Below are 144,179 nucleotides of genomic sequence, written 5' to 3'. Positions count from 1 at the left end.
ATATAAGCCCCATAGGCGGGAATACACAGCATAAATGATTGTAGAACAGACCTGCAGGCAGAATGTCAGGTGTAGGTGAGGGTAGTCGCTTTCGAGCGCAGAGGTGGGGTGTTGAGGAGTCCAGGTACATGGCCTGGCTCCTAGTCCACAACCATGAGGCCCAACTCATGCAGGGCCAGGTCCTCTGGGGAGCGTACAGGGCAGAGGCGTGGGACCAGTTGGCTCATGAACTCACCAGTGCCACAGGAATTCCAAGGACAGGTGAGCAGGTCCGTCACCACCATGCGGACCTGAAGAGACGCAAGCAGGACCAACTGAACCTTTGGATCCAGGAGGCCTGGCAATCACCCAACGCCCCACCACTGAGTAAGTAACAATTAATTATGTATGTAGAATGTTAAACTACCTGAAATATGGAGATGTGTATTCCAATATTACTTCATTTATATTACAGCTGCAGGTGTCCGTTCTGCGAACCGCAGAGCCTATGCCGATAGGCTGGTGCGGTTGCGCCACCAGGCAGGTCAGTAATCCACTACTAGTAACTGTAAAGATTTATAAATGTATGACAGTCAGCAAAAGAGTGCAGTGTAGCCAGGAAGGAATTAAATCTGCAAGTAACAGTGTGAAAGTGTATGCAAGTATTGCCTGATTACAACAGTTCCCAGCCTGTAAGTGTAAACTAAACATGACACTGTCCAACATATATTTTTGAGTAAAACTGCCCTGCCTGTAAGAAAATAGTACACAACCTGCAGCAGCATGTAAAGTATAGCTGCAGAAGAGGATGAAATCACATGTGTGAAATATATCCCTGTGGAAATACTGAAACATGACAGAAGTGAGACTGCTGGAAAGAACTGTAATAACTGTTGTTAAAACATGTCAATAAAGCCTAGAAGTACCAGTCTGAATAGTAACATGAAAGCAAGTGAGAGAGTGTGAGAAAGTGTCAGGAATACAGCAATACAGTAGTTATAACCCCTGAATAAACCATACTGCAGTTAGGACAGAATTAAATGCATGTGAGACTCAGAACCAAACAGCAAAATCTGTTCAAAGTGTTGCTGCATGTGGAATGTGTACACCAACATCTGGATATGTTTCTCCCAGTCTGAAATACGCAGATAAGATGATTGTCAGATATACCAAACATCCACACTTGTCCACAAGTATATCAAGCACAGGTAACAGGATGATGTATCTGAACAAAGCTCGATATGAATGTGTATGAACAGCAATAAAATGTAGATTGATGTTGCAGTAACAGTTCCATCTGCAAGGTTAAGTAGTTAACATATAGGACACTGTAGTTAGAACAGTAGTGTGTATATAACTGTAGCTATTAGAAATGTACAGCATATGTATTTGTATTCGAAGGTGTTAATATTACTTTATTTACCCCACCCTCTAACCACCTATAACCCATTCCACGTGAAAATGGTATGTGCAATCACAATTACCACCCCTGGACGTCTGTCCTGTTGGGTCATATATATTTGCATGTCTGTTGATGCATCTGCCCTGTTCATACATCCACACCTGATGGCCTGTTGCCATCAATCAACCCTGCATGTTGTTGGACTGTGTATTACTGTTCAAATTATGCATGTGTTATGCACGCTGTTCAATGGTGTGAATATCTGGGTGTTTGGTTAATGGGAATACTAATGCATGCTGTTACAACTAATTGTGAATGGTATTAAATGTCACTAACCCAAACTGTCATGACATAATGCAAAACATAGAACGACAGGGAAGGCGGGTTCCAGCGGACCCACCTCTCCCACCTCAGCTGGCGAGTGCACCTGGCACTAGTGCCGAGTCCAGACCCTCCTCCGGTGGCCCTGTGCCACCTGCGGGTGGAAGCACTGCAGGGGATGGGGCTCGCCCCCCCCTCTGCAAGTGTGGCCGGAGGAGATCCACCACTCACCCTCCGTAGCGTCCGGACTGTGGTGCGTAGGGAGATTCGGGACTCTGTCCTTGAGCCCCTACGCCAGCTCGAGGCACGGGTGGCGCAACTAACGGGCATGCCCGTTGCCCTGCCTACACAGCCCCCAGCACAGCCCTGTCCTGGGCAGTGAAGGAACAGTGGCAACTGCCTATGGGTGGGGATATCAGTTCCACTGTTGCCATCTGTGGGCTCATGGGCTCTGGATATCCAAACCTCCGTCCCCGTCAATTGTGTAACCCCCCCACACGTGTCATACACCACCCCTGTATGCGTCTTGTTTGTCTTGTCTGTTAACCTACCCAACCTACCTCCCCAGCTGTACCGACTACCTTCACCTGACATACCACTCTCACCTGAAAAAAAAAAGGGCACTCTGTACCCACAAAAAAATTACGCCCCATACATAGCTGCCCATTCCGCACACATGTCTACTGGACATGGAACCTATCAATTCCAATTGGCTGTACAACAAGTATTATTGTTGTCCTGACACCTCTCTCAGGGGTGGAAGGTTTCAAATGTCACACCAAATTACATACATATGCACAGCTGTTGCTGCTGAAGAAATGGGCAGCTATGGGCCTTACCTACATCCCTCCTGCACATCCCAAGCTTGTTTCCCTACTGTCTTACCCTCTTTGTGACCCCTTTTTCACCACTTTCCTGTCTCCCCATTTTCTTTTCTTTCAAGGAAAATAGCGCGGGTGTGCACAAGAGTAAGCACGTTTAAGTGGTTGTAAGCAGGTGTGCGCTTGTGTACGCGGAGCTAACCGCCAGTGCGCATGTGTGAGCTCCACGCAAACCAGCGCTAACCCGGTTACAACTGCTTAAAAGTGCCTTAGGCACTTTGATTGACAGGTCTTGTACTCAGTTCAAATGAAAAATAAAATCCCACTGTGAGTCCCGAACCCAGGACCTTGGCAACTATAGTCTGCATGACTTACCACTAAGCCATGACTCTTATATAGAAACATTGTGCTAAAGTAAATATATCATTTAACAGTAGGAATGAATGTAAAGGGAATAGAGATGTGTAGTACACAAAGCATGACATTTAGAATCACAAACAAAACTGGTGGATTTCCATAATAGTAGTGTGTGAACAGAAACAGCCATGCTAGTTGGAAGCTAGTAGGTAATAATGTCACCATAGCACCTTGCAAGACACACACATACTCACAGCAGGATAAGCACTGCCCATACCCCACAACCTCTTACAGGAACACATCCGGACCAAGTAATAAAATATGTGGAGCAAAGGCCCAAAACCAGGGACACATTACAAATAAAGTTACAACAAACGCAGACAGTTCTGAAAGTAACAGGGTCCACACCTTGTGGGATGTTTGGAAGGGTATGCAGTCTGGAACTTGAATGTTTGTCACCATATTCTGACTTGAGCCCAGACTGACTTGCCAGATAAAGGTGTGCATGAGATATTGACCAAATTATGAGGCAGAAATGTGGACAGCCTGCAAATATCTGTACACATGACGGGTCCAACACCACCATATTTGAATAGTTAAGAACCTAGACATAGCAACAGTGAATGTCTTACAGGGATGCCCCACAGACCCCATGTGAAATGTACAAACAGTAGGCAGAAAGGTGTAACACATGCAATGGTAACTATGGAGTCCGGAAAGTATTCACCACTCGCACAGCAGAAAAAGTGTAGTAATACATATGCTCATGCTAACCCACAGTCACAACTGCAGCATACCAGACATTTTAATGGGTGTACCCCACTGATATGTACCATTCCATGAGGCACATAACTGATAAACCTGAAGGTCTCTGGGGCCTGCTTAGCAGCATACTCAAATACCCTAATAGATGTCAAGGCCCACACCATGGCCAGACCACACTGCATGCTGTAACACCCTAGCAGATATAGCAAGCATTCCAAGGTGTGAATGTACATGGAAAATAGGAAAGCTACAGCAGCACACTACAGTCAAGACACCTAGCAGGCATACAAGTAGTGACTGTAAAGGGCAACTATTGAAGATTTAGCAACAGAGTGCAAGCAAATGTGAAAGGAAAGCACACACACACACACACACACACACACACACACACACACACACACACACACACACACACACACACACACACACACACACACACACACATTAACAATAGTAGTAGTTGTAGTTGTCAGTGTACATACACATTTAGTACAGGAAACTGGAGAAAGGAATGGAGGAATGTTAATCTACAACACACCTGGAAATATGAGAGAGATACCAACCTTTACACTCATAGAACATTGTCCACAGCATAACAGCATGGTCCCTGCCCTTAACATCTGAAAGGGCTACGCCTATCTCACACACCTTTTTATAGCACTGTTCTGAAATCACAGTGAGAACTGCAATCAGTACACAACTGGCTGCATGCAATTAGCAAATGCTGGCTAACAATTGGTGCAGAGGCCATCACATGGGCATATGCAGATACCTACAAAAGTATGCTGTACTCCATGTCCACACATGCAATACTTTCATTGCACCCTGAGAAGGACGTGAGAGACAGAGAGAGAGAGAGAGAGACAGAGAAAACTGCAATTAAGCAGACAGAAACGAATTGTTCAGCAACAGCTACCTGAAAGCTGACAACTGGGAAGTGGAGCAACAGGACAGAGAACCAGACAGCAGCAGAAGCAGCTGTGACAAACACAGGTAATGTAAAGTAATACTATAAAGGTCTACATACTGTGAACCCTCCATATGTGTCATTGGTCTGTATCCATATGTATATGAAGATGTGTAAAGGGCAGGAGACATACAGCAACTATCAGTGAAGGCTGTACATACATTTGTATGTGAGAGCATGTATGTGCACATATCAATGTTGTTTGATTGTAGGTTGTAGTGCCATGTACAAATTAGGTTACACAGCTATGTATGTTTAGCAGTATGTTAGTGTGTGTATACAGTATGGTAGACAAATATGTTGATATACCTGTCTAACATATGGATATGTATGTATGTCAACATATGTATGTGTATATATATATATGTATATATATATATATATATATATATATATATATATATATATATATATGATATGCATATATGTATACATACATAGAGAGAGAGATGTAGGAATACATAGACAGATGTCAATAGAATATTGTACCAACATATCTATGTAATGCACACATGCAGATATAGATATATGTAGATACATATACATAGACAGACTGATCTGACTACCTACAGGTATGATTGTATATGATGACCTGCAACACAGCCTGTCCCACCCCCTCTGTCACTCACACCCCTATGTGCCCCCTCCACATCTATGGCAATATATGTACATCAATATATATGTGTATATGTATACGGACATATATATATATATATATATATATATAGATATATCTATATACATATAGATATATCTATATACATATATATATATATATATATATATATATAGAGAGAGAGAGAGATGTATATAAAGTCTGAGTGAGGCACATGTGTACAGATGTATTGCAACAGGTGCCTGGTGACAAAGGCATGGAGTGAACACCAGTGTCAAATCCGGAGTATCATACCACATTCCAGATCACCCACACCAGTAACCACCAGATATGTGATTGGCCGCCCACCACTGCATGTGTCAGGGGTGAGCAGGGTCAGAAATGTGTAGAATAGTGGCCCCAATGATAGTCACAGTGGCACACTATCCCTGGAATACCTGCACATGGTATGTGTCCGCAGACATGGTGAGTCAGGTATGGACATGTAGGTCGGTGTACCCCCCACACTACATAATGGATGCCATGGTATGGACCTCACATTACAGCAACAGATATGGAGAAGGACACAGTGACATGTACAACACTGTGACAATGCACTCAAACATTACCAATGCACAGTGACTGACAACACCACAGAGTACACATATGCTACCCACATAGTGGTTACCACTCCCAGATTTACATATGGAGGTCACACCCATGACAGATGTCCAACAACCATAGTAACACCTCCCACCATCCACAACCTACATGTCTGCTGTGTGTCGTCCATGCCACTGCAATAGTGTGCACATGTGGAGGTAAGAGTTCCTACTCACAGATAAGACAGACCCTGCAATAAACCACACAGTATTAAGAAGCAAGACTCCCCATGAGTACATGTCACACATACCCCTGCTGAATGTTAGTCAGATAGGTAATATGCCATATGAGTCACCCTGTGTAACTGTGTGACAGCAGCAGTTACCATCACACCACATGTGTCACAATGGTCAGGGTAGCAGAACAGTATGCTGCTGTAGACACAGGGGCAATAGCATATTGTATAGTATTGTATTGTAATGTAATGTATTGTGTTGTATTGTATTGGTATGGTGAGGTGCCTCCTTCATGGAGTGGAACCACTGCTGCTGTGCACCAGTGTACAGGTACATATCCTGTAGTCAGGCTAGTGTTACATAGCACTCCTATATGTGTGTTTAGCTCCTGTCAGAGGTTATGTAGCATGCAACTGGGGATACCATCAGGTCCCATCCATGTTGTGTATTCTGCTGTCCTGTGGGTGTCTCTCACCTGGACATCTGTGATGATGGGGAGGTTACAGTCAGCTGGGATAACTATGCCTTATTACAGGGGAGAGGGTGGGGTGACACCTGCACTGAACCTGTCCGCCACAATGTTGTCGATATCTGTGGTGTCAGTGAAATATGTGTTGTGTACTACCTATGGGCATAGAGGATGGCTCCTGACCAGGTTGCTAACATAACTGAGGAAGGCCTCCTGGTCATCTGTAGTGTCACTCTTGAATTCCCTCTCAACGTTGCCCATGTAGTCAGTATGATGGGAAATAGATCCTTACCAGTGCTGCTCAGACATGCCCTCCCTTCAGTGAATGATGCTCTGTCTTGCAGTAGCTTCCATCTTCTGTAATACAATCTGTCTATGGCTGGGTCCACCAGACAGGATGCTGTCCCTTTGTGGAGAGTGTCTTGGTCAGATATGGGATTGCATGATCCATGCATTCTTGGAGATGTCTGTAGAAAGCAATTGTGTAGGGGTCACCATTGTGGGTTGTATCTGCCACTGGCCCAGTGGGCTGTAAGGATACCATATCACTGTTACAAAGTGTAAAGTTTGTATCTGTAATGCTATGCACTATAGTCATCTGTGCTGGTGGTGGAGGTGGGATATGTATATCCAGGGCAATCAGTGTGTGGTCAGCCCACAGTAGTTGCCGATGTAGGCCATACAGTACCTAGATACAAACCCCAGAGTGAGGAGGTGCTTCTGACCTGAATCGGTGTTCTGACTGCTGGTGTTTGGTAGTATGTCGTATGGCGTCTGCCAGGTACTGTTGCACAGTTGCTGGCCGAGCACTGATACCTGGCCATCTACATGTGTATCCACCAATAGACAGACATATGCTACATATGTGAGATATGTTGTATCATAACAGTCGAGTAGCATGTGTAGTATGTGTGCCAAAGTCTGCTGACATATATTGCTGATACCAGGTTATTTTCTTTCTCAGGTACATGGCCCACCCGCGGAACCCCACCTACTCCACAGCTGAGGATGAGGAGATACACCAGAGCCTGGTGCAGGACTATGCAATACTCTTTTCCCGCACCAGCCAGAATCAGCAGGAGAGGGCTGCACTGTGGCAAGACCTTGTCCATCGGGTAAATGATATAGGCATGCATAATAGGACATATGAGCAGGTACGACATCACTGCAGTGATTTAATCAGACATGTCCGTCAGCATGCGTCAGATATCCACAGGCAACAGGTCGCCACAGGTGGTGGGGTCGCTACACATCCCCCACTCATCAGACTGGAGGGACTACTCCTGAGTGTAGTGGCTCCAGTCCACCAGCAACAACAACAGCAGCAGACATGCATCATGATGGAGGCTGGAGCCACACAGCAGCAAGACGGTGAACGAGCAGGTAATATGTCATATGTATAGTTGACTGTTGTGTACACTGGTAGTTAATGCATGTGTGAGGTGTGTCCTTGGTTTGTAGTTGTCACCATAGTATTTAATGTGCAAGTGTGATATCCTCAATATTAGCTGCCGACTTGTGAAAGGCGACTGTTGTACTCCTGACCTGTATCATACTCAGTAACAATGGCACAGTTGTGCCCACTGACATTAGTTTCTTCATGTCTGCAGGACCCTCTGGTATAACTGCAATGCAGCCTATCCATGCTGGTGAGTGTGTATTAACAATTCCTGTAATAGTGTTGATAGTAATAGTACTATTTGGCTCACTTAGTAGTGCTCTATGTATGCATGTAGGTGTGTCTGTGTCTGTGTGTTGATATCACGCATACTGAGTACTGTACAATTGTGTGAAACTGTGTGCATGTGTGCACCTGTGCAAGTGTGCACGTGTGCATGTGTGCACCTGTGCATGTGTGCATGTGTGCATGTGTGCACCTGTGCATGTGTGTATGTGTGCATGTGTGCACCTGTGCACGTGTGCATGTGTGCACCTGTGCATGTGTGCATATGTGCATGTGTGCATGTGTGCACCTGTGCACGTGTGCATGTGTGCACCTGTGCATGTGTGCATGTGTGCACCTGTGCACATGTGCATGTGTGCACCTGTGCATGTGTGCATGTGTGCATGTGTGCATCGCTGGTAATGTGTAGACATTGTAAACTGTGTTTCCTGTTTCCTTCCCACAGGTTCTGTTGCTGCTCTGGTGTCATGTAGCAGGGAACCTGAGTCAGGTGCCGTGGGTACTGATAATGATGACATTGGTGTAATGGCACAGGAAGGTATGCCAGGGTCCGCCATTGGTCAGCCAATTGACAGTACACAGCTGTCGACCCCATCAATGCGCACAGTTATCCTGCCAATACACCCCTTGTCACCACTGTCCCTAGGTGATGGACAGCATACAGTGGGCATTGACCAGGGTAATGTGGTATCTGTGGCACATGCTTCCCCACACAGCAGCCATGGGCATGGCCCAGAGATGGTACCACACAGACAGATGTCCAGGGGTTCGTGGGAGCATCCATGGGCGTACTGCCCCTGTCAGACGTGCCCACAGAGGTCTTACAACCTCAGCTATGTTTCGGACTGTCATGCAGGCACAGTCACGTATGGAATGGTACACCAGACAGGGTCTGAGGGAGCTGGCAGCATGTCGCACAGCCATGACTGACAGTATGCGTGACATTGCGGCTGCCATCCGTGATTTCACCGATGTCGTAGACAGATGTTGTGGGGACATATTAGACCGGTTCCACAACTACATGTCCATGAGCCAGGGTGATGGTGGGCTGTTGAGGCGTCGACGTGGCTGTATGCCAGCAACAGCAGCAGCTGGCAGTCGGCGCGGATGACAACAGGGCCGCGGCTGCCCCTGTAGTGCCAGCAGCAGCCCCAGCAATGCTGGGTCTGTGCTGTCATCAGACCGCCCCAGGAGACCACGTGCACGTGGCTCTGGCCAGGCCCGACAGGGATCTGTGTCCAGTCAACGAACACCTGCTTCTGATGACAGTACCCAGTCTGGGTTGGTACCAGATACAGTCCGTAGCACCCCTGCAAGGCACAGGTACCGTGTCCGTGGCCAGAGACACTGATCTGTATGACCTGGCAGGTACAGTCTGTGGCTGTCCACAAACACCAGTATATGGCAGCCATGAGGTGGAACTGTGTGCATCCATACACACATGCAAATTGACAACACCTAGGGCTACCGCATACATGCACACACTGCATCAACATTGCCCCACCTTCTACTGCTGTCCCTCACCAACACACATACACATACATGTCAATTGGTGGTATGGGTGGCTGACTCAGGCATACCAAGTTCACACCCTGTGCATATGATGAAACTGTGCCACCTCCTGCAATCTGTAACAACTGTGCAGGTACAGGTTAACATGTTGCTGATGCACAGGTTGACCACATAGATGTGTAGTAATAGTATCATGTTGTTAACAGTACTGTGTGCTGAATTAATTGTGGGTATATCACAGCATGCCTGATGCAGTAGTTGTGTGATTGTCATGTCCTGTTGTCTACACCCATGGTAAGTACCATAGTGTATCATCTGCACATGTTGGCATACTGGTGGTAATGATGTCAACAGAAGGCTACATACATAGGTAGCACAGGGGATAGGGTAATGAATGTAGTAATACACAATGATGGACATGTAAATTGCAAGTAGCATGTTGCCCACACTAGACTCTGCAATGCAAATGTTTGAGGATGTTGATATGTGTGCAGAACTACACAACTGGAACAGGACACACAGGTGCACCCTAGCACTGCATGCACACATCTCATACCATGCTAGACAGCCCCAACACACATAACTGACTGTCACAGGAGGGAGAGTCCCCATATATGTCAGGGATACTGTGGTGGCAGGCCAGGGAGCATACATCCTACTAAGTATGGAACCACTGAGAGAAGGCTCAGTGTCTGTTATTTGACATGTGTATTACTGCAGGTATGGGCACATGGGTTTCTATCCAGTTATTGTACATCCTGACAGTACATGCATGTTCCGTACACTTGTGTGTACTGCGACTGGACCCTAGCCATCTGACCTGTGTATTTCCATGTACATGTGCATAGTGCCTGCATATTTGCAGTGTTACCTTATGGAACTGGTACAGCTTGTTTGTTGTACAATGGACTACATGGAGCCCTGTTTACTGTATCTTTGTTTGCATGCATGTTTGCTTGCAATTACCCTGGAATACCAATCATACCTGCAATGCATAGTTATAGAGCTTCTGTGGACTCCTAGTGCCATCTGCATAGCCTACTATATGTATGTCCATGTCCCACTTGACAGGTTGCCACTGTTTGACCTGTTCACATGTACATTGCCTGTGACACAGTGCATATGACCTGCCTGGCATGTGTCCACGTGAGCAGTCATATATGCTACTGCTAACTAATCACAGGCACTACACCTTCACACATTCATCTTCTGTTGAACTACCTGCTTTGCTAGGGACAGCCTGCACCTGTCACCCCTGGCCTATCAGATATTGGCAAAGGCTCTTGCTACCCCATAGTGCCTATGTTAGGCAGGGCTCAAATGACAAACCCACCTTCATAGGTATCACAAGGGATAAGACACTAAGAGCAATGCTACCCAACGCCAGATGTCTAAACCTCCAGATGCATGCACCCAAAACACTCCTTGGCATGGAAAACATCGATATCTGTGCAGTAACAGATGCCTGGTTCAGGGCTACTGAGAGCACACCAGCACTACCGGGTGTAACCCGGTTGATTTCTTTGATACAGTCACCAAGGCCATTGCCGAGGGGAAGGTGGTTCACACAGCCTACCTGGACCTTGCAAACGCCTTCGTAACAATACCCCACTTGGGCATTCTAGGGAAGCTCACCAGCTTAAATATAAGCCCCTATGTCACTAGATGGATTGCACAGTGGCTCAAGAACAGAACCCACATGGTTAGCATTGCTGGAGCCATGCCAGACCCCATAACGGTTACAGGTTGTGTCCCAGAAGGCTCAGTCCTGGGACCCTCTTGTTTGGTACATATTTATTGGAGGTACAGGCCAACACGGATGAACTGTGGCTGTCCAAATATGCAGATGACTGCAAACTGGACACCATAATCGACTCCCCAGCTGACACAAGCATCTTCCAAAGGGGCATCATAGCAACAGACAACTTGTGCCAGAGCCATGGCCGTCTGCTGAACAGTGTGTAGAAGGGGAATGTGCATCCTATAGTCTGTTCACCTAGTTGCCAAAAGGGACATTGTCCTCACACACACTAACCCCCCTCAGCCAAAAACACACACTTGCCAATTGCAGGATTCAAACCCCTACCTGACTGTTATGACACGTGAGACAGACGCATTAGCAGAGCACGCTATTTGCATTACTGGGGGTTTTCTCTTCCCCTGCTATACTTATAGAGTGCTGACATCATCAGTGTTTAGAAAAGGGAATGGGCATCCTGTAGTCTGTTCACCTAGTTGCCAAAAGGGACATTTCCTTCACACACTAACCCTCCACACAAACTTGCCATTCACAGAATTCAAACCCCTACCTAACTATGTTATGACACTTGAGACGGACACATTAGCAGAGCGCACTATTCGCATTACTGGGAGGTTTCTTTTCTCCTGCTATACTTATAGGGTGCTGACATCATCGGTGTTTAGAAAGGGAATGTGCATCCTGTAGTGTCTTATCCTATTTGCCAAAAGGGACATTTCCCTCACACACACTAACCCCTCTCAGACAAACACACACACTTGCCATTCACAGGATTCAAACCCCTACCTAATTATGTTATGACACTTGAGACGGACACATTAGCAGAGTGCGCTATTCTCATTACTGGGAGGTTTCTTTTCTCCTGCTGTACTTATAGGGTGCTGACATCATCGGTGTTTAGAAAGGGAATGTGCATTCTGTAGTGTCTTTTCCTATTTGCCAAAAGGGACATTTCCCTCACACAGGCTTACACACACACACACACACTGAGCACTTGCAGGATTTGAAACCCCTACCTAACTATGTTATGACACTTGAGACGGACGCATTAGCAGAGCGCGCTATTCGGATTACTGGGAAGTTTCTTTTCTCCTGCTGTACTTATAGGGTGCTGACATCATCTGTGTTTAGAAAGGGGAATGTGCATCCTGTGGGGAGGCAGACACCAAACACACTATGGCTAAGCTGTCATTCCCTAGGGCAAATAGCCTAGTGTTGACCTCTACACCATTATGTTTAATTGTCAAATGCACATTATTTGTTGCTGATAGACTGTTTGCATATCTTAATTGCCATAGCATTCCCTGTTGGTATGAACAACTTCTGCATCTGTGGAAAATGTTTGCATATGGGAGGGATCCACTATATCACGTATGTCTCTGTAGTCATTTAACTGTGTGCACTGGGCAGACTGCTGTAATGTGGTTGGTTCCTGGCATAACACATAACAATACCAGATATGTGTGTCCAACTGCTAAACCAAGATTTGGACTAAGTGTGTGAGCATGCCCAGTTCAGCCTTCCCATGGCATGTTGTCAAAGTGTGTGAGCATGCCCAGTGTGAGCATTCCATATGTTGGACTCTGCAGCTCACCACATTTGTGGATGTGTGTGAACTTCACAAACTATCACCCGTTTATGGTTGTGTGTTGTGTGTCATGTTGTGTAGTTACTGTACAACTGCTTTGTGTGTGAACACAACAGGATTATACTGTGCCTGCAGTGTTTGCATGGGATACTTTGCATACAGTTGTCAACATCCTTTCACACTGACCTAACACTGTAGTACTGTATAGTGTACTGGTAGTTCTTTGACTGTGGTGGACAGTATCCTGGGCTTTACTGCTATCACTGCTTTACATTTCGATAGTGGGCACAACAGCCTGGTTGGGGCCAGTTGTGTACATCTGACCATGTTGCATTCTGTTCAGATATGAACTACTTACACCAGGCTTGTCCAACATTGTTAGTGTATTCCACAACATAGGTGTACAATTGCAAACACTAGCGATGTGCCCTAGTCCATGTCTAATGCAAGTTGGAGAGTGTGTTTGTCCTTCAACACACATTGTAAGAGGAGTTTGCCATGACATATGTCATGGTTAGTATACTGTGCCTCTGTCTACCTGTGACATGACAGTGATACCCAGGATAAACCTACCATCTCCCGTCCACCCATCAGGATTCCTATTGGGGAAGATTGATAAGTGACTCTATGGGTAGCCTGTGCTGAGGGTTCACTCATGGGTGGGAGTGGCTTCTGTGTTATGGATCACACAGTACAGCTTGTCCTATGTAAGTCAGTGCTGGGGTTCAGGTCTCTCATGTGCATAGCTCACTGCCATTCAGATTGTACTAGGTGCAGCATGTTTATTGATGCCAGCAACACAGGCAACACATGGCATCTGTGTAGGCTGTTTGATACACCTGATGAGGTACTGTTGGGGACTTTACAGTTGATGGAGGTGTCTGCTGAGGTACATCCCACAGGGGCTATTGTAGTCGATTGTACCACTGATGCAGGATGACTGCAGAGCCACAATGACCTCCCCTTATGTAGATCTGACAGCCTTCATGATTAGGTGGGTATATGGTATGTTTCTGTAAACATTACAGCACATGTTTGTCCATTGCAGGATATCTATCACCCTGTGTCCCCAGGTCTCTCATTACATGTTAACTACATAATGGGTTAACATCTATGTGGTAATTGGTGGGCACTTACTGTATATCCACGGGGGTTGACTATACACGTTTCTGCACTTAGCTTGCTGACATAGCTATGGCACCAGTTGTCTGTTTCTATGTGGCCCTTTTGTGGTATGCATGTGTCAGCTGGCGGATCATATGTGGTGAGCAGTTCGTAGTCCTCTGCAAACATGTTAGGACACAGTCCTTCCATGTTTGCCTCTACCTATGGGACATATATACCAGACGAGGGAGATACCAGGACAAAGCCTTGTGGGATGCCAGTTATATCTGGTTTGTAGTCTGACATGGCTGAAGCATGTCTGACCATGTCTGTTCTGTCCTTGGTCTGGTTTGCAACCCCTCTACTGACATGTGGGTTTATATTTACGCTGGTGAGCCTATCTATACTGAACATGTAGGGTATTGTATAGAAGCCTTTGCAAGGTCCAGATACACTGTGTGGAGCACATTGCCCTCATCAATGACCTTAATGACTGTTTCAATTGAGTCAAACATGGTTAGGGGCAGGCTCTGCATTTCAGAAGGCCACACTGGGTTGGGTCTGGTGTCAGTAGGTCCCCAACATCCTTATGTCTGTGGTACATGCTGATCCCTTCCATAGCTGTGCAATCTGGGCTTCTCAGGATTCTGGGGTAGTACTGTTCAGTATCCATTCAGGCAACACCTTTGTTGAGAAGGACCACTGTTGTTGTACACTGCTCTTTGGGTACATATTCTGTGGTAAGGCTGACATTGAGCAGTAGTGTGGTTTGGCATTCCATTCATCTTAGACTCCATGTTGCACTAAGCCCAGGACACCATCTCATACCATTGCTGCTGTGTGTTTTGCTTTGGAGATGTTGTCTGTTACCTCAGCATCTGCAATGTCAGGGGGCCAGCAGTCTGCTGGGATAGATATTCTGCATTCGTGGGGGGGGGTTTGCACTGCACCTGTCAGGATGTATGTTGGCAATATGTGTGTGTGTTTGTGGTATTTGTGTGATTCAGGGCATATCTGTGAATTCCCAACATGGCTCCTGCCATCAGTTGTGTAAGCCTTGGGATTCTCCTTAGTGTCCTGTACAATTTGTATCTACATAGGTTCATAGGTTCATACTAGGCTATCCACCCTGGGCATTTGTTAGCCTAGCCAGAGTGTGTGTGGCTTTTGAGACCCCTTGCTATGTGGATATTATGGCCATTTATGATTTGCTTTGCTGTGCCTCTGTCTGGACATGACACAGTGAAGACCCCCACTGTAACTCTACAATCATCCATCCACTTGGCAAGATTCCTGTTGAACAGTGTCAGTGAGGGGCTCTGCCTAACATGGAGTGGGATTCTTGTCCAGGGTGTGGGGAGCCTCTGGATTATGTATCTGTCCCACTGGCACATCCTATTTCATTATTTGTTGAGGTTGACATCTCTCACTCTCGCAGCTCCAATGGATATGTGTTGTCTGGGGTGGAGCATGTCCATTACTCCTGTGTTGGGCATGGCCTCCTCGACAGGCATGCAATGCCTCTGTGTGGGCGGTCTGTGACTGGAGTCAGCTGGGGTGTCTACAGCCAGGCAGCATATGACATATATGTGAGACACTTTATCCTCTTGGTGAGGTACCTTTGAGGTCTTTCTAACTGCTGCAGGTGTCAGGTAAGGTAGATCCCATATGAGGCATTGTACTAGATTATGGGTGTGATTGGGGAAAAGTATAGGGGCACAGTGACCTCTGTTGCCGTAGATGTGACTCCTTTCCTGATACGGTGTCACATGTAGACAGTCTTCCTAGCCACATTGGCAATGTGGGTGTCACATAACAGGTTACTGTCCACTTGTGTCCCTAGGTCCCTGGTTACTCCTTCCATACATAATGGTTTACCACCTATGTGGTAATTTGTGGTACCTTGTTTGGTATTTGGTGGGACATTCATACTGTCCAGTGTCTTCAGGACGGTTGGGGGGGGGGTTATTGTGTGTGAGAGTGCAGTCTGTAGCATGCTACAGACTGCACAGCAGTCTTGCCTACAGTTAGTTGCACATGGGTGACCTCCACTGCCTTGTGCATTGTCAGTTACCTGGACGTATGGGTGTCTGTGCTGCCTATGGATACTCACCCTCCTTTTATGTTGTGTTCCAGGTTTTGGTTCCATGACACATGGTACGTGGTATAACCTGGTAGTGCTGGTGTGCTGTCAGGAGCCTTGCAGCAGGTTTCTGTCACTGCACAGACATCGATGTTCTCTATTCTGGGGATGGCCTCGGGAGCATGCATATTGGGGTGTACACATCTGGCATTGGTCAGCATTTCCCTTATGTTTCTTCCCACTTATGTTTTCTCGGGTGGTGGGTCGGTCTTTTCAGCCTTGCCTACAAAAGGCTGTATGGAGGTGGCAAAGGCCTTATCCAATATTCAGACGCCCAGGGGTAACAGGTGCAGGCCATCCCAAGGGCAGCTGCATGGCTTGTCAAGCATGACATCCCAAGCAGACAGACATTGGATCCCCTTGGAATGACTCCAGTAAGTGTGCTACTTGCTCTGACTGATCATTCCATGTTTGTACTGTGGCATTATTCTTGGTAAGGGTAGGTTGCTGCGAACGGTGAGTGTCATACCCGCCTGGACTACATAATCGGATAGCTCATCTGTGTCTCTTTACATGTTGTCTAGGGCAGTACATCTCAGGTCATTCACACCAGCATGGACTATGACTGCATCATATTTCTATTTGCTTTGGAGTGGCCTACATATTTCTGTTATGTGGCATATTGTGGCAGCCTACAGGCAGCTTACTGTACCCTTTCCCTTGTTCAGTCTGGTGTGCGGGACAGCAGTGTGTCTGACTATGGAGTCACCTATTACAACTGTATCAGGCATGTTGTTTCTCCTTCTGGCCTGTGACTGTTTGGCACAGCAGCTTTGTGTGCTATGTGTTGCATGTGCTATGTTTGGAGGCTGTTTCATTGGGTGTCTGCTTTAGAGGCCTCTGTTGGTGTGCTGTGTTTGTGATTTCTGCCTCCGGGAATGTATTTCTGTGTTTATGTGTTTGGTTTGCAATTGTGATAGGTCTATGTGGGTATGTGTTTGTGGTGTGTGTGGTTACCTTCTCCTACTGACTTGTTTTGGGTGTACTGAGTTGGGGGAGCTCTGCCTTCGGTTTGGATGGATGGTTGCATCTCTCACATATATTTGTATTTCTTGGGTGGAGTTGGGGGTTGTCTGTGTACTTGGGGCAGGTGTAACATTGCCTCAGGATTCACAGATTCCACTTGTTGTGGCTGGCCTTAGTGGATTGCATGTGTGGACAGATTTTATTGCCATACTACTGATCAGTAATTACTTCATTGTTCATGTTTGCTCTATCATGTAGTAGCTTCCTCATTCTCTTGCATGTTTTGGTTATGGCTGGTGTCCACCATGCCAGATTTAGGCACTGTGTCTTGTTTTAATTTGGGACTGCATAATCCAAGCATTCCTGGCAGTGTTCATGGAATGGCTGTATTACAGGTTCTGGGGTGTGGCCCATATTTTGCACCTGCACGGGACCTTTAATGGATTCCACATCAGTTTGGAGGTGTGCAAATATTGCTTAGCACATGTTTTCCACTGTGGTTTTCTGGCCAGGGACTGTGGTCAGGATTTGTATATCCAGTGTGATTACTATATGGTCTGGTTTTACCAGTGAGCAATACACTTCTCATCTTGACATCCCGTACCCATGTTGCTGATTATCACATCCAGTATGCTTACCCTCTTGTGGGGTGGTACGTTGTTCCTGGGCCTTTTGGTTTGTGGATTCGATGAACTTTTGTCCTACACTGTTGCAGCTGGTATAATGCTCCCAGTCTATATGTCTGGGTATTTGCAGTCGCCCAATATAATGTGGTTTGGAGGACTTGATATATTCATGTATTCCAGCATAGGCCGGGTGCAGTTCCTGGTGTTGGGCCAGTAGTCTGTAGCAGGCTATAAACTGGGGGGCAGTTGTAGCCATTGTTACTTGAGCATGGCTAGTCCATGCTGCTTTTTGTGGTGGTACCAACATGGGGGTGTGGTTATCCTTGACAATTCTTGCTAGTCACCCTCCTTTTGTAGCTTGTTCCAAGTTTTGAGGATGTACAGCACAGTATGAGGTGTAATCTGGTAGTGTTAGGGTGCTGTTGTGAGCCTTGCCTCAGACTTCTGTTACAGCACAGTTATCAACATTCTCCATACTGGGTGAGCTTAGACTGCATGCATCTTGCTGTTTCAACTTATCCCTTATCTTATTCTTATCCCTTCTGGTACCTCTGGAGATAGGTTTGTGTTTTGAGCCTTACCTATTCAGGGCACACTGTGCGTGACAACAGCCTTTGCCAGTATCCATACGGCCTGCACTGATAGGTGCATGCCAGTCCTAGCAGGTGGTGCATCATGTCATGCTCAGCATGTCATCCCAGACTGGCACACATTGGGTCCCCTATGCCTAACTGCAATACTTCAGTCAATTGTTGCACTTCATCATCTCATTGTCATGTTGTGGCATGCTGCTTGTTGAGGGTAGGATGTTAGTCGGGGTCCTCAGGTGTGCATATGGTACTTGGTGTTACATTACTTAACACATAGCATTCATGCCTCAGGTGGTGCTGCAGGGCTGCCTCTGTCGGATGCACATATTACACTTCCCTGTACATGTTTGTGAGCAGGTTGTGTCACGTTAGGCATCCCTGTTACTATATGAGTGAGTCAGAGAGGGCATCATTCCCAAGGTTCCTACTGAGCCAATGTATGTGCTATGCGTTGCCTCTTTGCCAAGGCCAGGGCATACTGGGCACGCCTCCTTCTGCCTACTGGGGCAGGCTCAGGTTGTTCCTCCTCCGAGTCACACTGTGCCTGTGGTGGCCTTGGCGATGGTGGGGGGCTGTTTGGCCCAGCCCTATGCTGGTCCTGCTGCAGCTGTTTTCGCAAGATCATATTATGTAGCATAGCACATACCATGACAATTTGGGTACATGTAGTTGGTGTGTACTGCAAGGCTCCACCAGATGTGTCCAGACACCGGAACCGTGACTTGAGCAGCCCAAACACACGCTCTATTACATTACGTGTTTGTGCGTGTGCCTCATTATGGCATTCCTGTTCAGGTGTGTGTGCATTTCTGATGGGTGTCATCAGCCACGGCTCCAGTGCATACCCAGCATCCCCCACTAGGTGTCCGTGCGGGATGTTCCCATTGGCAAATGTCTGGTACAGCTGCGTCAAATGCCAGATGTGGGAATCGTGGTAGCTCCCAGGACAGCCAGCACACACATTCATTATTATGCCCTGGGCATCACACACGACCTGGCAGTTGATGGAGGGGAAGCCCTTGCGGTTGATGTATGCCCTACCCTGCTCACCGTCTGGTGCTTTGATGCGTATGTGCGTGCAGTCTATTGCACCCACTACCTCAGGGTATTCCGCTATTTGCTGGAAGAGACGCATGTTGCTGGCCAATACCTCAGGGGCATTGGTGAAGCATACATGATCACCGACATGTGCTGACATGGCATCCAGGAACTGGTGCAGTACCCTGGAAGCTGATGCCTGTGATATCCCCATCATATCGCCAGTTGGTCTCTGGAAGGTACCTGTTGCTAGTATTCTTAGGCCAACACATACCTTGGTTTCCACTGGGATGGGTTCCCCTCTGTTGGTTCTGTGTGTGAGGCGTGGCCTGCACAGCTCCACTATTTGCTGCAGGAGGTCTCTGTCCACTCTATAGCGCTCTACTATCTCCAGCTCATGTAACCCGTGGTAGGTGACCCTGGGCCTGTACACTCTTCTCCGTCTCCTCACTGCGGGTTTTCTGGCACCATCTGCATTGTCACCACCCTCAGCAAGTCGCCTATGTCTCATTATGACAGCTATGGCAGCCCCTAACATTTCTGCTCTGAGTTCAGCTTTTTCAGTTTTCACTTCTGATAACTTAACTCCTGTCTTGCAGTGTCTCTTGAGAGAAACATTCTGTACTGCTGTTTGCAAAGTTTTAAGTGCTGAGCTGGCCTAGTATTCTGCCTGTGTAATTGCCTGCATCTAATTGTTTTCACCTGCTAGCTCCAGCAGTATTCCCTGCTAACTTCCTAGTACATCTGTTGCTTCCTTTTTCCTGTCTGTTTCCTCAGGGTGGAGCCGTGTGCAAACCAGCAGAATCACGCTCACAGTGGCTTACACGCGCGCACACATACTTACACAGTTTTGGATCTGCTTATTCAGATTAAAACGCGTGCACGCCCGCGCAAATGGTGTTAAACATCTCCCAACATGCTCCCACATGCTCAGTCTGCCTTACACGCCAAGACACTGCCTTACACGCCGCGCACACTGCCTTACTCTCGCTTCGTGGCGCAAGATACACGTCCAGCAAGAAACTTTGGTGTAGGCAACAGTGTACACCTTCCATTTCTTGACTTTCTCATGTTTACTTAGTGGCACACCTCTTTCCTTGATATCTGTCTGACATCTGTCATGTAACTCTAACCTCCAATGAACTCCATCTCTTTCTACCATTCCCCCCTGTGATGTCACCTATCTCCTACTCTGTTCCTCCCCCGTATGTAACTCTTACACTACTCAGAATGTGCTCATTTGCTATGTGACAGTGGAATTCAGTATCCTTACACTCATTTGCATCAGATTGCCTACTAATGCTTAGTTACATCTCTTAGACTCAGCTTCCCCCCTTAGCAACCACTACACGGTGGCCATGTTGGTTTTCCTCTGCTGGTCCCTCCATTGACATTCCATGTATTGCATAAAACCTACAATTGTAGGTTTAAAACCTTCGTTTTTATGTTCTATGCAGCGCAGCCCGTTTGTGTGGGGCTGCGCTGGGTTTACACATCGGCAATTGCCGAAAAAAAAAAATTATAATTTTCAGATATTTGCATGGGGTTACCTTGCCAATGGCCACATATTTGGCCATTGGCATGCTGCCTACAACATATGCACCCTTTATTTGGAGCTGACATGGCTCCATTGCCGTGTTTGCAGAAACGTACTCAGTTGTCAACTGAGTACATTTCTGCAGCTAAAACGGCTCTTACACAGGCTGTTCTTGGCTTCCTGGATCGCTAATCAGCCTCATTTGCATGCTATTCGGCTGCAAGTGAGGTGATTAGCTTATCCACGCCCACTCCGTGTAAGAGCCGTTTTAGCTTGACTCTTACACGGACTTTGGGCTGTTCCTGGATTGCGAAGGCTGCATGGAGTCTTACACTACTCTTAGACTCCGTGCAAGCCTTCGTGAATCCGGCCCATTGTGTCTCTGGCTGCATTCAGACCTGTTTGATAGAATCTTTATGGCCTAAACCAAGTCATTTAATTTCAGGCTATTTTTCTTAAGGTTAGCTGGACTGAGCTTAACCCCTTCCCTTCCAGTGTCCCCTGTTTAAAAAAAAAAAAAAAAAAAATATATATATATATATATATATATATATATATATAGATAGATAGATAGATATATATATATACAGCAGTTGCAACGCTACAACCTGACATACATGTATATTTATTTTCTGTCCAGCAGGACCCACTGTTGATACATTTTTAACACAAGCATCTGTACAAATCAGTTTGATATTCAAATGACATAATTCTTTACAAACCTCCAGCTAGCTATCCTGGCATATGTTACACATGCACTGCTCTACACCCTCTGGCAGAGCTGGCACTATCTCAAATCATTACACTTATCCCTATATTCCAGTCTACCATATCTACAATTATTCCTTCCTGGATGGCAAGCACCTCTATGTTCATCACTCAAAGTTTTATGAAATAAAATTAAAAAAAAAAACACTATAGCAAAACACAACAGGGTCTTTAATTACGCAACGTTTTGAGTTCTTTCATTCCAACTGAAAAGGAACTTCACCAGAAACAATGTGATCTCTACTTTCTTCCTTTTATACACTTAAAAATGGTGCCAAAAAACACAGACAAAATTTAAAGGTATATACACACATTAAAATACCAATATTACTCCCAAACTTCCTGCATCCAATATACATGCATACTAAACACCAATACCATTAAATATAGATGTAAATATTGTATAAAAAACCTTAATAGCAGATGCATTAAGAATTAATAAACAGTAAACACATGAAGTAACTTAAATGATCAACTGAGCTGTTTAAAACATTTTAGAAAGGTTTGCTGGTTTAAGGCCTATGACAGGCAGTCTGACTTGATTTTCAAAATAGGCTTGACAGATATTTAGTCACTGAGGCAGTGGCATTTAATAAAACTGCCAGTGAAGCTCAGTCTTCTCAACAAAGGTTTCCCAATCACCACCCCTTTCCGGGCATTACACCTTCTCTAAAATGGTAAAGCCAAATTTCCTTGCACACCAAATAATGCTTATAAAGGGCATTACAAGAGTTGGCTTTACCAATTGCATACACATGCAGATATGTTCTTATCCACAAAGGTCCAGTAGTCTTTCCTACATAGAATGATGGACAAGATATGCAGAAGGTTACATATAAAACACTCTTAGTTTTGCAGTCAAATTTGCCCTTAACTATAATCAGTCTAGGAAAACCTTCCACAGAAAAACTGCTGCCTTCAAAAGTAAATCTACATTGTTTGCAGGTTCTACTCCACTTCATGCCCCAATCTTTTGTAGAAACATTGTCATAACTCCTGCCTGTTTCTAGGATGGTTTTATAATTTTTGTTATTTTTAAAAAACAAATCTAGGTTGTTGCCCCAACTGGTTGGTTAACCCTAGGCATCCAAAAACAGTACTCTGGTGTGCATTGATGGAACTTTTCAAAGAAAGGATGTCTTTGCTGTATTGCAGGACCAACACCTGTGAAGGGTTATCGGGACTTTTATCATTGTTTTTACCCACAGTGGATCCAAGTTGTCATATAAGAGAACCATATCTAAAATGTCTGTGTTCCATCACAAAACTGCTAATATTGTCCAACATGCTCTGTGGGTAGCCCCTGCTTTTGAACAGGTAGCATCAACTTGGAAGTTGGTGTCATCAGAAACTAATCTGCTAAGCCTAATCAGTTGCTTGGAAGTTGATGTCATCAGAAACTAATCTGCTAAGTCTAACCAGTTGACCTCTCACCAAATTATTTTTCTGCCATGCAGGATGTTGATTATCAAAATGCAAATATGCATTCAAAAAAAGTGTTCTTCCTGAATATGTTGGACTCATATATTTGTTCTTTGAAATTTTTGTGCAATGTGATGTTAAGAAAATCAATAGAATGTGTACTCCATTGGTGGGTAAATTCTAGGAAGTTGGAGGAGAGGTTTAAAAATTCCATAAAATACTTCCAATTCCTCTGAACTGCCCATCCATAAATTAAATATGTCATCCAGGTACCTGAGATAAACTCCAATCATAGAAGGAAAGGGTGAAAAAAACATGGAGGTTTCCCAGAACCATAAAACTGCATTGACAAATATGGGAGCTGAAGATGCCCCCATGACCATGTCTCTGTGTTGTTTGTAATATTTACCTTCATAGTATACAAAGTAGTTAGTCAGCACAAACTCCATACACTGGAGGATCAACCTAACTTCAGTATCACTCAGATCTGTGCCCCTGACCATAGCTTGATGAAACCAGTCCAAACCCTCCTCATGGAGGATGACAGAAAATAAATCTTTGATGTCTGTTGTAACAAAGAGGACCTCAGGCAAAAACATGACTTTAGACATAATCTCAAGAAAATGCCAGAAGTCCTTTAGTATATGTTGCATATCCACTGTAAATGATTTAACCTTAAATTATACAAATTTGGCCAAAGGTTCTATTTTGGACCCAGCAGATGCTACAGTTTGTCTTGGGAGGGGGTCAGACATCAATTTATGAATCTTAGGAATTCCAAATATTGCTGGGATCCTAGGCTTGTTCACTACTAAAATTCCCTAGTGTTCATAGGTAAATCAAACGTCATGAAAATCTCCTCCAAAATCAAATCAATGGTGTGGTAAGCAACGTTGATTTTGTTCTGTCAAACCTCAATAAAAATTCCATTATGTAAATAATCCAACATTTTGGAGGAATAACAACGTTTGTCCATTATGATCACTCCTCCACTTTTATCAGGTTTCATGATGCGCAAATGTTTATCATTGGCCAATTTGTATAACAGTTCCCTCTCTTCAGGAGTCAGGTTGTAAAATTTGGGTTTTCTATTCTTATAACACCATTCCCTCACCCTTTTCTTGAATAACCGTTTGAATAAGTGAATGCTAGGTAAGAGGAGTGGGTTAAAAATGTTAGTTCTTTTTAGACCAAAACTAGAAGAGCTTTGGTCATTAGGTGGCAGAATACATTGCAAGTTCATCTTCCTGGTAAACAGTGTGAGATCAGGGAATAAATCAACCATATTGGGCTGGCTAGAAGGCACATATTTAAATTATTTTTGAAATAAAGTACCAGAGGTGTGAGTGATGTTAAGTGGGGAAATTCTGTATATCATACAGCCCCCAAAGTTCAAAACAAAATCAGTACCTTTTTTTCCTTTACCAGAGATTTTGGGAGGATTACTTCCAAAACTCTGTTCTGGTGGTTGGTTCTCCGAAAAACCTGTTGGTGATGTCGTTCTTGGGGGCTAGAGGATTGATTGGCTTGTTTTTCCCTTCTCTCCTCTAACCTCTTAGATCTATGGGGGATGTTACCATCCCCATGTTCTCCGCTGACTTCACCCAGATCATTATCGGATGTTGAACCACTGTTGTCCTTTGGTTCTCCTCCTCCATGTGGGGTAGGGTACACTTTGTTGTTATAGTCATTTATGTCTCTGAGAATCTTTCTCTGTTTCATTTTAAAGGAAGCTGTCTCCTGTTCCGACACCTTATTAGAACGGACTGAAATTCCTCACATTGATGCTCTTACAAAAGATCTTTCTGTATCTCGGAATCAAGATTATGAATTTCCTCCTGTAGCTGGTTAAGCTGCCTCAGATTATCCCAAACAATAATTTTCATATATTCAGTACCTATATGATCAAAACATTCCACTAGTTCAAAATGCAATAGGGACCCATGGATGACCCTATTGGGGTATTTCCAAATGTTTAAGCCTTTGGGTACTCACTTGTTACTAATACAATAGTTGACAAAAGAATTGTCCAACTGTATTAACTTTAACTTAGTCAATAATGATTCAGATTTATTAATTATTGCTTCAAACGCAAGTTCACAATCATTAAACTGTCTGTTCATCTCAGACCTCTGGACTACTCATACACTAAACAAATGTTTCAGGGTAAACCAATCCTGAATGTTGAAGCTTAACTTAGAATTGGAGGCCGCATTCGTATCAATAGAATTGGTGTTCAAACATTTGGTACGTACTTCAGCATAAGATGAAACTTTTTCCATACTTGGACTGGATCTGCCATTGTCAGCAATCCTTGTTGATTACTAATGCAGCTAGAAGCTGCATCCAGAGAGTCCACACGGTCCCTACGCTGATCCATACATTCTATCAAAACAGTAAGATCCACATGTGTGTTTTTATGACTGAAGTAAGTGGAGCTGGCTTCCAAACCAGAAAACAACTCTGTTTGTGACAGTCTGTAGCAAACTGAAACAACCAAATACAACAGAGTCTTTAATTACACAAAGTTTTGAGTGCTTTCATTCCAATTAAAAAGGAACATCATCAGAAGCAATGTGATCTCTACTTCCTTCCTTTTATACACGTAAAAAAGGTGGCAAAAACACCAGCAAAATTTAAAGGTATACACACAGTAAAATACCAATACTATTCCCAAGCTTCCTGCATCAAATATGTATGGATGCTAAACACCAATACCACTAAATATAAAAGTAAATATTGTATAAAAAAACTTAATAGCAGATGCATTAAGAATTAGTAAACCGTAAACATATGAAGTAACATATATGATCAATTGAATTGTCTAAAAACATTTTAGAAAGGTTTGGTTGTAAAAGTCCTATGACAGGCAGTTTGACTTGATTTTCTAAATAGGCTTTATAGATATTAAATCATTAATACCTGGTGGGCAGTGGAATTTAATAAAAGTTGCCAGTGAAGCTCCCTCTTCTCAACAAAGGTTTCCCAATCATCACCCCTTTCCAGGCATTCTACCTTCTCTAAAATAGTAAAGCCAAATTTCTTAAAATCCTTGCACACCAAAGAATGCTTATAAACGGCATTACAAGAGTTGGCATTACCAGTTGTATACACATGAAGATAAATTCTTGTCTGCTAAGGTCCAGTAGTCTTTCCTACATAGAATGCTGGACAAGATAAACAGAAGGCTATATATACAACACCCTTAGTATTGCAATCAGATCTGGCTTAACAATAATTAATCTGGCAAGCCTTCCACAGTAAAACTGTTGCCTTCAAAAATAAATCTACATTGTTTTCAGGTTCCTCACTACTTCATGCCCCAACCTTTGGTTGAAACATTCTTTATTAGTTTTAAAAACAAATGAAGATTGTTGCACCAACCCGGTTGGTTAATCCGAGACATCCAAAAACAGTACTCCAGTGTGCATTGATGGAACTTTTCAAAGAATGGATGTCCTTGCTGTATTGCAGGACCAGCACCTGTGAAGGGTTATCTGGACGTTTATCTTTGTTTTTACCCACAGTGGATCCAGGTTGCCATATAATGGAACCATATCAAGAACTATTGTGCTCCATCACAAAACTACTAATATCATCCAACATGCCCTGTGGATAGCCCCTGCTTTTGAACATTTATAAAAGTTTGATAACAACTTGAAAGTTGATGTCATCAGAAAGTAATTTGCTAAGCCTGATCAGGTGACCTCTCACCAAATTCTTTTTCTGCCATGCAGGGTATTGACTATCAAAATGCAAATATGCATTCAAAAAGTGTTTTTCCTGAAAACGTTGGAGTCATATCTTTGTTCTTCAAAATTTTTGTACACTGTGATGTCAAGAAAATCAATAGAATGTGTGTTCCATTGGTGGGTAAATTCTAGGAAGTTGGTGGAGAGGTTTAAAAAGTCCATAGAAAACTTCAGTTCCTCTGAACTGCACTTCCACACATTAAATATACTTTCCAGGTATCTGAGATAAACTTCAATCATAAAAGAAAAAGGTAAACTTAAAACCATGGAGGTTTCCCAGAACCATAAAACCATATTGGCAAATATGGGAGCTGAAGCTGCCCCCATGACCATGCCTCTGTGTTGTTTGTAATATTCACCTTTGTAGTATACAGTGTTGTTAGTCAGCACAAGCTCCATACACTGGAGGATCAACCTAACTTCAGTAACACACAGATTTGTGCCCCTGACCATAGCTTGATGAAACCAGTCCAAACCCTCCTTTTGGTGGGATGACAGAAAATAAATCTTTGATGTCTATTGTAACAAAGAAGGCCTCAGGCAAAAACATGACTTTAGACATAATCTCAAGAAAATGCCAAGAGTCCTTTAGTATATGTTTCTTATGAACTGTAAATGATTTAAGCTTAAAGTCTACAAATTTGGCCAAAGGTTCTATTTTGGACCCAGCAGTACCCAGTGGAAATATATGCTAAAATTGATAAAACCAGTAGCTTCATGTTAAGCTGTAGCTAGTGCAGGGCAAAGGAGGTGCCTGCCCTAGGCAAAAGGAGTTAGGGGACATGATCAAAACTATACAAGAAGTACTGACCAGTCCCTGCAAGTCAGTGATGTGTATGTGCCAAATGGTTTGCAAGCAGTATTTGCAATCATTTTAACATCCATGTTATCAATTGCAGCTGCTCAAATTATTCACAACACTGCTTACATTCTGTTTGTATGTGGGTTAGGAACTGTGACAAGGAATTAGCAGAGCTCTTGGCTACTGGTTTTGAAACGGTATTTGTATCAAACATAAATATTTTTGGTCATCAACTCCAGCTTTAAGGCATTGTTTATGTTCTTAACTCTGGAGGACATTTTTTTTTCTTTTCACCCAGTCCTTACTTCTGGAGTATTCTAATTTCTGCTTGATTATGGCTGACACCAAATGCAGCAATAAAACCCAAATTCCTACATAACAATTATTCTCATCTGTTACTGTTTCTTCCACATTTTGGTATAAGGAGGACCATGCCTCCATGCCAACCACTTTAAGAAACAGATGATGCGTGCATTATACAAATGCCTTTGAATAATGTTTTATACTCATTTTGTCTAGGTGCATTGCTTGTAGACCCTCAATCAAATGGCAAAATTGGTTCAAGTATGTTAAAGTTCTACTTTTTCTAGATGGGTTAGTTAGTCCATTAGCATTTCACATAAACAATCTTGTCCAATGACTACATCATGAAACACCCAACCCCGTCTTCCTGCTAAGAGTGTCCATAGCTTTGTCATACAGGTGAACCATCAAATTAACTTTAGACTTTGCACAGTTACGAGAATGGATGACTACATTTCTCATAAATAACTTACTAACAACCAAAACTATATATATATATATATATATATATATATATATATATATATATATATATATATATATATATATCAAACCAAATAAATATATAAAAATACAATATTTTTTTTCTTTTTAGTATTCTGCTATATTGTAGGTCATTGAATTTTCATGGACAAAGGTAACTGAGTGCTTGTGGACCGAGTTTCCTTTATTTAATTTTCATTGGTGGTTTGTGGGATTCAGGAGAAACTCCCTGTCTCTCCTAGGTATGTATCTGTTTGGAACTGCGAGCAGTCAGGATTTGAGTAGTTGCATGGACGTGAGTAACACAAAGACACAAAGAGAAACATTGTGTGTCTTTGCCCATGTTAGCAAGTTTGCATGTGGGCATTTAAATAAGGGAGCATCTTACTACAGGATTGTTTTTATTTATTTATTTAACATTTATTTACTGGGAAAATCCAACTTGGAACAAAGCCAATTTTCAGCAGAGGCCCCAGGGAGAAATGCTCCATATGCATGTCTTTGTAACATGGGAGGAAACAGGAGCATTCAGAGAAAACCCACATGGACATAGGGATGACATGCAGACTCCGCACAGAAGGCACCCCAGCCGAGAATCAAACTGGAAAACCTCTTGCTGTGAGGCAACAATGCAACTGCTGCACCGCTGCGCCATTTAAATCATTATTTGTTCTCTTTCACTGCTATTTTAATCATATTTTAGCTCAGGAATGAACTGAAGGCTTAACTGACAATTACATGTGAGTAATAGATACTCATCTTCCATAACTACAGTTTTACAAATTAAAGTTAACTGCAAGAAACAGACAGATGTTTTTCTTCTGCTTTGTATAAGATAATACTTATTGTAATAGGCCTTGTAAATCATTATTCAGACTCTTCTCACCTGTTTTGTTTCATCATTATTTTTATGTACATGTATACTTTATTTTTAAACTGGTTAATTTTTTTTTGCTGTAGTCCTCTGCACGTATCACTTGCTGTCTCTTTAAAAGACTGTTACTATTTTGATTAACTAATGAATTCAGTAAGATCTATTGTATGTATTTTACTGCATCAAATGCTGATTTGTTTTTAATGTGTTATATTATATTTACTTTTAGTTTGCTTATATTTTTATTTTTGGAAATAAAGGTAATGTGTTATTATGTTCTTTCTGTGAAACATAGATTCATTAAATATGCATGTCCCTGAATACTTGTTAGCTCAGGGTTTTCTACTTTTGTGTTGTTATTGTAAAAAATGTTTTTAGTGTAAAGAGCTTATAACTTGTCTGGTGTGTGTAATTGAAAGATTTTTGGAACATAATAACAACAAAACTAGATAACACAAGTGGCCGATGCCTAAGTAAAATATATGAGAGTACTCTCAACATAGAGCAAGTATGTGGAGAAATGGACAGGTGACTATAAATCTCTTACTTGTAATGAAGTTGATGATGAGATTTCACTTAAGGGGAAAGAAGGCGTCAAAACATAGAACAAGGTTTAGAACAAAACATGCCAGAGGTAGCCAGTTTAAGTGTGATAAATGCAACAAATAATCAGGAATCCTGTGAATGACAAATAAGATTAAATAGATATTTATTAAGAAAAACTAAGAAAATAATATTTTTTTATACCTAAGCAGTCAAAAAATAGTCTTGTAGGAGTACAATTAAAGGAAAAGGAAAATATGTTGAGAAAAGATGAGAATTAGGAAAAATATTATTAGGGAACGTAAAATAAATGTAAAAGATCATCTTAATAATGTTGACAGTAATATCGAGCATCTAGTCAATAATTCATCGACTATGGGTGGTATAACAAATTCTGAGATTGTAGTAAATAATTCATCGGGTGTAGATAATACCTAAGCATATTTTCTCTGTAATCATGTAAAAAACAACATGGCAGAATATGTACAGCTGTGATTCAGGATAAGTAAATAATAATAATAATGATGTCAGATTATATGACTGCCAAAGAACCACAACAAAATAGTGTTTACCCAAGAGTGCATAGCAAAAATATTCAAATCAAATTATGAATACATAATTAATAAACACATAGAAATATAGACTTGGGGTTTGATAATGCTGTAACAAGCAGGCATCAGTCTCAATTTGATATTCATAAGGAAACATAAGAGTATAAATAATTTAACAAAAAGGGAAAAGAGAGGACACAATAGAGTCTACAAAGGAAAATCCAAAAAAGAAGGCAAAACTGAATAATATAACTGACTAGCAGACCGAAGCTGGAATTATAGAAAGAAAAAGAAACAGCAAACCTACCAAGAAGATAGATAAACAAGCAGAGAAGACATATGCTAATGGAATAATAAAAAAGGGACAATGGTGTACTTAGACTGGGGGAGTCACGTACATGTTAGCAGTTTAAGCCCTTAAATGCTATCCATAATGACCGATTACAGTTTCTGCACTCACTGGTGCTGAACTGGTTGATTGCAACATATGAGTCCCTGTTTGATATCAAATATTCACACCTATAGTAAAATATACATTATCATACAGAAAAATTATTTGTTAAATAAAGTCATAGAATATATGAAGGAAGCTATTAAAAAGACTCATATTTAGTCAAGAGAATAAGGTACAATTATATATCTCTGCAGTACCTCCTTGCTTGAGATTTAGTGATTATGCTCTTACAAAAGCCAAACTTTTCTACACTTGTCTTCAAAGAAAATATTTCCTAAAAGGTGTTGTGGTAATTATAACGTGGGAAGAACCAGTCACAGATACCTCCATGTTCTCTAATGACTGACTTCACTTTATCATTTTAAGGAATGATATCCTTAAAATAATTCTTAAGAAGAGAGTATTGCATTTTTTATGTCTATATAAGCTAGTAAATCTTATCATCAGTAATGATAAATTTAATTGATCTATAAGATGCTTCTGTACCAATGCACAAAGTCCAAGAAGGAAACAATGAGGAATTAACCTGTTAAGTAACATCAGTATAGCAATATGACATCAAAAGTAAAGAGTAAAGGTAAAAACAAAAATGGTTGGCAGTGTCATGGTTTTAATACACAAATCCATAATCTCTAATTTAGAAATCCAGGGGGATAATGCTGAAATACTAAGCATAATTTTGAGGCATGTGATTCCATAAGGAGTATGTATAACTGTTTTAGCATATAAAACCCTTAGCATGTGCAATACCTCTTGTAAGACTTTCCTGCAAATTATGGCTGAAAATTTAGTTGAATTACCAACAATAATAGCTGGGGAAATTATAAAGTCAGCTATCTTAATTCAATCTGTTCTTACACCTCATGATGAACAAATATATTGGACTTGATGTTTGTAAACAGAGATGAAATAGTAAGAAACATAAAAACTCACAACCTTTAGAAATGTTTGACCATGCTAGCATCACATTTGAAATTTCTATCATAAAACAACATATAACGCAGATGAGTAAAAAGCCACCGGCAACCAGAGGATGCTGAGATATCATATGCAATATTGTAAACCAACAAATCAAAGTGACCACCACAGCTATTATAATGTAGTTTAATAAAAGGATAAGCGCTTTCACACAATCAGTGCTTCATCAGATACACATATAAAATGAATTAAAACAATGCCTTTATATACATACAAGCATAATGAATAAAATACAATTCAACCAATGAGGCAATTCAATCAATGATGCAACACCCTTCTCTTGAGGGCTGGTTTTAAAGGCATACTACCATTAATACCTGGCATTTTATCTGTCTGCATAGTGGCAATCCAGTTCATTTTTGCCACTTCTGTTTTATTAACCATGTTACCTCCCCTTATATCATCTGCAATAACCTGTACCACCAAAAATGTAAAAGAGTGATTATTGTTGCTAACCACATGTTTAGCTAGGGCATTTAATTTATTCCCTTTCCTGATGTCAAACATATGTTGTAACATCCACTCCTTCAACATCCTATGGGTTTTGGCTATAAGGAATGATGTACATAATTTACATCGTGCTAATTACACAAGATTACTGGTTCTGCAGTCTGCATAAAAATTAAATGTAAACTTACATCCAGATACAGGATGTGTGAAAGTGTTATTACATGACATGAGCGAGCAGGCCTTGCAGTTCCTCCATGGGAATGTGCCCATTCTAATAGACTTAACTGGTGTCTTTATATGGTTGCATAACAGAGTTGTCTTTTGAGTGAACAATTACTTTTAAAAGTAAACTGAGGTTTATCACCTAGCACTCCTTTAATCTTATCATCTAATAACAAAATGGGCCAATTTTTATTTATGATGTCACAGACTTTATTAATATTACTACTATAAGTAAGTGGTATCCTATTTACTGGTCTATTATTTGGAAAGTTCATGTACCCAGATCTGACCTGAGGTAAAGAACCATCTCCTATATTAGTCATAATATAATGAGGTTTACCAGTGGTATATCTTAAATTAGTGACCTCACTTAACACATTTTTAACTTCTGATATTTTATAACCTCTATATAGTCCTCCTTTAACCTTTCATTTGCTTGAACATATTCATTGCTATTCGTGTGAAGCCTGGACATTGTCAAAAACTGGCCCTTTGTCACATTTTTAAAGACATGTGTCGGGTGCATGCAGGTATGATGAAACAACCCATTTCTCCTACATTCTTTTCTAAACAGAGAACTGTCTATTTTACCATCATGAATAGTTATTTTAACGTTAAAAAAAAATCTATAGATTGGTTAGAGTACTTCAACGAAAATTTAAAGCAGGTTTTCTGTTGTTCCATATAATTAACAAGTTGTTCTAATAATCCACTTGTTCCTTTCATAAAATAAAAATATTGTCCACAAATTTCTTATAATAGATGTGGACTATAAATGTGATGAGAAAAAACAACATTATTCTCCCAGTTTGCCAACACCATGTTGACATAACTGTTGGCGCAGGGCCTACCCATCGCCACACCAAGTTTCTGCATATAATAAACTTCACTGAAAATGAAAATGTTGTTTTCTAATACTAACTCTAATAGAGTGCCCAATAATTCTATATGAGAGGATGTATATTGACTGTTAGCCCTTAAAAACTCTTTAACGGACTCAATTCCAAAGTCATTTGGTATTACCGTAAAAAGGCTACAAATATCAAATGTAACAAGTAATACATCTATCCCTAAAGAGCCCTGTACAGCAGTATATTCAACTAGGGAACATAAAATATGTCTAGTGTCTTTGAGAACGGCTTGTGCATTAGCCAGTGGCTCCTTCAATTGATTTTCAGTGTAAATAGAAATAAATTCTGTGACCCACCCACGCCCTGACACAATGGGGTGCATCGGTGGGTTAATAAGCTGCTTGCGTATTTTAGGTAGTCCATGTATTAGACGGATCTGTGGCTTAACAATTAACATAAAATTGTAGAGGTCTTTAGTTATTCTGTTAGTAAGCAAAAACTCATATAAATAACTATGTATATTATTGACAGCTCTATTTATTACAACTTCTTAATAATTGCATCCAGGAATATGGCTGAAACAAATTGACCATTGTTTCTATGCTGGTTAACTGTGTTAGTAAAGTACAGTAGGGCTGTGGTGGTGCTGTGAGAGGGGCAAAAACTGTGTTGGGTATTAGATAAAAGCTTGTGTGCAAGGAGATAGTCCATAGGCTGGGTGTGTGCGACCCTTTCCAGAATTTTTGAGAGGGGATAGAATTGCAATTTGACAATAGTTTGTTAGTTTGCTGGAGTTACCTCCTTTGTGTAAGGGTAAGATGTGGGAGATTTTCCAGATGGTGGGGACATAGGATTCAGATAATGACCTGTTTATAAGTATGGATACTGAGTATGCAATTGCTTCTGCTGCAATTTGCAGGAATTCAGCAGGGAGATTGTCGGCAGCTAAGGTAATGGGCTTAAGTTTTTTAGTAGTTTTTGATGATGTTAGTGGAAACTGGGTTTAATGTAAACTGGTTGTTGCTTTTCGGTGGATGCAAACTTATGTGGTTTGGGGTAGGAGGGATGTGGTTGGGCTGGTATGGGTCAGTGCAAGTTGGTGAATTGATTCTGTAAAGTAAGTATTAAATTGAATGGTTACGTTCATGGAGTTGGTTGTTGTTGGGGTGGGAGTGGTTGATTTTCCAGAATGCAATGTATTGTTAACTGCTGCCCAGAATTTTTGAGGTTTATTTTGATGTTTATTCTGTATGTTGTAATAGTAGCTGTTTTTGTCTAATTTTACTAGTTTTTGTTTCTTTATTTCAGAGTTCTAGGATGGTTTGTTTAGTTATATGAGATTTGGTTTTACAATATTGTTCCCAGACTTTATCTCTGGTTCTGAGTAGGGATCTGGATTCTTTACTTAGCCAGGGTGCATATTTTGATTTTACTCCAATGGTTCTGGGGTGGGGTGGGGTATGATAGTTGAGTATGTTTAGGAAGGCGGAGTTAAAGGAGAGAGGTTCCCATTTGTAGCATTTTAGGGCAGAGTTTGTATCAAAGTTTTTTTGTTTCTGATTAGATGGATGGAGGTCTGGTAGTTCTGATGAATGTGGTTTCTTAGGAGAAAGGTTGGGTTGTGGTCACTAAGGCAGTCAGGGAGGCAGCCTGAGTGGGATGAAAGTTTGGGGTTGCTAAGCAAAATCCAGTCGAGGATGGATAGATGCTAAGAAGTTTTATCAGTCCTAGTGGGAGATGTGATTAGTTGGGTGAAGCCATAATGGTTTACATGGGATGTAGGGTTTGGAGAGGAACAAAGGACCCAATCAATATTAAAGTCACCCATTAGTATAGTTTCTTGTGGGAGAGATATGGAGGTCCATTGTACTATACTTTCAATTGTGGCAATATTGTTGCCTCCTGGAATATATCCAGCTATGATATTTAAGTGTTTTTTTGGGGTTAATTGTTAACTTAGCAAATATTAATTCTGCATTATCAAATTCAGGTATGGAGAGGTCCAGAAGGTCTAGTATAAGGTAATCTTTGAATAAGATTGCAACACCCCCTCCTTTTTGTTTTTCCTATCTTTATGTAGGATGCTGTAACTGGGGGCAGTAATTTAATTGCTACTGATATCTGGTTTAAGCCATGTTTCTGCTAGTATTACAGTGTCGAGGGAGTAAAGGGATAGTAGGGCATGTAGGTCATGGACTTTGTTTGCTATACTTCTTACATTCATATTAAGAATAAATAGGGTGGGTTTGCATCTATGGTGGAGCATAGCAAGTGTTGATGGTGAAGGGCTGGCTAATGAACTGCATTTGGGGGTGGGACCAGGATTAGGGTGAATGTCTCTTGAGCACCTTAAATGCATAATTATGTTTAAAAGGAGCTTGGAAAGTTTGTGTTGAAGTTTTGAATATTTTAGAACTGCTGGTGATGTGGGATGATGAGGAAGATTTTTGATTGTGTCTGTATAGGTGGTGTGGAACAGGGTTGAGGCTATAGTGTGGTGTTGTGAACAACTTGGGTAGTGATTCCAGATACAGCTCTCTGCATCAAGTGCAATTTCCCCTAAGAGCACACAGAGACCACAGTCAGTCCGGGGCTGGTTTCTCCCGCTTTCTGCAGATCTCCAATAAGACTCCCCACTGGCAAAGTTATCGAGTTAACTCCTTAGCCAGGGTTCCAAGCCAAGTCCTCCAACTCTCTGTGTCCAACTAGTGCTTTGTGTCCCTGCCCAAGTAACTGACACACACAGTCTTTGAGATTTGATTTGCACATATACACACGCACCTGGGAAAGGCTGGCACAGGTTTACTGGCTATGCCCCCTTTTGCCCAGACTATAAGGTAGTTATCATTGCCACCAGAACCCCTCACCAGGTACTTTAAGGCCCTTACAAGTGTACCCAATATACTGAGTGAAATTAATGTTAATGCAAATGGTAGTTTGCCCAAGAGCAAGGGTATTAGGAGTGGCCCATACAGTGTCACCAAATAAATATGCAAAACTTAACTCAATAATAAATATCTCAAATCTTAAATATCTCTAAAAAGATCAGCTACAATGAAAGGTTTAAATATATTTAATAATAAATAAAGAACAATAAAATACTATGTATATGTTCACAGTGACATCAGAGTTCAAATCACAGGAAATATTTAAAATAACATTGAATGAAAGGCTCAGACAAATAAAGAAAAATAATATCTAAACTGAGCTTCACTATATTCCTGACTGTATCTAAGAGATTTACTATTCCCTACTTACTTAATAGAGCATGGCAGATGATGTGGTGAATGGTGCTTCTTGTTGTCAGGCCTAAGACAAAATACAGAATGTTCTGCCTCACTCAGGGACTTCTCAAAATAATATCTAAAATATTACCTCGGAATATCTTGCAGAATGACATCACTTCTGGTCAACTGACTTCTAGTCCCAATGCAAACCCCCCATTTCTGGAAGCTGGGAGGACTTAGCACCTACCTGTAAAAATACACACATAAGGACTTTTGCTCAGATCTTTGGCAGGTGCTGGAAGTCATAAAACAATTGCATGCCTACACATTTCCAGAGTATTAATTAGTTCACCACAAAGACAATACAGAAAGCTTCCTAGTGCAGACTTTGTGAATCTGGCTGCATTGAAACCTGTGAGATAGCATCTTTATGACCTAGCCTATAAAGTGATTTAATTTCAGATATTTTTTTTTAAATTTGCTGGACTGAAGTTAACCTGTTGTCTGCCAGTTTCCTCTGTTAAAACATATACATTTAAACAGTTACAATAGTGCGTGTACATTTCTGTTCTCTGTCCAGTAGGGCACACTGTAGATATATTTCAAACACAAGCACTTTACAAATACCTTTTCAGCACAAGCATCTGTACAAATCAGTTTGATATACACATGACATACAGTTCTAATACATTTGTAACACATGCATCTTGCATAAATCAGTTTGATATTCACAAATTGCATATCATTTTTTATTTATTTACAGGGAAAGTCCAACTTGGAACAAAGCCAATTTTCAGCGGAAGCCCATGGAGAAACGCTCCAGACACATGTCTTTGAATTGTGGGAGGAAACTGGAGCACTCAGAGGAAACCCACATGAATGCAGGGAAGACATGCAGACTCCAAACAGAAACCACCCCAGCCGAGAATCAAACTGGACAACCTCATGCTGTGAGGCGACAATGCTACTGGTGCACCACTGTGCTTTCCAATAATTATTTACAAAATTCCTTCTAGCTGTGCTGGCATCCTTTTGTCACAGAAGACTATGTAGGAGGTACAGCAGAAGCAAGAATCTTAACAATGCAAAATGTCTGAATGTTATTACTAAGCAGCTGAAGCAAGAATAGTGAAAAAAGAAAAGAAAATATGAATTTACATTTATAAACAGTAATGAATACAAGAAATCTTTTTACAAACATGCCTAAGCAATGAAGTAAAGAAGTACAACTATTGGTTCACTATATTGTAAAGGGAGATTTATTAACTTTAATCTGGCAACAGCTGAAATGTTTGATTCATGTTGATTTGCCAAAGGTGATTTCAGCGAATGGAAATAAATGGAATGCCATTCTCTGAAATTACCCTCTATGAACCTTATACATTTTTTTTGCAGGAGGCCAAGCCCCTCTGCACCCTCCATGTGGGGGAATACACCCACACCTTCTGGATTTAAATTTACCAACTCCAAGGCTGCACAGAAGTAGAAAAAAATCAAACTCCTCAGTTGGCAAAAATAGTTTTGGTGAACAGTACTTGCTCCTTTTGCATTCGCCAAACCAAAACTGCATTTTTCCTACTGATATGTTCCAAAATGTTTAATGACTATTTTGCTGACTTATGTATTACTAATAAAGTGGTTGAAAGGCCAGAAGTCTACCTGGATTTGTCAACTCAGTGTCCCAAGATAACAGAGGAGGATGTTAAATATTCCTTAAGTAGGCTAAAAAAAAAAAAAGGCTGTATGGTGACTGTATGTTTATATCATGGTATCATATCATTGGATATAGTGCCATTGCCGGTGCATATATTTAATAATATTCTTATTATAGGCCTGGAACCAAAAGAATGTAAAAGAGCATATGTTGTATTGATTTACAAAAGAGTCAATAAAAATAATTTGTCTAGTTGTCCCCCATTAGTCTGACTTCAGTCATTACCAAATGTTTGAAGCATTGCTTATGTCTGCATCTTGTAAAGCAAATTCATTCTGGTATCAGTTTGGATAGTACTCAGCATGTCTTTGTTAATTAATGTTCAACTCTAACTTGTCAAATTAGGTTTTATGGCATGATATTGTTTGATCAGGGGAAACACTGCCTAGTAATGTATTTGAATGTGTCTAAAGAATTTGACAATTTTTTACATGACCGAATTTGGATAGTATGATCAAAAGTGGAATGAACCTTTATATTGTTTATGGATGCATACATGGTTAAAAGACAGACAGCAATGCATTTTGTTATAGTGATTAAAGGCCACATGGAAGAGAACAACTATGGGAGTACCTTAGGGCACCATATCAGGTCCTATATTATTTAATGTTTTTTCTCCATCCTACTAACTTCATCCAAATTTTGGACTACCAAAGTGAGCAGTTTTTGATGAGTCCAAGTATATCAAGGAAGGACCTAAATACATATCTGAGCTGCTTAGAGGCATGGGATATAAAAATGGGATTAGAATTAAATGCAAACAAAAGTAGAATTGTGCCTTAGGTGCCATGGATGATATTTATATCAAATGGGAAACAATAGGTTAGAAGTGGTAACACATATCAAGGATTTAAGCATACCAGCTGGTTCAGGTCTTATATTTAAAGATCATATCTTGGACATACAAATAGAGCAGTGTGCTAAACTAGATTACTATTTACTACATTTAAGGCTTGAGATCCAGAAATAATAAAGGCACTGCTCGTATCCACTATTAGACTTGTGCTGGAGTACATTATACGTGTTTATGAATTTTATAGCATCCACTATAGGAATAATAGAATCAATCAAAAGACATTTTACTAAAAGGATAAGCAATATTATGAATCTGTCCTATTTATACAGAGTAAACAAATTAATCTTTACAGTATGGGAATTGTGGGATAAATTACACTTCAAGTTTAGGGCAGTTAAAATGCAGATTTCCTGCAGGAAGTAGGTTTAATTATGGAGGAAGAACAATATTGATTCACAAAGGATTGGGCCCAGAATGTAAGACTCAGCATAATAAGATATGTAACAGAGAGGGGTATATTGCTCAAACAATTCCAATATTTTGCAACAGATTATCCAGTGAGGTAAGAAAGTCTAGCTCATTATACATTTTTAAAGCAAGATTGGATAGATATATGGGAGATGAGAAGTGCATGCATGGTATGAGGGAGTCTGCCTTATTTGATGGTCTGGAAATCTAATGCAGCTAATGATACTATCAAACTATAAAACATATATAACATTACTCCTACTTTCATTTTGTTTCTTCAAACCCACAATTAGCTCCTCATTTCAGGCCTAGTGTCTATACCTAGCACACAAGCAATTTACCTCTGCCGTTATACTCTAATAACAGTCTTCCATTATCCTCATCTTCTTTCCTCCAGTTTCCTCCCAATCATCCTATTTTTAAACTGGGCAAAGAAAACTGACCAGTCAGATTGCTAGCTACCTGTGCATCAAATATGTTCCATACAGGCCACATAGACCTCACTTTTAGTCACAGATCCTTGCTGTCTCATAGACTTCAAAATTCAAAAAGCTATTACCATTTTGAAAAGTCATTCAGCAGGAAAACTATCAAACACAGCAATATTCAAAAAAACTAAATCAATAAAAGATAATTTCAAACTCCAGAAAACTACTGCACCTTAGATACGTTACTAAATCTGTGCTACAAAAAATGGTAACGAGGATTATGACACAAGGTGTCTGTCATTATCCATGTTGGTGTGAATGACCTGAGCCGTACCTCCCTGGACTACAGGAAAAGAGACATGGAAGAGCTCTCTGATCATGTAGACCAGTCCAGTATGACCCTGAGTAGCATCCTGCCCTCACCAAGAATGATACCATGGTATGAAGAAAAAATGATCAATTTCAACAATTGGCTAAGTTTCTGGTGTCATTCAAAGGGGATCCAGTGTCTGTCTGCCTGGGATGACATGCTCGACAAGCCACGCTGCTTTGCTAGAGATGGCATGCACCTGTCACCCTTAGGCTTTCGAATACTGGCCAAGGCTTTTTGTCACCCCATAGTGCCTTTTTTAGGCAGGGCTCAAAAGATATACCCACCGCCGTAAATAGCACAAGTAACAAAAATCTGAGGGTAATACTACTCAATGTCAGAAGTCTAAACCTCAAAATGCATGCACTCGAGGCACTCCTCAGTATGGAGAAAATCGATATATGTGCAGTGACAGAAACCTGGTTTAAGGCTGCAGAGAGCACCCCAGCACTACCAGGCTACAAATCATGCCATACATTTCGGCCACAGAACCCGGACCAAAAATACAAAAGTATCCATATTCATCAAGGATACCCACACCTCCAGGTTAGTGGCACAGCACGATGCTTCAGAGATTAACCACGTGCAACTAACAACAGGCAAAACTGCAATTCAAATTGTAGCTTGCTACAGCTCACCCATCATGTCCCAGAACCCCCATTCCGCATTTTTGGAAACACTGGGTAACATAAAGGTCCTATCAAACACCCTAATATTGGGTGATTTTTAACTACCCAAACATTAACTGGGAGAACTACTCAAGTACTAACTCTCTTGCCCAACATTTCCTAGAATTTATAAACTCAAATGCCCTGGAACAACTGGTCAACACTCCCACCAGAGATGCCAACACATTGGACCTGGTCATCACCAACATGGGTGGCCGGTGTTCCACACCAGAGGTCAACCCCTCGCTGGTTAGATCTGACTATAAACAAATCTCCTTGGCTATCCACATTCCGCCCCCACCCCTGGACAATGAAACCACCATGAAAAACTTTTCAAAAGCAAACTTCACGTTACTTAAGATGGAGGTGGAAATTTTCAAAGCCCCCATGCTAAATGATAACGCTGTCCAAGCTGCTAAATCCTTTACTAATGCATTCTATGGGCAGCTACAAGAATGCATGGCTTGTGCTATCCCAAGCAAAACCAAGACTCACTCCTCCAAGAAAAGGAAACCAGTCTGGTGGACCCCTGCCATAAACAAGCTATACAATAGAAGGAGAAAACTAGTACAGAAAAGAGTAAAATTCCAAGAAGGGAAGACATCCCTGATCAGTACCAGCAAGAAACTATGTTCCCTCATAAAATCGTCCAAGGCAAGCTTTGAAAGGAAACTTGCCAAGGACTCCAAAGATAACCACAAGGCATTCTTTAGCTATGTCAAGAATCTAAGTGGCAATGCTCAGATCTGCTCGGAGTTAGTGCAGAATGGCACAAAATACACTGAACCAACTGATATTGTCAACATCCTAGCAGACAGGTTCAGTGCAAACTTCACCCCCCTCTCACCCCCAAAAGGGCCCATAACCATACCAGAAGAATGTAGAGCCCCTGAAATCACAGACACTCAGGTTAAAATAGCCCTCTCCAAAGCCAAAAACACAGCATCAATGGGACTGGATGGTGTCCCAGGCTGCGTCCTACATGAGCTCAAAGATGAACTAATCCCTCATCTAAACACACTGTTCAAACTCAGCCTCTCCACAAGCTACGTTCCCATAGAGTGGTGCACAGCAATGGTTATTCCACTCTACAAAGGTGGAGCCACAACAGACCCTGGGAACTACTGCCCTATAAGCCTGACAAGCTTGGTCTGCAAGGCTAAGGAGTGCATCATCATGGAACTCATTAACAGATACACTGGGAACCTCCAAACACTGGACCCTACCCAGTTCGGCTTTGTTAAGGGCAGATCATGCCTCCTAAACCTGGTGGACTTCTTTGAGACAGTTACCAAGGCTATAGACAAGGGAAAGGTGGTACACACAGCCTACCTAGACCTTGCAAAGGCCTTTGACACCATTCCCCATTCTGGTATTATAGACAAGCTCACCAGCCTGAACATAAACCCCTATGTCACAAGATGGGTTGCCAATTGGCTCACGGACAGAACCCACATGGTGAGAGTTGCGGGAGCTAGGTCTGACCCTAAACCGGTTATAAGTGGTGTTCCCCAGGGCCCAGTCCTAGGACCCCTCCTGTTTGACATATACTTCTCAGAGGTACAGACAAGCATAGGAGGACTATGGCTGACCAAGTTCACAGATGACTGCAAACTAGGGGCTATAATTGACTCACCGGCTGACACAGTCATCCTCCAAAAGGGTCTCACTGAGATGGATACCTGGTGTCAAAATCATGGCCTCAAGCTAAATGCCAAAAAGTGCATAGTTATTCCCTTTGGAAATAACAAAGTACCCACAAACTACCACATAGGGGGTAGTCCCCTAAATACGGAAAATGTAATAAGGGATCTAGGGACCCACGTAGATAGTAATCTCTTCTTTGATAATCACATTGCCAAAGTGGTTAGAAAATCCTTCTATGTGGCCCACCTAATCACAAAAGGGTTTGCATCCAGATCAAAAGAGGTCATTGGGGCCCCTCTACTCATCACTCATCAGACCCATCATAGAGTACAACGCCCTATTTGGGATGTACCTTACAAGACACCTGCAACAACTGGAAAGACCACAGAATTACCTCAACAAGAGGATAACTGACCTCAAACATATGCCCTATGCAGCTCGACTGAAGAAACTCCAGCTGTACTCAGTTGCATACCGCCTGCTCAGAGGTGATCTCTGCCTGACATACAAGGCCATGTCCAACCCAGAATTGATGGACATGCTCCACCTAAAGAAAACCTTATCTGCTCGAGCCACACACTCTAGGGATCTAAACTTCCCCACAACATTAAATAGGACGTGCTGGAGGGATAGATTCCTGTCCCAGAGACTTCCCATGCTTTGGAACAAGATTCCAATCTACATTAGGCAGAGCTCCTTGCTAGCACTCTTCAAGAGAAACCTTGACGAGTGGATGGGAAACAGAATGTTTACCCCGGGGATCACTTCAGTGGCTCTGCTGGACAGAGGCATAGGGAACTAATCTAAGGGGGTGGCGAAAGCCAACATTCTGGCTAGGCTTATAAATGCCTTCGGGCAGATAGTCTAGTACCTACCTATGAACCTAAATAACAATACTTTACACCAATAAAACATTAAAAGACAAATGAAACTACTATACCTAATCATGAACCGTGAAAGATATCTAAAAGATAAAAACAAACCACCTGGTGAAAGTAAAAGCATCAACGCAACAGCCAGGAAGTTGAACAGTATAGAAAGAAACAGGAAATTAATATAATGAAGCAAAATCAGTATGCATTACAAAGAAAATAGCCTTGCTAACTTTGAAGTCATATTACATACCCAACACAAATATGCAACAGAAAGACTCTGACAGATGTTGTTTGACAAAATTTATAAATTTGAATATATAGTATAGAAAAGAAAAACTCTACCTGAATACAAACTCACATAATTAGTACCATGGAAACCCAGTTAAATAAAAGCAACAAGCATACTATCATGAAATCTAACATAAGACAAATTATGGCAGTGAGGGAGTGCTACTGCTTGTATCTACATGCTTTTAATTCTTAGAAATTGCCACCTAAATGATTACTGTTTTGAATATTTTAGGATGTAACATACATATCTTTAACTTTTCTGACCAGTAAGAAATATGACACTTTAATGGCTACATTTATTAACTAACTGTAGTCCTCACAGATTTAGTAGAAAACTGAGTATCTTTTAAGGGTCAGAACAAAAATATGAGGCAAAATCAGGGACATTCTACAAAACAAGGGACAGTTGAGAGGTATATGGAGGTGACACATTGATTTGCACTGTGTGTTTTATTTCACTCATTTGATCACAATGAGACATCTGAGGTGTAGGCAGTCCAAAAGTGGCTGTAATTCCTGGAAACATTTGTGAATGTATGTGTGTGTCTGTTTGCGTTTGTGTGTGCATGTATATATGGATGTATATAACAATTTTCTGCATTTGTGTTAGAGACTGTCTCTGCCTCTGCATCCGTTAGTTTGTGCAAGTACGAAATTTACTATGGATGTGTGTGTGTGTGTGTGTGTGTGTGTGTGTGTGTGTGTGTGTGTGTGTGTGTGTGTGTGTGTGTGTGTGTGTGTAGACATTAAATACTCACATAATGCGTATATATAAATAAATATATATATATATATATATATATATATATATATATATATATATATATATATATATATATATATATATAAATTTTGGGTGTAAAATACAATTGTCTCATGCATATCCATTTGCCATGTACTTAAAATATACTTTCATACAGTTTGTATAATCATTACAAATTATTTCTTATGCCATGCACACCAAATATAATTGCATGGCAGAGAGTACTCTTTTGTCTGTCCCATAGGGCTCACATAGTGACCACATATACACTAGGTAATAATGCCTAATTATTTTCAGTCCCAGCTGGCTATTTAACACTACCAACAACAGCAGAGCAAATTTGATGTTCTCTCTTCACCTCTTCAGTCTATCTTGTAAGAATCCATCCTTTCAATTATGCAAAAAAACATACTACATTCTCATGAATTAATTATTTATAGTAGGTCCTCTTCCCAATAAACATAGCAACACATTTAGCCACAGTTTCAGTTTTAGGGTTGTGCCACCATATTTAACTCACACTCTCTCACTCCTCATTCACCTTTATCATACTTTACCAGTTTTAAGTACATGTTCTTTAAATCATACCCTAAATGCCAATGTAAATCATTAGTCTACCTATTTTTGTCTCAGGAGCAACTAGGAAGACTAGCTACTTATCATAATACCATGGCAAAGCCTCTTCAAAAATCTATATATTTTGCTGTTGTTTTGTACTGTAGTAGTCATTACCTGGTAAAATCACAGTACAGAAACAATCTCATTCCTCATTGTTTTTATTTTAATGAAATTAGTAAGTAAAAAGTCCAACATTGGTCTAGTATACAGGATATTGCAGTCAAATAAAGACTAACTAGATTATTTCAAGCTTCTTTGTATTTGCTTGGTCTTTGAACTAATGTAGGTTTTGTGTTCGAATTTAATTTTTCCTTTATAGAGCTATTTAGTCACAGAGGTAAAGTACTGCATGTATATATTTTCCTGGTTTACATTGCATTATAACCAGGCACATGTACCAAACACAACATAACACCTTGAAAAGTGCCTGTTCTACTTGCTTGTTATGTTATGAACAATCCACTGCGCAAATACATCTTGTATGCATAATCATGAATGTTAACCTCAGAACATAGCACGTTGTTTGAAAAAAAGTATTGGGTATTCACGCACTACGGCAGGGCTTCCTCAGAGTTACGCTCATGTTTTCATGTTGCTCATTGACTTGTTGCTGGTATTAGGCACGTCTAACAAAGCAAAGTAACATTGTTACTGAGGATAACTGCCATGTCTACAACTACTGTTTTTCATTTTCTTAGCTGTGAAATTCTTTGCCTTGTTTCACAGGTGTTATTTTCAGTGATTTGGTGTAAGCAAATGCTGGGAGTCATTTTATATTACTACTTTTAAACATTAGTCTTGTTGTAAAATATCTCATCTAAGACACATGAGGGCGCCATTTAGCCATGAACCTGGAAAATAAAACTTAATACGTTATTATCCACTTTGTGTTTCCTTGGATAACTTCATGATGGTAGACAAAGATTTTGTGATTGTCCACTTAGTGCTGCATATAAACACTTTGTTGTGTCATGCTGCATATAAACACTCTGTTGTATCATGCAGACTGTTTACCTAAGAATCATAATAACGAAGAATATATATATATATATATATATATATATATATATATATATATATATATATATACATATATATACACACACACACACACACACACACACACACACACACACACACACACACACACACACACACACACACGTTAGAATTAGGGTAAAAAAGCAAAAAAACAAGGGTAATATGCTTTGCAAGCTACATTATTATTAAACATGCCCACTGTTTGTTTATTACTGTATTATTAAATAACTTGTTTGTTAGTTGTTACTAATGTGATTTCGTGTCACTTGTGTTCATTTGTAACTCAATGAATCCCTGCTATACAGCCTAAGTGGTTAGTAATTGCTGCAGTAGATTGCTGTGAGTGTACCTAAAGCTGCAATAAAACTTAATGTCAAATAGAAAGATGCATTTTTTAAACTACAGATGTGTGGCATATTTAGAAATTACTAATGCTGTATATTTTGCTAGTCAGATATTCAGACTTTATTGGAATTTTGGAACTACAATCTGGCTGGTCCTTTGAACAGCTTTAATATTCTTATGCATCATATTTGCCATCACAGTGCACTGAATTGTGAAAAGCTGTATGAAACTGTCACTCTGATTTCTTGCTCCACTGAGATGACTGAAGGAAAAAGCTGAAAATGCATTTTAGCTTAGCTGATAATCACGTTTCACTGAATGTGTTCATAGACTAAAATCATTAAATGAACTGGAATGTTTGTGACAGTGGGAACCACTTTCTGCAGTGTTTTGGCCCTGTGTTTCATCTACACTTGTGGGCATTCACAAAGATAATCAGATTATAGTTAGCATAATGCTTGTTTGTTTACAACTGGATAGCATTGTACTGTACAAATGAAATACAGGCAGAATACCCATCCTTAACTTCATGCACACATAGAGGCTGTAACAGTAGGTGCAGAATTTAGTCTTCAGCTTCCGTTGGAGTTTGGATGTTTTATAAATTATTTACCATGCACAGTGACTCTATCAATGCCTGGAGTCCCCAGTAGGAGAACAGTCATATGTGACAGAAACCCAGAAGTAACTGGAGATATATATGTATGTATACACACACACACACACACACACACAAATATATATATATATATATATATATATATATATAGCTGCAAAACCACAAGACACTCACGAAAAAAGAATTATATTTTATATTAAAATTTAACACGCTTAAACCGTATGGTTTGAATTATGATTGTTCATGGAAGAGTTTGCTTTAGCAACTGTAGCTTTAAAATGTGTAGTGTTTTATGCATTTTATCTTTTTTAAAAAAAGTGGTGTGGTTGATTGAATAATTGGATGTAATTAACTTATGAGTGATTTGAAGTTGTATAAAATGTAAGGTGAGTGTTAGTGCAATGAATAATTTACTCTGTAAAGGCTGTTTGCCGAGGCGCTAGAGAACAGAAAACCAGTATTTGTGTATCTTGTATTGTTGGATGTAACTACATTTCAGTGGATTAAATCTTTCTACAAGTTGCTGCGGAGTCTTACTTTGTGGTATAATAAGAATTGTTCGTGAGTGTCTTGTGGTTTTGCAATTATGGCCAGTGACTCTTTCGCAGCATTACCTAGAATGTTCAGAGAGACTGCAATGGACAGTACACAAAAATCAATTGACAGCTTTCTTATTGCTTCAAATGCTGCAAGTAATTCCATGAATGCGGGTGCAGTACAAGGAAGAGATGAGGTACAAAATGGTGAAGCAGTATCTGGGCTATATAATAAATGGCAGCAGGATCGGAAGCTGTGGCAACAAAATCCGTTTGCACGTGTTGGTAAGAAAATAGAAACTATGTTGGCTCCTGAAGTTCGGGACTCATATATACAAATAGAAAAATTGCTATTCAAAGAAACCTCAGTGTTTCTGAATTTGCAGAGTCTGTAGCGGTACGAAGAACTAGATATCACTCCCAGGGGGCTGCGTAGCATTAAAAATCCTTCTACACCTTTTGATCTTACTAGCCCAGAGGAAAAGCAATTTCATGATAGATGGTTAGCGGCTGCTCACCGGTGCAGCAAAGAATGGGTCCGAATACTGATAGAAAGAGATGCACTAAAAAAGCAAAAGTTGAGGGAGGAGATTAAAACAATGTGCATTGAAATTTCCAATAAAATTAAACATGATGATCTACAACAGTTTTTGGTGAAGACAAATGAACAATTAAATGTATATGAGTCGGAACTCATTGACCGTAAGAAAAGTAAGCTACATAGAGACTTACGTGACTATGAGAACAAGAGAGCGTTTTTGCTGTCGACCAATCATAAAGCCCGACGACAACGTGTGCATTTCGAGCATAGAGAGAAGGAAACGGAAGGAGAAGGAGCAGGGTATGTTTCAGTGGAAAGCGGATTATCGCAAACTGAAGCAGAAACGGATAATGAAGAGTATCCAGCACTTCCCAAACCTGGGAATCACAAGGGATTAAATTCGTTTCAGGATAACCGTTTCAGTCGGAAACGGAGTTGGAATGGACAGGGGTATAATGGGGAGGGCTATGGCAAGCAGCGCCCAAACAACAAAAAAAGCAAATGGGATGGACAATGGGACTAAAATTGCTTGTGAGTATGATAACTGCGAGTATGTGGTAAATCTATCTGGTCGCAACTTGTCACAATGTGCATTAAATATTTTAAACAGAGGCTTAAAATTTGTACCCACAGTTCTACCTAGGGTACATATGCTAAAGGCAGATATATTTCATTTTACACGTAAATTGCATCTAATGGATATGTTTCATTGTTCTAATAATGATTCTTCAGTAATAAGTCATCATGGAGTTAGTAACATCACATTAGTTAATAATATAGATGAAGAATTTTTTTCATGTAATTCAGAAGTGGACATAAGTGAACATAAGGAATTTGATACTAGTATAATCAAAACAACTAGTACTTTTATGCCACCTCAGAGTAATGATAGTATCAAATATTTTCATAAGTCATTAACACAGAACGTGGAAATGGAATTTGAAAAATTTAAATGGAATAAAAAAACTGTTAAGTATAATCTTACTAAAACAGAATGGGAATGTTTAAATGTTCTGAGCCGGGACAACAATATAATATTTAAACCCTCCGATAAAGGAGGGAAATTGGTAATATTAAATGTGGCTCAATATTTAGAAATGTGTTATGAGCATTTGAAGAATGAACAAATATATGAACAAATAGACATTAATGATTATAATGAAGCACAAAGGAAGTATGAGCATATTATTGACAAAGGCTATAGGTTACAATACTTTTCCTATAAAGATATAAAAGAAAAATTTAATATTAATGCCCCTAGAATGCCCTGCTTTTATTGTATTCCGAAAATACATAAGAATATTTTTCCACCACCAGGACGTCCGATAATATCAGCGACAAATGGCTACTTAGAAAATATCTCAAAGTTTCTACATATGTATTTGATGCCAGTTGTAAGTAAATTACCATCTTATATTAAAGATGTCTTTGATTTAATAACGAAAGTAAAGGACATATGCTGGCAGGATGACATGTATTTTGTAGTAATAGATGTGGTTAGCTTGTATACAAACATAAAGCATGAAGATGGAAAGACTGCCATTAAGTATTTTATGGGTAATGAGGATGTCGTTAATTATGTATTAGAATTATTTGACATATGCTTAAATAATAACATGTTTGAATTCAATGGATCTATGTACAAGCAGAAGCAGGGCACAGCGATGGGGGCAGCTTTTGCCCCCAGTTACGCCAATGTATTTATGGGGCTTTTTGAGAGCAAACATATATACACTAATGCTTTTTTAAAAAAATATGTATATAGATATTATCGTTTTATTGACGATTTGTTGTTTATTTATCAAGGTGGGTAACAAGAAGTGCAAAAATTTTTAATGGAGATACAGGATAATACTATGGGTATAAAGTTTGATGGACTGCAAAATGGTCAGAAAGTGCAATATTTAGATATTTCACTAATAGGCTGTAAGGATTATAAGTTGGAATACCAAATTCACAGGAAATTTCAAGGGGCTGGTTCCATACTGCATGGCAGCAGTTATCACCCAGCACATATTATTAAAGCAATTCCCTATACAGAGTTGAATAGGGTAAATAGATTGTGTAGTAACCCTATTACTAAAGAAAAGGAGTTTATACAAAGTTGCAACAAATTTAAAGTAAGAGGCTATGAAGAATACAATTTAAAGGAAAGTTTAAAGAAGGTTAAAAAATGTGGAAAACATAACAGAGGGGGAACATGGAAGATACCCCAAGAGGGTAAAGAAGATGTATACTTTGTGTCTACCTTTTCTGTATTATCAGATAGTATTAAGGAACATGTGCTATATAGTTGGAACTCATTAAAAAAAGAAGTAGATTATTTATCGGAAAAGAATGTTATTTTTTCCTATAAAAGAGGGAGAAATATACAAGATTTCTTGGTACATAGCCGGTTTAGAATGGTTAATATGCCAGTGTACTCACAAGCTATATATCAGGGAACTAAAAGATGTGGTAAATGCACTATTTGTAGGTTTATCGTACAACAGTTTGATAAAATTAATGGCATCCCAGTTGCAACAAAGAGAATATATAACTGCAATTCTACAGCGGTTGTTTATGGAATTGAATGCCCATGTAAAAAGTTTTATGTGGGAGAGACAAAAAGAACCTTAGCATGTAGAATTAAGGAACATGTTAGGGATATTTTGAAAAATAAGGAAACTAGTCCGTTGGCAAGGCATTTTCAAAAATATCATGGGGGCAATATGGAGAATTTGAGGGTCACAGTGCTAGATAGTATTGAAAATACAAAGTATTTAAATGATAAATGTATAAAACAAATACTAAGGAAAAAAGAATTATATTTTATATTAAAATTTAACATGCTTAAACCGTATGGTTTGAATTATGATTGTTCATGGAAGAGTTTGCTTTAACAACTGTAGCTTTAAAATGTGTAGTGTTTTATGCATTTTATCTTTTTTAAAAAAAGTGGTGTGGTTGATTGAATAATTGGATGTAATTAACTTATGAGTGATTTGAAGTTGTATAAAATGTAAGGTGAGTGTTAGTGCAATGAATAATTTACTCTGTAAAGGCTGTTTGCCGAGACGCTAGAGAACAGAAAACCAGTATTTGTGTATCTTGTATTGTTGGATGTAACTACATTTCAGTGGATTAAATCTTTCTACAAGTTGCTGCGGAGTCTTACTTTGTGGTATAATAATAATATATATATATATAGTATATATGAGAGAAGTAGAAAAGCTAACTGTGATCTTATAAAATGCATATTTATATGTATGGATGTGTATGTGTGTAGGCTTACTGCAACCTCAAAAGCCAAATGAATAAGCCAGAAAAATATTTTTTATATTTACTGTGTAAAACAAGCTATTATAAGAGACTGTCTGGTGTTTAAAAATTAATTTGTTATATAAACAATATATTCATATAGTCTGTGCCACCCTAATACTCTAGTTAATTATTATACTTAAAGTAATGTGTGCTTTATTAGGGCCGAATATGGCCCTTGTGAAGTGTCAAGCATATTATTTCATGTTCAACTCATTTTTTTAATTTGGTGACTGAGGAAGAGTTACCCTTTTTCATGTCATAGAGGGATAAGACCCTGACTATGACTCAGATAACCTTAGTTTATGTAGTGGCATGGGAATTGAAATAGCCGAGGGGGGGTTGTGGAAGTGAGTGGCAAATATGGACTCACCTATTCTGAAAGAGGAAGGTGAGGTGGCTCCAAGTAAGCCAGTGTTCCAGTCAAGCAAGTGGAGACTGGTACAGTGGTCATTGATCTGAGGATGTAGACTTAGCATCCCAAGCCAATGATAATAGATGTCTGGGGTAGAGAGTGAGAGAGAGAGTGTTTGTGTGTGTGTGTGTGTGTGTGTGTGTGTGTGTGTGTGTGTGTGTGTGTGTGTGTGTGTGTGTGTGTGTGTGTGTGTATAGGTGTGTGCATGTATGCATGTGTGTATGTATGTATGTGTGTGTGTGTGTGTGTGTGTGTGTGTGTGTGTGTGTGTGTGTGTGTGTGTGTGTGTGTGTGTGTGTGTGTGTGTGTGTGTGTGTGTGTGTGTGTGAGCTTTTGTGTGTGTGTTTGTGTGTTGTGTATGTATTAATGCACATATCAGGAAGAAAACACTGAAACTCCAATGATAAAACTGTACCTACATCAGTCACTAGACAGTGGATTTAAGGCATAACAGAAAGACTCCCATGGCTTGCATCTAGAATGACATGAGCTGCTGATGGGGGTGGGTTCCTGGTTTGGGGACATGCAGGCATGGTGTATATATGGCTCCAGTCTGGGGTGCAAGCCAGACTAACCTGGGCTATGGAACATTGATACCCATCCCTATCTGTGCAAGCAGAGGATGGAACATAGGCGGTGGCAGAAAGCACCTTCTTGGTTGCCTAAATCAAACCCCCTTCAGATGACTGTCACCTCCATGATGGGGATACGCAGTATGGGGGAACTAAGGGGCTCAGTTTGAGGAAGGCTCGATGTTTGGCAGGCATGGAGCAAAAAGACTTGGAGAACAAAATGAAGAGCTGCACTTTTACCACACTATTTGTGTAATCATTAAGAGCTTCTATACCTTGTTGGAGAAAGCTCAATTGTTGTGTGTTTTTGTTAAGCATGTCTTTGTACTGAGATTACCATGTGGTAGGGAGCATAATAACTCTAATTACTTTACTTTCTTTTACTCAATTTATTTTATACTACAAACATAAGTGTTTTCCCTTTAAGGTGGTTATAGTTTTTATTTGCCAATTGGAGTCCCTCTGACCATAAAGCACACTTGGAGTGTGAGCAGCTTGTGCGTGGAAGCATGTGACACAAAGATACTAAGACGAATGTTACCAGATAGTGTGATAAACATATCAGGTATGGTAAGTCAGTAGCTAGGCACAACCGGATTCAGCCTGGCATTACAAAACAACCTGTAGAAATGTAGAATTACACAAATTTGGGTAACTTCACATTCTGATATTTTGAAAGAAATCCGCATTTAAAATTAATTTTGAAAATACAGATAATGCAGGACGTTGAAGAAAGCAGTAAAATGTTCTTACTTTGGTTTCAGGTGTATAGTAATATAATTCTACTAAGACATTAAAAATATATAAAATCAATATTAAAAAGTAAAAAAAAAAAGAATACTACTGAGACATAAGTCATATCACATAAATATACATACTTATGAAAGTGCAATGGCTTGACAGGCATACAAAATCACAACTGAGTAGGGAATGTCAGGGTGTTTTCTGTATTTCCTAAACTGAAATTATAAATTATTCATATTACAGGGAAAAACTTCAGTAATTTGTATAAAGTTATCCAAAAACAGCAGTTCCTAAACTGTATTTAAACACGAGATTACTGAGACTTCTGTTGTACTTTTTCAATTAGATGATTGACCACAATACTTACTTAGATAAATCACTATAACAAAATCAGACGAGTTAAATAAATATGCATTAACCTATCTCTTATGTCGCAATTTTCTGAGTAAATCCATGTCAAGCAGAATGCGTTTTATTACAAGGCATAAAATGCAGTTAGTGATGTTTGTCATGGTATAAAATGAGAAACATTAAGCAACAGCATAACAAAACATAAGAATGCAGTAACTGCCAGTATCCAGCAGTAAGAGCTTATGAGACTGTAGTTGTTTTGTTATAGAATATCACAGAGATCAGTTAGTTGTAAGAGAAACTCGTGATGTGGATGAAGCTATTGAAGAAGTGGGTAAGAAAGGAAAAACAAATTATTTTTTTTTACTAGTCACCCAATGAAAGAGATATTGTAGAAGGCATACAGAGATCAGAGGGGTAAAGAGAAAGGAAAGGAAAAGAAGATACGCAGTTCATCAAGGTAAAAACAAAAAGGAACAGAAATGAATGCATATGCACTCAACTCAGAAAGGTTACAAGTTAAGGCAGAAAGAGAAAAAAGAGGAAAGAAGGAAAGGTGAAAAGTCAAAAGTAGGTATAGTGAGCTAACAAGATGAAAAAAAGGGACACAAACAGGGAAGATCCAGAAGTATTAACACAGGGAATGGCAGCAGATTGTAAGATTAGAGAAAAAGGAGATATAAAATGGAAAAGAAAGAGGCATGTTTGACAAACAAAGATGTACTCCTATTACAGTGAGGAAAAACATGAGAACAACAGAAAAAACAGACATCAACAGTATCTGCACCTTGGAAAAAGCACCATGAGGAAGTGCTTCATACATCATTAATTAGTCTTGATAGATTAAGTCTTAGTCTTGACAGATTAAGTCTATGAAAACTTCAGGCTGACGCAAGATATTACAGAAAGAAAAATATCTTGTGATTAGAGAAAAAGGATTGTGACAAGCAACCTGTTACAATATATTGCAATAAGTGATTGCATTTTTCATTAATAAGTGATTACATTTTTCAAAGAGGTATAATGCACAAAAAGCTAACCTAAGGGAGGAGTATGTAAGACTACTGGTGATGAATTTAAGAAGTTTAAGTAAAAAAGTATGCATTGTGAAAGAAATGTTCAGAGCAAGTTATATAGCCATGACAATAATAACCAAGACTTAGCTACGTAGCTGGAAGATTCATATTGGATTCCTCCAGATGGGGGCTACAAGGTTTTTTTTTTAGACAGTGTATCACCAAATGGTGATGTTGTGATACTATTAAAAAATGATTTACAAGTCTGTAATGCAATCGTGTTTGATAAAAATGATAACATAGGTTTGGAGGTTCATAGGTGTGTACTAGGCTCATGGCCCTGGAGCCTTTACAAGCCTAGCCCATGGAAGTGCCTTGGCATCGTGCCGCCCGACTTTAGTTCCCAGTGCCTCTATCAAGTAGAGCCACTGGAGTGATTTCTCTTGAAGAGGGACAGCAAGGTGCTCTGCTTGACATGTATGGGAAGTCTATTCCAGAGCATGGGCAGTCTCTGGGTGAAGAACCTGTCCCTCCAGCATGTTCTGTTGATTGTGGTAATGAGGTAGAGGTCTTTGGAGCATGTGGTGTGGAGGGACTGGGATTTTTTTAGATGTAGCATTTCTAACAGAGCTGGGTCAGACATGGCTTTGTAAGTCAAGCAGAGATTGCCTCCAAGTAGGTGATATGAGACAGAGAATAGCTGGAGTCTTTTGAGTCTCTCCATGTTGGGCATGTGTTTAATGCCTAGGATCCTCTTCATGAGGTACTTCTGTGGCCTCTCCAGCATTTGCAGGTGTCTAGTGAGGTACATGCCAAATGGGGTATTATACTCTATGAGTGGTCTAATGAGGGATGAGTAGAGATAGATGATAACCTCTTTCTTCCTGGATACAAAACCTGTAGTAATGAGATGTGCCACATAGAAGGACTTTCTGACCACAGTGGCAGTGTGGTGGTCGAAGGAGAGGTTGCTGTCAACCTGCATCTGCAGATCTCTTATAATGCCTTCAGTGTTCAGTGGGCTCCATTGATGTGGTAATTAGTGGGAACTGAGTTTTTACCAAAGGGGATGACAACGCATTTTTTGGCATTAAGCTTAAGGCCATGGTTTCGACACCAGTCATTGGTTTCAGTGACCAAGTCACTAAGCTATGCCACTGTAATTGTAAAACTATAAAGCATTTTAATTCTAGATATAGATGTCTACAGAACTCATAAATCTAGATTGTGTGATATGGAAGAGCTAATTCATTAAATAGTAGCAACACATACAAAGAAAGGAATTGTGGTGGGTGACTTAAACAAATTGGAGTTAAATTGACACAATAAGTGGTTTAAGGAAATCTATTGTATCAAATATCAGGGAAATAAATTAAATCAAGTATTTAGGAAACTTATGAGGGGGAAACATTTATTTTATTTTTTTATTTTATTTCAGTTTGATTACCGGGGAAGTCCACTGGGCCAAGAAGTACCCATTTTCAGTGGAGGCCCGGGGATAAAAGCTCCAAAGACAGTACAATCAAGGTTACATACAGTAATGGATGATAATACAATGTCACAAACAGTTAAGAATATGTGAGATGCAGTAGTAGGCAATACAGTAAGGATTACATAAAATACAATCATAAAAAGTACAATGTCCAAGATGCAGAGTCTACAAAGAAAAAAAAAAGTAACATTTTTTTTTTTTGCTACATATGAACAGTATTCACATACTTACAGTCAACTGAAGTCAGCTATAACCATATAGGGGGAACATAGAATGAATTTAAGAGAGTATATAGTAGACTGGTGCTAGAGAATAGAGGTCAAGGTGGAGAAAGTTTCTAGAATTTATACTGGGTGAAAGCAAGGACATTTCCATTTGGAGGATAAGTGAAACATATTAGATATTATTTATATAGCTGACACATATAAGATAAATTGTTTGTCATATGTTTCCACCTTTACCAGGCTATGATCATTCAGTAATTTATAACATCATTACATTCCCCACTATCTAAGATAACAAAAATGGGAATAGGATCTTACTAAGCTCATGGCCAAGGAGCCCATTGAGAAGCTAACCACATTATCCAATGCTGTTTGAAGACTGATAATGTCTTCCATTATGTAGACTTTATCCATATACCCAGGATGAAAATTTGTAATCACTTATCCAGTCATCCAGATAGGTACTGTGTCGGACCTGGATGGTGACATGAAAACAGTGTACAAGGAAAAGGAAAAGAGACATTTGTTTTTGTACTGAAGTCATCCTCAAGCCTTGCTGGGTACTTTTATGTAGAGGACCTGTTCTTAAATGGAAGAGATCTTACTACTGTATTAGACCCTGATTCAATAGAGGGTCCCACTGTGGTAGTGAAAAACAATAGTCTACAAAAAGTTAAAAAATTGACAAGCCAGACAAGATGCCTAGAAATAGTTTTACAATTATAGTGGTATAGTCAGTCACCCTGCTAGACAGGGGTCCAGGAAAGTAAATAGTGTGGGAAGAAATAGCCAGGGAATTGTTATGGCTAGGCTTGTATAGGCCCTAGGACCGATAGCCTAGTACCAGTTTGGGTTTGTGAAGGGCCAATCTTGCCTCTTGAACCTGATTGACTTCTTCAAATGAGTCTCCAGAGCTGTGGACGAGGATAAGGCAGTCCACACAGCCTATCTGGACCTCACCAAGGCCTTTGACACCATCCCCCACTCTGGAATCATAGATAGACTTACTAAGCTGGCATTAATCCCTACGTCACTCGATGGGTTGCCAACTGGCTTACTGACAGAACCCACACTGTAAAAGTAGCCAACTCCAAATCCAGCTCCAGACAAGTGACAAGTGAAGTACCTCAGGGTTCAGTCCTGGGACCGCTCTTGTTTGACATCTACTTCTCTGAAGTACAGGCCAACACTAAGGGACTCTGGCTAACAAAGTTCGAAGATGTCTGCAAAATGGGAGCCATTACTGAATCCCCAAATGATGTGGATATTCTACAAAAAGGCCTTACAGAAACAGATGCTTGGTGCCAGAGCCATGGGCTCAAGCTCAATGCCAAGAAATGTATAGTTATCCCCTTTGGGAAAAAACATGTACCTGTGAATTACCACATAGGTGGCAGTACACTAAACACCGAAAGTGTGATAAGAGACTTAGGGACACAGGTAGACAGTGGTCTCTCCTTCAATAACCACATCGCCACAACAGTCAGGAAATCCTTCTATGTAGCACACCTCATCACTAAGGGCTTTTCATCCAGAAAAAAAGGAGGTCATTGTCCCACTGTACTCATCCCTTATTAGACCCATTATAGAATACAATGCCCCATTTGGTATGTACCTCTCAAGACATCTGCAACAACTGGAAAGGCCACAGAAATACCTCACTGAAAGAATCACAGGCCTAAAGCAGATGCCCTACACTGACCACCTTAAAAAACTCCAGCTATATTCGGTCACATATCGTCTACTCAGAGGCGATCTCTGCTTAACATACAAGGGCATGTCAAACACAGAGCTGTTGGACATGCTACACTTAAAGAAATCCCAATCCCTCAGAGCCACACGCTCCAGGTATCTAAACCTTGTCATCACAATAAACAAAACATGCTGGAGGGATAGGTTCCTGACCCAGAGACTCCCCAGACTCTGGAATAGACTGCCCATACATGTCAAGCAGAGCGCTTCTTTGGCCGTCTTCAAAAGGAACCTTGATGATTGGATGGGAGAAAGGAAATTCACCCCGGGGATCATGTCAGTCACCCTGCTAGATGCGGGTCCAGGGAAGTAAATAGTGTGGGAAGAAATAGCCAGGGAATTGTTATGGCTATGCTTGTATAGGCCTTAGGGCCAATAGCCTAGTACCAACCTATGAACCAACCTATGAACCTATGAACAAAAAAGAATTTATGGTTTGTTTCTCCTATGCAACTAATCCAGAGTTCCCGAAAAGGGGTTACACTACAAGAGCAAGGGAAAATACAGAAGAGAAAAATCATTGAAATAGAGAAAATGGCAAACATTACAGATGGCAATTTAAGGTCATTATTTGACCAAATAAGAACAAAACAATACGTAGACAAGAAAACACTGAGTTGGAAAAGGAAGTAAAAAATGAAGTATTAAGAGAAAAAGAAAAAATTTACAAGTACTTGGAACATTATATTGAGAGGAATGGACCTGAGAGAAGAAGCGAGACGTAATATGGTTCGGTTTATATTCAGAAAAGAAATCAATGATAACTAATAATCATAAAGCAAAGTCAAAAATATTTGAACATCCATATAGAAAAAGGCAGAAAGAAATGGTAGATGTTACAAAAAATAAGAATACTAGCACAGAAGTCTAATGTAGTCACAAGTAAACAGTTTAATACAGAAATGGGGGGCATTGAAAATTAAATGATAGATCAGTTATGAAGTGAAGGATATGAATGGGAATCCCAGACACAAAGGCCAACTCATAATGGTGGTTTATTAAAACAGGTACAGCTTGATGAAGTGACAGAGGAAGTAAAGCAGAGCAGTAGTAGAGAAAATCACATGTTAATTCAGTTAAATGTTGAAATCAGCAAAGATGTTTCACAAAACAAAATGTCACAGTCATTTCAATGCCAAGATATGTCCACACAGAGGCAGAAACAGCAGGAAATGCAAACCAAGGAAGAAACTCTCAATCAGAAAGAAGACCTGCTGGAATTGATAGAAATGGATAAGTATAATATGTATAACAGACAGAGGCTGCCAAAAGTGAATAAGATATGTATTGTTAAAAACTTAATAAGCCAAATTAATAAAGTAATTGGAACTATAAAGACAGATCCACACACTATAACATAAGTTAACAGAATACATTATTGTAGTGTGAAACTAATAACAGACAATATATTGCAGAGAAAGCATAAATTAGTAAAGGAAAATCTTTTTCTTATTCTTTCAGCTTTTCCCAGTTAGGGGTCACCACAGTGGATCACCTGTCCGCTCATGATTGGCAGTAGAGTTTTACAATGTCGAGTTGCCTGCCCATCACCCAACCTTCCACAAAAGGCACACACTCCTAGGGCCAATTTAGAGTGTCCAATCTACCTACAGCATGTCTTTTGGATGTGGGAGGAAACCAGTGCACCCAGAGGAAACCCATGTGACCACAGGGAGGACATGCAGACTCCATACAGAAGGAACCCCAGCCAAGGATCGAACCGGAGAACCTCTTGCTGTGAGGCAGCAATGCTAACCGCAAGCCCCCTACACCCCCTGCTACTTAAATATATCAACTCTAAGATTGCACTTAGTGTACTGAAGTGCAATCTCAGAGTTGATACATTTAAGTAGCAGGGGGTGTGGGGAGCGCAGACCCCCACATGATCGGTTCAGGAGGACTTGCCCCACTGCATATAGTTAAAGGGTAATATGTTTCTGTATGTACCTGTACTGGAATATAGTAAGTGTTGGTATCCTGTGTGTTTTCAGGATTTTGAGTTTTCAGTATTTTGAGTTTTCAGGATTTTGAACTTTCAGGATTTTGGTCTTCATGATTTTGGTCTTTCAGGATTCTATAGCGCTCCCGAATGGCTTAGATGGGGTGAATTTAAATCAAAAGATAAAAAGTTAATATTAGCAGCCCAAGACAGTGGATTTCGTTACAACATAAAGGCAACTGAGAGACACTAGAAACACAAACTGCAAAAGATTGTTGAAAATACTGAAGTAATGATTACATGGGATCAGTGATACCAGCAGCTAGGAATGTAGACACAAACAGACTGGATATTGTAGCTCAAGAGAAAAAGACAGATACAGCTTTGATTACTGAAATTGTTATACCTAGTGACTACAGTGTCTCACGAACTGAAAGACATAAATTTGTAAAATATCAGAACTTGCAAAAATAAACTAGAATGTGGAATAACGATACATAGCTAGTCCAAGTTGTAGTAGGAGCAACTGGGCTAATATAAAAAATTCAAACATATATAAATATACTACTAATAAAAGTAACCTCTTATGAACTACAAAAAGAGGTGATTCTGGGTACACTGTGGGTGCTGAGTAGGATATTTGTATTAACTGTCAAAGAGTGAAGCAAAACTGATTTCATAAACTTTAATTATGTCCTTACTTAGGAATGGCATCCTTCCCATCAAGGTATGTAAAACCCTAAGCATTTGGAGAGATTAGACCAGTAGAAGAAATGGCCGTTTTTTTTATTTTTTATCCTCAGTGGAAGAGTTGAGGATGTGTGGATCTAACTATAGTAAGCTGATGGCTACAATTTTTTTTTTATTCATTTTTACTCTTCGGTGGAAGAGCTAGGGTGTGTGGATCTAAGTGTAATAAACCAATCATCACTTGAAGAGCTGAGAGAGTAGGGTGCTGGTTTGAGGTACTGTCACAGGGTGCTGGTTAAGTCTGCAATTCTCCTGGCAGACAGCACTCCTCAGGAGTCTGTATGGCAGAGAGTAGAGTAGACTTTTAGTCTATTAGAGTAGCTATGGGTACTGAGACTGGAGATCTTTTAGTAAGGAAACATTAAGGTCTCATAAGCTGGTTTAGGGGCTTAGCAAGATCCATGCTGAAGGGTGAGTTATGTTCAGTGATGGACCTGACAAGGGAAGTATAAACTGGGACTATACCTTCTATGGACCATGAGGAGATACCACAAAAGATAAGTTGTACAGGACAGAATTATTTTGTAACCACCACAGAGACATAGTGGTCAAAAAAGAGTATGCTATCAACATACCTATCCAAGTCCCTTATGACCTTGTCACATTTAAGTGGAATGTTATATATACGGTAAGCAGTAGTGATGCTAGATTTTGGAATGTTATATATACGATAAGCAGTAGTGATGCTAGATTTTGGAATGTTATGTATACGGTAAGCAGTAGTGATGCTAGATTTTGGAATGTTATGTATATGGTAAGCAGTAGTGATGCTAGATTTTGGAATGTTATATATACGGTAAGCAGTAGTGATGCTAGATTTTGGAATGTTATGTATATGGTAAGCAGTAGTGATGCTAGATTTTGGAATGTTATATATATATGGTAAGCAGTAGTGATGCTAGATTTTAAAATGTTGTGTATATTGTAAGCAGTAGTGATGCTAGATTTTGGAATGTTATATATATGGTGAGCAGTAGTGATGCTAGATTTTGGAATGTTATATATACGGTAAGTAGTAGTGATGCTAGATTTTGGAATGTTATGTATATGGTAAGCAGTAGTGATGCTAGATTTTGGAATGTTATATATATATATACGGTAAGCAGTAGTGATGCTAGATTTTGGAATGTTGTGTATATTGTAAGCAGTAGTGATGCTAGATTTTGGAATGCTATATATATGGTAAGCAGTAGTGATGCTAGATTTTGGAATGTTATATATACGGTAAGTAGTAGTGATGCTAGATTTTGGAATGTTATGTATATGGTAAGCAGTAGTGATGCTAGATTTTGGAATGTTATATATACAGTAAGCAGTAGTGATGCTAGATTTTGGAATGTTATGTAAACAGTAAGCAGTAGTGATGCTAGATTTACCAAAGGAAAGTACACTGCATTTCTTGGTGTTGAGGTTAAGTCTATGATTAATGAACCAATCATCTGTTTGATCTAGTCCTTTAGAGAATTTGAATATCCAAATAAAAATCAGAGCTGAAGAAACTAAATATCTTGCGTGATGCAATGATAAAACTGTAAAGAGAACAACCACGCAGATCACTACGCTGTGAATCATGTAACGAAAACTTTAATAAAAATGAAACAATTAAAAATATAAAAAAATGATGAGGCACAGGTTAAGTTAAAAATGGATAAGCACTTTTGGGAAACTACCCTTCTTCAGTTGTTGTCTTTACAGAATTTGAATATCAGAATGTGAGTTGATAACCATCTCCAGTTTGCAATCATCCACAAACTTGATTAGCCACAATCCCTTGATATTGGCTTTTATGTCACAGAAATATATACGAAAAAAGAGCAGACCAGGAGAGAGTTGCATGGGACTCCATTTTATCTAGAACAAATACTACAACGTTAATGGTATGGATTCTGTTAGACAGCCAGTTATCAGTCCAGCAAGACATGCTATTACTAGCTACACTTCAGCAAAATCTTTCTTGAATGGTATAATAAGAGAAGCAATCTTTAAAAGTAAAACAACTTCTTAGATTTTGAGATGCTTAAAAGGATAGTGGTTAGTAAGAAGTACTGGAATTCACACTGGGGAATTTCACAAAAAAACAAGAAAGTTATTAAGAGAGAGAGAGAGAGAGAGAGAAAAACAAAAAGCTTAGCATATGAAGAATAGATAGAAAAGGGGTAAGAAAGGAAAATGATAAATATCGTGAAAAAAGATCAACAGTCATACAAGGAGAAGTTGGTAATGAACTGCAAAAATAACAGAAAGACCTTTTCAAGGAAGGAAACAACCTCACAAACAAGCCTCTTCAGTCTTGGAAAATGTGCATATGAAGAAATAACCATCCATCCACAACCGCTTCCCATTTTTGCATATTGGTTGGGGTGTCACTTCAACAGTGACACTCATCTAGAGCCAAAATTTACACTACCACGTGGCTTTTCCTGCCGTGATAGTTCTTCAATAACACACATTCGCACATGCACTCGCACCTATGGCCAATTTAGAGTGTCCAATCCACCTATTTCATGTCTTTGGAATGTGGGTGGAAACTGGAGCACCTGCAGGAAACCCATGCAAACACAAGGATGACATGCAGACTCTGTACAGAAGGCACCCCAACCAAGAATTGAACGAGTGAACCACTTGCTGTGAGTCGACAATGCTGTGCCAATGTGCCACCCATATGAAGAAATAACCAAGGCTGTAAAATGATTTATTAAAAAAAGACTTTGCTAAAATGTAAGGAGTACAAAGTAGTAGTCTACCTTGTCTTTTGGCTTTTCCCAGTCAGGGGTCGCCACAGCAGAACTCTGGTCTGCTAATGATTGGCACTGGACTTTTACAGTGCCAAGGTGCCAGACTGACGCCTGACCTTCAAAGAAGGCACATCCATTCACGCATGCACCTACCTGCATGTCTTTTAAATACTACTCGACCGTGGGGAGGACATAGTCTACCTACTAGAATAAAAAAGGAAAAGGTGTATGTTAAAAGAGGAAGAGATAGGCAAGACCCTTGGGAATCTGGGCATAGCTAAGGGTTCAGAAATTGATGGGATTTCCAAAAAAGACCTTAGAATGTTAAAAGAAGAACTACTCATACCTTTAAATGTGATTTTTGCAGCATCATTTGAAATGAGGAAAATCCAAGAAAAGGTAAACAAAAACTGGCAGTTACAGGGCAATAACTCTGCAATACAGGAAAGGTAATAGAAATGGTGGTACTGAATTTTCTGAGGTCAGACATGAGAAGATTAGGGGCTGAATTAAGTAACGTTACCACAAGGTGTGCATGATGTGTACACCTTGTGGTAACCCTTCCATATAAAGAGATAGCTAGAGTACAGTAACACAGTGCTTTGTATGAAGATGTGTAGCACCACAGTGGGCTGTCCCCGCAGTCCAGGGGATAAGCATATGCTAATTAGCCATGCGCTGTCCCCCAGAACTGCCAATGGTAAGACATTTGTGCATCTGAGCAATTTAGAGAATCACTTAGCTGGGTAGATTAGCACTGAGCAATTTAGAGAATCACTTAGCTGGGTAGATTAGCACTGAGCAATTTAGAGAATCACTTAGCTGGGTAGATTAGCACAGCTGCTCCTGACTGCTCATGGTAATGAACATGGCCAAACAACCATGTTTATCCATCGCTGTAGAGATAACTGCTAGAGAGTTTAGTAGGCATATAGTGTTGGGGTATGTGTGTGTTAATTTATGTGATGGGCTGCATGTGTAAGTATACGTGTGTGTGTGTGTGTGTGTGTGTGTGTGTGTATGTGTGTGTGTGTGTGTGTGTGTGTATGTGTGTGTGTGTGTGTCTGCCTAGAAGGTAGCAGTGGGGGGGGGGTGTAGTGAGGGTGCATGTTAGGAGACTGTGTTTGTGTGTATGTGTGTTTGTGTGTATGGGTGAATTGGTGAGTGTGTCCATGAATGCCATAGTGTGTGTGTGTGTGTGTGTGTGTGTGTGTTTTGTGTGTGTGTGTGTGTGTGTGTGTGTGTGTGTGTGTGTGTGTGTGTGTGTGTGCACGCACGTTTGTATGGAGTGAATATGTGAACATGTATATGGTGTGGGTGGGGGTGAGGGTGGAGGTGGGGGCTGTCAAACCTGCACACACCTCTAGACTAACAAGCAAATCCTGCAAAATAGGGTCAGAGGGACCAGTAGGCACAAAGTATATCTCTAAATATGTGCTGGTAGAACACTAGACACCAGGGATACTTGAATTAAAAAAAAACAAAGTGGTGTGCGGAACCACTAGACACCAGGTAATATATAAGTAGTGTGCCTTAAAGGCACTAAAAAGGATACTAACCCTGAACTCTCCCCCTTTACATTGGGGTTATTATTCCTCTGCACCACCACTGGATACCTGGGATTGAATGTACAAATAAAATAAAAATTAAAAAAAATAATGAAGTCACTATAAAGGGAGAAGGGTGATTAAACCTCAGCAGTATCTACGTAGTGCAGTAGGGTGTTTTTTTAACATATGTTGAAGATCTCAGGCGTTATTCAATGTCTGAAATATGAGGAGGAGGAATGGAAAATTGGATATACTTTTTAATCTCATAGCTCCAAAAATAATGACAGAACCAAAAGTAGTGGTAGGCCAAAATCAGGGCTGGATTTTAATTATATTTCCTTCAAACCTGAAAAATTGCAAGTAAAACAGCATTTGCACTATCATGGATTTACTAAATGTTATGAAATGTAAAACTCTAATGTCCTGCATTAATACCTAATAGAAATCGTCATGATTCACAAGGACAGGAAAAAAAGTGACTTTGGGGATGTTCTTGCACTAAAGGGAAAAGTATGGGGTATTTGGGGTGTGTGTGTATGTGTGTGTGTGTGTGTGTGTGTGTGTGTGTGTGTGTGTGTGTGTGTGTGTGTGTGTGTGTGTGTCTGTGTGGGTGTGTATGTCTGTGCACACGTGTCCTCATGAACGTGCGTCCATGTGTGAGTGTGTATTTCAATGTGTGTATTGCATGTGGGAGAATGAATGGGGGATAACTGTGCTAAAATAATGCAGCTGCCAAAACCATTAACTACCTCAGGAAAGTGCTGATTTATTTGGACTCCACTCACAGTAGTTAACACCAATACAGAGACATGCAAATTAGCCCATAATGAGATCTTTCCTCAGTGCTGCTAATGTATCCCTGAATGACAACAAAACAAATTGTGGAAACAAGGCTTTTATACCTCAACCCTTAACATGAGTGGTCAGGTTCTTCATGAATCCCTGATTAATCTTTTATAGTATACATAAACATGCTGAAAAAAGTAGGTCAGTGCAAACATGTACATTCTCTCATAACAGTGTAATACCAGCTATGGAAAAACATCAGCACCAGTGTAATCTATATCAACTTTACATTTTCTTCTAACAGGGTGAACCATTCCCTACTAATTAATCTTCATAGGATTTTTACATTTCATCTTCATAAATAATTATATAGTCCAGGGATCATTGAGGAACCTAGCCCAGTTCCCAGTTGCTCCCAAGCACTTTCTGGTTAAATGACTTGCTCAAAGTCACACGGTAGGCAAATGCTGGTGGAGAGAATCAAACCACGTATCCCAGGAACTACAGTTCACAGCTTTAACCCCTTGCCAGGCATATTAAGGATACTAGTATGCAACATATTTTTTTCATTTAGGGCTATAGGGAGGCTATTTGAAAACATAAGAGGAGGAGATATTAAGACACAAACTGAAGCTTTAGAGGCTAGGTGGATTATCAGGTTAAGGGCAACAAAGGGACATGACTTAAATGAGCACATTCCCTTAAGGCCCACACTGAAAAATAACCTTTACGTAAATGAATCATTTTTATGTATATATTATAAATGCATTTTTATATGTGTTTTTTATATATGTGTTTCATACACACACTACACTGTTTTTATGTTTTTATGTATATTATATTTTGTACCATATGTCTTTAAAAACTTTAATTGAAGTAATTGAATGATTAGTACAAATAGAGATGCAAGTACCTTATGTTAGTACATCTGAAGAAGCCTATTTGGTGAAAGCACTTGTGTCCTGTGTTTTATAATAAACATTTGTATAGCCTGGAGCCTTACCTCTGTTTTTCTGCTGGTTTTACAAATTTTATCTTCGCTTTGAGGTACCTGGTCATTGTTGGATTCTTTTTGCTTATTGTTTTTCTAAGAGAATTTAGTCAAGATTCCAGAGAGATCAAGGAGTCCAAGAAGGTCAGTCTTTGATCCTTACTTAGTTTATATTTGAGTGATACAAACATCCCATCAGGTACTTTCCTTTGCCTACATGTAATTAACCATACAATAGGAAAATGTATTGCAAATAGTAAGGACATCAACAAAATCAAACCTGATTTGCAAGATCTTCATAGATGGACTAGTGAAAACAATATGATTAAAAACATCAAAAATGAAAAATGTGTGATTTGGGTCCATGAAAAATTGTCAGAGTACAATATCAATCTGTACAAAACAGGAACATGTCAAAAGCTATAAATATCTTGACATTTAAGTGAATGAAAATATAAGCTTTTCAGAGCACCTATAACTATTTGTTAAAGAATGTAACATGATCATCATATGTGTAATTAAGTACATAAAGTCAAGAAAACAGATGCTCTAGAGACTATATATGCCTCCTTGAGCCATTCCAAAATAGAGTACTGCAATGTATTCACATACATTGGTTTTCTTTAAAAATCAAAACTTGAAAGTATGTTACAAAAATATGCAAAAGTAATACAAGGCTATGGCACAGCGTTGTCGCCTCACAGCAAGACGTTGTCCCATTCGATTCTCAGCTAGAGTGTCTTCTGTGTGGAGGCATGCGTGAATGAGCATGCCTTCGTTAAAGGTTGTGCGTCAGGGCTGGTAACTTGGCACGTAAAAATACACTACCAAAAACATTAGCGGACCGGAGTTCCGCTGTGGCGACCCCCAACCGGGATAAGCCGAAAGACACAACAACAACAACAACAACAACAACAATACAAGGCTATGGCACACTGACATAAGGGAACAGGGCTGAAGATCTGGACTTATATTTTACACTGTATAGAAAATAGGTTGGATGAGTCAGGTATTTAAAGTCTTGAAAGACTCCTATATATGGGAATGCCTGGGGCTAAGAAAAAGTAATAGACCTGTTATTATTAGACTCCAGAGAGCCTTTGCAAGGAACACGAGAACGACTAATAGGTTTACAGGAAGGGTAATTAAGGCTTAGAATACATTAGCATAATCAGTCAAGAATATTCAAAATATGTAAAAATGTAAACGGGCCTTAGATGATCATCTCATTACTCAATGTTTTGGGATCTATGTAGGCTTTAAAGGACATATATTCATGCCTTAAATTATTGTATTGTATTGCATTGTACCGTATTGCATTCTATTGTACTGTATTGTATTATATTGTATTGCATTGCACAGATACTCAGATATGAGCTGTTTCCACAGCTCCCTTGGTATCTGCTCATCCATCCACTGGCTTTCCTGTGATAAGAATGGTTTCTTGGGCTGTCCTCTATACTACCATTTCCAGTATCATGTTATATGTCCTTATATCTAGACAAGTCCTCTGTTGTCTGTTTTCTTAGTCACGTTTTCTACCTTTGAGATGTTCAAATATTTTGCATTATTATGCTTGACTTCTCTTTGAATGTGGAAATTAATGTCATTTAGTCTCTCCTCATATGTGTTTTAATTGAGGCATTTAGATATCTTTGTTGGCTTTAATTTATTGCCTCCAGTGTTAAGTATTTTGTAAAAGGTAACCTCTTGAGTCGGACATGACATTATAAACTAATCTCTTTAGCTGCTCACACAAAAACACTTTTTGTGCTGAAAAGATTTTTGTCTGTGCGTCAGCATCACACTAGCATTCTGTACAGTATGTGTTCTGATCTAATCTGAGACATGTTTTTTTTTTAATTGAGACATTCAGTGGCAATCATATTAGTTAAATGTGATCTGGTTTTGTGAATTTGGGTAAGTGTCAAACCCAAACAGTGAAGGGTATTTATGCTATGTTTAGCAGTTAATACAGAGGATTAAGACTATATGCTGCTTCTTGGGGGCCATAGTTTGAATTCCAGACTCTCAGTTTGTTTACTTTGTGAAACTAAGTCACGTACCAGGACAGTGCTCTGTAGCAACTGGGAAACTGGACAGGGCTCCATAGGGGTCTCCAAGACCACATGTCCAGTGATGATAGTTCTCTACTTTCCATCTCCAAAATATGGAATATTACCTCTCACAATGTGAAACAAATGAGCAAAATGTGGAACACTTAATAACTGTTCCATACTTAAAAAAGTTCCTTTTCATGAATTAATTGGATTCAGTATGATTTAACATGTATAGTTGTTAAAAAAAACTTCTTAAAAATCAATAAATGACAGATCCTTTCAATGTGGAACAATGCAGAGCATGATGTTTTTAAGACTCAGCATGAGGAATGTCCCTCATAATGAAGGACAGTCCAGGGGTAACTTAATGACAACTTATTAACCTAACCTTTTGTTTGCACTGCCAGTTAGTATGGAAAGTGCTATAGCAGTAGTGAGACCATTCACAGTGACTTAATCTAATATTTTTCCATTTTGAATTTTAAATATGATCTTTGGAATTTAGCAGACTATGAAATGATTACATAATTTTTTGTTAGCTTCATTGTCATACTGTGAGGCACCATCATTCTGGATTTTGTTTTACCTGTTTTGTCTACAGCTGTTGTATTCTTGTTGGGGGTGTGATCTTGTTGGAAGCCTTGTATGTATCCTTTATGAATGGTTAGAATGGTCTTCTAGAGTTGGGTGAGTTCATAGGATGGTTGTAGGTGGGTGTAGAGATATCAGTCAGAGTAGGAGGAGCAATCACTTAAACAATTTTTTTTCAATCTGAAGGGCAGGATCATGAGATTATGTGAGTTTTACTAAACATGAACTGTTTATGAATGGCTTACTAATCTAGTGACATAAATAAATGTTGTCCCTTTCCCTTGCATACATCTCAGCCAGTGAAAAGTGTATTTATTCTCTACTAAGTGATATTGCTGTGTCAGACTGCAGATCCCCCATACTACCTGGAGTTGAGAACTGCCTAATGACTGCTTGTTTTACCTCTTTCTCTTCCAGGTTGTCCAAGCTAATGACCAGTGTTTTCTCTGAATCTGGAAGAACATCATTAAAGGGTGATGTACTGTTCTTAAGGCAGTCAGTGGTTGAAGTCTTTATTTATTTGTGTCTATTTGCATTCTGCTCTCTTCCAACAGTCTACAGTTCAGTATGTACCATACAATACCACTCTGGGAGCATCAGTGGCACAGGAGTGGGTCACCTTTCAGCAGTCAGAGTGTGTGTTTGTTTAATTTTTGTGATTGCAGGTAGCTGATAACAAAATATGTGTCACACTCCACCATGTCCAAGATACCCATTGTATTCTAGACTGTGTAAAGTTTAACATTCCATTGCCTGGCTGATAATGGTAGAATGTGGTGCCCTTTACTATGACTGCTACATGTGATTACTCCCTGTCTAACTGTTCCACTCTGCTTCCTTTCAGAAAACAAGTGATACATAGCAGTAAGGTTGGCTATATGAAGTCCCATGAAACCCCATAGTGGTATGATCTCCCATCCATTCATTCCTTAAAGCTGCCACCACTTTTTACCTCCCACTGCATGTATGACACTAGTGTTGTCATGGTTCCTCTTTATTTAATTTCTCCAAGTCTTTTGGGTTGGTAATACCATGATGGGAATGGACCCCATTCCTAAGTAGAAGTACAATTAAAGCTCATGAAACTAGTATTGTTTCAGTCTCTGATGTTAGCCAAAAGTGCTCTTTTCAGCGCCTGCAGTGTACCCAGAACTGACTCCATCTGCAATTTATACGGAGTTACATGTATCGGTAGCATATTTAAATGCAACTGTAATTTTTTTTTTATTAGACCTTGAAATTGTCTGTGTATCCTTCCACATTGCCATTCTTTCTGTCTGCAAATCCTGGTATTTTATGACTTTGTCTCTCCCTGTACATAAGATACTTTAATCATTGAGTGTAGCAATTTCAATGATCAAGGGTATTTTTGCCTTCTTTTCATGGACTACTATATCTGATTTTCTCACATCTATTTTTTTGAACTGCTGGTAATGGGTGATCCCATGTGATATAAACTTCATCATTCTCTATGATGCTTTAGGGCTCATGTTTCCAATACTTCTCAGCTAATTCAGTATTGTAATGTTTGCATAACCTCCAATGCAACAGTCCTGTCACATTATTATGCCTTTCATTATACAGGCTCTCTGCCATTAGTGTAACATACCCAGCAACAAGATGTGTGACTGGTCCCAGTTCTGATTTACAGAACCCGCATTTGTCTGTTTCTCCCACATGTCCAATGGACTTTGTAAAACAACCTGTATGTAGTTCACTATCCTGCACTGCCAATATTAACCTTTTATCTTTTGGTTATAGTCACCTTTCCTTAACCATTCCTGCATCAGATCCTGATTGAGATGAGTTTGTTTCAGGGCTTTTCTGTACCTGCAACTATATTTATGTTTTTTTCCACATTTCTTACCTTCTCATCTGATCCTTCACCTTATACTCTTTCTTTTGTTTTTTGGCACATTCACTGCTGCCTGATTTATGCATACTTCTGGCTTGATTTCTATCTATAAGCACCAACGCTCCAAACTTTATTTCAGTTACAGCGATCTGGTACCTTGGCCATTCACCTTCAAGGATCAAAGTAACATTAGTTACTAGTAAGCACCAAATCAGAGAAATTAATTACACAAAATTCATTGTGATTGACATACTAACACAAGAGTCCATATACAATAAGTTCAAACATAGTCCCAAAACGTTACATTTATTTGTAACAGTTCCTTCCTTTGCTTCCCTTTCCACATTTGTTCTGCTGAAAGGAATGACTATTACCGGACTCAGATGTTGCCTTTTCACATTCCGTATTTACAACCGGAATATTTTCAAAAGAAACATTTTTCTTTGCACTCATCTCACTAGAGGAGACCGACGAATCACGTCTAACTTGGCTGCCACCTCTCACCCTCAATCTTGTGCATTGCGACTTCCATTGCCAGGAAAACACATACATATTTATATTGTTGCTTTGAATTTTAAAAATGTTTAATATATGTATTATATTATTGTTAAGATGCTTTTAAGTAAGATTTATAAAGGGATCATTTTTGAGCACTAATTCTGTATTAATGTGTTTAAGGAGGTGTAAATTATGTAATTGGTTAATAGCATTTGTGATTGCTTGCTTGCATGGGCATATAAATGGTGGTTCTATGCAATGTTACTGTGATCCTTGAAGGTGAATAGCCGAGGTACCAGATCGCTGTAACTGAAATAAAGTTTGGAGCATTGGTACTTATTTTGTGTTTACTTGTGATTTATCAGAGTTTTGGTTCGTGTATTATTTGATTTCTATCTATCCCTGCTTGATCCCAACATGCCTCTGTTAACTTAAGCAGGGAAGTCATCTTAAACTTATTCTCCTTATCCTTTAAAACTTTTAGTATGTTTGGATCTTTGACATCAGCAGATATGTATGCAGGTTTATGATTGCATTTCTATACATGTAATCAATTTCGAGGAGGCCCATACTGCCTTCAGGATGGTTAATATTTAATCTTGGTATACACTGATTTTTATATATCATTTCATAAGTGTGAACTATTTTTCTTGTTTTCCTGTCCAACTGATGCAATACCTTTTGGGGCCAGTCAGTAACCCCAAAATTGAAACTTAGAACAAGAAGACCAAACTAGTTTATAGTTTGGACTTTGTTCTTAGTTGTCGGTGCTGTTTTCAGTATTAATTTTAGTCTTCTAATATATTCCTTGCTAAGTTTTGTTCACATTTGTTAATATTTTATTGTTGATCCTTCATCATTTCCAAATATTTATACACTCCCTCCTGCTCAAGTTCCTTGATATCACATTCCTGTCTAAGAGTGATATTTTCTTGGTGTTGCAGTTTTCCTGCTTTAAAAGGGTGCTTTTGCACATTTATCAAGACCCAATGTTATTCTTATATAATCTGAGAAAGTTTTGATCACTTACAGCTGTACTTTCAATTCCTCATCTGAAGAACTATACAGTTTTAAATCATCCACAAAAAGATGAGAAGTCTTTATACTTTATTGCTTTCTGGGAGCCAAATTGCAACCATGACCTAATCTCTTAAGCAGACAGCTTAATTGGTCAAGGGCAAGACAAAAGAGCAGTGGTGACAAATAATCACCCTGGAATATCTCGCTTTGAATTTTTATCCCTTGGCTAATAATTTGTCCTTTATCATGGCTTAGTTGCAAAGTGGTTTGCCACTGTTTCATGGTCACTGTAATGTAATTGATTAATGTGTGGTGTATCTTATATATCTGTAAATATTCCTTTATCCAAGAATGTGGGATGCTGACAAATGCTTTTTTATAGCCTATCCATACCATATTTGGATTCTTCCCATTTACAATTCTCCATTATGACTTTAACAACAGATGATCCTTTGTTCCATATGACTTTTCTTTTATTACCCTTTTTTTCCATTGTCACGATTAAGTTTTCTTCTAAATGAACATAAACTCTGACAGGCATAAATTCCAGTGTATATAGTTTATATATCGCCAGACAGCAAGTTAGTAATCTATAGTTTTTTTCAGATAGCTTGTAGGCTCACTCTTAAGGAGGAGTATTGCTTTTCCTGTTGTTAACCAAGTTGGTGTCTGTTGGGGATGTTAATAAAAATAGTTATTACTCAGGACTAAATCCTCATTTAAAAATGTTAATATTTTTAGCCAGTAGTTAGGTACTGCATCTGGGCCTGGGGTGTTCCATTTAGGAGCTTTTCTTAATTTTGCTTCACTTTCTCTGGCCGTTACTTCACCCCATTTCATATCTTGTACTTTTGAACTCCTTACTGTTTTTTTTTTTACTTTTTTTATCCATTCAGCATCTTTATTATGTTCCACAGGATCTTCATAGATATTTCTCCAAAATGTGTCTATTTCTTCTCTTTTTGGTTGTATTTCTATTCCTTTTGCCTGGTTTCCAATTCTCTATAAAACTTTTTTGGGTCATCAATGAATTGCTTATTTTGTACTTTTCCTTTATATTTATCTGTATATCTTCTAGGCTTTTCTGCCTTTGCTCATATTTTTAGTTTATTATTTGCAATAGTGTATAATAGATCCTGGTATGTTCTGATACTGAATGATGCTTTTATCACACCTATCTTTTTAAGTGTTTTTATTGATCTGTTCCCCATTCTATACTCTTCTAACATTAACAGTTCTTCTGTTAATTGCGTTATGATTTTTTTTTTTCTGTGTGATACTTCCATGATGGCACTTGATTTCTTCTCTTCCTTTCCCTTATTGTCCTGCATTTTTTGTGGCAAGACTTTATCTGTTATTAATTTAACTGCTCAGTAATATATCTTATTTACTTCTGTTATATCACATACATTTCTGTTAATTGTCTTGATTACTGTGTTCATTTTCTATCAAACTTCTAACATTTCAGGTCTTACTGACTTTCTGTAATCTATTTCTTTCATTGATCTTAAAATGTCTATCTCTATTAAATCAAGCACCTCTTCCCAGAGATATTTTTCTTTTAAACTAAGGGCACATTCTTTGTTCACTGTTTCTATAGGTATTTTACAGAAAGTTCCAGGACATCTTCCTGTGACATATTCCCTTCAGTTGTATCCAGCATCATCTGTTGCTCTTTCCTATGGGATCTCACTGCCTATCACTCCACATTGACTTTGTCAGATTTGCCACTGTTTCCTATTTCTTCCCTTGCTGTGTAACTCCAACTGAACTGTTGTGCTGGATTCCTACTGAAGGCTCCAAAGTATCTTCATGTGGCAGGTGATTAGATGCTCCCTGTTCTACCTGTTTCTCCTTAATTTGGTGACTCATTGTTCCATTATGCTGTGACGTTACTGTAGCTAGATTTTCAACAAGTCCTTTAATTTGCAGGTAATCCATAATTTCAGTTTCTATTTCTTTAATTTACCCATTACTAACCCTCTTTTCTACTTTCAACTTTGTTTTCTTATTTTTTTGTATTGTAAAATGTTTCATATCCAGATGCCTTTGTCTGTATTCCTCTTTAAATGTCTTTGGTGCTGCTTTTTTGTAATGGTTAGTTTTGCTTTCTCCTTTGCACTAATATTGCCCCATATTAAATCTCTTTTTCTTTCCCATGTTCATATTTCCTCTTCAGATGTCTCCTGACCCACTTGTTTCTCTTTACTTTGGGGACTCGTTGTTTCATCATGCTGTGATGTTTGCAGCATTGGATTTTCAACACTAAACCCTCATTTTGCAGGTATTCCAAGACCTCACCTTCTATTTGTTTAACTTCTGCTTTACTAATCTTATGTTCCTCATTCCCCCTTTGTGATCTTACTTTTTGTATTGTGAAATTTTCCATACCTGGGTACCTTTGCCAGTATTGCTCTTCAAGTATCTTTGGAGCTGTTTTTTTTTTTGTATTGATTAATTTTGCTTTTTCCTTTGTATAAATACTTTACCATATCAAATCTCTCTTTCTTACCTATGCCCATGTTTCTTTTTTATACCTTTCAAAAATCTCTAGGTTTTGTTCTTTATATTTTGCACTTCTTTGGTTGCTTCTTTTCCCAAATGGCCTAAATTTTCTTGGTCTATATAATGTTTTTCAAGAATCTGTTATTGAAGACAAACTTGCATTTGAAGCTTTTTACAGTTTTTCTTGTGCAAGTATTTTTCTTTCTTCTAATTTCTCTCTTAGTCTTTTTAATTATCTTTCATATGGAAATTCTGGGCTTTTTGTATAATTGTAAAATACATAATTTCTTTCTTATTTATTTCTTATTTATTGATATTTATTTACTGGCAAAGTTCTACTGGGTCACAAGAGATCATTTTCAGTGGAGGCTCAGGGAGAAAAGCTCTTTTTTGTTATCCTCAGTAGTCCACTCTGTCATCTTTATGGCTTTTTTTAGCCTGTCAGTTTTTGTGTTTTTTTTTTGTGGACTACTACTTCCTCCTACAACAGGGGGCCATCTTCCCCCTGAGCTTGGTCTCACCCCATTGTAAGAATGTTTTATTTCTTGAGGATTCCACACTGTCATTCGTTCCAGTCCTGGCACCAGTGCACATACCAGGATTGGTACTTTTTTATCCTGGGACTTGTGCACCCCTCTGCCTTTCTTTTTTTAACCATCTTTTGTTCATGTTTCCTAATATATAAGGTACAGTCTATATATCAGTGTTGTCTTGATGAGATTTTGTAAAAACAGGGTCCTTCTGATGAAGGTACTCACCAAGACTTGAGGATGAATTAGTTTCAGCAATAATACTCTCCTTTGCTTGCTGATTTTATCATCTCTCCATTTGGTACCAGTGTGTGAGACCTGATAGATTAAAAGTCCTGACCTTCTATTCAGTTGCATACATGCTCCTTGGGGTTATATCTGCTTAGCTTTCTATGCTATCAATAACCCAGCACTCTTTGAACTCCTTCACCTAAATAGAACCAGTGGTAAAGTGAATACCCATTGTAAAGACCTGTAAGCATATTTAATAGGGGACATTGTTGGTCTTCAATCAGTACTAGTTGATTAGGCTGAGCTTCCGGATGATCTCCTTTAATCTAAACTTAGTAAGAACCTACATTTGTGCAGTCTCATGAAAGTAACACTTCTAAATATACTGAGACTGTTAGGTCAGCATATTTGTTTTTATGTTACATCATGAGTGCAGGCAGCAGAAAAGTTGACATGCGGTCTGGAAAGTGATCTCATATATTGTCCCTGGCATCTTCATTTGGCAGCCAGGAAAATAAATTTTGAGTTGGTTACGAGAAATAGTAGACATCACATCCTTGAGGAGCTCTGGAAAAAAAAATGATTGTGTTGTACATTTTGTTTGAAAATAACACTAAGTTACTATAGTTACAAGATTATGTTCATCAAATTAAAATAGCTGTATAATTTGCATTTCAAAATTTTCATATGTTCATCTTATTTTCCTAAATCATAAATGGTGGAATTATTGATGCGCAGTTCATGATTGAAGGGTGATTTCATACAGCAAGTGCAAAATTAATATATTGTTAGAATTGCACAATAATGTGCTGCATACAGTCCATAAAATCGAGTTCTGTAAATACCAAGCTGAAAGTCTGGGGTCACAATATCAAGAAAAAAACAACATTGAGAACTTTTGTTAATACCTCCTTTACATTAAGTTTCAGGTTTGGATGCCTTGACGTGCTTTCTTTATACCTCAAAGTTCTTTCCAAATAAAAAGCATAAGCAATGAATAAAAGCCAAAAGTAGACACATGCATACAACAATGTTATATAATGCATAAACACAAAGACACATAATGCTGTCGCATAACAGAAATAATAGCAATGACAAAAATAAAGATAAGCAGAAGTACAGCTACAGGAAAGGGATGCATGGTTTTGTCACCTTATTGTGACAATACCATAATAACTTGTTACTTATGGCCTTGTTTTGGCCTTCTCTTTTACATCAGGCAGGAAGGCAGTGCAGAACGTTTTTGCTCGGATAGGGTAGGAGATTGAAAGTTCAGTATACATAGCTGCCTTGGTGGACAAAATGGCTGTCATATATCCTCCTGTAACAAAGGTCTTTGAAAGAGTTCACTCACTTTATCTGATTTGATGTGCTGTGTGTCATGCACTTGTCAGAGTGGGGAAATAGGCAGGGAATTGGAGAAAAGGAAGCCACATTCACTCAGCTCCATGGGGTTCAGGAATGTTGCCCTGACTTTGATGCAGATAACCTGGGATCAGTTATCGATTCACAAGATGGAGAAGCTGGGTGTGGCAGGGTGGGACAGAGTGACCATGCCAACTCACTCATTCTGTGAGAAGGAGACGGTTTGGCCTACTGCAGTGCTAACAGATTCTGGAGAAGAGGTGCATGGCATGCATGATATGGGCTGGGTGTGCACCTGGCTCTCAAAGCAGCATTCAGATGTTAGCATGCATTGTGTACATGTGTGAATGTGCACACCCACAGTGGAATGTATAATAGTCCCTGGCATATATGTGTGGCTGTCAGATGCCAGGGGAGGGTTTAGGGCCTTAGTAAAAAAGCTCTCATGGCTGTCTTCATGATTGCCTCCTACAATTGTCTGTTACCCTATGGGAAATGAATAAATCAACTGATTGTGAGAGGGTGACTGTTGGCAAATACGTGGGAAAACAGCTATACAGAAAAAGCTCCCCCCTTTCCATAAAGTGATGGCTATTGATTGCTGCTGCTCTATATGATCAGAGGATCATAGGATGTTACTAGGCTAATGGCCCTGGGGCCCTTCCAAGCCTAGCCAAGAGTTTATCCCCAAAAGGAAACCTCAGTCAGCACCTGTCACTCCTGTCAGTGAGGGACACCAGTGGAACCCCTGGGACAAATTTGTGCTTTCCCATCCACTCATCAAGGTTGCGCTTGAAGAGGGTCAGCAAGGTTCTCTGTTTGATGTGTATGAGAAGTCTATTCCAGAGACAGGGCAGCATCTGGGAGACAAACCTGTCTCTCCAGCAGGTTTTGTTGATGTCACATATTAGATTCAGACCATTTGAGTGGGTAGTGCGTGAAGAGGTAGACTTACGGATATGGAGGATATAGGGCAGGGTCCGAGATTGCTTTGCAGGTGAGACACAGATCACCCCTGAGCAATCTGTACAATACTGAGTAGAGTGATAGTGATTTGATTCTCTGAGAGGGTGGTATACAAGGAAGTGAATAGTTATAATAACTAGGGAAAAGTTCCAGCTAGCATGAGATCAGGGAGGGTTAGGGAAATAAAGTTATATTAAAATAAAACACAATTTGCATACTATCAAGAGAAGGGTTTTATTTAATACAGGCACTGGACTTTGGTCAGTGTCCATATGTACAGACTAAATTATGGGAGGCTGAGCACCATTCGACCATTGTTGTATCTTTGGATGTGGGTGTTAAGTGAAGAAGCACAATGGAGTAATCTGATTCTTTCTAATTCTAGCTAAACCATCCCTCTTTTTAATTAATTAATGTTTTTCATTTGGTCAGTCTGGACACCTGCTATTGTCATTGTCTCTGTGCTGGAAACAGACAAATGTGTGATCTGTAAGTGGTCAAAGGATGTGTGTAGCCCAAAATTGTGCTGCTCTCATATTCCACTAGTGCAGTTCTTATCAGTGTAGGAAATGCCACAGACATTTCGCTGACTGTTGCAGAAACTTATGATAACTACCAAGCAGTCATAGTCCAGCAGTAGTCTTGCATCACAGTCTGAATAGTATCATGGGTAAAAAACCTACTTTCCCTGTCTGCACCAGTTACCATAGTAATGCACCCACAATTCATAACAATAAAAATACTACGTAGTACAAAATAAGATATTACCAAATTGCAACATATTTGGTAATCACTGATCTATCAAAAACACAATCTATGAAAGAAGGAAACTGAGGGGGGATAAAAAGGAACTCAAAAGTAATTAATGCACATGAGATATACTATGCAGAAGAATACAAATGCTTAAGGCACAGTTAAGAGAGAGAGAATAATAAACATGAAGCAGGGCAAGACAGAGCTAAGGAATTTAAGATTATCGATAGAAGGGAGGGCGTTTAGATACCTTCTGGGGGGTAGATAAAAGTAATAGTACTTGTAATTTCATACAGGGTTTGAGAGATACTTCTGTGCAATGAAACAAACTAAGAAGAGACAAACACTCGACTATGCATAGAAAAAAGCAAGGAGAAGGGAAAAATGATACAAAGTCCATCAGGAATATATCAAGTAGCCAAATGGCTTTGAAATATGTGCCATTCACTTGAGATATATTGGCTGAAAACAACTTTCTTCAGTCTCTGAAGTTGCACTTTTCCCCACGGTTGTCCTACCTCATAGTTAGTATATATAGGTTGTGGAGTGTGTGGGTCTCCATCTACAAGGGACGGTGCAGGGGCATGCCCATTGCAAACAAATACTTGTTTGGTATGAAACTGCTGGAGTTTGGATGACTTCTTGCTTTAGTGATTGAAAAGTATGTGGTAAAAGGGATTATGAAAGGGAAGAAAAAAATGTTTTTTATATTTCTTTTTCTTTTGACTATGTTTTTGGTTTCATTATTTTAATGACTTATGAGACTTATGTGGATTTGGGATGGATTGGGCATGTGTGATGGGTTCCTTCTGTGAATTCTTATTGATATGAGGTTATGGTTGGCATTGAAAATTAATGTTTGTCTTTTATAAATTGTTGTCGGTTGGATTTAAATCTAGTGTTGGAAACTGCTGTTATTAAGCTGGTGAGAGACTTTTTTCACTTAATACATAGGTGTATAGGTGTTGTGGTTCAAGAATGAGAAGAAGCTTTCTGTATTGTATCTTGGTCATGGTTTGAGAAATTGATGGGAGACTGCTGGTGACTGGATGCTTTCTTGCTTTCGGGCTTGAGAGATATGTAGGTGGAGAGATCGTGAAAATATGCTTTTATTTTCCTCTTAATTTTTTTGTATTACTCGTATTATTAGCATATTGTCGTGATGTCTAGAGTGGATATTGGCTAGACTGAGTGAAGAGGATAAGTTGTTTTTTGTGAGTTCTGGACTAAGTGATTCCCTGCCTGGTATTACATGTGTTTGTTAGGATTCAAATGCGGTGGTTGAAGCGTGAAGTATTGAGCTCATGGGTAAGTTTTCCCGCTATCTTGAATGTCTCTTGAGAAGGTGTACTTTGGAAAGTTGGGACTTGCACATTGTATTTATGTTGCGGTCTTAAGGAAGTGAAGCTGTCTTTCTTTCCTTTCCTTATTTATTACAGAAGCCATATGATGCATACATTAACCAGAGTCCTTGCTACAGAATTGCCAGTAGAATTGCATTCTTTCTTTATATACATTGTGCTTCGGTTCACAGGGCTGAGGTATACCAAAATGTTAAGAGGTACAGTTTTATTTCTGCAGCAGAAGTGCATTGGCACACTTGACGTATATTGAGTAACCCATACATAACAACAGCTGACAGAAACAGTTGTGGCAAGACTCAGGCTATACAAAGTTGAGCATCTGGTTTTCATATACAGACTGGAGGCTTACGTTCATACATACAGCACCTGAAAAGAACAAATGCGTATGTATGAGCATATTTTTCAATAGACTCCCCAAGCATAAAGCTCCATCAAGATGTACAATACTGAAAATAAGAGCAAGAAAAGTAATAAAAAACATATTAGAGGTGCAATATTTTAAATAAGAAAAAATACATAGTCTTAGTACAACATTAACAGGATGCAAAATGGAGACTATAGTAACTTCTTGTGTTATATGCAGAAGTTGAAGTGAGCACATTATTTAATAAGTACAACTTTGTGGTAAGTGAAGTGTAGCTAGATGGTTACTTTTTCAAGTTAGGCAAGGAGGGTGTTAAAGGGGATACATCTCAGCTATTAATAGTGCAGGAAGAGATAACTAGATAAATGGATAAGGAAAATGGGACAATGCTAAAGGAGTGTAGGCAGATTAAAGGCAATCAGTAGAGAGGAGGGTAATATAAAGAAAAAAGAAGAGATATAGAGGGAATGAGATAGTAGAAGAGATTAGGACGTTATGATGTAGGTTGGTGGCAAGAGGAATGGAAGGAGGTGAAGATATTCATTTGTCAATCACAGAAGTCCACTAGTTACAACTACTTATTTATAGGTGTGACCCCAGTGCACTTTCTGGTAAAAAGACTTGTTCAGAATCAAAGTTTAAAAGTGTAAACTATCAGAATCAAACCACTGGCTACAGCATAAATCTAGTTAATTCTAGCTGCTCACTTGTGAAATGATCAGCTGTACAATAGTGGACAGTTCATAAGCATCACTTGCTGGTTTTCCTAGACTTTTTGTGACTCACACCAGGGTACTTTATCACAGATGAAAATAACTGCATTTGCAAGCAATACTTAGTGAAAGTAACAGTGTAGTAACTGTGTGTATTTATATGCACTTGACTCAATTCCTGCAGGTAAATACATGAGGTGTGTGTGTGTGTGTGTGTGTGTGTGTGTGTGTGTGTGTGTGTGTGTGTGTGTGTGTGTGTGTGTGTTTTGTGTCTGGCTTCATGTGTGTGTGTGTGTGTGTGTGTGTGTGTGTGAGTGCATGATGTGTGTGTGTGTGTGTGTGTGTGTGTGTGTGTGTGTGTGTGTGTGTGTGTGTGTGTGTGTGTGTTGAATTCATTTGGTTCTGAAAATTTGAATGCAAATATATATGATATCTATGTCCCAATAACATACTCATATTAACTCAGTAACATTCAGTTTTTAGTACTTGTGTAATAAGATTTGTACAGTTTTTCTGGTTTGTAAACCTGCGCATGAGAACAAGTACTAGTCTTCTGTTATAACTAGGAAGGTAAATTATTTGTGTAGATCTGCAGAACATGACAACAGACAGTGATGAACTAATACAGTTCTCTGGTCATTGTTGTACCAACATGCCATTCTGCTGTCTTGCATTTGCTGGAAAATACTGAATTTTACAGTGACTCAGTGTAAGTAAGCTTGCTGTAAGCTTCTCTTGAATTTCCCTGTTTTTAACAGTCACACATTTCTCATTCTCTCCAGTTATTATTCTGGCATCTGTCTTATAGCAAGATATAGTTTTTTGGTTCATTTTGTCCTATTATTTAAATATGTGTTTATGAATTGTGGTGTCCTCAATCCTATTGGAAATGGCAGAAGGCATACTGATGGATGTGTAAACCATATGTTAATTAGCTATCTAGATCTTTTTGCAGATGTGCCTATTTTAGAGAGCTGTTTTTGATGCACTTAGGTTGTGAGGTGTGCATCCCTTCATATGATGTCATACTTCTGTTATTCTATGCAGATATTACCTCACGTCATAAGTCTACAAATTCTACAGAAAACCTTAAAGCTTAACATGCACTTTATATGAAAAAAACATGCTCTGGACATATCCAGTAACAATACTGGCTCGGGGTGTTATGTTCTTTCAGCTGAATGCATTTATGTGAGACTTAGTGGTGCTTTTGGGGTGTTTTGATGGTTGGGAAAACTGAAAATACATGTAATTTATGACAATGTATCTATATTTATGTGTACATGTACATGTATATATATATATATATATATATATATATATATATATATATAAGCATATGTAAATATATATATATATATATATATATATGTATGTATATATAGGTATGTATATGTATGTATATATATATATATATATATATATATATATATATATATATATATATATATATATATATCTATGAGTGTATGTGAATATATATATAGCAGGGGTGTCCAACCTTTTGGCTTGCCGGGGCCGCATTGAGTTAACAGAAATTGTCTTGGGGCCGCATATAAAATATATCATATAGTTAACTCTTTCGCTGCCATGGGCGACCAAAGTCGACCTCCGGGCTGTACTGTAGGTGCATTCGAACCAATGAATAAATGTAATAAATGCCTAATATTTGCCTTAAAATTCTAATTCTCATTCTAATTCTTAATCTAACAGTTAACTCCAACATCTTAGTTAATATTTTTTTTTTTTTTTTACAAATAAACAGGTAAGCAACAGTTTCTTAATGGTACAAGGATGGTATCTTTCACTAACCTAATCACAGCCCTACCATCAAGTTTACTGTTTACTTTGCATGCTACCCAAGGAAACTCATTCACTTGCAAAGAAATAACTGGCACACACTACACACTACCACTGTCATTTTAGTTATTCACTACAGCGCTACCAATTCTCACTGGGAAAACCACTCCAGCAGTCCAAGTATGTAAAATGTCAACAGTAGCAGTCCTACAATACTATAATCCACAAAAATAAGCCAACAAATTAGCAATAAAGTAAAGAATTCACATTCATGACTTAATAAAACAATTCTGAATAAGCTACAAGAGGCTCTCACCCAAACAAATGACTGGCGCCAGAAACATGGCCTCAAGTTAGAATGTGTTTTAAATTTGTAGTTTTGAACAGTCTTCTAGTAAGCAATGAAACAAAATGTATGAAACAATAATGACAAAACTACCAATTTCAGAAAATTTCAACCATAAAAGGCCACTCAAACTTCTGTCATTACAATCCACCAATATCAGTAAATATGCAAAATCTCTTAAAGTCATAATAATTCCACATTAAAGGGATCTGTAACTAATGAAGAGATTGCTAACAGCAAACAACTTTATATTTCATAGTTTCATTTACAAATAAAGTGCCTGTTGCCCTTGAAGAATAAATTGCCTATGTTACATAAAAAAATGATAAGCTAATAATATTGCAATAGGGGATGGATGGCAAACAGATAACAGGTTCATAGTTACTAGGTAACATCTCCAAAGGAGGACATTCACAGGACTGCAGCATCCACTCCCTTTAAAGTACAACACAGTATAGTATCAGCGATCTACCTGCATACTGTGGGAGTAGAACCCACAGCCTTCTGCATCAAAAGCAAGTATACTACCTGTTGTGCTACTAACAGTATAAGCAAATGTGGCATAAGTAACATTTAACTTCTCTTCCCCTGAAGCTCTCAGCTCCTTGTAAAATCCTCACTCAACTCCTTGAAGCACAAGTGGTGGTATGGGTAGAAAAGAGAATAGGTAGGATCTGCCAGGTCTGTCTCTCAGGACCAAGGGGAGGTGTAAATTTTTCTGCTAGAGATGACTTGGAGGAGTGACTGCTGACCAGTTTGCCTGCCTCTGGAGGGGAGGGGTAAAGGTTCCTTTTCTGAAGGTAGACAGAAGGTTTCATGGTGTGAGATGTGGAGGCTGGGTATTACCGAGGTGCATCATCAAGTGGACACCCACATAAGGAACACTGATTACAGTCTAGTATGGCTTGACAGGTTATGCAACTAGCAGATCTTGTTCTACTGAATCTCCAAGGAAATAATTTGCCCCATACCACTGACCAAACAGGTGAGTGGCAACTGGGGCAGTTACCCTTTGGGCAGCCTGGCAGCAAAGCATGCCAGGAGCCCACCTTGTATTCATCTTGGTGTGTTCCTTGCCTTATGAATCATGTCCCACTCCTTGATCATTGTTCAGCCTTCACCAGCTGTTCACCCTTAGTATATATGTGGCCCTCCAGTGTCCTCCCCAACTTGTGTGTGCATACTGACCCTTGTCTGTCTATCCCATCTACAGCTATCCCACAGTACCTTCCCGGCCTAGCCTTCTTTTGTTAAATGTACACATATATGTGCTTGCAGACACAGACACACACACACACACACACACACACACACACACACACACACACACACACACACACACACACACACACACACACACACACACAACCCTTCCTTCCAACCATTATTAATAATTAACAGTTATCTGTGTGTGTGTGTGTTTGTCTCAGTAAACCAGGAAGGAGAAGAAAGTAAGCTCTCTGTCCATTTTCTCCACACTTATAAGCAGAACTGCCGTTGGGCTGTGCAACTCACATTGCTTCTCTTTTTGGCCAATATGCTCAGCTGTGCTGTCCTTCTTGTGCAGGCTGGATGCTAGTTGCAATTACATGTCACTGCATTGTGTTTGTGTGCACGCAAGTGCACATTGACTCAAGTGTGCTGCCCTGTTGTGCTGTTCCCATCCTACAACAGCACGGCACTGTTTATCTCGATAACACTCCACCTCTAGTTTTTATGCAATACTTTGCTCAGTGTGTAGGTGCTGTCTACTGTAACACATGCCAGGTTAATGCTGTTGTGCTTCTTGCAGTGACCTCGTCAAATGTTAATGTTGTACAAGCTTGCAGTTCTTGTCCATTAATTCCAGACTCACTTTTTTTCTTTTGGAACATTGAAGACAGATCACTAAATTCTGGGCATTTCTCTGCACTAATGTCACATTTCAAAAATTGCAGCCCAGCACAGCTACTGTTACTCTATAAACATTGTGAAGTAACAAGTATTTTTTAAAAAGGGGCTCTGATTTTATTTAGCATCACATAAACACACCTTATTATTTCTATCCTTTCCCAATTCTTCATGTTGGAAGTTCACCACTGAGTTTTACAGAAATTTTGTTGTAAATGATATTTCTGTCTAGACTTGTACATTAATTAATATTAAATTATGGCACACTATTTATATCATTTACAAAAATATAAAATACAGACACATCAAGCAACGAAAACTGCTGATTTAAGAATGCTGCCTCATAAACTATTGTTGTTTGCAAATAAATGCTATAGCAAAAAGAAAAACTACAGAAATTAAATGAGTTTTGCAAAAGAAAATTGACTCATTTCTCGTGTGCTCTAGCATTATTCTGTCAGTGAGCGAATGCCTTGGGTTTAGTGCTGTTCACCCAGAGACGCGCAGCAATGTGTGCAATCTAAAGCATACACAGGGTGCATAGGTGCTACAGTGCCCAACAAACAAACTGGATGTAACACTGTAATGATGAAGTAAACTTCCTAGCTAGCGATGGACATTTATGACCAACAAGAATGTAACCTCCAAATAACCATTCGTAAATGATCACCTTGTAAGAAGAATCACATACCACTGTAAATGGCATTTGTCAAGGCATACATAACAAAATCATCCATAAACAGTTTAAGATGCCACAACACTCACCTCCTTTGGCTCCTACAGATAGCTCCAGCCTAGCTAAAGCAATAACCAGTATGATGCCCATAATGAGCCATTCCTTTTTAATCCTGTCTCACAAACCTAAGTCCAGACGCCAACAATATTAAACACTCTGTGTCCCAAGAGAGACTCCACCAAGATATCTGATCTAAGATGCCCCGAGCAACTATAAGATTCAACACCTGCAGTTGTAAGTAGCACCTCTATCAGTAACTCACAGAGAGACGCCATAATTACTGCATAGTGCCATATACAATCCTCTTTTGATTCTTTGGCGCAAAAAAAAAATGGGAAGGGTGTTTTGGCACATGCACACATTGCAGTTACAGGTCACAGGCGCGAAAAACAAACGAAAAAAGTGTTTTTACACTGAAGTTGCAGTTGAAGTTCACGGGCCTCATGGAAGAGCTCTGAGGGCTGCATGCAGCCCGCGGGCCGCGGGTTGGACACGTCTGATGTATAGGTATGTGTGTGTACAAACACACACACACACACACACACACACACACACACACACACACACACACACACACACATTATATGAGCAAAACTTAACATCTGTTTGCTTAGAATGGATGGATATCAAATATTTGAGTAGGTTTATTTGCATTAATGTGTACTTTGAGATGAATTCTGTTGACACTTTGTTACTACCATGATTATTGAATTATTGAGGCAAATAAAGATAAGCTATGTCTGACATTTAAAAGTATTGGTGGAGCATAGATATGGAGATACTAGAAGATGTCACTAATCTGTTATGAATTATACTGAATTCGTCTTATATGCCTAATTGTAATTTATGATATATACTTCCCATACTATTTTTTATTACGTAACTAGACTCCTACCAACTTAACAGATCCTAACTATAGGACAAAACTACTCTATTGAAACAGAAAAGAAAGTTTTTTTGTCAATGTATATAACAGCATTAATGTTCACACCTTGTATACACTATCCATAGTTAGATCAAATCATAACTTTATTCAAGGTGGCTTCATAAGTTGGAAATCTCAACAGATGCTTATCCTTTCAGTATTCATTGAAGTAATGAATCTATTATTCATTATTCTTTTTTATAAGCATGTTGTAAATAAAGGTGTCATGAAATATGGATTTATCAAATCCTAGCAATGAATGAGTCACAGATTTAAGATGCACACATGCAAAAAAGTAACATTCTTGTATATTATAACATTGCTTATATTATATGATTTATTTACTTATTTACGTCTTCTTGATTTGACTGTTGCACACATAACACATTAAGTGTGAAGAGAAACTGAACTTTAATGTAATTTTATTGGATATTTTAGTAGCTTTTAAGTATGCAAAAATATTGGATACATACTAATTTGTTAATATTATAGTTTTATGGTTTGCTGTCTCTGTTCTGACTCAATTAGATCAGTTAATTTACCTCAAGTCTTTACCTAATAAATATTAGATATTATTTTGTATAATAAACACACTAGATACTGAATTCACTCTCTATTAAATATACGTATTTCCTGATTAATTATGACTAGAAACATGTAAACTGGCTACTGTAGCTTTACTTAAATCATTATATTTATCTTATTTCTGTTTTACTTAATTATAACCTTGTTAGAACTTACTTGGAAGGAAAATATGACAAGGACAAGATATTATTTTAAATAGTAATTTATATTTACTTCAGATAGAAATAATATCTTAACATGTAAATCTTAGAACATAATTAAATGTTTTAGAGAAAACATCTAGAAAAATGAAAATAGAAATGGCAACTTTCCTGATACTATTCTTATATCTATATATTATATGGGTTACTATCAAAATCGTGAACGTCAGAATGGCATGTGTTCACAATTCCAAGCGAAAATGCAGATGGTCTGTATATTAATTAGCTGACATTGTTGAAACAAAATACTGAAGATATTGAATTCAGTATTTTTTGATGTCGGCCATTTTTTTACCTGCTACCACTTACCTGCCTGCTTTTCAGCAGTACAAACATACACAGTACAATCTTGTACAGCAATGAAATTCAAGTTTTTGCAGGGGGGCAAGACCCCTCCACCCTCACACCCCCTGCAAATGATATATTCCAACTCCGAGATTGTGCTACAGTGAAGAAAAGGGCAAATTTCCTAATCTGCACTGTACCATGATCTCTATTCATAACGTCAACCATATATAAGTGAATGCACAATGGCATTCGCTGCAAAGGACACTCATAGAATTGTAGTTCAGCAATACAGGAATCAGCCAACACATATTCAGTATTCCCGTGTTCACTGAATCTCAATTCTTCATTTTAATAGTAAACCATATTATATACATATACATGTATATATATATTGCTTTTTTCAGTTATTTTAATACATATAAATCACTTGTTAAATTTGATTCCCATTATATCATTTAGATACTGCAAAGTTCTACTAAGATGTTTTAGAAAATATAATTTCTTTTTTTTCAGGTGCAGGGTGGGAGTTAGTCTTGAGACTTGGTTTTCTCAAGTGAAGACTAGGAATCCTAGTTATTCTTTGTGTAAGTTTTTTTGTATTAAAAATGTTTGTTTTTTTTGTTTTACAATTGTTTTTCTTTAGCCTGAGATCTCTTTTCTCTTATGCACATTACAATTCAAGCTTGTATTTTTTTTTTATTTTTTTCTCTGGAATATGAATTTAAACTTACTATCATTAAATGTGAATGGCTTAAATAATTCCAAAAAGAGGAAAAATCTTCTAAAATATTTATAACTTAACAAACCAAATGTTGTATTCCTTCAAGAGACACATTTTTCTTCAAAAACAGATAATCAGTTTTGGAACTTTAACAAGTACATGACCTTAGCACATTCCTCCTATAAATCTAAAAAAGAAGAGTAGCTATTCTGTGGAAAAAGGGATTCAGTTACCTCAAATTCTATCTAAATATGAAGAAAATGAGGGTTTATTCACTATGATTATCATAAAATGCTGTGATAGGATATGGACTTTGGCTAATCTATATTGGTTTCCAGGAATGGGAGTCAAATTAGCCAAAAACATCTTGACCACATAATAAGTAAATATAAAGGAAATTTCCTTTTAGGAGGCGATTTTAATTGTCTGTTAGCTATTTCTGAAACTAATTCAAAAAAAAATTAATAACTTCATATTGCTAAATCATTAATTTAATGGAAAGAATATTTTAATTTAAAATATACATTTTATTTTAAAGTTAAAAACTCTCTAGAATACTCCCATTATTCTTTAAATATGGAACTCAAACAAGAATTGATAAAATATTAACTTCTCATAATATTACCTCAAAAATAATAAATTTTAATATAATTCCTTGCACCTTTTCAAATCATAATATACTTGGCTTTCAATCATAGAATCCCGGCATATATTATTGAACTGTTTCTTACTGAAATTGGTACACCTTGTTTGCTGTAGCATAGACTAGATCCAGGCCTGCTGAATCTAGCTTTGTTTGTATGCTTGTTGTTTGTTTGCGTGTTATTTCCCTGAAATGCTAATTCCACCTAAAACGTGGCTTTTCAGCGCTTCTGTGGATCCCTAGTGATATCTGCATTGCTTACTGTACTTATTTCCTTGTTTCACTTGAATGAAAGTTACTGTTTGTCATTTTTGCATTTAAGTTACCTGTAGCACATTGCATTTAAGTTACGTGGCACTTGCTCACTAAAGCAATTATATAAGTCAGCACTAAAAAATTAAAAGCACTACACCCTCACAAACTCCCCTTGAGTACCTTGTTCCCCATTGGCCCTTTTTTCAATTATAAAGGAATTCCCAATACTATTCTAGCATGTCCAAAGGTCAGTTGTCAATCTCCTCTCTGGTCCAGCTGGTGAATCTGGGAATCTTGAGGCAATGTTACAACTGCCTCATGTACACAGACAACCATCTCCTCCTCCCAACAAATTCCAACACATGTGAGAGATGCAACCATATAGCCAAACTGGAGGCTAAGCTCTCTCAACTCAGTACTGGCATAACTAGTCAGTAGGAAAAGGAAACCACACTCACTACAATTCCAGTCTCACATAGACCTACCACGACAGCAAACCAAACACATAAACACACAAAAACATACTCGGAGGCTCTAAATAAAAATCTGCCCAAGCAGCAGAGACTTCCAAAGCAGACACCCAAGCAACCGCTACCCCAAAACAAAACACGTGCAACACATAGCTCACAAAACCAGTGTGCCGAACAGTCACAGCCCTTAAGGCTAAACAACACACCTGATACACTTGTAATAGGTGACTCTATTGTCAGGCACACTGACGTCCCACTCACCAGGCTGAACAAGGAGAAGGTCACGGTGAGCTGCCTGTCGGGTGCTAGGATCCGCCACATAACACAAGCACTCAGGTCACTCCAAGGCAAGTACAAATATGACTCAGTCATTGTCCATGCTGGTGTGAATGACCTGAGATGTACCTCCCTGGACTACATGAAAAGAGACATAGAGGAGTTCTCTGAGCATGTAGCCCAGGCCAGTATGACCCTGACCTTGAGTAGCATCTTACCCTCACCAAGAATGATGCCACAATATGAAGACAAGATGATCAATTTCAACAATTGGCTTAAGTATTGGTGTCATTCAAAGGGGATCCAATGCCTGTCAGCCTGGGATGACATGCTCAACAAGCCATGATGCTTCACTAGGGACGGCTTGCACCTATCACCCCTGGGCTTTCGGATATTGGCAAAGGCTCTTGCTACCCCCATAGTGCCTTTTTTAGGCAAGGCTCAAAAGACAAACCCACCTCCATAGGTATCACAAGGGATAAGAAACTAAGAGTAATACTACTCAACGCCAGAAGTCTAAACCTCAAGATGCATGCACTCGAAACTCTCCTTAGCATGGAGAACATCGATATCTGTGCAATAACAGAAACCTGGTTCAAGGCTCCCGAGAGCACCCCAGCACTACCAGGTTGTACCTCATACCATGCTTTTCGGCCCCAAAACTTGGACCAAACCACAAAAGGAGGGGGAGTATCAATATTCAACAAAGATACCCACACCTCCAGGTTGGTGGCACAGCACGAAGCATCAGAGACTATCCATGTGCAACTAACAGTGGGTAAAACTGCCTTCCAGTTTATAGCCTGCTACAGACCACCCTCCCAAACCCAGGAACTCCACTCAGCCTTCCTGAGAACACTGGAAAATATGAAGGTCTCTCCAAACACCATTATATTGGGCGACTTCAACTACCCAAATATAGACTGGGAGCATTACTCTAGCTCCAACACCCTAGCCCAAAGGTTCCTAGAATTTATAAACTCAAATGCTATGGAACAACTTGTTACCACTCCCACAAGAGGGGAAAACATACTGGACCTGATCATCACCAACATGGGGACTCTATGCTCCAGACCAGAAGTGTATCCCTCACTGGTAAGATCAGACCATAAACTAATCTCACTGGATATTCACATCCCGACCCCACCCCCTGCCCAGAAAACCACAGTGAAAAGCTTCTCTAAAGCAAATTTCACACTCCTCAAAACCGAGGTGGAATCCTTCAAAGCCCCCTGGCCTGTGGAAAATACAGCCCAGACCACAGAATCCTTTATAAACGCATTTTATGAACACCTTCAGGAATGCATGGATCATGCAATCCCAAATAAAACCAAGACCCAATCCTCCAAAGGCAGGCGTCCTGTCTGGTGGACCCCAGCCATAAACAAAATATACAATAGAAGGAGGAAGCTACTACATGATAGAGCAAAATCCCAAAAAGGGAAGGCATCTCTGATCAGTATTAGCAAAAAACTACGGGCACTCATAAAATCATCTAAGGCCAGCTTCGAGAGAAAAATTGCACAGGACACTAAGGATAATCACAAGGCTTTCTTTAGTTATGTTAGGAACCTGGGTGGGAATTCCCAGATATGCTCAGAATTAGTCCAAAATGACAAAAAATACACCAAACCCACAGACATTGTCAACATCCTAGCTGACAGGTTCAGCGCAAAATTATCCCCCCCTCCCCACCAAAAGGGCAAATATCTATCCCAGCAGAGTGCTGCCCCCCTGACATCTCAGAAGCTCAGGTAAGAGCCGCCCTCTCCAAAGCAAAAAACACAGCATCAGTGGGACCAGGCGGTGCCCTGGGCTGCGTCCTACATGAACTCCAAGAAGAGCTAAACCCAAACATAAAACTACTGTTCAATCTCAGCCTTACTACAGGATATGTACCCAAAGAGTGGCGTACAGCAACAGTGGTCCCTCTCCACAAAGGTGGTGCCTCAACGGATCCTGGAAACTATCACCCCATAAGCCTGACTAGCTTGGTCTGCAAAGCTATGGAAAGGATCATCATGGACCTTATAAATAAAGATATTGGGGACCTACAGACACTGGATCCTACCCAGTTCGGCTTTGTTAAGGGCAGATCCTGCCTCTTAAACCTGGTCGATTTCTTTGAAACAGTCACCAAGGCCATTGACGAGGGGAAGGTGGTCCACACAGCCTACCTGGACCTCGCAAAAGCCTTCGATACAATACCCCACTCGGGCATTATAGATAAGGTCACCAGCTTAAATATAAACCCCTATGTCACTAGATGGGTTGCAAACTGGCTCAAGGACAGAACCCACATGGTTAGAATTGCTGGAGCCATGTCAGACTCCAAACCAGTTACAAGTGGCGTCCCACAAGGCTCAGTCCTGAGACCTCTCTTGTTCAGTATATATTTCTCAGAGGTACAGGCCAACACGGAAGGACTGTGGCTGACCAAGTTCGCAGGTGACTGCAAACTGGGCACCATAATCGACTCTCCAGCCGACACAAGCATCCTCCAAAAGGGCCTCATAGAAACAGACAACTGGTGCCAGAGCCATGGCCTCAAGCTAAACGCCAAAAGTGTATAGTCATCCCCTTTGGCAAAACAAAGTGCCCACAAATTACCACATAAGTGGTAATCCATTAAGTACAGAAGAAGTAATTAGGGACCTGGGGACCCAAGTTGATAGCAATCTCTCATTTGACAACCACGTGGCCAAAGTGGTTAGAAAAACATTTTATATAGCCCACCTAATCATGAAGGGATTCACATCTAGATCAGGGAGGTCATCGTGCCTCTTTACTCATCCCTCATCAGGCCCATAATTGAGTACAATGCCCCTTTTGGGATGTACCTTACCAGACACCTGCAGCAACTGGAAAGACCCCAAAAGTACCTCACCAAGAGGATCAAAGGGCTCAAACAGATGCCATATGCTGCCCAGTTAAAGAAACTCCAGCTCTACTCAGTGGCATACCACCTGCTCAGAGGCGATCTGTGCCTGATGTATAAAGCCATGTCCAACCCGGAATTAATGGACATGCTGCACCTCAGAAAATCCAAATCCCATCGAGCTACGCACTCGAGAGACTTGAACCTCAGCACTGAAATAAATAGGACATGCTGGAGGGACAGATTCATAACCCAGAGGCTCCCTTCACTCTGGAATAAAATCCCAGTCCAGGTTAGGCAGAGTCCCTCATTGACTCCCTTCAAGAGGAATCTTGATGAGTGGATGGGGGATCGTAGGTTTACCCTGGGTATCACTTCTGTGTCACTGTTAGACAGAGGCACAGTATACTAACCTCAAAAAAGGGCATAGCAAAATTAATTTAAAATGGGTGGCGAAAGCCAAACACACTCTGGCTAGGCTTATAAATGCCCTAGGGCAGATAGCCTAGTATGAACCTATGAACCTATGAAAGAATATAAAACATGCTTATTAGAGGAGATGGATAATTTCCTAATATTCAACAATACCCCTGATTCTAACTTAATAATTGTATGGGACTCATTTAAACCACATATTTATAGTATAACTATTTCTTGGTACAAACAAAAAGTAAAAGAATGGAATAAAAAAATTTAGACATCCAATTTTAATTTAAAAGAAATTATAAAAATGATGAAAATTAAAGGGGAAGTAACAAGACTGAAATAATAAAACTAAATAATAAATGTAATGAATTATTTCATAAAACTAAAATGGCTTAGAAAAACTAAAGTTAACATCTTATTCAAGATCTCCAAGATACTTAAAAATATAACCAAAAGTATCAAATTTCAAACAAATAATAATATTATTAAAGATTAAAAAGCTTTAACAAATACATTCAGATGTTGGAGACACTTTAGAAATCTTCAGAAATCATTACTCATCCTTAAATCAAAAAATAATAAATAGTGGAAAAGATTTACTACCTAACTTTGATAAATCCTTAGTTAAAAAATCGCCTCCATACAAAATATTTTGTTAAAACCTAGCTACTTACAAGAAATAACTCAAAAAAGAAACATTATTAAAACTAATATGGAACATGGAAATGATAAAATTATTCCAGAACTATAGAAATTATTTCCTCAGAAAGTTGTAATAAATTTACATAACATTTTTGTAGCTGTTCAAGGGTTATTTCAAATACCATCCTCATGGAAATATTCCCTAATTACTCCAATTATAAAAGAAGGCAAAGACTCTCAGGAATGTTGTTCTTATAGACCAATGTTGCTACTTAATGTAGATTTTAAAATCTTCATGTCCATATTAGTAGATAGAATGAAAGGGATTTTTACCAGAAATAATTAGTTCAGACCAATCTGGATTTATTCGTAAAAGACAAGCTTCTGACAATATTAAAAGATTAATTACTTTGATTGATGTGATGAATACTAAAAAAACTGAACTGTTATTTATAACTATAGATATTGAAAAAAGTACTTGATTCAATCAACTGGAACTACTTATTTGAAGTATTATATTTATTTGATTCCCCCTCACAATTCATTACAATGTTAGCCATTTATAATAATAATAAAGCATACATGAAATTAGGTCCATATACCTCAAATTTTATAAATTTAACAAAAGGAACTAAGCAAGGTTCTACTCTCTCCCCTTTATTATTTAATTTAGATATTGAGTTACTTGTAATTCTTATTAATTCAAACACAATAATTCAAGGTATAGAGTTTAATCAGGAATATAACTCCAAAATTATGTTATTTGCTGATGATAGTCTTTTAACAATAAAAAATTCTCCTAAAAAGCAACTAGAACTTGATAAAATAATAAGTAAATTTCTAAAGATGTCTAACTTGCATTTTAATAATTCTAAATCAAAATACCTCATTGTAGATAAAAATAATTCAATAAATACAGTTAATCACTTAATAGGTAATGAAGCTAATAATTTATTATATCTAGGAATTCGTATGTTTAACATTACTAAGGAGACTATAAATTGTAATTATAAAAAATAATCTCTATAAATAATCTAATTAAGTCTTAGAATAAAATTTTGAAGACTGATTACGAATTATTAAAATTACATTATTTCCAAAATTATTATATATAACACAATCCTTATTTTACCACCTAATATGAAACAAATAAAAACAATAAATAAATTGCTATTAAATTTCCTTTGGTACCTTAACAAACCTAGATTGAGTATAAATCATAATTTTAGACCTTGGTGTAATGGAGGAATGCATTTTCCAAATATAGAAACTGATTCTAAAGCAGCAGTTATAAAGATGATCTTTGGTTGGTTAGATAATAATTATATCTTCTTCTTTCAGCTGTTCCCATTAGGGTCACCACAGACGATCATCTGATTCCAATTTTTTCCTGTCCTCTGCATCTTGCTCTGTCACACCAACCACCTGCATGTCCTCTCTCACCACATCCATAAACCTTATCTTAGGCCTTCCTCTTTTCCTCTTACCTGGCAGCTCCATCCTTAGCATCTTTTTCCCAATATTCCCAGCAGCCCTCCTCAGCACATGTCCAAACCATTGCAATCTCACCTCTCTGGCTTTGTCTACAAACCACCCAACCTGAGCTGATCCTCTAATATATTGATTCTTAATCCTGTTCATCCTCATCACATCCAGTACAAATCTTAACATCTATAACTCTGGCATGTCCAGCTCTAACTCCTGTCTTTTTGTCAGTGCCACCATCTCCAACCCATATAACATAGCTGGTCTCACTACCCCCTTATAGACCTTCCCTTTCACTCTTACTGGTACACGTCTGTCACAAATCACTGATACTCTTCTCCACCCACTCCACCCTGCCTGTACTCTCTTCTTCACCTGTTTTCCACACTCACCATTACTCTGAACTGTTGATCCCAAGTATTTAAACAACCCAAACACAAAAGCACCTGCACATATGGCAAGTGCATGGCTCAAAACAGTTCAACCAAATGAAAAAAAGAGCCAGCACAAATCCTGTTCTGAAAATAAGTGTATTTAAAAGATACACATTATATTGGCAATGAAAACAAACTGCACAAACCGGTTTTGGCTTAGCAGCCTTCCTCAGTGTGGCAAAAATAAACAAGTACCATTACATTCAAATACAGCCCATTAATATATAAGGTAGTGAATAGAACAGAGGCCAATCAGAACAATAAACAAATAAAGCAATCAAAAATGCTCATTTAAACTGGGAGGAAAAAGCCCTCCCAGTTTAACAATCCACTTTTTTTCTTTAGTATTCAAAACCTGATGTAATCCAGCTAAATCATTATTTTTCTGCACAATGCAATCAATAATAATAAATCTAAAAAAAAAACATCTGATGGTTACAGATATGCTTATATAGGGCACTGGTTTGTTTGTGTGTCCTAATATCGTTCAGATGTTCACTGATTCTAAGCCTAAAAGGCCTAGAAGTTTGTCCCATATAAAAAGCTTGACAGAAGCAGCTAGCTAGATAAATCACCCATGTTGAGCTGCAATTGCCAAAAAAAATTATATCATAAACATTGGAAGTATTTTTACTAGTGAAACAAGTAGTTTTATGTATATGTGAACAACTTGAGCAATGACCACAAGGGTGGCAAACTACCAACTTGTGCCCAATAATGGTCCTTTGTATCAATGTTTTTTCATACCTTTGTATCAATGTTTTTTCATACCGGGCCCTTTTTCTTTTTCTTTCTCATCCATTGCACACCCAACTTGCAGAGCATATGCACTAAGAACATTCATCATCACACCATCATTTTCCAGCTTCATAAACATCACTCTATCTGACACTCTTTTAACCTCCAAAATGCTCTTGGCATACTGTTCCTTCAGGATAACCCCTACCCCATTTCTGCTCCTATCCACACCATGATAGAACAATTTGAACCAATCTGTGATATATCTGGCCTTACTTGGTGCCGCGGTAGCATTGTCGCCTCACAGTAAGACGTTGTCCCTGTTCGATTCTCAGCTAGAGTGTCTTCTGTGTGGAGACATGCATGAATGGGTGTACCTTTGTTAAAGGTTGTGCATCAGGGCCGGCAACTCGGCACATAAAAATCTACTGCCAATCATTAGCAGACCGGAATTCCACTGTGGCGACCCCTAACCGGGAAAAGCTGAAAGACTCAACAACTCCCCTTCCATCTGGTCTCTTGCACACATAATATATCAACCTTCCTTCCCTCCATCGTATTAACTAGCTCTTTCCCTAAACCAGCCATACTGCCAATATTTAAAGTTCCTACCCTCACAAACCACACTCCTAACCTTCCTCCTCTCTTCCTGCCTTTGGGCATGCCTTCCCCTCTTCTTCTGCTTCTCTTTTAGCCAACAGTAGCCCAATTTCCACCAACACCCTGTTGGTAAACAGTACTGTGCTGGTTGTTGTTAACCCAGGCCTCGACCAATCCAGTATAGAAATCTGTGTTGTCTGCATATGTCATTTGGTTTACACCGGATGCCCTTCCTGATGTAACTCTCTCCATTTGTCTGGGCTTGGAACTGGCATGAAGAAATGTACTGGCTTATGTTTCCTCAGTGGCTGGGTTCGATAATAATTATATATCTAACTGGAAAATATTACATTCTCATTTTTTCAATACTAAAAATGAAACTCATTAGAATTAGAATTAATAAATTCTAATTTATATACTCCCGTTTGGTTTCATATTTGTAAGTATATTCAAGTGCATACATATTCCCCATCTAATTCTAATTATATAAATTCACTGCTAAAAATATTTAAGAAAATAATATTGTCAAATTTGAAATATAAATTTTGGTTTGAATCCCTTATCTCTTTTTATTTAATAAAAATTATACAAGCAATATACCAATGTAAACACTTAACTCCTGGAAAAACAACATTTTTATTATGGTTTTCAATCCATCAAAGGAAATAGAATCAAGTCAATAGATACTATTTGTCAAGAGATTAATTTCAATAATAAAGATGTAATTTATCTATGACTAATTTTATTTGCAGAGAAATGTAAACTTAAAAGGTGCAAGGGCAAGCAGTTCCCTAAAAAATAAAGTTTGAAATTATTGAAATTGAATAAGAGATAGCTTTTCTTGTAACTAAATACTTTAATGCATTTGCTAGAACATTGTATAATTTAGTTTTATTTAAAGATAGCCAGTACACTTGTTCTTAAGGTTAAAAATTAATGTTTTCTGAATACATACAATTTGTTTTTCACATCTGGGAAGGGGATAAACGTATGACAAGAATGGACAGCAACTGGTATAAGCAGAAGCACAGGCTGTAATGTGTCTTAGTATTGATAACCTTAGTTTTAATTTGGGTTTTGTCTGTGTGTGCAGCTGTTGATTTGGAACAACTGTTCCTATCAGGAGGATTACACTTCATTATTTGAAAATGTATATAGTTTTGTGTGCTTGTTTGAAGTTAATAGGTTCTGGGGGTGTTCAGGAGGTGTGTTTATTTTGAGGATTTTCATTACAATAAAAATGTTGTAAAATGTGACAGAGGCTCAAATTTTGATAACAAAAACAACTGTATAAAAGATCAGCCTGCCAAACATTAGTGGATGCATGTAACACAAAAGCTGAAAACAGACATTTAAACAAGCTGCCATATATACTAAGTACTAATAATGTTTTATTATAATGGCTACACTAAAAATATTATTTTGGAATGTGAACAGTCTCACAGGTATAGACAAAAAGGAAAGAATATTAAATTATATTAAGACATGTGCAGTACAACTAGCCATGATGCAAGAAACAAAGTTGGGAAGAAATAAGCATGTGAATTTGATAAAGAAAGGATTTCAAGAGGGATTCAGCAGAGTATCAGGGACAAAGGAAATGGCAGCACTTATACTAATTGCTAGATGAGCTCCAATAGTGATAGAAGAGGGAAAATATAGCAATGGTAGATTTGTAGTAGTAAGGGGCCACTGGCAAGGTAGGAGGATTATACTGACATGTATTTATATTCCAGTGAAAATTTTTATTATGGAGTTTAAGAAATGTTTGGGAGAAACAATTAGCTATCTGCAGGGAATATTACTTATAGGTGGGGGCTGGAACTTGATTTGCAACAGTGAGGATGTAATGTATCTGAGGAACCTAGAAGGGAAAATATAACAAAACAGAGTAGATTTCTGAAGATGCCTATGAAAATATTTGGTATGGAAGACATGAATTCAGTAGAAGGAACTCTGAGAGAATTTGCTTATTATTTCCCAAGGTACTACAACTGGGCTATACTAGATAGAAAATATATTTCACAAGAACATGTGCATTTAATTGAAAGCTATTTCCGATCATGTGCCAATAATAACTAAGATAAAAATATAAATGCAGTGTAATGAAGTACAGATGAGACACTGGCACTTCCTCACCAACCTGTTAAAAAGAGAGGAATTTAAGGAATGGGTAGTGGAAATTATTTGGGCTTTATTAGGGAAGAGAGAAATTTCTTCAGAAATTATAGCTAGTGAGTGGGATAAAATGAAAGTGGAATTTAAAATTAGGGTAGAAATAAAAGGATACTAAGGGATATGATATACAGTGGCTGGGCGAGCTGTAAGGACTTGCGGAGGTTGCTTTCCGACATTTAGCTGCACAAAGTTTGATTGTTAATAACAAAAGTTGATACAACACGCCACCTCCACGTGTTAGAGCTACCTCTAATCGCTTGGTTGTTTTATGAATGTATGCGCTGTAGGAACACTAATATTACCCTACATGCTGCAGACCTATTCTGTAATTGCCTATTTCGCTCCATAGTTGTACTAAGAGCTATAGCCTGGTTTAATCAGTTGAACAGTCACTATATTATCTTATACACTGCTGCAATTCTGTTTTGATTTTGTATATGCATGCTCCACATTGTTTCAGTGATCTTAAATTGTTTTGAGTCTTCTGAGTTTTTATGTACCATTCTTCCTGACGGAACTGCTCTCTTTTATAATGTATTGCACAATTTAACTTATTTAGATAAAGCCAATTGCCCAGTCGTTTGCTAGGCAGACCTCTTGGGCTCTGATGTGATTTACTCAATTACTATAAGGCTATAGGACCTGTATATTGTATTACTACTTATTTTACTGACTATATAATGCTTATGGCTCCCTCTCTTGTCTGCCTACTACATATTTAGGTATTATCACTGTTAAACTGTTACTAACTTATCTCACCTCTTCCTATCTCCAGTTTTACCCTATAGTTTCCCTTGGGACCTCGCCTGGGTGGACATACACATTCAACCAAGGTCACCTACTCCATCCACATTTTACCTAAGAAATATACTGCTCTGCTGCATCTATCCCTATTTTGAATTTGGAAAAGTGTCTCCCAGAAGACACTGTGAATGTATGTACATTCTGTTGCCACTTATTCTACCATTGTAACTCCTGCTTGATAATATTGTCATCTATCTCCTACCAGGTCACACAGCAGCCTGAAACACTTTTATTTCTCCCTCTCATTCTCTCTCCCATCCATAACTGTGTTCCTTCCCTGCTCCGCCTCTTTCATCCTATCTAGTCCCAAAACCCTCCTAGTTTACCCAGTGCAACTCTGTACTAGGCCACTAGAGGGCCCCCTCTATATTATACACTACTTGTTCCTCACTCACTTTCTGCTTTCCTCATTCATCCACACTTTAGCCCCTCTACCTCTTAAATACAGGAACCTTGCTTACCTTGTTACTACTTACTCTCTTGTATCCTATGCTCCACTGATTGACTCTCGATCCTCTCTGATTTTTTTTTCCCCTGCCCCCTCGCCTCTCCCTCTCTCCTCCCCCCCCCCCCCCCCCCCCCCCCCCCACCGCCCCCCAGTCGTCTAGCTATATCCTTCTAGTTTCCACACCCACCTCTCCCTCCACCAATAAACCATCCACACCTTAGACACACCCCTATCCTATCCCCTATAACCCACAATCCACCACACCCACAGCTGATACATCTCATATCTACAACTCTCACTCACTTACCTACCTTATTTACATCCAGCTTCTCTCCTAATACTCCTCCTTCTACTCCACATTTGCTACATTTTATCTTATCCCGCTGCACAATACACTTATAATACACATTATACAACTACAACACATATTACCAAACATCCTTTTTCAACATGCCTCTAAATCCTTCTGCCATCCTTTTCCTCCTCTCACTTTCTCTTAAAATATCATATCTTTATCACCTCACCCAACCCCATACTTCTTATCACTCACAACTTTATCACACAACCTATCATCTGAACTCCCCCTCACAATCACACTCTACCATCTCCCCATCTTTATCCAATAACACAGCTTCACACCTTCTCTTTCAAAGTCTTCTTCTCTCAGAAAAATTATATCCCTATAGCAACTAAATACCCCTTGATCATCTAAAACCACTTTCTTACTCAACTCAACTATCTTTTGAACCCAATCTTTCATCTCATCAACAATCTTTATCCGGTGATATCCATCCCAACCCTGGCCCCTCCTCCTCTTTCTCCACACACAAGCCTATATTCTTTACTTCTAAACTCACAAAGTATAGTGAATAAAGTCCCAACCCTCCATGCATGGCTCAAGCACAACAAACCTGACATACTATCTATTTCAGAAACTTGGTTAAAGCCCTCTATAAGCAACTCTGAAATAACTCCACCCAGCTACTCAATCATTAGAAAAGACAGGACCCAAAGGAAAGGCGGAGGAGTTGCTCTTCTTTATTCCTCTTCCTTGTTAGTTACCCCATATGACAAACCTATCCCCATTCAATAATGCTGAAATACTCTCTCTCCTACAAATTAATAAGCACAAACACATTTGTCTAGCATCCCTCTACATCCCCCCAGGAGACAATATTTCAACACTCGAAAATATCCTCTCTTGGCTCTCCGATAATATCACCCACGAAACCATAATCTTAGGAGATGTAAATATTAACTGGGCCTCATCCAACCAACCCTCTTAACATTAACCTCTATAACTTTTCCCAGTTAATCACCAACATAACCCACCCATCTAAAGACCCCTCCAGTGGCACCATCCTTGACTGGATTCTAGTGTCACACCCCCACTATTTTTCAGATAGCGGTACCCTTCCCGACCCTCTTAGTGATCATCTACCTACTTTCACCCATCGACTCACCTACATCTCCAACCGTACCCATAATTATATCACTACCCGCAATGACAAAAGCTTCAACCCAACAGTCTTCATAGAGTCCCTCAAAGCAATTAATTGGAACAATCTGAAAACACTGCCACTTGAAGAAGCTGTTGCCCACTTTAACTCTACATTCTTAGGAATACTTGACTCACAAGCCCCTCTAAGAACAAAAAGAATAAAAACAAACCCTGGCTAACCAAAACCACACTATCAACCATGCCTAGAGACAAAGCCTGGAAACTCTACCTGAAAAATAAATCACCTGATCAACATATTGCTTACAAAACCTTCGAACAAAGTAAAAAGTCAATAATCTCTGACAGACAAAATACTTCTTCACTCCAAAACAATAATAAAACTAACCCTCAAAGATTCTGGAAGGATCTCCCCTTCTTAACCTCAGCAAACCACACACCCCAACCCCAAACCCAAATATCCCAGACTTGGATTTAGCTATTCAGTTCAACTCCTTTTTTATCGATTCTATCAACAAACTCACTTCCTCCTTCGCATGCTCTACCTCACCATCTAATACACACCCTCCCGCAAACAACCCTATCCCCACTTCTACTTCACTTTGCCTATCGGCCACCTATTCTACTACTCTTACTGCCCATTCTCCTGTAACCTCCTCAAACTCTCTCTCTCCTCAACCCTTCCTATTCTCATTACAACCTACATCCACTACCAAGAAACTCCTTCAGAAACTGAAGCCTTGCACTAATGCCCCTGACAATATTCCCTCTTATTTTCTTAGTATAGCCGCAGATGCAATTGCCTACCCCATTAGCATCTTAATCAACCGTTCCATCCAGGAATGCTCTGTGCCTCAACTGTGGAAGCAAGCATTCATCATCCCCCTACATAAAGGAGGCGACAATTGCAACCTATCGCTGTTCTATCCCTATTTCTGGAAAAGTGTATCCACCTTCAACTCTTGCCACATCTCTTAGATAACAACCTGCTGACCCTACACAACATGGTTTTAGGCCAAATCACAGCACTATGACTGCCCTCTTGTCATTTCTTGAGACCATTAACATAGCACGTGATTCAGGCCACATTGTCTCTACCCTATTACTTGACCTCCAAGGCTTTCGACACCATCTCACACAATCTGCTCTTAACCAAACTGTCTAAACTTAACCTCTCTCCCTCTTCCATTAATTGGTTCTCTAGCTACCTATCAAATAGACAGCAAGCAGTAATATGGAAGAAGGCCACTTCCCCATTCCTTAGTACCCCAACTGGAGTTCCCCAAGGATCCATTCTTGGTCCCCTCCTCTTCAACATATTCATCAATGATTTTCCCAAATCTATCCCATTTGCAAACATCATCCAATATGCAGATGACTCCACCATTATTTGCTCTGCCACCTCCCCTCACTGCTCCTAAAACTGACTCAGGAAGCTTTTTCAATAACTGAACAATGGATGAAAACAAACCATTTAGCACTCAATGCATCTAAAACAAAACTTATGGTATTCACCTTCCAAATCCACCTCCTTCAATACAAACTCCTTCTCAATTACCAGCCTAAATAAGTCACCCCTAGAACTAGTGTCCAACTAAACTACTAGGTGTACAAATTGACAATCGCCTGAGCTACAACTCCCATCTACAACTAAATATTAAAAGACCCATCAAAAACTAGGTATGCTCTACCATCAGAACCAATACCTTACAAGCTCCTCAAAATCACACTGCTTCATCTTTTCTCATCCCCCCTTCTCTATGGGGCCCATTACTGACTAACCTCCAGTCCTCTCTAAAAAGCAGCTTTCCTCCTGCTATAATAAAATTGCTAAATTCCAACAGCCATAGGTCCACCACTCACCACTGTTCCTCTCTTCAAAAACTAAATTGGCTCAATTACCAAATCAACTCATATATATACAGCTGACTTTTGCTCACAAGCTCATTCTTAGCCCTTTGTCCCTCCCTCCTTCTGCCTTCAAAATGCACCTACCAAATAGAATCCTAAGGTCCAACAATCAAAACCTATTAGTAGTACATAAACCATGTCATCCCCAGGCAAATACTTACTCTGGAACTCACTTCCACCATCTATTCGCACCACCACTAACGGTACATGTTCAAAATCTCTTCATACACACGGTCCCAATGTGATTGTTCTTGCTCCCTCCCCTCTAAAACTTTGCCACCCTGTGATACATAACTCTCCTATCAAAGCTTATGTTCTCTCAGAATATTTACTTTATAATGCAATTTTATATTCTTTTCTGAACAACTTCTCCAAATACATATCTCCTACTGTTCTCAACTTATTTACCTGTTATTTTCCCTTATCAGAGTGTAATACTTTAAATACTTTTTAATGTTTTTGAACTGTGTGCTTATATGTTTTAAATGTTTTAATGTTTAAATATTTTATCTCTCAACCTGTATAATTTTAATTGTAGTTATTTTGTATGTACCCATTGTTTGTCTGTACTGGAGCTTTTCTCCCCAGGACTCCATTGAAAACGGGTTCTTTTGGCCCAATGGACTATCCTGGTAAACCAACTGCAAATAAATAAATAAATAAATAAATAAAAGAAAAAGATATGTTGTTAAGAAGTAACAATAATTATTTAGAAGAGCTGACAAAGAACCGGAAGAGGTACAAATGCAGAGTGCTAAAGAGAACATAAGGAAGTATCTAGATATTATTCATGAGTTTAGAAAGGTGGCTGTTAAGCAACTGTTTTTTTTATAATAACTCCAGAGCAAAAAAAAATTAGCACAACAACTTAGGCAACAGAAAGTAGAAAGGGTTTTTGCTAAACTTAGGAAGCCTATAACAAGAAAAATGAACAGAGATCCTGTACAGCTAATAGAGATATTTTGGGCATTTTGTGAAAATTTGTATAAAGCAGACAAATATGGAAATCAAGAAAAAGCAAAAATGGAAATATTTATGCAAGAGTTATCTATGCCAAGGTTAGAGGTAGATGAGGCTCAACAGTTAACAGTTAAGATAGGAAGATATAAGATAAAAATGGTAATGTATAACCAATCTGCAGGAAAGTCTCCGGGAACTGATGGTAGTCCTGTGGGGGTTTGGAAGCTAGGAGGGAAGAAAGTGATAAAGATCTGGAAGGTTTTGTTTAGCAGTATTTTAAAAGCTGTGGAAGCACCAATATCCTAGAAGAAAGCTGTGATGGCTATAATGCCTAATGACAGTAAAGACCCATCAGAGCCATCTTCATATAGGCCCAGTTCAAGTTTAAATCATGATGATAACGTGTTTATGTCTATAATAGCTAAAAGAATGGCAAGAATGTTGTCAAAATTGATAGATATGGATCAATGTGGTTTTAAGGAGGGGAGGCAAACATTTGACAATATTAATAAAACAGTGATGATCTAGAGGGAAGCAGAATTTAAGAAAATACTGCTGTTGTTGGTAGCTCTTGATGCAGGAGAAAGCAGTCGAACAGAGTAAGCTGGGATTTTATGAGTAGGCAACTGGAACCATTTGCATTCCCTGATACAACAATAAGGTTAATTAGGAGGCTATATGAGGGATTGGCGGCAAAAAATAAAGTGGGAGTGTTCCTCTCTGATAAGTGGTGTCTGAACAGAGGAACACGGCAGGAATGTCCTCTTTCCCCTTTTTATTTGCATCATATTTAAAGCCATTGACAAAGAAAATAAGTGATTTAGAAATTCTAGGATATAATTCATGTGGTAATCAAAAAAAGTTGGCTTTATTTGCAAATGATATTATTTTGTACCTGATAATAAAACCAGAAAAGGACATCTCAGTGTTGTGGAACATTCTGAGGCAACTTCAAGTCTTTTTGGCATATAAAATGAATGAAGACAAAACAAAGGCCATTGTTCTAAACTATGTACCCATACATGCATTTATGAAGACATGATAAAATGAAGTATTTAGGAGTATGTGTTAAAGGGATTCTGTTTATGGAAGCTAAGGATATGTGGGAAGAGACTAAATAAAAGATAATATAAAAACCGAGAAACTGTAAGCTCTTGCTTATGGATACAGATAGCAAGATGCAAGCAGTGAAAATGTTTTTTAGGCCCTTTTAGTTTTATATACAGTTCAAGGGGGTTTAGGATTACCTTATTTGAAAGGATATTTTTGAGCTACACAGTTAAGGCTTTTATACATATATATATATATATATATATATATATATATATATATATATATATATAAAACACAAATAGAACGCTACAATTCAAAGTGTAAAGGGATGATAATGAAGTGGAGGGGAATTTAAGACAGAAGGAGAGAGTGTTATTTTGGATGCAGATCCATAAGAAGAATAACAACAGCCATACATAATATTATATTTATAAAACAGTAGAAAGTATTCTAAGAACTAAGTCAACACAGGAATGCAGATGGGAGATTCTGCTGATAGGGATGACTGCAATGAGGGATAAAGAGAACAGACAAAAGGTGGGTGGAATTTACTGGAGAAAATTGGAAAAGAAGGTATTGGGAGCAAATAACTAGGGAGAGAAAGATAATAGAGTGGGAAGATACCAAGAAGACATTTGGAGTGCAGGCTGGATACTCTGTCTGGGATTGATATCACAGTATAGGTAAAGAGAAAGGGATAGGGGAATCCTAAGTGAAAGACCTTCTCTTGTAGAGTTTTCAGTTGAATCTAGAACAGAAAATGTTAAGAAAGTGATAGTTAGTAATGCATATAAATATTGCCAATAATTATAGGAATCAATCAGAGGAGGTTAGAAAAGATTGGGAAGAAAGACTGGATAATCAGTTCACAAGGAAACTATGGGAGGACATATGTATGGCTCCCAAATAAGCAATAAAGTCTAGAAGATTCACAATTTTTGTTTTGAAGTATTTGCATAAATATTTTTATACCCCAAGCAGACTCCAAATAATTTTCCTCGGGTAGATGGCAGATGTTGGAGGTGTGACAGAGAAGAAACAGGTAACTGATAACATATGTTTTGGTAGTGTAGTGAGTTGATAGACTTTAAAAATCCCCTATAGAGTACTCTGTCAGAAATATTGGGTGAGCAAATTGGTGTAACTAAGGAAATTATTTTTTGAGCTGAGATACAAGATATGAATTGTCTAGAAGTAAGGCCTTGTTAAGTTTAATTTTGGTGGCTGCCAAAACAGCAGTTTCTGGAAAATGTAAATCAAAGTCTAAAGCAACTGTATTTGAAGTAATGAATATTGTAACAGAGGTGAAAGAAATGGAAGTTGGTCTTTAGAAAAGGGTAGGAGTAAACTACATAGAAAAATAGACATTGTGCGAACAATACGTGGAGGAGGAGTGAAGTTTAAGGGAAGGCAAGAATTGATCAATTTATATAATGGATTAATGGTAGTTTTATAAATGTGAACATGTTAACATTGTTTGTTCTCTTGTATATAAATGTATGTTTGCCTTTGTCTTAAGTGTTAATTCAACAAAGGTGTTAAAAGAGGATTATACGTGTTAAGCTCTTGTAGTTCCTTTAAGTGTCTCTCATCAGAACTGCCTCTCTCCTATGCATTCCTCTCAACCGTCCAGCATTTCACAGAATGTCCAGATTTTTTTGCCTCATATTTTTGTTCTGTTCCTCATAAAATTTGTGATTTTCTGGGAAATCATTGAAAATTGACATATATTTTAGTTTCAGACTTCATATTCATCAGAAAATGCATGCTAATACAAACATCTGTTATTCTAGCAACTTTCTAAGTTTATAAGAGCATCTTTTAAAATCTATCCTGTATTTGGGCCTTTATCCCCCCATTATTTTTGTCTTTGTCTGGAATTCTTACACTAAAAGGCTGACAAGTATGCTCCTCTAAAAGAAGAAGTTTCCAGGTCTGTATATACACAATATTTCAAAATCAAAGTCAAAGTAAACTTTGTCATTTAGAACTACACATGTGTAGCCTAAATGAAATTTTGTGCATCAGCTCAATTCTTGACATTACAAAGGAAATTAAAAACAACACACACAAGTAGAGGAATAAACATAACTAACAAATACAATACTACTCCCAATACCTGTAAGAAAGAGCAGAGACATTTACCAACACTCAAATATGAAAAGAATACCCACCCCTAAGTTAAATTACCTATCACATTTGAAGTAATACAAAACACACTACAGATTGTACAATGCCTAAGTTATGTGTCTAATATTGCTCTTGACTGGGTTACATAATACTGACTATGGATATAATAAATAAATATTGCACTTACTTGGAATTTATGTAAGTATATATTGCACCAATGAAAACTGACATATTGTGTGTCCAGTCTTCTGGGACTAGTGCCTGAGTTCAGAAGTCTAATCATTGTATGGTAGAAACTGTTTTTGAATCTTGTAGTCCTGCAGTGGATGCTGCAATATCTTCTGCCAGATGCCTAAACAGTCCATGCGTAGGATGCATGGTGTCCTGTATTATTTTGGTGGCCTTTCGGATGTTTCTTGCAGAATAAAATTGTTGTAATGATAGAAGACTTGAACTCATCACTTCTCTGCGAACCTCACCACTCTCAGTAGCGCCTTTATTTCTTTAACTGTGCAGCTTCCAAACCACATTGTGAAGTTGTAGGTCTATTGCACCTCTATAGAAGGTGGAGAGGATATGAGGAGGAAGCTTAGCTTTCTTCAGCATTCTCAAAAAGTGGAGGAGTTGGTGCACTTTCTTGACCAGCTGGCTGGTGTTTCCCAACCACAAGAGATCCTCTGATATGTGTACACCCAAGGAATATTGTACTGTTAACCCTCTCCACACTCTTACCATTGATCATGAGCTCTGGATAGTTTGTTCTCCTTTTCCTGAAGTCGATGATAATCTCATTGCTTACATTCAGATAAAGTTTGTTCCCCTTGCACCAGCTGATCAGAGATGCCACGTCCTCTCTCTTTATGCCCTCTTATCCCATTTTGTGATCAGCCCCACAACTGTGGTGTCATCAGTAAATTTGATGATATGGTTGAACTTGTGCTTAGCATAGCAGTTGTGGGTTAGTATGGTGAATAACAGTGGGCTGAGAACACATCCCTGTGGAACCCCAGTGTTACTCATCATACACTTTGATGTGTTCTTACCTGAACACACCCTCTGTGGTCTCTCAATCAGGAAGTCCAGCATCCAGTTACAGAGATGTTTACTGATTCCTAAATATGCCATTTTTCTATCATCTGCATTGGTACCACCATATTAAATGCAGAGCTGAAGTCTATGAACAGCATCCTCACATAGTTATCTTTCCCTCTAAATGCAAGGGAGGTGTGTAGTGCTACTGATATGGCATCAGCCATGGATCAGTTTGCTCTGTAAGCAAATTGCAGAGGGTCAAAATCAGGAGGTAGGCATGCCAAAAGATGCTTTTTGATCAGCTGTTCAAAACATTTCATAACTGGTCTGCAGTTGTTAGGGCTGGAGGGAGTGTTTTTTGTAGGTAGTGGTATGATGTTAATCTCCTTGTAGCATGAGGGTACTTTCTCCATGGCAAGAGAGGTGTTAAATATTTCCTTGAGCACTGTGCATAGTTGATCAGTACAACCTTTTAGCACCTTGCCCAGTATGTTGTCCAGGCCAGCAGCCTTCCTGGGGTTCACTCTCCTTAGCTCTCTTCTTACCACCTCTGTGCTGAGGCTGAGCACTGCATTCTTCTCATCAATGGGTAGCTTTAGTGCCAACCTGTTTTCTTTCTTCAAATCTACCAAAGAAGATGTTCAAATTGTCCAGGAATTATGCTGTCCTCACACTGTGCTGACCTGATTTTGTAGTCAGTGATCTCCTGTATGCCTTGCCATAGTCTCCTTGTATCCTTCATGTCATCAATGTGGCTCTGTACCTTTCTGCCATGCTCCCTCTTAGCCTCTTTTGTACCCCTCCTCAGATTACCTCTTGCCACACTTAGGGCTGCTTTGTCCTTAGCCCTGTAAGCTGCATTTCCCTTCTTTAGAAGTTCATATAGCTTCTTGTTTTCTGCTGATGATGGTTCTTTGTACATATCACAGTACTTTGTCATCCTTCCTTCCGTGTTAATCATGCATGTTACTTTCCGATATGCTTTTCTTCCTCAGTGAATACTGATCAGAATTATTTAGTTGACCTTTAAACTGCTAGTGCCAAATATGTAGTTAAAGAGGCAGTTTGGAACAGCAATTATAGTCAGTTTTAAGATGCTGTGAAATTGGGAGTGAATAAAATAAAAGATAAAATAAAAAAAAAAAAGTCAAGTATTTTTTATTATAAGGCAACAAACTCTTCATTTAATGCAGTTTTTGTACTATATAAAAATAGTTCTGTAACAAAAATACCAGGAATTATACCAAGAAACCAGACTCTAGTGCAGGTAGTAAGCATAACAATCTTGCTTACAGAGCTGATGTAGAGTAATAGAAGGCTTATACAAGGCACTTATATGCTGTTGTGGCATCACATGCCCAGCAATCAACATGCATACACATATTTCAAGCACTGGAATTAATGGCCTTCTAGCTTGCCAATATATTAAAACACTTGTTCCCATAATAAATGTCCAGGCTGTTCTTAAAAATATCTAAACTAGTACTTGCTTTAATATAATTTGGTAGTCTTTTCCGTGCATCAGCTACTCTGCCAGAGACCCAATTAGTACACTTCTCATTCCTATAGAATCTTCTACATAGGTAGTCTGATGATTCTCTAGTACTTTTTGATAACCCCAAACATTCCCAGAGGTAGTTGTCTCTAAATGCCTTATAGACCTGAATAAGATCTCCTGTTAGATGTCTGTAAGAGACACTGTACAAGTTCAGATATTTTAGTCTTTCATAATAACTTAAATTTTCACACCCATGGATGCCCTTGATATGTTTCCACAGTACTCTTTCCAGTTTACTCATGCTTGTTTCCTTATAGGGTTTCCATATTGTTATTCCATAGTCAAGTTTGGGTCTAATTTAATTAACAAACAATAACTTCATCATTTTTGATTTCTTAGACTTTATAAATCTTTTTATACAACCTATAGTTCTATAACTATCATTAACCAATTGGTTGATATAATTAGAAAAACTCATAGCTGAATCTACCCATATACCCAGGTCTTTAAATGAGTCTACAGTTTCAATCACTGTGTGCTGTATTAAATATTCACCTTTCAATTTATGTCTCCCAAATCTCATATACTTAGATGTTCTTCGTGTTTCACTGTTGCAGTCATTACATTTGGGTTATCTGCTTGCAGGTAGCCCTCAGTCGGCCTGATTAACAAAGTCTTGGGTCCTGCTTCAGTTGCTGTCCCTTCTTCCATGATGTCAGGTTGTCAGGGGTATAAAACATGCAGCCGACGTCATTACCCCAGTCTTTCTTGCCATGCGGTGCCTGAAGCAGAAGGAGTTCGCAAGTGCCGGTCGGCCGACTCCTGAAATTTACATTTTCAATTTTCAGAACCAAAGTCTTCAACTAAAGCTAAGTACCCCATTGGGGAAACTTTTCTTGCTCCTTACTGATGTCAATAAAAGTTAATAATTGCATTACTTGTGGAAAACAAATACTTCATAAAGATTTTCATTCGTACTGTATTCCTTGCCTAAGCCCTGACCATGACATATCTTGCTGTCGGTTTTGTGCTTTATTTAATCAGCGCACTATCCGTCGTTGGAATATTTTCGCCTCTAAATATTTCAGTTCTCAATTTAATTATCCAGAAATGTCATCAGTTAGCCATCTGACTACTGGGATTCCGAAAAAATGCAAAGATAAAGACAGAGACAGGCCGCCGAGGTCCAAAACTGCAGACAACGCTTCTCCTAAGCCAGTCGCCAGTACTCAGTGAGGTGCTTTTGCAGCCCCTGATACCCATTACTTCTGATTCGCAGGTCTCTACTGAGACCCATTCGGAGTCCGGTATGCCGTAAAATGCTTCAACTATGGAACCCGCGGATGTCTCTACCTTGGATGGGTCCGGAGTCGCTGTGGAGGCACCGGTTTCTGAAGGTGTATTCAGGCCTACGGACTTGCATATTAAACCGACGCCTCCTTCTTTACTTAGGCCTAAATTTCGATCCATACCTGAAAAACCAACACCCAGGCCACATGCACAGGCCTCTATGCCTAAAAAGCAAATGATAAGAATGGCTGAAGATCTAATAACTCTAATCAGGGGTAGCCAACCCCCTTCTAAGAGGCCTAGGACTGAAGTTGATTATGAATCTTCTGATAAGGATGCTGTTTTTTCTGATTCTTTTGATCTGGATTTGCCCTTATCTACTTATGAAGATTCTGATGCAGAGGACTTCATTCTGTCTGCCTCCCCTCCTGAGGATTTTTCTTTTGGGGAAAACTTACATACTCTAAGGGAGCATTTCCACTGGGAAAGCCAGGATTTTTCTGATTCAAAAAAGAGGTTAGGGATTTCCTTCTCCTACCTTAGCATAGGCCTTTAGCTATTCCTCCTGTACTAGACATTGTTGATGATGCTTTTTGGGAATCCAGTTTGGCCCCTGATTCTCTACCTCCTGCTCCCAGATATCCTGACAGATACTACAGGGTACCTGAGTCCCACAAGTTCCTTTTTAAAAATCCTATTGCAGATCCAGAGACTATTTCACAAGGGCCCAAGGGCATTAAGGCTTCTACTGCTAAAAATCCTACCCCTTCTGATAGAGACTCGAGGGCTCTGGATAGATGGGGCAAGACGGTTTACACTTCTGCAACCTTGGTCACTAGGGCTTTAAACTGCCAGTTTCATATGTTAAAGTATCAGCAACATGTTATTGGACTGCTTAAACAGAAAACAATGTTGATTCCTGACTGTGTGGGAAATAAAGAATTACACGATTTAATGCATTCTGCTGAACAAGTTGAAAAAACATACTTTGCAATGTGGTTTTGATTCACTAGAGGCCTCTTGTAGGGCTGCTGTTACTGGGTCTGTGCTCAGAAGGCATGCTTGGCTCAAGGAGCAATCTTTGCCTGATCATTTAAAAATAAATTGTTGGATGCTCCTTTAAATCAGGACCGCCTGTTTGGCAACAAGGCTGAGGAAGTTCTAAAAAAGATGGAAGATAAAGCTAAATCTATGCAAACTGTTAAAGATTTTTTACAAGTTCAGCCTCCTAGATTTAGTAGGCACTGTCCCTCTAAGAATTGGTCCTTTCCAGCCCCTTCCAGGTCTTCTCAAGCCAAACCCAGACACAGCAAAAACCCCAGGTTTCAGTCCCAGGGGACACACACAACTAAACAGCGGGGGGCCTCCACTTCCACATCTGGGAATAATAAGACCCCCCTATGGTAAACTGTCTCAATGACTTCCTTTTAAAATTTCCAAGCACTTATCAACTGACTACGCCCTGGGGGGAAAAGATTCCTCTTCATGCAAAGAATTGGGAACTCATTACCCAGGACAAATGGGTTTTAAATATAGTGTCCCAGGGATACAGATTTCACTTCCACATGTTGCCAACACCAAGCGGATGGCCGGACCTACCCCCAAATCAGTGGGCAGAGGCCCAAAAACAGGTACTTTCTCTCTTAAGCATGGGGGCTATTCAACTGGTACCAGAAGAGGAAAAGGGACAAGGTTTCTACTTGAGACTTTTCCTGGTACCCAGAAAAGACAATTCATGGCGTCCTATCCTGGGCCTATCTACTCTAAACACCTTTTTGGAAAGATGCCTGGTTGGCAACACTAGATTTAAAAGAAGCATACCTGCACATCCCAATCAGGGAATCTTGCAGAAGATACCTACGCTTCAAAGTAGGCTACACGCACTATCAGTTCTGTGCACTGCCCTTTGGCTTATGTACTGCACCCAGGGTATTTACAAAGTGCCTAGCTCCAGTTATTGCATTTTGGAGGCAAATAAATATTCAAATATACCCATACGTGGATGATTGTCTAATTCAGGCAGAAAGCCAGGACATACTTTTGAATCATCTGGCCTTTGTACAAAGGGTTCTAACTTGTCTGGGGTACACCATAAATGAAAAGAAATCACACCTGGCACCCTGTCACCAAATTATATTCCTGGGAGCAAGCTTGAATACAGCTTCCCAGATGGCTTACCTCATGCCAGAGAAACAAATTCATTTGACAAACTACTTCAAACAAGTGGCCACAAAAACCCTGCTATCTGCAAGACAAATACTGCAAGCCTTGGGGTTCATGGCCTCCTGCATTCTTCTAATTTCATATGCAGGACTGCATATGAGGAAACTACAGTGGTATCTAAAAAGCCTTTGGTGTCAACATTCTCAAGACCTGGAAACAAGGATTCCTATCATACCTTGCCTACACCTAGAGTTCCTTTGGTGGGCAGAGGCCTGCCACCAAAACAAGGGACTACCTTTTACACCACCCCCTGCTACCCAAACCCTAACAAAAGACGCATCAGACTATGCATGGGGGGGCTCACCTGGCAGGGAAGTGCATTCAGGGCAAATGGAACCCAAGTCAAATGCACCTGCATATCAATCATAAAGAAATGTTAGCTGTACAGAATGCTCTGACAGCCTTCAAGGACCACATTCTTCCAGGACAACTAATGGTAAAGATGGACAGCACCACTGTTATGTGGTACATAAACAAGCAGGGGGGTACACATTTTTACCCCCTCTGCAGACTAGCCATGGCATTGTGGAACACAACCTTGAGCTACCAAGTGCACCTACAAGTTCAATTCCTGCCAGGAAAATTAAATACACTGGCAGACGGACTAAGCGGAAACCTCATGGACCCACACGAGTGGAAACTGGAACCAAGAATTTTCAACATGTTGACAAGCAAATGGGGGAGCCCAGATATAGACCTGTTTGCCTCTCCCCAGAACTACCAATTGGACATATTTTGCACAAGGACTCCCCACAAACAAGCCTGGAAAGTGGATGCTCTGTCCTTCAGCTGGAAAAACCTATCAGTCTATGCCTTCTCCCCTCTGCCTCTGCTCTCCAAAGTACTACTAAAAATCAAACAGGACAAACCAAGGATGATTTTGATTGCTCCAGACTGGCCACGCCAACACTGGTACCCCCTCCTGTGCAGTGTGTCATGGTTATCTCCATGGCACCTGCCTCAGACTCCTTCCCTGCTGTCTCAGCAGGAGAACCAGATTCTGCACCCTCAGCTTCTAACACTGAACCTTGCAGCCTGGCTAATTACTTAATCTCTCCTTTACCATCCCTCAGCAAACCTGTGATGGATATCACTTTAGAGGCAAGGAGGCCTAGTACTAGAAAATCTTATGCTGAAAAATGGAAAAGATTCTGTGCCTGGAACCAGTCTCAAGGGATAAGCACAGCAGCACCCAATTTACCTCAGATTTTACAATGCTTAACTGAGATGCTTCACAAGGGCCTGTCTTTTTCCACCATTAAAATCCATGCCTCAGCCATTTCAGTTCATTATAACACAGAACCGCCCCTCTTCTCTCATCCACTGCTCATGCAATTCCTCAGAGGGGCCAAAAATTTGAGACCACCCAGGAGAGCTCCAACCCCAGCCTGGGACCTTAACTTTGTCTTGGAGAAACTCACTCTACCTCATTTTGAGCCAGCTGCTACTGCAGACTTAAAATTTCTTTCTTAGAAAACAATTTTCCTTTTAGCAATCACTACAGCTAGAATGGTATCTCAGTTACAGGCCCTTATGGCAATGGAGCCTTTCATCATCTTTCATGCAGACAGGGTGTCCCTCAGAACCAATCCATCCTTCATGCCCAAGGTGGTATCCAGTGTGGCTCTTAATCAGTCCATTCATTTGCCAACCTTCTTTCCCAATCCACAGAATAAAGGGGAACAGATACTGCATTCCTTAGATGTGCACAGGCAACTTAGATTCTACTTGGACAAGACTACACCTCAAAGGAAATCTGAACAACTGCTGGTGGCATTTGCTGCAGCGGCAGAGGGGAAGGCTATTTCAAAGCAAACCATTTCTAAATGGATAAGCCATTGCATTAATTTCTGCTGTAAGCACTATGGAAAACCTATCCTCCAGGGGATCAGACCTCACTCCACCAGGGCTGCATCTTCCTCTACAGCCTTTCTCAGAGGTGTCCCTACCAGGGACATCCTAGAAACTGCTACCTGGAGTTCTGTACATACTTTCACCAAGCATTATCATTTGCCAATTTTCTCTAAATCCAGAGCTGGCTTTGCCACTGCAGTCTTATAGGGCCTTATAGCTTGTCCTAATGCTATCTAAATTCCTCCTCCCAACCATAGCTTTGGGAATCTACCCAAATGTAATGACTGCAACAGTGAAACATGAAGAACATAGTACAGTTGTGTACACTTACCATAAATGTAGATGTTCGAGTGTATTCACTGTTACAGTCCTGGTTACCCTCCCTCCAGCCCCATGACTTCTTTTGGCTATGCCTCTAATTTCCTTTACTATGCTTACAAGCCTTTTTGGTGTATTTGCTTTTTTGTTGGAGGTATATATTTGTGCTTTTATATTTAATTGCTTCCCATTAGGGGGGTACCTGACATCTGGGGCAAGAAAAACTGATGTAATGGCGTCAGCTGCATGTTTTATACCCCTGACGACATGACATTATTTAAGAAGGGACAGCAACCGACGCAGGACCCAAGATTTTGTTAATCAGGCTGACTGAGGGCTACCTGCAAGCAGATAACCCAAATGTAATGACTGGAACATTGAATACACTCGAACATCTACATTTATGGTAAGTGTACACAACTGTACTTTTTTGATGCATCTATCAGCATATTATTCTCCTATGCCCGACTGGTCAATTTAGTCAAGTTATTTTGTAGACATGCCTTATCTGTACCACATGTAATCAGTTTACCCAATTTCAGGTTGTATAAAGAGAGTAGAACACCTCAGATGAAAAAGTTAGGTTTGAAAGATACAATCTAAACAAGTAATGGTCTAGGACAGAGCCCTGTGGGACACACTGACTGTAACCAAAGATTTCACATGTCCATTTGCTGTATGATACTTGCCATGTTCTATTTGTAAGCCATGAAACTATCCATCTTATCAAGAGTACATCAATACCTAGGTGTACTAATTTATTGATCAGTGTTTTGTGTATGAGCCTGTCAAGTGCTGAAGTTAAATCTATATAAATTACATCACAAGTTTTCATTCATAGCTGCTATTATATTGTTATAGAACATCATGTTACAGGTAGCAATAGATCTGTTTTCAACATATGTATGCTGATATATGGTTTCAAATCCCAGCCTATCCAGTTTTGACAATAACTTATCCAATATTACCTTCTCCATTATTTTTCCACAACATGCAAGTAGACTTAATTGTCTCTATGACTCTGGGCTTGTCCTACTCTCCTTTCCCTTGAAGACAGATTTAATAAACGCATGTCTGCAATCTTGAGGAATCTCACCATGTTTATATGACCTAGTGAATAATAGATATAGTGGTACCGTAAGATCTTGCTGAAGTGTCCTCAGGTCATTCTTACTAATTCCATCTACTCCCTGTGCTTTGTTTGGATCTAGTTTGTGCATTTCTTTTTCAATATAATCTAATTTTAGTCCAGTATCTGGGGTTACCTGGATGTCACTAAGACAATGTATCGTCCCTTTTGTGGAGCCAAATTGTTTTGCATAAGATTTTGTAAATATATCTATAATCTGTTGTGTCTGAAAATCAATTTTAGAATCTGCATGCAGTTTATCAATTTGTGTGGCTATACTCCTTCCACATCTTATGTATCTATAAAAATGTTTCCTATTATGCTCAATATCTTTATATAAAATTTCTTTAAATTTTTCTGATCTTGTCTCACACTCTGTTTGTCCAGCTTGTTTATTTCAGTTTTCAAAGTTGTAGTTCTACCTCTCTTCCATTTATTATATTTTTTGTCTCTCACCTTAATCAGATATCTTGTTCTTATGGAAATATATCCCCTGATGTTGTATGTCTAGATCCTGATGTTAAACATTTTTTTTTATTTTTTGCACTCAATTTCTGTTTCAGAACTTTTCATATTCCATCTGCAGTTTTTCCACTGAACACCTCACTCCAGCAAGTTTTACATAGTGACTGTTTTGCTTCCATATAATCTGTAATTAACCTTCTGTGCATTGGTTTAGATTTCAGTTTGGCAGAATCATCTAGCAACAAATTAACCTTCATAACCCCATTATCACTGCACATCAGTGGTGGTAAAATTTGACTTGAAGTAACTAATTTCTTTAGGAACACAAACAATGTCTAGTATGTTCTGTCCCCTGGTAGTTTTTTTTACAATCTGAAGCAATTGTTGTTTCTGAATATATGATGTGAATAATTTCCTTAGTAACCTTGTTAAATCAATATTATTCCAGTCTGTTTCTGGTAAATTTAAGTCCCCAGCTAATATTATTCTTTCCATCTGTGTTTCATGCAAGAAATGTATGAATTCTCGTAGGTCATCTGCACTTGACTTTAGTGGTCTATACACTCCAACAATTGTTATATGTTCGAGGGTTTAAATCTCAGCAGGAACAACAACGTAATTGAATCAAAAGGTACAGGACGGCACAACGACTCCTCAGCTTGAACAGGAGATTGGTCTAGAATACTTCAGCAATTGTTTAAGAAAATTTTCCAATTTGGAATGGGACAAGATAAGCCTTATTACTGACATGATGGGATTAGTATTGGACCATAATTATACTTATTTTGAGAATGAGTTTTTCAAACAAACAACAGGTGTTGCTATGGGGTCCTCATGTGCCCCCATATTTGCAAATTTAGTTATGTTAGAATGGGAGATGGAACATCTATTTAACTGTGAATATTTCAAACACATTAAGTATTATACAAGATTTTTGGATGATTTATTCATATTATGGGACGGCCCCTTCGACCTTATAGAAACTTTCATCATGTATCTTAACCATACAACAGATTTTTTAAAATTTACATATAATTACAATGTAAAAGGTATTGCGTATTTGGGCACTTACATTAGTCATGTGGACAATGGGTTTGTATCTTGTATACATAGAAAAGATAGATGGAGTTCAGTAGTAATCAGCCTACACACATGTTCAAAAACATATTCAAGGGGCAATGTATACGAGCTGCTTGTATGTCATCTACCAAGGATATAATGCTTCATGAAGTACAATATATCAGGTCAATGTTTAGTGCAAGAGGGTACCCTGAACATTTACTAAACGATGTAGCAAGGTATATTAGTTCAGAATGGGGTAGGAAGTACAAACCTTTATTAGGTAATTTCATTGCACAGAAAAATAATGTAATGAAGGATCAAACTTATAGGGTGTGTGTATTAATGTATTCACCTGTAGTGAAATATATTGAGAATATTATTAAACAGCATTGGAAGTTGATTACTATGGATGAAAATATAGCACAGAAAGTAGGTACATTCCCTAAATTTGTTTATAAAACAGGCCCCAATTTGAAAATGATGATTGAATATAACACACGAAATGATGGACCAAAGAAGAAAAAAGCTACCGTGAAATGTGGCACCTGTAAACAGTGTAGATATATTAATGAGAAAGAAGAATTTAAATTGAAAAACTTTAATGGAACATATATTAAAGGAAGGGCAGGAAACTGCAATACGAAATTTGTGGTATACATAGCTACTTGTGAGGCATGTTCCGCGTTCTACAGCGGGAAAACGGAAAAACAATTAAGATGTCGTATATATGACCACATGTACTGTATAAAGAAAAAAGACAAAAAGAACGCCCTAAGTAGACATATAGCACAAAATGGGGATACATATAGATTCAAATTCACTATTATAGACCAGGTGGAGATGACAGCAAGGGGTGGTAATGTGAAGGCTATGTTAGCTAAGAAAGAGAGTAAATGGCAAATATTTACTGATGCTCTTAGGTCTCCAGGTATTAACGATCACATAAGCATAAAACCATTTTTAAGCCTGGCATAGAGACATTTACAAACATATTTACATACACAATGTGTTGAGTATTATTGATTATATATTATTGTATAATTATTGAACATTTAATGTCAGAGTTTATGAACTGATTTTAACTGTAGTTAATATGACAAGTTAGGGTGTATGTGACAAGTAATCAATTTACCGCACATTATTGCATATACATTTTTTAACAGAAGTATGGTTTTACAATTAGAATTTTAAGTGTTAGTATAGCGCTACTTATTATTTAATTTAATTAATTTATTATGCCTTTTATATATACATATTAGCTGTTTGTAATAGTTGTATTATGAGAGATCACTTTAAAAATTCAAAAAGTTTTGGCGCCACAATTGAGTATAAAAGTGATACGGAACTAAATATGGCAGTTCTGAGGAAGTCTGCATCGGACAGATGAAAGCGCTTAACTTTTGTGACATATAGAGCTTGTTCTGGATATTGTGTTGTTTCGTTAATTAATAAATTGTGACCTGTTCAAGCTGAGGAGTCGTTGTGCCGTCCTGTACCTTTTGATTCAAATATGTTCGAGGGTTGTCTTTATTGTCACAGTTACACAGTCTTTAGTATTAGTGTTATCATTGAACATGCAATAATCACAGGTCTCATAGCTAGATTTAATCCCTATCATAACACCTCCACCTGATTTTTTGTTAGAATGTCTATTACAATAAAAACATTTATACCATGACAGAACTGGTTTCCAGTCATTGTTCTTTAACTATGTTTCACAAACAATAACAACATCAGTCTTGTGAGAACGTAACAAATTTTCCAATTAAAAAAAACTTTATTATTAATTCTCCCATCATTAACAACCATCAGAGATGCAACAAATGTTGCTGTCAGTGAACTGTTAAATTTTCAACCTGGTAAAAATCCTGCCTAGTGTTTGTCAAATATTGCAAAATATCTGCTGCAAAATTTCTCTTCCTTGATCTTGACAAATGCACGCCATCCTGTCTGAACACGTGTGCCCAAAACTAGGCTTGGATGCTCTACATATTTCCATTTTTTAAAATAGGACATTTTTTCCTTGTAGGTATTTACCCCCAAAAATCTTTTCATTCACAGTGACCTGACTATCCTTTCTATAGGTGATTTGTGAAAAATATGTCCTCAGAAACCAAAGTCCCAACAAAAAACAAGTAATCTCCGTAGTATCCCCGAAGTCTCAAAACAACCCACTAAAGTGTAGTGGATCCAAAAACAAAACAGTGTAAGAAACTTCTCTGTGTGGAAGATTTTCAGTCCATATATTTCTAGTTAATCACTGTATATTAATCAGATCAGACAATAGTAGTAGAAGTAGTGAACGTAAACTCGTCTTAAGTCAAAACAAAACAAAAAGTAATAATAGAAAATATATAATTGTACAGCATTACTAAGTATTCAAAAGTAATCCAAACAAGACAGGCAGTCTGTTTCCAGTTGAAAATCCTTTATTAAGTACACAGACAAGCGATCCAAGTAAAACAAAAATAAAGTAATAATTTCCTCATAAGCTTTCTAAATATATATATACTTTTTATCAGGCATAGGAGTGGTTTATTGTGCTGTAAAACAAAGTGTTATTGGCAGACATGTTAAATTCACATCCCTTCCCCATCTGTATGACATTCGAGCTGGTCCTGCACTACCTAGTATCTGTCATAATAATATATAACCCTTATGTACTTTAAATAAAATTTATAATGATGTGGTACCTCTTATTTAACCAAATTATTAAGTAGATTATTAAGGCTGTGATTTTATCCAAGACAATATACTACATGGCTGGAAATATATCAACCTTAGTTCATTTGGCAATCAAAAAAAATATATAAATATATACATATACATTTTGCATGTAAAAATCAATTTCTATTTTCATAACCTATTGTTAACAAAGATCGCTTTCATCCTTCTAGACTTCTTCAGGTCTGTGTACAAGAACCTTAAAACCTATATAATTGTATAATTAGTTAGCATTGTTATTACACATCATTTTAAAAATAAGAAAAAATGTATGTATGATGATGGAAACAAAATATATACTTCAATTTCAACTGATTTAAAATGGTATTTAAAACCAATTTGTAGAATACAATAAAATAAAATACAATTAGTCATGTAAACAATGTGGCAATTTTCTAAGTTCCAGTGCACTTTTAATTTTTGATCTTGAAGGAGACATCCCAAATATTCTGGAGAAACATGAACTCATGTGGCAATTAAAGCTGAACTCTTTTAGGAAGCCTGGACTAAACTACTGCTGTTCAATTAAAAGTGATTTTGTGCCATATTTTTTTGAAACTCATGAGAACATAAAGAAGAGACACTGCAGGTAGCATGATTTGTCACCTAGATGTGTGTGAACCAATGAAAATGGTAACCCAGGTGGTAAAGAATGGTGAAATGGATGCCCAACAAGCTGGACACCTCACTGCTTTACTAAAATGAGTTTAAAGAGGGGTAAATGAAAGGACAAAATGAGGTGTATCAAGTAGAGGAATGAATAGCTGGAACACTGTAATGTAAAGCAGGTTGGGTGGGAAGATATTGCATTTTGTGTGTAAATGACCCCAATTTATATAATTAAATGCAGAAAGGAAGACAGGAGGTGTGAAAGGGACAATGAAGTTTAATGGAGAGTAAAGTCAGGCAGCACAGGCAGACAAGCACACATGGAAGAGCACAGACAGACAAACGGGGTGGATGTGGACTTACAAGGGGGGAGACATGGAAGACACTTGCACAGGCAGTGTACTGGTTACTTACTGGCCAAGGGGAAATTACTTGATTACTTGGAAGAATAAGTTGGTGGTCCAGGATGTTAGTGGTTGGTGGCAAGGTTGCAACGATGCTGAAGCATGCCACAGTGCCCACTATACCCCAGGGTCACAGCCCTGTGACCAGTCTCACAAGACAGCACAGTGATACAGTTCAACAGCTGCCATCAGTATCACACCCAACCATACAATAACTCACAGCAGCCAACTTGGTGCATTCTGTGATATGTCAGAGTAAATAAGATCAGAAAGATACATATTAGACTCCACAAAAATATTATTAACTCCAGTATTGCACATAGAAGACAAGTCACACACTTACTATATCATTTAAGGTATCCTTGCCTGTTCTTTGCTTCCCATGTGAAGCACTCTCCATGCAAGCAGTGATGAAAGCCATCATACCACTGCCTGCACTATGCATTGGTATGTGGGATGTTGTTCACCTTAGACATCAGAGCTGTCTTGTCAAACAAGGCAATCACATTCCTGAAAGGACCTGCATAGTTTTCCAACAGCCATTCCCTGAAATGGATATGCAGAAAACAGAGTTTAATGTTGCTGTCCTTTGCATACCAGATGAGCAATATCCATAAAGCACGAACATTGGCAGTCATCTTCGGTAATGTATAGCAAAACACAATAGCAGCATAAGAGCTAACTCTTGCACAGGATTCTGAATCAGGTACAGTGTACTCTAGTGCCTTGCCATATAGCTGTAAAATGCTCATGCTTGTACAGCTTGCATGCAAGATTGGGTATGCACGACATGCCAGTGATGTGCAGCACTGGCAGAAGTCGCTCCACAGAGAAATGTCCCTTTCTCACAGTTCAACAATATTGGACATAATACAAGATGAAACAGTCACTAAACAGTCAACCAAGTAGGAATTTGAACAAAAGAACACTAAATTCCTATTTTGATGAAGCAAATGTGCAACAAAAGCATCTGTACTAGGCAGAACATATTTGGCCATTACAGTGTATCCATCCAGGAGTACACACTCATGTCTTAATGTGCCATGTTGTGCAGCAGAATCTACCTATGTCTGGTGTGATTCAGCAAAACATAGCAGTTCATAGACTAAGCCAGAATCTAGCCTCATTATCTCAAATAAAGTGCAAAGTGGTATGTATTATCAACATTTACAGGAAATCCTGTCAGTGGCATAGTGTCAGTGGTGCAGTAGGTATCACACACACCTTTGGTGCTTGGTGATCAGAAGGTTGTGAGTTCCATTCCCAGGAGCATGGATTAATTTTCCAGTGCTGACACTACAGTGCAGCATAAGGGGGGGTCTGCACTCCTGAATGTGTCATCCTTTGGATGAGATGTTAAACTGATGCACCATTTGCTTGAGTTGGTGGTGGTGTCTCATGTGGATGTAAACGATCCCACTCCACCTATTGAAAAGAGTAGGGGTTCTTTATTGATCATCATATCATATTTACATTATTTACATATTATACATTATTTACAATTATATATATATTTTTATATACTTTTCACTTATTGTCCATTTACAGGTTAATGCATTCTTATCTTATCCTTACATATTCCAATTCCTCCCCAGCCTTTCTTCCATAACCAAAAATGTATCTTCTTCAAAATGTCTTACCATATCCATTTTCCATTAAATTTCATTTAATTTAATCTTTCATTCCATATAGTCCATAAAATATAAACATTTTTTTTATCAATTTCTGTCACCTCCTTCTGTCCTTTATTACCATAATACCCATATTCTAACATATTCATATTTAAATCCTTCACACTTTTAATACCTTACAATATCTTATTTTCACATATTTTCTTCCACAGTTCTTTTATTCTTTTGCAGTTCAATAAAACATGCTCCATTGTTTCAGATTTCCCACAATATTTACCTACTCTTTATTGTATCATTTTATATTGCATATTAACCTTAACCAGCAATGTAGTTGTTATCAGTCTCCACAAAAGAAATCTACATTCATAAACTTTTTTACACCACCCAAATCTTGATTTTATATCTCTATTTTTTTCATATTCTAAGTGTCACCTTGGATAAATATAACCATGTTTATTCATTATATTCTAATACGATTCTTTCCTACTTTTTTCTACATTTCTCGTATTTAATTTCCATAAAAACATTTATATTATTTTATTTTCTCATTTAAATAACCTTTCCATTTTTCCTGTGCCTATCTTTTCCCAAATGTCCTTATATTTCTCTTTCATTATTACATTTATGAAAACTCTAATTTCTTCTTTCAGTCCTATCAAAACCTTATAAAGATTCAGAGATGCTGCATGAACAATTGGATTAATTTATCCTAGTCCACCTTCCTCTTCTTTAACATACCAAACTCCTCTTCTAACTAGATTTAACATTGAGCCCCATATAAATGAAAATGCAATAGACAATAATTATTTCTCATGTCTAAACGGAATCATATATACACTTGCTAAATATGCAATTTTTACCAAAATAATTGAATTTATTAAATATACTTTCTTCTTCTACTCCAACTTATATTTCTTTCAAAACATGCATATAATCTCTTACTTTTCGTATAATCTTCCATTGTTGCTCTTTGAACACTAGTTCCAAACTTTATCTCCAAATTATCTATAACCTCTTCATTAAACTGAATACTTTCTATATTGCCTAATGTTCCAATCCCTTTACTTTTATCTTTATTTATGCATAATCCAACTGCTTTTAAATGCTGGTTTAATTGTTTTATCCCTTCTTCCATCTACTCTTTACTCTTAGTAATTAAAACTATATCATCTACATAAGTAAAAATAACTGGTAATTGGATTCCTTCTCTCATCTTATATCCTGCTATTCTTAACTCTGTATTCATCTTATCAACTACTACATTCATAAGCAATGCAAATAACATACTATTCTCTGGACACCTTTCCCACATCTTATTTTTATTTATTTGCTTAACCACCCATTTAATAATATTCTCACATTATTATTTTCATACACTGAACAAAATATTTTTGTTATTTTGTCACTTATATTGTACTCTTTCATATGACCCATTAACACTCATGTTGTATCTTATCAAATGCTTTACTCAAATCTCCTACCATAACTTTAGCTTCCACCTTTTTATTTATAATATTATCTATATTCTCTCGCTATCATTAACAAATCTTGACATCCTTTTCCTCTTTTTTTCAAAAATCGTATGTTCATGTAGTTTATCTATCTTATTTCCTAACCTTTTTCCTGTTATTGTCATAAATATCTTATAATCAGTATTGTTCAACTAGAGGTCTCCAGTTTTTTATATCTTCTTTATCTCTGTTCTTACAGATAAATGTTATTGCCCCAATACATATCTCCTTTCCTGCCACTTCTTTTTCTAACCATTCATTTAGTACCAAGACAAAATACTCATGTTGCCATTCTTCCATATTATTACGGATTCACTTCAGAAGCTCGAAATACTGAAATCTTGAATTTCAGTATCTCAAGCCCAAGAAATCGAATCCACAAAACAACGTAAAGTAAAAACCAAGAAATTCAAAACCTCGAATACCTGAAGTTTTGAATTTTGCGGTTTTACTACACACACAAACACACCATCCACCACACAAACACACAATCACTGTACTACATGAAAGCAGGGGGCAAGCCCCCCTGAACCCCCCACACCCCCCCTACTTAAATATTCTCACTCCGAGGTCGCACTACATACAAACACACACAAAACACAACCACACAAGCTACTTTCTCTTTGCACACAGATATCACAGCAACAAAACACACTGACACACACCACAGCCCCTACTCAAAACCCTTAACACACACACACACACTTACTTGAATACATGACCATAGCAGAACTTTAGAAGCTTGAAATTCAAAACGTCTGGTATTTGAGGTTTTGAATTTCGTGCTTCTAAACTTTCGCTATTATGTAGATTCAGCGTCTTGGGCTCAAAATACTGAAATTTGACATTTCAGTATTTCAAGCTTCTGAAGGGAACCCATTATTACACATATGGCCTTCAATCCTATCCAATCCAGTAGCTTTTTCCATTGTGGTGCTGCTGTAGCATTGTCACCTCACAGTAAGACGCTGTCCGGTTAGATTCTCAGCTAGAGCGCCTTCTGCGTGGAGACATGCGTGAATGGGCGTACCTTCGTTGAAGGTTGTGTGTCAGGGCTGGTAACTTGGCATGTAAAAATTGACTACCAATCATTAGCGGACCGGAGTTCCACTGTGGCGACCCTAACCGGGAAAAGCCAAAAGACACAAACAAACAAACTTTTATTCCTTCTTGTACCACTTTCAGCTATCAGATATTATAAAATTGTCTATTTCCATTCTTATATTATTCTTTTTATAAGTCCATTGTTCATTGTCCCATATATATAACTTTCTACTTTTTATTGTTTCAGATATTATCCTAACACTATTTCCTTATTTTTTCCTTTTTCTTAAATCACAGTTAAAATCTCCTACTAATATGATTTCTATATTCACGCCAACATAGTTTAATTTTTTTAAACATAATTTCTCTTTCTTTTCTTGTGACATATACATATACTGCAATGACTCTATATACATTTTTTCCATCTTATGTCTATCACAGTTATTCTACCAAGTTTTACTATAGTATAGTCTAACACTCTTATTCTTTCATGACATAATATACCTAATCCTGAATATGTATCTTTTGCCAGATTCCAATTAACGTCACCATCCCACAACTCTTCTGTTTGCAACCTTTCTTATTCTGTTAGTGTTCTTGTGTCTTCTAATATAAAAATATGCATATCAAATGGTGAACACCATTCTAATGCACTTAATCTTATTATGAAAGATGCCCAAAGGAGAAATCACATTATCCCAGACCTCATACATTTCAAGTTCTTTTTCTTCTTCACTACTCAGTCGTACTAAGAATGTTTTCCTTATTGCTTCTCTTGTCTTTTCTGCTTGCCTGTCCCCTTCTTTCACCGTCTGTGAATTCAACATTTTCTTTTCTCTTAAAATGTCCCACGTCCTCTTCTTGTATTTTGTCCATAATATCTCCTCACAAAACGTCTGCCTCACTCACTGGTTTGCTTTGACTTATGTCCTTCAGATAAGCATCACGCAACCCTCATGACCTTCAGGTGAAAATAGGCATGAGAATAGAGTTGGCACACTGCTTAGCAAGGAGGCATCAAAAACTTTAGTCATTTGGGATCAGTCAGTGACAGAATTATTTCATACGCTTTCAAAGCCATTTCACCAAACTAACTTTTCTACAAGTTTATGCACCAACAGAAGCCACCACAGATACTGAAAAGGAAGAATTTTATGAACAGCTACAAGATGTGATGACCTCAGTTCCCAGTTATGAACTTAGAATTGTGATGGGTAATTGCAATGCTCAAATCTGAAGCAACAGACAGGAATTTGAACTTGTCATTGGCTCCACTGCTTTAGGAAACAGACCAGATAATGGTTATAGATTACTGCAGTTCTGTAGTGACAATCACCTTAAAGTTGGGGGCAGCATATTTGAACATAAAAACATTCATAAGGCAACATGGAGTTCACCTGATGGCTACACGGTGAATTAGACTGGTCACATTCACATAGTTCGTCGATGGGCGAGTATGCTTCTAGATGTCAGAGTACAACAAGGAGCTGATGTTGCATCTGATCATTATCTTGTGTTTGCATCAATGAAAACAAAATTCAAGAACCAAAAGAAAAAGCCAGTATCTCCTCGATTTAATACCAACATGTTGACATCACCTGCCGTGCAAACCAGATAAAGCATCCAGGTCCAAAACTGATTCTCTGCCCTACAGAGTGTAGATGATAACATTGAATAGCAATGGGAACAGCTCAAGACAATCATAAAAGAGAGTGCAGAAGCAACAACTGGGTATAAGAGAGGCAAAAGACAAGAAATGTGGATAACAGTCCAGACTTGGAAAGCCATTGATTCACGATGTGATTGCAAAAGAAGACGAGAGCTGGCATACTGGTCAGTTATTAGACATTTTGAAGAATATAAACTGAAAGATAAACTGGTAAAGAAGATGTACAAGAATGACAAAAAGTTCTGAATTGAGAAACTAGCAACAGAGGCAGAAACAGCGGCAGTGATTGGAAATTCCAGGCCATTAAATCATGTTGTGAAATAACTTACGGATGAGAATAAACAGAGGGCACCTATTAGATTAGCAAATGGAAAAACTGCAAAAAAACACAAGATGAACAATTAAAGAGATGGCAAGAACATTTTGAATCTATGCTAAACTGCCCCACACCAGATGATCTGCATGACTTTGGCAATGATGGCCAAGTGTCAGCAATGATTCTGAATGTGAACTTGGCAGACTTTAATGAGATTGAAGTAAAGGAAGCCATAGCCAAACTAAAGAATGGAAAAGCTCCTGGAACAGAGCAGATACAATCAGAGTTGCTAAAGTATGGTACATCTTCAGTGGAATATTTCACGTCTCTTGAACAACATATGGACTAAAGAAAATGTACCCAATGAGTAGAAAAATTGCATCATCATCCCTTTACCAAAAAAGGGAGATCTTAGAGACTGCAGAAATTAGCATAGAATCACATTGTTTTCAGTCCCATGCAAATTTTTCGCCAGTGTATTAGTGAATAGACTGAAAAGAGCAGTTGCTGACAGACTCAGACAGGAATAGGCTGGATTTAGATCAGGTCGATCCTGCACTGACCAGATATTTGCACTAAAGCAAATTATAGAAAAAGCAGCAGCGTAGAAGAAACCAGTCATTGTCAGCTTTGTGGGCTTCAAAAAAGCCTTTGACTGTATATATAGACCATCACTATGGCACATCTTGGCATAATATGGAATTCCTCCAAACTTCATTACACTCTTTAAGAATCTGTATCAAGACAGCAAGTGCACAGTTCCATTGAATAATGAATACAGTGACTGGTTTGCGGTGCTGTATGCTGTACAACAGGGATGTATACTGTCTCCCTTATTATTCGCAACAGTTATTAAATGGGTCATGATGAAAGCATTACATGAAAACTCAGTGGGACGGGAATGGGTTGATGACAACAAACTATGTAACTTGAAATTTGCTGATGACATAACTAATATGCAACATGGAGTGAAATGCAGACAATGACCACATCAGTGTAGAAACAGGGTGGGAAGGAAGGCATCAAAACAAATCCTGAAAAATGCAAAATATTGGTCAGTGAAGGATGGAATGACAACAAAGACATAACAACTACAGTATCAATATTAGATACAACAGAGAACATCTTCTACCTGGCAGTTTCATCTCTCATACAGTTAACTGCGAGAAGGAAGTTCTGGTTAGACTTGGAAAGGCAAGTGCAGCATTCGATAGGCTATACAAAATCTGGAGATAAAAAAGCATTGCACTGTCCACAAAGGTGAAGCTCTACTAAGCACTAACGCTGTCTACACTCTTATATGGTGCTGAACTATGACCAATCATAGCCTCAGCCATGAGAAAACATGAGGCTATTCATCGTAAATGGTTAAGATGCATTTTGGGAATATCGTAGAAGGACAAAGTAAAAAATGAGAGTGTTAGAGAAAGAACACAACAGAAACTTGAAAATATCATTAATGAAAGAAGGCTATGTTGATTTGGTCATGTTAACTGCATGGACAGTAGCAGGACTCCTATACAATCCCTCAACTGGGAACTAGCTGGATACAAAAGAAGGCCAGCCAGACCTCGACAAAAGTGGAAAGGAGTAGTAACAAGAGACCTCCATTGTCTGAATATCACTTGGGAGGAAGCTAAAGAAGAAGCAGCTGATAGAACACAGTGGAGTCAACTTATGGCCCAGTGCCCCAATCCGTGCAGGGTGAACTGAAGTATAAATATCACCTTGGGTCTCCCCTAAAAATAGATTACTAGCCTAGTGGAAGAAACCCAGTTAACAAAATATAAACAATAAATAAATAAATAAATAGAATCCACCATTCTAAATGCCAAAATGTGCATCAGAAAAAAATAAGCCGGAGACTTCTTTCAGCAGCTTAAGTCACTTTCAGCCCTTAAAGAAGTAATAATTTCATATAGCAATAACCCACACCTGGGTGTGGGTAATGCTGGATTTACCCACGGTTGGTGTGGTTTGGTCATGACGGTGAAGCCCAAATGGCCAAACAAAGACAACTGTGGGTAAATCCAGCCTTACCCACACCCAGAAGTGGGTTATTGCTATTATACAATGACATTATATAAGAAAAAAAAAATTTATTTTCTTAAATAATGGCATTGTATAATGCCTCCTTGCTGCCCTTCCACAGCTGTCTGGTATTCTGCGGCAGTTCTGATGTACTGTGCATGCATATGCTTACGCAGTACATCAGAGCTGTGGGTGGAAGCAACAGAGAAAGCAAGATCTCCATTGCTTCTTACAAAGTGTCTTGCTATGTCAAAGGAGATTAACATAGCGAGACAGCTTTAAAAAAAGCAACAGAGAATCTCCGTTGCTTTTTTTAAAGCTGTCTCGCTATGTTAAACCCATTTAACATTGCGAGACAGCTTTAAAAAAAGCAAAGGAGAAAGCAAGATTTCTGTTGCTTTTTACAAAGGGTCTCGCTATGTTAAAGGAGTTTAACATAGCAAGACAGCTTTAAAAAAAGCAACTGAGAATCTCCGTTGCTTTTTTTAAAGCTGTCTCGCTATGTTAAACCCATTTAACATAGTGAGACAGCTTTAAAAAAGCAACAGAGAAAGCAAGATCTCCGTTACTTTTTTAAAGCTATCCCGCTATGTTAACATAGCGAGACAGTGTCTAAACAGCAGCGGAGATCTTGGGGTATCCGTTGTTGCAAAAAGAGACTTATTCTAATGGAAAACGTCCGGGCGACCGGACCTTTTTCCATTAGTATAACTCTGATTTACAACGTGGACGCTGACCAATCAGCGTGCACATTTTAGAATATTAATGGGGGGGTCATTGAATAATAGGAAATATTCCACAGGAGGTACACAGTGATCTACCTTAATTTGATAAGTAATACATTAGCACTGCTAATATATATCTCAACTGATGAATCTACCTTCAAAAGTATGGCTGGTAGTCATACCTCTCAATTGTTCTAGATTTTGCAGGATATCACTTATTTTGACTCTTATTTTTGCCTTTTCCCTTGGAAAAGTTTGGATTTTTTGGTAAATCACTGAGGATTACAATCAGTCAAGAATACCAGACATTAGAATTTCATACTTCTTATTGTTCAGAAAACATATTTTGAAGAAAAACCTGTTGTTTTATTATCTTTTTAAAAGTGAATTGCAGTAATACTTAAACTGATTTGGGGTAATGTTCCACCATTAGTTTTGGCTTTGTCCCTGATTCTTGAGCAAAGAAGCGGAGACCATTATTCATGACTAGTCATACTACAACAGTCACCTATAGCTTTACCCTACTGCACTCATGCACCTGTACACATACAATCCTAGCAAGGGATGGCAGCCCATTGACATAGCATAACCACTTCCTCTCTACACAGGCAGACCTACGCTTTGTAATATCAATATCTGTTCCATACTGCATTCATGTACTTATTCATATATAAACTTAGAAGGGGATAGCAGCCCATTGCCCCTGGACAGCTACCCAATTACCATCCATATAGCCCTAGGTCGTGGGCAAAATGGTTCCAGTGAGCATACCTCAAATCAAGCTACACTGCAGTGGCTTGCAGTGTCATACACCAGCTCCTTTGAAAACAAAAAATAAAAAAAAATAGAAAACATTTGTTTTTCGGGAGGGCAAGCCCCCCTGTAACTAAAATGCATTCCCCATACACCTGCTGCATTAAATATACTAATTCAGAGATTGCACAATAGTGGGGAAATAAAGAGAAATTTCCTTTCCCCCACTGTTCGACAATCTCAAACATAATGCAATGTAAAACAGTCAGCAAATGGACAACCAAATGAAGAATTTGATTAAAAGAGCACTGAATTTCTATCTTGTTGATGCAAATGTGCAACAAAAGCAAATGCAACTGGGCAGAATATGGTTGGCCACGACAATGTACCCACCTTGGAATACACAGCCATGTCCTAATGTGCCAACTTGCTGTCACTTTGGTGCACCCACACATTCCTTTCTAGTCAATATAGCCCTTACTTTTAGGTATATGCATGTCCTGCAGAGAAAGACATCATGTAGCTGTTGTGATGCCAGGGAAATACTGCCAGTCCAGCTATCTAAAATTTTGTAAATAATTATATGACACTTGAAAATATTAATATGATTTATATAGAAATGTAACACTGCCAGCCCAGCTATTTGGAATTTTGTAAATAATCATATGTCATTTGTGAATAGTAATATGATTCATATGCTTGTCTTACAAATGTAAGAGAACTGTATGTTATGTACTGAGTTGCAAAACTGTAACCACAGTGTACCCTACTGGAAAAGAACAGAAAAGTATATAAACTATATACCTGTGCAAATGTACATTTTAATAGTAGAAGCTGGGACATACCGAGGTAACTTCCAAGGCTTCAGGAAAATAGGTTAGACTCAGAATGTTTTACAGTTGTGTTATCTCTCAGTAAGCAGACACAATGTCTAGAGCTAGAAATGTTCCTATTGCCTTGAAACAGAAATAATTACTAGGTTTCAAATGTAAAAGTGTTTAATTGTTTTATGACTTTCGGTGCTAGGCAAACATCTGAGAGCTATGTGTTTTTCACAGAGAAATTTTAAATTTTATTAAATTTCTATTAGCATGGGAACTGAAGGCAGGTGACAAAGAGTGCTGTCATGTGAGCTAACCCAACAGTAATGTTGATTATTAATTTAACAACTCTGTTAGAGAAAGTCTGAGTATTTTGTATCTTGTCTTGGACTTAGAAACGACTATTCAGTACTTCTGCATCTGCCTTGCTCTGAAAGTAAGTCTAGGGTACAGTTATGTCTCTTAGATATAGATAGGAATATAGTAAAGATTAGTTTAGATGTTTTCTGTATTTATTTGAGACTGTCCTGCAATGTTGTTTTAAAATATTTCCTGCAATTCTGAACTCTGTAGTTACTGTGTTGTTTGAGTATTGTCTTGTCCTTTTATTATTTATAATTAAATATATTTAATCCTTTTAATTTTGGCTGGTTTGTTTAGAGATATTTAAGCTCTTAGGGTACTTGCATATGTATTTGGTGACACTGTACAGGCCACGCCTAAATAGCTTTGAAAGTCTTGGTCACACTTACCAGCTGGATAATAGTAACATTACACAATAGGATTGGTCACCCTTTGTAAGGGCCTTAAGTAGCTGATAAGTAGTGGCTGGTGGCAGCTGGTACTACGTTATAGTCTGGGCAGAAGGGAGCATAGCTAGTAAACCTGTACCAGCCTTTTCCAGATGTGTGTTTGTGTATAAATTAAATCTCAAAGTGTGTGTGTGTCAGCAACTTGGGCAGGGACACAAAGGACTGGTTGGACAGAGAGAGTGCTGGAGGTTTTGGCCTGGCCACTCAGCTGAGATCTTGACCCTGTAGCTGTGCCAGTGGGGAGTCTTATTGGGGATCTGGAGAAAGAGGGAGAAACCAGCCCCAGACTGACTGTGATCTCTGTGTGCTCTTAAGGGAAGTTGTACTTTACTGTGTGTGTACTTGTCATTCTCCCAATGTGTACGTACCTCACTAGTGCTAGAGGTGAGGATTGAGGCTTCTTGATTACTGGCTCAGTGCAGGAGCATCACAGCAGTCACTTAGGACATATGAGAGATAGCTGTTTGGGAAAGGGACCACCCACCAGCCTCTAAGCAACTGTGTGTGAGTAACAGTGATGCACAAGATCAGTGCTGTTGGTGGGAGAATCTGTAGTATACATAAGTGATGGAACTTGTAAATGACACAATATGACTGGCCTCAAAGAAGACATAGAGGAAGTGTGTGTGTGGAAGAAATAGTGACATTAGATGGTCCAATGTCAAGCTCCACACTCACTGATGATGGTTCATTTCTAGCTTCCCTACATAACGACGATGATGATGATGATGATGCAGCAGCTGGAAAGGCCACAGAAGTACCTCACAAAGGATTACTGGCCTCAAACAAATGCCCTACACTGACCGCCTCAAAAAACTCCAGCTTTACTCCGTAGCATATCGCCTACTCCGAGGTGATCTCTGCCTAACATATAAAGCTATGTCAAACCCAGAGCTGTTGGACATGCTACACCTAAAGAAGTCACAATCCCTCCAAGCTACATGCTCTAAGGACCCAAACCTTGTCATCACAATAAACAGGACATGCTGGAGGGATAGATTCCTGTCCCAGAGACTTCCTATACTCTGGAACAAGCTACCCATCTAATGTCAAGCAAAGTTCTTCATTAGCACTCTTCAAGAAAAATCTTGATGAGTAGATGGGAAAGAGGAAATACACCCTGGGGATCACTTCTGTGTCTCAGCTGGACAGTGGCACAGGAAAATAACTTTCTTGGGTGGCATAAGCTATGGAACCTTGCTGGCTAGGCTTACGTAGGCCCTTGGGCTGATAGCCTAGTACCTACCTATGAACCTATAATGAGAAGACAGGCATCATATCTGGAAGTGTTAACACAAATTCTGTGAGTGGCCAGATGCCAAAAATTTCTCATGGAGACTAGAAAAGGATTTCCTCTTGCTGTAGGAGGCATACTACAACTGCGAGTGTACCAGCACAAGTATGGTTGCACTATTCACTACCATCTGTCTTTTATAGGAACACCGGGCATACAGAGAGAGATGTTTCATAAATGGCTGTGGGATTCTGGCTGACAGTGGCATATACACAACTGGGCATCGGAGTTGAAGGGCAAGCACTGACACATAGTATTGTAAGGTACGTGAATCCAAATAACACACTTCCTCTATCATGATGTCTCCAGAGGCTAGGTGGAACAAGCTGAGGCCAGTACAATCCAGAGTCTGGCAAGGAAGCCAACAAACACACCAAGTCACAGGATCAGTATAACATATCAACACTGTCCATCTCACTCCTGGGTGAGCTTAAACCTGCTGACTGAGATAACACTGCTGCCTCCCTCATACCAAACCTATGAACTCTACAGCATGGAGTAATGCTTACCCAGTCTGGTGGGACCTCCACTTTTGGTTATGTCATGGCCACAGCTAATGGTGGTCCAGTGGGAAGAATTAGTGCACTGAATCTGATGTCACAGCTAGGCAGCTCTCAACCTCAGCCCATAGTTATGCAGACTGTAATCTGGGCCTAATATGCAACCACATATTTTCAATTGGAAATGGCTGGCACTGTCTGTGGTCTTCAGGAGACAGTGGACCTAGGGGTGGTACTGTGATCCACTTTGTGTACTTCATGAGTGTGACATACCTTTTCCATGGCCATCTCCAATGTGAATGTTAGTGCTACCATCATTGTCCTGCATCCCAGTGTTGGCTCTGACCATAGCCATGTGTGTACCCATGTTAGATGCATTAGATGGCCATTGCAATACATACAGTCTGCACATGCCATGATTGTGGTTCAACCAAACCTACACTAGTGGCAGGGTCTACTTTGCTGCAGCACTGCCCTGAGTGGATCATTTCATGTGTGTTCACCATACAGTTCTTGTTCCAACAGTTCTGCCACATCTGTGTCCATGGTGGGTATCTGGGCCTACGCAGTCTTCGTGTCTGTATGGCTCCATAGTACATCATCATCCACACATCCTTATTACGGGTGCCACACTACATTGTTCTGTAGTGGCACCCCATACATAACAATGACAATATCATATTTTGATAGAGGTACGACCCCTCAATGTGACTTCCATTTCTGCTTGATCTGTAAACACAAAAAAAAATGAGAAATGCCATGCTGGTCCATTAAGAGAAAACACAGATACAGTAGAATGTAGAGATGATGTAACACCTTTTATTTGACCAACACAGGTTTGATCTAACAGGAGCACTTTACCAGGAGTTATTAAGTTATACATAGGGAAGTACATAATTTCGTTCTTATTGGTTAAAAAAAGCACTTGAAAAATGTTAGTGTGGAAAGAAAATGTGCAGTCCAGATGTTTAGTATGGCAAATACACCTCATAAGAGAGAGAGTCTGAAACTTTAGAAGACTAAGTTATGGCCTACTATAAAATAAGGTTCTCCCTGCATGGTGCATTAGAGTCAGTGTTCACTTTGCAGAGATGATAACAGCTCAAGAAATAGCTCTGGCACTTAGTGGAAAATAAATTACAATATAAGAGATATGTTGGGAGATTAGTTAAGTCCATGGAAGGAAATAATAATGTATGCTTTATCATTTGCTAATCTGTCTAAACAAGCAATTTTGTATGAGATAAATGTTTTGATTAATAGAAAATGTGAATCTGTAGTAACTTACAAGTCACAGTGTAATTGTCATACTGTGTCCAAGTTGCATATTGTCTTTCCACACTGACATTTTTCAAGTGTCTTTTTTAGCTAATAAAAAAGAAATGTACTTCCCTTTCTAGATACTAGCCTAGTTAGTAGTCTATGAATACTCTTGTATCGGGAAAAAATATCACACTTTTATCTGCACAGTTTATATGACTTATTTACACAAGAGGTGTATCCTATCAAAGACAGCCAGAAACAGAAATCAGTTGAAACTATTTTTCTGTTTTGTCTTTCATAATTATTATTTTGGAGTGCATGTAGTGCCATGATTACCCTGCAAAATTGGGAAAAAAACAAGCTTAAATACCCTTCTAACATCGGAAGCATCTTTAACAAGCTTCTGCTAAGCATTCCTCACCACTGTTAAGCTCTTGCCTTGTGCTAAAAGATTAACAGTGGTCAGTGGACATCACAGAAGAGAGATGAGAAGCTGTCAAACTCTCCTTCAAACTTTTTTCTTTTTTTTCTGAAAAAGAAAAGAAGAGAAAAAAACTGAATGAAGAGTTTGATATTGCTCTTCTGTAATGGCCTGACTCTGTGTAGTAGTGGTAAATGTGTTACAGCTTTCAAAATGGAATTTGACAATAGAATTTAGTTAGGTCAAAAGTGGAAAAAACTCACCATACCTAACTTTTCTACTACTTCATTAACTTGGTGCATAGGATATAAGTCAGACTTGGAAATACTGTTTAGTTTTCTGAAAGAAAAGTTACAAAATCTGATAGCTCTATTAGGCTCGGGGACCAATACAATCTCTTTGGAATTCCTTTATGACCCCAAGTGTGGGGATTTGCTATGTTCTTTTCTTAACGGCTAGATATTATAATTCTGTTATCCATTATGGATTTAAATTTACATTTTCATGAGGCCGTGTTTGAGTGTTCTACTGGATTAAATTGGCCCAAAATATATCAATATTTCTCAGTATAGGCTCATTACCCTCTTGTTTCTGGACATTGATAGTGTCTCACCTATCATGGCTTTAGGACATGTCATGGGAGCCTTAACATACTCTCTACAGATAATTATGTTTCTTTCCATAGGTTCATAGGTTCATAGGTTCATACTAGGCTATCTGCCCGAGGGCATTTACAAGCCTAGCCCATAGCCCCTTTAGTATGGGGAACTATACCCATTATTTTGCTGTGCCTCTGTTGAGCAGTGACGCTGAGGTAATCCTTGGGGTATATCTCCCATCCATTGTTCAAGATTTCTCTTGAACAAGGCCAGCGTGCTCTGCCTCACATATACCGATTTTATTCCACAGCATAGGGAGTCTTTGGGTGATGAATCTAGATTTTTTGAGGTGAAGCATATTCATCAAATCTGGGTTTGACATGGCCTTGTATGTTAGGCAAAGGTCACCTCTACTGAATAGAGCTGGAGTTCTTTCAGTCGGGCAGCATAGGACAGATGTTTGAGACCCTTTATCCTTTTGGTGTGGAACTTTGTGGCCTCCAGCTGCTGCAAGTGTCAGGTCAGATACATTCCAATGGGGCATTGTACTCAATCATTGGTCTGATGAGTGATGAGTATAGGGAGACTATGACCTCCCTTGATCTAGATGAGAATCCCTTCATGATAAGGTGGGCAATGTAGAAGGTCTTCCTAACTACTTTAGCTACATGGGTGTCGAATGACAGACTACTATCAACCTGGGTCCCCAGGTCCCTGATAACTTCTTCTGTGCTCAGTGGATTGCCACCTATTTGGTAGCTAGGGGTAACCTTGTTTTTCCCGAAGGGTATGACTATGCATTTTTTGGCATTTAACTTTAGGCCATGGCTCTGGCACCAGTTATCCGTTTCTGTGAGACCCTTCTGAAGGATATCTGTGTCAGATATTCCAAGGCTATAGACTATTTATATGCTGTAATCTTGCTTCTTTTTCCCCAAGTTGCCTCACTTTATAATTTATTTTGCTTATCTTTTCTATAACTTCAAAAGGTCTTTGCTTGTTTTCAGCAGATGGCATCAATACAAGTACTCTGTCCCCTGTTTTGAACTTTCAAGAGTTGTGCATTTCAATTATATGCACTTTATTCTATTTCCCCAAGACCTTTCCACATATTCTTTAATAGAAGGCATTACTATTCCTAACCCCTTCTATAAATCTGTAAAATCCTCTACTACAACTTTTAAAGGGGGTATTTTCCTCTTCCCAAGTTTTCTTTGCTATATCTTGCAAGCAGTGGGGATGTCTGTCATATAGCACTCAAACAGACTTGATATTGTGAAGATATGGGAGCAGCAGGTCCATGTTTTTCCATCCTGTTCTGTACCTTTATTTAAGATAGACTTTAAAGTTTATCAAAACATCCAACTTGCCCATCTGTTTGGAGTAGTACACTTAGGTCTTTAGCTGCTTTACCTTAAAGAGTTGGCATAATTCATGCATTACTCTGGGTACGGTTGGAGAGCCTTGGCTTATTGGAATATTTTGAGGACTTCCTAGTTGGAAATACATACTGCTACTTCTTTAGCTTTGGTTATGAAATTAACTCCTCGTAAGAGTCTTGCATCTGGAAATTTTGTTACATAAGTAAATACTATTAATATATATTGGTGAGCCTTGCCCAGTTTCTCAATTGGCCCTATAATGTCCATTGTTATTTGCTCAAATGAGATTTATGTTATAGGCAAGGGTATTAAAGGGTTCCTAATCCCTGTCTTCATTCCTGTCTTTGACATTCTGGGCAGGCTATGCAAAACATTTCCATTTCCTTCATAATACCAGGTCAGTAAAATCTGGTTATAATCCTCACCTTTGTCTTATCCGTCACTGTATGATAACCCAAAATGTCACTGTGTGCCAGCTTCATTACTAGTGTACTAAAAGGCTTTGTCACTAACAGCTGTCTCACTCTGTGTTTGTCACCCATAGGGCAAATCATTTTTAGTTCAAAATATTAATAACAAAATGGGATTCTGTTCATTTGTTTCCCCTTCTGTTCTAGTAATAGTCTCTTTAGCTCTACATTTTGTGCTGTCTTTCCACTGGGCCTTCTTAAAATTTACATCACTGATCTGTGGGTCAGCTAGGTCAACTTAACTTCCATCAGTAGTATCCTGATATGAGGCAAAAGTATTGTCTGTTTCCTTATAAACAGGAACAGTTTCATCCTCTTCATCCAATAAAAAGGACAATTGACAAAGGACATTTTATTCTGCCAGGGCTACTGGTAGTTTCCTTGTAACTACTTCAGTATTTCCTACTTGCTGTGTTCTGAGTGTCGTGCTTCTGTTTCTTTTAGCCTCCCCTCACTAATTCATATCAGATAGTCGAACTTCTGCAAGTTTGAACCTCATATGTTCGAGACCAAAAGTTCAAATTTGCAGACGTTCGAGCATTTCAATGGAAAACTCCATAAGGGGAGGTTTCCATTTTGTTCAATGTGGTCTGATCTCGGAGTTGGTATATTGAAGTAGCGGGGGGTGTGTGGAGCACAGTTTATTTTGTTTTCTTTTCATTTTTTTTTTTGTTTTTTTATCCATAGTTGAAGTTTTTTAACTTTGAACAGGATGGTTCGAACATTCCGTGTTCGAAGTTATTAAACTTCGACTATGTGATATAGACTCTCTCCTCTCTGGTGTAACACAGAGAAGCTTATGACTCTGTTCCAGTTCCTTGTTCTTTGTTTCTTCAGCATGAGATTCTTAAATTTCTGCCCTAGTTTCAATATTCACTTCTCTTAGGGTGTTTCTAACTGGTCTATGTTAAATGTTCGAACATCCAAAATGTCGAACATTACATGGTCGAGACCAAATGTTCGACATTTGGATGTTCGAACGTCAAAAAAAAAAAAAACGACAACGCAGAAAAAAACACTACAGTGTAGGCAGGGGGGCAAGCCCCCTGCACCCACCACACCCCCTCTACTTTAATATACCAACTCCGAGACCACACTTCAGTGCAGAAAAGGGAAATTCTCCCTATCTGCACCATGCGGTACCATTGAAAATCTATCTTCAAGCATTCAAAATTTTGAACGTTTGGTCTCGACCATGTAACGTTCGAAATTTTGAGTGTTTGAAGATTTGACAGATACCCTTTCTAATGATGGGTCCACTCCTTTCGGTTTCTATACTGACTCATCTTTTTAGTTTGTATATCAAAGGGTTAGAGTTAGGTTAAGGTTAGCACACATTACATTACTAAAAGCCCTTCCCCAACACTTCCAGACTGGTAGTCCAGCATAACGCATCTGAGATACTTCAGGTGCAGCTAACCATGTCCCAAGACTCACACTCCACATTCCTAAGCACCCTGGAGAATATTAGGGACCAACCTGACACTCTCATACTGGGTGACTTCAACTACCCCACCATTAACTGGGAGAACTACTCATGTACCAATACACTTGCCCAACGTTTCCTGGAATTCATTAATTCCAATGCCCTGGACCAGCTCATTCTTACCCCCACTAGAGGTAGAAACATCCTTGACCTTGTCATTACTACCTTGGGCAACTGTTGCTCTACACCAATAGTCAACTCCTCCCTGGTTAGAACCGACCACAAATTAATCACCTTGGAAATCCACATCCCTCCTACCATCCCTGCAAAGGTAATCACCATGAAAATCTTCTCTAAAGCTAACTTTTGGCTCCTAAAAACTAACTTCATGGCACCCATGAAAATGGACATCAGTTGCATGACCACCGAATCATACACCAATGCACTGTGCGAACATGTACACAAATGCATGGATCTTGCTATACCCAATAGAACCAAGACGCTCTCCTCAAAAAAAGGAAGCCAATCTGGTGGTCCCCTGCCATAAACGAACTCTACAACAGAAGGAGGAAACTGATGCGGAATAAGGTGAAGTCCAAATACTGGAAAAACTCCCTTATCACCCTCAACAAAGAGTTGAGATCCCTCGTCAAATCCTCTAAAGCTAGCTATGAAAACAGAATTGCAGCATATAGTAAAGACAACCACACAACCTTCTATATTTATGTAAATAATCTCCACGGCAATACCCAGATTTGCTCTGAGCTACTGCACAATGGTACCTCCTATACCGAGCCAACTGATATTGTCAATATACTGGCCAACAGATTCAGTGTCAACTTTACCCCCCCCCCCCAAGGGACCAGTCACAATGCCAGTAGATTGTCAGCCACCCAGTATTACTGCTGCACAGGTTAAAACAGCACTTCCCAAGGCCAAAAATACAGATTCTGTTGGACCTGACAATATCCCTGGCTGTGTTCTACATGAACTACAGAGTGAACTGGCACCTCACCTGTGTGCCCTGTTCAATCACAACCTCACCTCAGGCTTTGTCCCTACCGAATGGAGCACTGCTACAGTCATCTCTCTCCACAAAGGAGGAGCGACTACAGAGCTTGAGAACTATCGCCCCATTAGCCTGACAAGTCTGATATGCAAAGCTATGGAATGCATCATCATGGACCTAATAAGCAAGGATATAGGGAATCTACAAACTCTGGATCCCACCAAGTTTGGTTTTGTGAAGGGTAGATCATGCCTGCTGAACTTGGATGACTTCTTTGAGTCAGTCACCAGAGCTGTGGATGAAGGCAAGGTGGTTCATACAGCCTACCTTGATCTGGCCAAGGCCTTTGATACCATTCCCCACTCAGGAATCATAGAAAAACTCACTAAGCTAGGCATCAACCCCTATATCACTAGGTGGGTTGTAAACTAGCTCACAGGTAGAACCAACAGTGTGAAAGTAGTTCAATCCAAGTCAGACTGCCGAGCAGTCATGAGTGGAGTCCCACAGGGTTTGGTCCTGGGTCTTCTCCTGTTTGGTATCTACTTCTCTCAAGTCCTGGCCGACACAATGGAACTCTGGCTGACAAAGTTTGCAGATGATTGCAAGTTGGGAGCTATTATTAAATCCCCAAGTGATGTTGACCTCCTACAGAAAGGCCTCACTGAGACCAACAACTGGTGTCAGAACCATGGCCTTAAGCTCAATGCCAAAAAATG

This window comes from Protopterus annectens, chromosome 1.part2, assembly GCF_019279795.1.
Source record: "Protopterus annectens isolate FY-2018-M chromosome 1.part2, PAN1.0, whole genome shotgun sequence".
Taxonomy (NCBI): Eukaryota; Metazoa; Chordata; order Ceratodontiformes; family Protopteridae; genus Protopterus; species Protopterus annectens.
Note: the sequence above shows the minus strand (reverse complement) of the source record.